Here is a 144179-nt window from a genome sequence, read left to right on the forward strand (position 1 = left end):
TTATCCCCTCCCAAAGACCCTCTCCAGCCCTTGTTCTTTTCGCTGTTCTTCAATTCCAGTGATGAACACAAGAAGAACTGGAGCGGACCGGGCTCCAAGTCTTCTTTTGATCCCAAAAAACATCAAAACCACGCAAATTGCAAGTTTGCAAAAACCCCTGTAGAAACCGAAGTAGGCAGAGGACCTGACTACTTGACCGGGCTAACATCTGGTCTGCTTTAGCGGCCGAGCTCCTATGTTTACCTTCGTGACCGAGGTGGTCTGGCACTCTACCTGACCGAGCTAAAGTCAAGCTCGTTTTGCGCGACCACGCTCCCACTTACACTTATCCTCATTTTCCTGCAGAGTCCAAGGGGACCACACACCAACACCGAGGCTCTCAAAGACCGAGCAGCCACCAAATTAGAGTTTGTGCCAAACCATGTCTGCCGCGCTAAAACCAGCCGGTTACACATCGACACGCCAGTCGCTTTAGCCGCGTTTCGAAAAGAATATGGTATCCCAGACGACGTTCACCTAGAGCTCGGTGCCGACGACACGACCTCGTGGGGCAGATTAGACCAGTGCCCCTTCACCGTGCTTTCCATCATAGAGGGTGGCCTTCGTTTCCCGGTTAACCCGTTGATCTGCGAATTCTTGCGGCGCACCGGGCTAGCTCCAACCCAGGTCTCAACCAACACCTACCGCATAATTAACGGAATCCACGAGCTGAACAACCGGCTAGGAACCAACTTAGGAATGACCAAGATACTTCGCCAGTATACCCTCGGGCATACAGGCGATGGTCTTGCCTATTACTTAAAGATAAGACCGGGTAAGGAGAAAATACTAACCAGTACCCCAGACAAGGACTTACATGACGACGACTTTTTCTGGGTGTCCGGTAATTATGAAACAGCTGACGTGCCGGGCTGGTTTATCAGCAAGAATTTCGGCGAAACATGTAAGCCGTGCTAACTGCTCGGTTAGATTACTTTCCTTAACCATTTTGTACTAATGTGCTTTGTTCCTTTCCTCTTTGTAGCGATCGAAGCTTTGCAAACCAACTACCGTTATCCCAACGAAGCATCCATCAGAACCGTGCTTCGCTACCGCAACCGAGATTGTCACGAACTCCTCGGTTACGTGCCAACTTACAAGTACTCAGCTCCACGCCGGAGTAAGGTTACAGACTTCCTCCATACACCATCTCCCCCTCCCGATCCCACATTGCCGAACGTGCCACTTATCTAGTTGACTGAGGCAAAAGAAATGGCCAAAAGAAGTCGCATCAAAAACCTTCCCACTGCTACCTCCACCGAGCTACCGATCATACCACCCCGCACAGCCGCTGCCAGTCAATCGAGCGGGACCGTAGTTGCACTGGCATCTCCTGCTGCTGGGCAGGCAAGCAAAGAAAGCCGCCGGGCTGGGAAAAGGCCATATACTGACCCCTTTGCCGAGCTAGTTGCAGAGTTGAACACCGAGCAACCAACAGTGACAACTGACCCAACACCGCCATGGAAGCCACTGCTCAAGCACCGGGGTAAAGAGATCCCGGCGACTGCCTCTGTCAAAGGTGACAAGAAGCATCTACTCGCCTTTGACCTTACCAAAGCCTTGCTGTTACCGAGCGACGTGGTAGGCAGCGACCACGTACCGGACACCCGGCTGGTGAAGTCCTCAGTTAAGTCTATGACCCGGGTAAGGACTCTACGTACTTTGGTCAAATTTTTCCAAGTGTTTGCTCGGTTTTCTTCCTCTGATAAAGTTTTCTTCTTGCAGGCCATCCAGAATTAATACTTGGTGCTAGAGAGGATCCACCGACTCCGGCAGAAGGCAACCGATGTTGCCAGCCAGGTTAAACACCTTCAAGCCGAGCTCGGACGATCCAAGGCTTCGCTGGAGATAGCGAATTCTGACAACTCCTGGTTGCTCGGCCAGCTTGGTGTTGCCGAGCAAGAAAGGGACGCCATCCGGACCGAACTGGAGGCGTTGAAACAATCAAGGAAGGAGGAGCTGGGGGACACCAACAATGCCGGTTTCAAGGAGGCCGATGAAAACTACACAAAGCAAGTCCATGCCACCCAAGACATCTTCTTCAAGATGGGCTGGAAGGTTGCTTATGAACAGCTTGGTCAAGGATCTAGGACCGGCGTGTTTGCCTCTCCCCCAGCTGCCTTCCTGCCGACGTACCTTGTGCCATATGCCAACGACATCTTCAGGGCGTTGTAGGCCGAGGCCGAGGAAGAAGAAGCGGAAGACGCCGAGGAAAATGCCGAGGGTGACAACCGCCCAAAGCAGGCCGGCCAGAAGCAGACCGGTGTCCAGGAGACCATAACCACGGTCGACCTGGAGGTGACCACGACCGGGGATGAATTCACAGACCTTTCCCCCTCAATTTAGTTATCTTTGTCCTCTTTCTTTTTGCTTGAAAATGTAACCGGGCTAGTACCCCACCTTTTGTAATGCTATTCCTCATTAATGAAAAGTTCTATTTTCGTCAAGTGTTTACACCGTATTTAAGCTAAACAACTTTAGCTGGGAAAAAGACCTCGGCTAGACAAACCATCAACTCGCCCTTGACCAAAATTTTAACTTATTCAACCGGAATAAAACATCTTGGTTACAATCACAAAGTTGCAATCACAAAATTGTAAAACATCAACTTTTTCAACCGGAGTAAAACATCTCGGTTGAAATCTCGAAGTTGAGTAGAACATCAACTTATTCAACCGGAGTAAAAACATCTCGGTTTCAATATCAAGTTGAGCGAGCCATTAACTCAATCAACCGGAATAAAACATCTCGGTTAGAATCTCAAAGTTGAGTATATCATCAACTCGATCAACCGGACTAGAACATCTCGGTTAGAATCTGAAAGTTGAGTAAATCATCAACTCAACCAACTGGAGTAAAACATCTCGGTTTGAATCTGAAAGTTGAGTAAATAATCAACTCAACCAACCGGAGTAAATCATCTCGACCAACCGGACTAGAACATCTCGGTTAGAATCTAAAAGTTGAGTAAATCATCAACTCAACCAACCGAAGTAAATCATCTCGGTTTCAATATCAAGTTGAGCAAGTCATCAACTCAATCCACCGAAATAAAACATCTCGATTAAAATCACGAAATAAGCATTAAAAACAATAGATTGCTTCAACAAAGGTAAGTCACTTCTATTATATTGACAAAAAGAGTATTACATTTTGAAATGTAAAGCAAACGAGTCATTGCTCAAAAGAATAACATAAAAACTATGAAGACTAAAAATAGTACAGTTTAAGGTTGGCTACATTCCATGGCCGGGGTATGCCTTTGCCGTCCAAATCTTCCAAGTGGTATGCCCCCTTGCCCGCCAGACCAGTTATCCTGTAGGGTCCTTCCCAGTTTGCCCCTAGCTTGCCTTCGCCCGACACCAGGGTATTGCCCATGACCTTTCTTAAAACCCAGTCGCCAACTTTAAACGGTCTGGGGTGCACGGTTTTGTTGTACTTCCTGGACAATTCTTGTTGGAATGCAGCCACGTGAATCAGAGCTTTTTCGCGGCGCTCCTCAGCAAGGTCCAATTCCAGGTCAACTGCTTCAGAATTCAGCTCGGGCTCAAAATTTTCACTGTGGATGGTGGGCATGCCAATTTCCAATGGGATGACCGCCTCCATGCCGTATGCCAGGGCAAAAGGAGTTTCTCTGGTAGATCGCCTCAGGGTTGTCCGGTATGCCCAAAGGACATTTGGTAGTTCCTCAGGCCATTTTACTTTGGCCTTCTCAAGTCTTTTCTTCAATCCGTCAAGAATGGTCTTATTTGATACTTCGGCTTGGCCGTTAGACTGCAGGTAAGTCGGGGTGGAGTTATAGAATTCAATCTTCAATTCTTCAAAAAATCCTCTGAATAAGCGGCCATCAAATTGGGTGCCATTATCAGATATCAGAATCTTGGGGACGCCAAACCGCATTACCACATTCTACCAGACAAACCGTTTGACGTCCTTCTCCTTGATAGTTGCTAGGGGCTCAGTTTCAACCCACTTGGTGAAGTAGTCCGTAGCGGCAATGAAGAACTTCCGGTTGCCCGATACCGTTGGGAGCGGTCCCACTATGTCTAGTCCCCACATCGCAAAAGGCTAAGGGCTTGTGAGGGGAAGGAGTTCTCTGGCCGGTTGGTGAATTTGGTGGGCGAACTTCTGGCACTTCTCACATTTGCGAACATATTTCTGAGCGTCCGCTTACATGCACGGCCACCAATATCCCTGCGAGATAGCGCGGTAGGCCAAAGATCTGCCCCTATGTGACTACCGCATATGCCTTCGTGAATTTCGTACAGGAAAGCTTCCACATAGTTTGGGTGTACACACTTGAGATAAGGACCGGTGAAAGACTTCTTGTATAAAGTGCCAGATGGAGAGAGCCAAAACCGCTTTGACTTCACCCGGACTTTATGCGCTTCCTTTTTATCGGCCGGAAGTGTCTGCTCTTTCAAGAAAAGGACAATAGGGTCCATCTAGGAAGGGCGAAGTTCGGTGCAGAGTACTCTTGTCTGCTCCAATTCCTCTATACTAGGCCTTGGAAGAAACTCAATCAGGAGAGGACTGGGAGAGGTTCGGTCGACCATGGAAGCCAGACCAGCCAGCTCATCCGCGCAGCCGTTGTCTTCCCGTTCAATTTGTTGGACCCTAATCGCCTAGAATCGCTTGATGTGGTCCCTTACCAGGGCTTGGTACTTTGCCATTCTGTCATCCTTAGCTTCGTAAACCCCAGATACTTGGTTGACAACCAGTTGGGAATCGTTGTAGACCATCAGCTCGGACACGCGCACCTGGAGCGAGCTCTTAAGTCCGGCCAGTAGCGCCTCGTACTCGGCCTCGTTGCTTGATGCAGGGAATCCGAGGGTGATAGAATGCTCAATGGTCATACCATCAGGCGAGACCAAGACTATGCCTAGCCTAGCACCGTGACGATTCGAGGCCCCATCTACAAAAAGTTTCCACATTTCGCCAATAAAGAGCTTCGAACATTCTGAGGGTTCCTGGGAGGCTTGAAGGTTGATGGGATCACGGTCGCTCGGCTGTTTGGCTTCAGGTTCAATGCTGATCGGTTCCACTTCCTCCCCTCTCGGCGACACGGCACCGGACCCAACAGGTTGGTCTGTTATGCCCAAGTCCGTCGTTGTATCGTCGGGTTGCGGGGACATGCCGATTGGAGGTTCTATGGCAGGGCGTGCAAGTTTCGCGTCGCCAACACTGCCCTGTTGTAGAATGTCGGTAAATTCTTCGTTGGCCTCCTCGGCGACCGTAGTGAGATCCACCGGACATACTTGGTGAATCCCAAACGAGAACTCGGCAACAAAATCTGCTAATGCTTGAGCTTTTATGGCCGTTCGAGGTTGAAACTTAACGTCGAATTGTCCCAACTCGACTGCCCACTTTAGAATTCGACCGGAGAAGTCCGCCCGTTCGAACAAGGCTTTGAGGGGAAACTTGGTCAAAACGATGATTGTGTGGGCGTGAAAATAGTGTGCTAATTTCCTAGAAGCCATCATCAATGCCAGGGCAAGTTTTTCCAGCGACAAGTATCTCGACTCTGCCGGTAGCAAGGTTTTACTCACGTAGAAGATAGGTAAATGTTGGATACCTGCTGACCGGACAAGCACTGTGCTAACTGCATACTGGGATACGGCCAAATAAAGGTAGAGTTCTTCGCCGGGCTTGGGCGTTACCAATAGTGGTGCAGAAAACAAATACTCTTTGAGTTCGGCTAGAGCCTGGTCACACTCCTCGTCCCACGAGAACATAGATTTTAAGGCGCAAAAGAAAGGGCGGCAGCGATCTGATGACTGGCTTATGAATCGATTAAGCGCGACGGCCATCCCAGCTAGATGCTGCACGTCCTTAGCCGAGTTGGGCTGCTTCAATTCCTGTACGGCTCTGATCTGTGTAGGGTCTGCCTCGATGCCTCGGTTTGTGACTAGAAAACCCAAGAATTTTTCGGATCCCATGCCAAAGGCACATTTAGACGCATTCAGGCGTAGCTTGTGTTGTTTGAGGATGGCAAACATCTCCACTAGGTCGGACAAGTGGTCTGCTTGATGCCGGCTTTTAACCACCATGTCATCGATATAAGCCTCCATCGTCCAGTCTAGCAAAGGAGCAAACATTTTGGTCACTATCCTTTGGAAAGTCACCCCGGCATTCTTCAAACCAAAAGGCATGACTCGATAGCAGAAGAGTCCCCGTGGAGTAGTGAAAGAGGTAATCTCGCAGTCGGGGCCATGCATGGCAATCTGATGATAGCCGCGGTAGGCATCCAATAAACTGAGCAGTTATGTTCGGCCGTTAGATCCACCAACTGGTTGATTCTGGGCAGAAGAGAGCTGTCTTTAGGGCATGCTCAGTTGACGGTTTTGTAGTCAACGCAAACTCGCCACTTCCCATTCTTCTTGGGCACTACGACTGTGTTTGAAATCCACCGAGGGTAGTGCACTTCCTGAATAGCCCGAGCTTCAAGCAAGTTCTTTACCTCTTCAGCGACTACCTCGGCGTGGTGCATCACCGATCTCCTGGTTCTTTGAATGACCGGCCTTGCACCAGGGAAAACATTGAGGTGATGACAAAATAAAGCTCGGGTCGATGCCGGGCATATCGTAGGGCGACATGCGAAGACTTCGATATTTGCCATCAAGAATTCTATCATCTCGGTCCTTTCTTGGGCGGTAAGGCTTGAGCCGAGCAAGAAGAACTTGTTCGAGCTTTCAGTGTCAATCCGCACTTCGACCAACTCCTCAATAGCTTTGTCCTTAGCCTTAGCGCCCACATCTTCAAGGACTCCGCGGTCTTCCGGTCCTTCAATCATTTGGACGAAACCTTTGGCAGCTCGGCTCCCGTTCACTTCCACGAAGCATTGTTTCGACATGACTTGATCGCCCCAAACTTCCTCAATTTCCCCCACAGCCGAGGGGAATCTCATAACCTGGTGGTAGGTCGACGCCACAGCCTGCATAGCATGAAGCCATCCCCTACCAAGGATCAGATTGTACGTAAACGGGACCTGCAATACCCAGAACTCCACCTGCTTGACCACGGATCCGGCTTTGACCGGTAAAATTATCTTTCCCAAAGGCCACTCCGGTTGCGAGTTAAAACCAACCAGTGGAGAAGTTGCTGGAGCCAAGTCTGTATCGCGGAGTTTGAGTTGTTTAAACGCATCGTAGTACATGATCTCGACCGAGCTTCCCTGGTCGATCAAGATGCGCTTGACATCAAATTCTTTGACGCGGAGTGTGACCACTAAGGCATCGTTGTGTGGCGTTTGAATGTGCTCTAGGTCCCTTGTGGAGAAACTAATCACGTCTTTTTCTTCGTTCTTCCCCCTTTTGATTGCGGGCTGGACTGATAGAACTCATGTGTTCTGCCTTTTTGATCATTCCTCGGAGCTCACATACACGCGCCCGCTCCACTATGCGGTGGATCACATTAACCACTCTCTGAGGGGGCGCCTCCAAGTCATCCGGTCTATGCTGATCAGCCGGGGCGGGATGTGCGGCCTTAACACCCCCATCAATGTAAAGATCCAAGTGTCTAATGGTGACTAACTCCTCCAGGTGTTGCTTCAGAGGCAAACAGTCCTTTGTCCGGTGTCCTCGCTCCCGGTGATATGTGCAGCGGTACCGCGGATTGAAACCCTTTTGTGCGTCGCCTAACTTAGCAGGAAACCGGACGTAATCCTCGTCACGGATTTCACTAAGTATGCGATAGATTGGAATCTTAAAGACCGTGGTGATGCCTGTCCGAGCTTTCAACCTTCTGTTGGCATCAGTTACATCATCGCGGGGATAGTCATCTTGGTCATTACGACGATCCCTTTTCTGGTTTCAACGATTTGAGCCTCGGTCAGAGTCCTCTGCGCAATCATTTGGACGGTTAGTCTCCTGTCCGACCACGTGTACCTTGCCAGCCGACCTTTTGTCTGTTGCCACCGGAGTTGTCTTCGTGGTGGAGGCCGCCGCATCATCCTCTACCCGGATGTGCTCGTTGATGCGCTGCATTAGTTGGCCCATGGATGTCGGCTGGCTCATAGTAAGCGAGTCCCGCAATCTATGTCCGACCGGGAGACCGCGCTTATATTGAGTGATTGCCAGGTTGACCGGGCAATCTAAAATTTCATTGAAGGTTTCCCAGTATCTGGAGTTGTATGCGTTGAGTGTGTCGCTTGACTCCATTTTGACACTGAGAATGTGGTCCACCTCCTTCGGCGTTTTAGTGTTTGTCTTGAAACGAGTTACAAAGGCTTCCGCCAACTGCTGTCACCTTTTGAGACTTCCCTCCGGCAGCCTCTCAAACCATTTCAAGCCCAGTTCGCCCAAACTCGACGGGAAGATTAGGCACATAAGAGCGTCATTCCGCCTATGTCCGGCCATGACCTGTCGGAAGTGGCTTACATGCATGTATGGATCGGTCTTCCCATCGTAGAGCGTAAACTTGGGCTGGTGAAAGCCCGCGGGGAGCGGTGTTGTTTCTATCTCCAGGGAAAAGGGAGTGGCACTCAGTCTCGCCAAATCTGTGTCTAGAAGGAGGGGCACAGCTGGGCGGGGTGGTGGCATTACGACTTCTTCACTGGCATGACCCCCGTAAGATAGCCGCTGGAGCGCCGACACCCGCTAAGTCTCTCGTCGGCGAGCTCGCTCCTTCAAGACTGCCCGCAAGTCCTCTGAGCAAGCGGAATAGGAATACCTCGACGTCGTCGCCGGACGTAAGGGCTGATAGGTACTGTCTTGCGCGCTAGACCTCTTTTCAGGCGCGTCGGACTCTCTAACCCTGTAGCTTTTGGTGATAGAAAGAGAGGAAGTATGTCGCTGGCTCTAACTGCCTGAACGGCGTGGTTGGGTGCGCTCACTGTGGTCTCCCACTCCAGCAACACCTTTCCCTTTGACGTGTCGTTTGAGATCTTCCATCTCCACCGCCATTCTTCGGATGACGGCGTCTTGGTCCCTTAACTTGTGCTCCAGACGTCGGGCGTATGATTCTCTCCGCCGCCGGTGTCCGTCTAGGCTCCGAGAGTGACCAAAACTCCTTCCGCGCTTATCTCGTGCGCCTCTAGAATGTCCTCCTGGGGAAGTCTCCAGGTCCGCCGTGGGTGGAATGGCGGGGAGTCCGTCTCTCCGTCTGGCTGATTCCGGTGTAACTCCATCGATGGCGGACAATGGTATCTCGTCGTTGTTCGCCATGGAAGGCTATCAGATGAGCTTGGAAGACAAGGTTTTGTCTATGAAGTTCCCATAGACGGCGCCAATTATACGGAGAGCAAATATTTCGCAGAGCCCGTACTCCTTTCCACCAAGCTCCCTGTCTGTCCGATCGACCTGTGAACACAACGGCGGTGAGCTACCCGGCGGTGTGCGGCCGGAAAACCCCTCCGACGGCCAAGTTAGTACATACTCAAGGATCTAGAGAGAAAGGAGAGAGTTGAGTGTTTAGGTTGTTCTCACCAAATTCTGTTCCATCCCAACATGGGGGGCGTAGACTCGCTTATATACTTTCTGAGCCCAGATCTGCTCCCATTAGTCTCTTGACACATGGTGCTGCTCTCCCATCTGTCAGCACAAATCTTACAATCACCACCTAACCAAACTGTCAGGCTATGCTAGCGAAGCCCGACAGACCGGTGGAACAACCACGGCCTGTCACGACCGCGCTGCGCAACGTACCCGAGTGCTCCATTCGCCGAACTCCATACAGCCGAGCTCGATAGCATTCCGGCATAACCGAGCTAATCGTGCTCCCACAAAACCTGGGTAGCAGAAGTCTGTCTCGGCAAAGGTGGATCTCGGGAATGGGCCTCAATCGAGCAAGTTCCAATTTGGGGAAGCTCGGTCCAAAACATAAGACCGTCCTCAGGCCTTGGCCACGACCGAACGAGATCAGTCCCGGGTAGGCCCAAGTTAGCTAGGCCCAGACTTGCTCGGCCCCATCCTATCCGGCTTTTTCCACGGTCCAAAGCCAGACTATAAATCTCCCTCTCAGTCATGTTAATAAACCGAATCTAATAGTTACATTTTGTATATGTTGTATTAATCACTTGCATATTAAGGCAAACATTTTTCTAACTATTATCTTCTATTTTAGCTTGCCTCGGTTGAGTACTAGGTGAGCATTTTTTCTTTAGCATATTGCATGTATGTTAGTGTTGCCATATCAAAGCATATTACCATGAGACTAAGTGCTTACTTGATATACATGTTTGAATGTCGGTGGATGAAGGCTATTTGCTTAAGTTAGGATGATTTTGATTAATGTACATATGAGCTTACCTTTTCAAGTAGCGCATATTCAAAATTCTTTTCAAACAAACATAAAACCAAAGCATTCTAAAGTGGGAGAAATAGTCTATACTTGTGTGCTTCACATAGTAAGTTAGCATAATAATCGCAACAAGAGCATGTAATGTAAATAAAAATCACATTATGATTAGTAGGGGCCGATTTTTAATCGGGTGAGTGGGGTGCTCAATTCATGACCTTTCCCTCTCATGCCTAAGTTCCCAGCCAAGACACTTTTGTTATGACAGACAAATGGCATTTGGCACGAGTCACGAGTTTCTTAAATTTTTCAAAAATATTTAGGTGACAGCTTTGAAATCTGACAATGCAGTCTATTTTTGGCATTTCTGATTGTAAATCAAATTTCCAAATATTTATCGGATTTGAACTCTCATTTGTTTAATTTATTTCATATTACACTTGTGAAACCAGATTCAGAACCACAAGAGTCTGAACGGTAGGGTTATTGTATCTGAGGAGACTAAATCCCCCCAAAAAATATAAAAAGTAAGCTACAACAAGTTAAGTTGGAGTTAAAATAGTCAATAAGTCAAAACACTCAGGGATTGTTTGGGGTATCCTAAATAAGTGCACTTTTTGACTATTTAGACTAAAAAGTTGAGGAAAAAAATATGATTGTTTATGATAACTTTTTGACTTTTTATGAAAAAATGTGTATTAAAAAATTGTATAAATTAGTGTATAGGAGAAGATCAAGATGAAATATGTGGTACGGTGGGATAATTCAGGACGACATGTGTGCAGTGTGTAGCCTGGGATATGATTCCCTGCATTTCGGACATTGAATTGAAGGTGTTGTTCGGCCTGTGGGGGTCCACCACGGGTCCCATTTTGCTAATCAAAACCGTTCAATATGCAGAACTCGTCGAGTACTATATGCTCGTAAAAAATCCCGTTGATCGGATATCTATAACTATATGATCGAATTATTTTTTTTTTCAACTGTTAACTATACCACCATCCATTTTATAAATTTTAACTGATTTGATCATATACTTACCGATATCCGATCAACGTGATTTTTTATAGGCATGTAGTACTCAACGAGTTTTACACATTGACGGTTCAGATTATTAAAACGAGACCCGTGATGGGCCCCTACGGGCCGAATAGCACCGTGCTATTTGTACACCTAAAACCATGCAATTTTTCCAAAAAATCACCTCCGCCTGTTGTACTGCAGAGTTGTCTAAAATGTTATTATGTGTTAAATTAATTTTTTTAATATTTGTTTTTGGTGAATAGTGATAAATTTTAATTTTTTTTTTTTTTTTGTAACTTTTTGACTTTTTTCTTTTTTTAAAAATTCCAAACCAAACCTCAATCACATCATTTTTTATTTTTCTAAACATATTTTCATAAAAAATTAATAAATTAACTAAAATAACTTACTTCTAAACATTACATTGCTTAAGTATTAAAATATATTTTATTTTATTTTATCGAATAATTTATCTAAACATATTTTCATGAAAAATTAATAAATTAACTAAAATAACTTACTTCTAAACCTTACATTGCTTAAGTATTAAAATATATTTTATTTTATTTCATCGAATAATTTAAAAGAAAATGTTTGAGGGTCACAATTTTTATGGTCATAATGGCTTAAAACCGCTAAAACGACATCGTTTTTGCATGTTTTGCACCCAAAATGACGTCATTTTAACAGTTTTGAGTCATTGTGACCACAAAAATTATGACCCTCTAACATTGTTGTAATTTAAATTATAATTTATTCGGCTACAATGATAAAAAAGATTTTGTAAGGAACCTTCTGAAAGCTTCGTTGTTAAGTAAAGTCCCCAAAACTGAGAGAAGAAAGCACAGCAGCAGCAAAGAAGAAGAAGAATAAGAAGAAGACGACTCAGTGAGAGCAAACAGCGAAGAGAAAGAAGAAAATGGCGTTGCAATGGATGATACTGATGTACGTGGTGGCTGCCGAGGCTGCGATTGCGATTCTTCTAACCATACCTTCTCCAAAGCTCGTCAAGTCTCGCCTCGTCTCTCTCATCTCTCTCATCCTCCAACCTTCCTTGTTCATCGTCCCCTTCTCTGCTTTCCAGCTCCTAGGTCTTTCTCTCTTTCCTATGCTGTAATTTTCACTTCTTCCAATGTTTTCTTTTCTACTTTCCATTTTAAATTAGGGTTTTTATATTTTAGATATCTATTGGAAGAACGAGCACCGATTGATGTGCAGCGGCGAGAGCTGCACCGCTTCTGAAAGAGATCGCTACGAGAAATCGGTACACTGTTCTTTTTAGTTTCTTTGATTGATTTTGATTCATTAATTAACTGGAACAGAATCGTTACAATTTTGATATCAAAATCTTGCAGTATCGACATTTTTTTTAATTAATTGTGTTATTATTGGGTTATCTTCATTATGTCATTTGCTAATATAATAAACCAAACCAAACCAAGCCTAGCCTTGAGTCTATTTATCCTTCTTCTCCACGCTACCCTATCAAAGGCCATTTCGTTAGTCAAATTAAGTAGATCTATATCTCTATTTACAAGGTTAGTCAAATGGGGTCGGCTATTGAATGTGACCAAACCATATCAATCGATTCTCTCTCAACTAATCTTCTATCGATGCTACTCCTACCTATTCCCGAATACACTCATTCATAATTTTGTCTTGTCTGGTCTTGCCACACATCCACCTTAGCATCCTCATCTCAGCCGTACTCATCTTATTTACATGTTGTTTCTTGGTTGTCCAGCACTTCGTCTCATACAATATCGCCGGTCTAATAGCCATTCTATAGAACTTACCTTTTAATCTAGTGGGTATTCGTTTATCGCACAGTAATCTAGACGCACTTCTCCACTTACACCATCCCGCCTTAATCCTGTGGGCCACATCCGTATCAATCTCTCCCGTTGTTGTGATAATCGATCCTAAATAACGAAAATGTTCACTCTAAGGCAGTTCTTGGTTCTCAATCTTTACTTCTCCTCTGTTTTTATTGTTACTGTTACTAAATTTACATTCCATGTACTTTGTCTTAGTTCTGCTTATCCGGAATCCTTTCAATTCAAGTGCTTTTCTCCAAATCTCCAACTTTGTGTTAACTCCTTCTCTAGTCTCATCCACTAGCATGATATCGTCTACAAAAAGCATACACCATGGCACGTCATCCTGAATATTTCTCGTCAACTCATCCATAACTAAAGCAAAAAGATAAGGGCTTAAGATAGATTCTTGGTGTAACCCAACAGTGATAGGAAATTCATTTGTCTCTCCAGCAGACGATCTAATAGTGGTCACCACCCCTTCATATATGTCTCTAATCACATTAATGTAATATTTTGTCACCCCTTTCTTCTCTAACACCCACCATATTATATCTCGGGGCACTCTATCATATGCTTTCTCAAGGTCGATAATCACCATATAAATGTCTCTTTTCTTTTTTCTATATTTTTCTATTACTCTCCTCAAAAGATAAATCGCTTCCATTGTTGACTTGCCAAGCATAAACCCAAATTGATTCTCTGACACCTCTTTTACATCTCGCAATCGGCGTTCTATCACCCTCTCCCACACTTTCATTATATGACACATTAGCTTGATTCTTTTATGGTTGTTGCAATTCTGGACATCTCTTTTATTTTTATATATTGGCACTAAAATACTCTTCCTCCACTCATTTGACATGTTCCTAGTCAACAAAATTTTGCTAAACAATCTAGTCAACCAAGCAACCTCCTTTTTACCCAAGCACTTCCAAGCTTCAATAGGGATACCATTGAGTCCTAAAGCCTTATTTGATTTCATCTTCGTAAGTGCAATCTCCACTTCAAAGTTCCTAATCCTGCGATAAAACCTATAGTTTTGGTTTATCGTATTGCTGGCCATTGCTTCCCCTATTGTCGTACCTCCATATTCTTCATTTAATAGTTTCTCAAAATAGTTCTTCCATCTTTCCTTAATCTCTTCATCCTTCACCAATACCTTAGAATCCTCATTCTTGATGCACTTAACTTGATTAAAATCTCTTGTTTTCCTCTATCGTATCTTAGCAAGTTTGTATACTCTCTTCTCTCCCTCTTTACTATCGAGTCTAGTGTATAGGTCATCATAAACTTTCAACTTCGCCTCTCACTACTTTTTTGACCTCCTTATTAGCCAATCTATAGCTCTTAAAGTTTTTCTCAGTTCTATCCTTCTGTCACTTTTTAAAGCGCTCTTTTTTTGTCTTAACTACTGCTTGAACCTCTTTCCTTACCACCAAGTTTCCCTAGAGGTGGGTCCCGTCCCTTTCGACTCTCCAAACACTTCCATTGAGATTCTCCTCATACAATTGACCATCAAGTTCTACATAGTGTTATCATTATCTTGCAAGTCCCAAGTACCTTCTTTATCCATTCTATTCTTAAATATTTTTAGTTTATTTCCTTTTAGGTCCCACCATCTCGTCCACCATCTTGTCCTACGACGCCCACCATCATTCCTAGCTTGGTATTGCCCTCTAAAACATAAATCTAGTACCAAAATCCTATGTTGAGAGGGCAGGCTCTCTTCAGGAATCACCTTACAATCATTGCATTTTAGTTTGTCCACTTTTCTCACTAAGAAGTAATCTATCTGGCTTTTAAGTGACCCACCCTTAAAAGTTATCAAATGTTCCTCTCTCTTCTTGTACATAGTATTGGCCACCACCAGGTCAGAAGCCAACACAAAATCTAAGATACTCTCTCCAGCCTCATTTCTGTCACCAAAATCGTATCCACCATGCAGCCTTTCATAGCCTAGTTTATCTATGCCTACATGGCCATTAAAATCTCCACCTATAATCAAATTCTCTCCTGCAGGTATTTCCTGTAAGATCTCATCCATTTACTCTCAAAAATTCCTCTTAGTCTGATCATCTAATCCTACTTGAGGGGCATATGTACTAATAACGTTCACTATATTCCCTCCAATAACTAGTTTAACTAACATAATCCTATCTCCTTTCCTAGTGACCGCCACTACACTCTCCACCAGACCCTTGACAATTATGATTCCTATCCTATTCCTGCGTCTGTCCTTACCACTATAGTACAGTTTAAAACTGGTATCCTCAATTTCCTTAGCTTTCTCATCCGTCCATTTAGTTTGTTGTACGCAAACTATACTAACTCTCCTCCTAATCATAACATCTACCAATTCCATCGTCTTACCAGTTAAGGTTCCTATATTCTAAGTGGCTACCCTAAACTTGTATTCTTGAACTAGCTTCTTTACCCGCGCTTGTCCAGGAAAACACGGGAACCTTTGCCCATTTTTCACCACACCCAGACGTCGATGCAGGGCCCCTTGCTAACTTTTCGAAACACCCAGAGGCAGGCGCAACGCGTTACTTGAGGGTAACGACCTATCATTTAAACGATTCAAAGTAGGATTCATTTTCATAAGAGATTCGAACGACTTTTTTTATGTGTTGGCTGTTGGCTACTTAACACACAACCCTCCTCCTTAACCCGGGCTTGGGACCGGCGGAGTTGTTAATAACCCCGGCGGAGTTATTTGCTAATAATATAATAATAAATTAAAAAAAAAAAAAAGTAAGATCAAAGTGGCTTGGAATTGTCAGGTGGGTCTATGTGAACAATTTAGATGTTTTATCAATTGTGAAAATATTCTTTTATTTTTATTTTTGAGGTACTGATGGCATTGAAAGGGCGAGAGCAAATACATGGATTGATTGGTTGATACTGTTGAGGGCTTACATTAGTCAGTTGGATATTTGTTCTTTATGTCTTGTAATCAGACTTTCATTGAATTATTCATTGGTGGTTATTGAACACTGTTCATGGTCCTTGTTATTGGAGGTTTGAGTGAAACTTTAGGGGTGATCTTAGGACTTGCTCTGTATCTTTCAATTGGACCTCATGCATAGGTTTTAGTTTTTTTTTTCTTTGGATGAGCAAGAATTATATGGTTATCATCATTTGAATGTTGACATAGAATGAGAAAACAAATCTCACTCATCCTTATTTCACTTGCTTTGTTCAACTGTTGCCTACTGAGTGGTGAGTAGCCTTATAAATAAAGGTATTTTTGAAATATAGAAATTCATGGGATTTAGTGGACTAATTTTTTTTGCTTAGGACCTGATGATATATATATATTTGGGTGGTAGACTTCAAATTTGTTGTTGTAGTTCTGCCTGATGCCTCGGACATGCGTTTGACATGGCACATGTATGCCAATTTATTATTATTATTATTTTATGGTCTTGTTGGACATGTTAGGAACACATCATGGATATGCACGTCCTACCTTCTGATATATGCCCTAGGACACATTTGATTTGTGTATTTATTTTTTGTGGATGATCTATTCATTATTAAATTAATAAAATTTGACATTTGTGATGTACTAATTTATGGTTGACAACTTTATGTTTGTTTAAATTAACTTTAGAGTTCGTTTTTGGCGTGACAGGTGATGTATATTAATTTATGGTCATAAAAAATGAATTCTAAAGTTAATTTAAACTTTATGTTCATCGCTACTTTTAGTTTTTCTAAAGTTATATTCTTTATTTTTTATGATAAAAAAAAAAAAAATCATATTCCATGTTTTTATAATCCTACTTAATTTAAACGCTTCATATTGTGTTATTCATATGCTAGAATATTTTATATGTTTCATCAGTTGTGAAGTGCTTTCTTCTTTATGATAGGCAAGAATTAAATGGTTAACAATAGAGTATTAATCGTATTTGAAGAGCAAGAGCAAATACTTGGATTAATGTGTTTATACTATTGTCTGCTCATATTAGTCAGTTGGCTAACTTTCTCTTTATGTAAAGTTTAGGCAACTAGGTCTGGTCCTTATAATTAAGTTGGAGGGAAGCTCTTAGAGGTGATCTTAGGATTGGTTTTGTCGTTTGTGTTAGATTTACTGTCTAGGTAAGTAATCTGAATCTGAATCTGAATCTGAATCTGAATCTAAATGCAAGATGAATTAGCGTTAATAATAATTCTTATTCTGATATTCTTTTAGTTTTAACCTGTGGACATGTCCTTGACAGGCTGAAGAGCTGTTAAGCAATATTGGTGTCTTAATGTGTGTTCAATGTGGTCATGACTTAATGTCAAAATATTTGCAACTGACCAGCCATAGTTTGATAATTGATCTTAGTTTTAAAAGGAAGATGAGAATGAGGATGGGATAAGTGGTGCCCCGTCTTATATCCTTATGATGTTAAACAAGAGATTATTTTGTAATATTTTTTCCTGTTTGACAATGATAAAATTGAATTTTTTTTCTCACCCTTTCTTTCATGATGTGAGCTCTTTAAACCCTATGATAGATTTGGCTGAAATGAAAAGAAAAACATACATATGTATGAATTGAACTTTTTCTTCAGTCGTCAGGGCTTTTGGAAAATTCTAATTTTTAATCTCTTATGCGGGGATGAGTATCCTAGTCCCTTTATATCTTTTTCTTATAATCAATTTACTCAATTTTTTATATAGCATTCCTGTAGAAGCATTTAGTACAAGAAGTTAGTCTGAGGGGTCTATATTTATTTCAACTCTAATTGATTGTTTGACTTGAGCTAGTTATAAAAATATTTACCAATGAAAACTTTGTTCCTTCTCGTAATTAAGTCTATAAATGCCCAATCTTATGTGTCTTCTCAACTATATATCAGATGGGTAATCATTTTACATTCATTTTGCTTAATCAAGACCCATGAAATTAAGAGCTGGAAATGAATACCAAGATTTATAATGGTTTGTCTGTGCCTACATCCACCCCCAGCCTCCCTTGTTGAAGTTTCTCCACTAACACAAAACAAGTTTTCACTTGGACCTGCCCTCAGCCTCGACGACAACATACACAAATACAAATATAGGTGTTCTTGGCTCACCTAAAATGACACACACCAAAAACACAAGCTCATGTGTCTTCCAGTTGGTTGACCAAACTTGTACCTTGATCAACCACAATGACCACATTGGTCTATCAAACTTTAACGTTGGTCGACCAAACTAGTGTCTGGAACTCTTTGGACTGCCTACTTGGTTGAGCACACATAAATGCTGGTTGATCAAGCTGTGGGTTGGGAAATTACCTACTCTCAAGACCAGACTTTAGTCAACTAACACAACTTAGGATTTTTTTTGGCTTTCCCTTGGTTGTCTTGGTCCATGTCTTGCTGAAATCCCTCGTGATGTTTGTTAAGCTCTTCCATGATCATTTCCAATGTGCTCCTCATGTTAGTGGTTTGGGATTTTTTTAAGGTTGCACATATAGGTCATGAAATTGTTAACCTATGCCATCTCTATCACTAAAAAGTATCATGTAGGTTGTAACAGAATACTGTTATTATAACACAACTTTGTAGACTTTTCATATTATGAGATTGTGAAATTTGTCATTTTACTCATTTTGTTATAATAAAAAACCAGCCTTGATAGTTGACATCTGCTTTAGATTTCTTGCTTTTTATATTATTCATTTCACTAGTAGTCTTTAATTATTTCAAGTGGGTACCTGCACTGCCCACCTCAGGACGGAAAAACCCCTTGCCAAGTCTACTGGATGGGTGGCTGAAGTGCAGAACAAGGACTAGAGCTCAGTGGGGCATATACTAGTTAGACTTCTCCACTGCAAGCAGACCTTTTTTCTTATATGGCATGATAGAAAATTTGCTTTCTACCATATCCTGTGAGACCTTCAAGATTTATGTGAATGGCTGTGAACTCATCAGAAAAGTGTTCTCTTAAGTAAATCTGATTCTAAAGACAGCTTTATGTTGAAGAGGTTAATTTGACCCATAAATACAACATAACTACAGAGCTTTTTGCAATCCCTCAAAGCAGAATTTCTTGTTCTCTCTTCAGTGTGGGACAAGGAAGCGACTGTTCCTATATAAATGTTCCCATACTAGTTATTATTGATTTAATTGTGCCTATTAAAGTGGTCCTAATTGGATCAACAAATTGGGATGCAGTCGTATGTATCGTAATCATTGGTGCAAATTGGGATGGCATGGCCATATATACTGGTCATATCCTGAGCTTTAGCCTGGGCACTACAGGAAACCATATCCATCTCTACCCAGTTTTTGAGTGTCCCATCCTCGTTCCAACCCCCAAATAGGAGATGAATGATTTGGTTTATGAGTTAAATTAAATCCATTGCCATTGTTATGTGGAATTATTTGTTGCCCTCACCTTTTGATGCATCATTATCTAAGACAGGCATATCTTTCATGAAACATCTCTCAGATTTATTTTATTCAGTCTTTCCAAATATTTGAAGGTCCTCTATGCTTTCATTCATCTGTGTCTCTTCAATTTTCTTTGTAGTTATAGTCATTGAAAATAGAAATGCTCTCTCTGTGTCTCTCATTATTGTCTGTATTCTCTACATCCCACAAAAGTAACTAACATTTAACAGATGATGAGAATCATGGAAGCAACATTCTAAAGCTTTCTCGGAAACCAACACAACCTTGTTGAATATCAATGTAGAAACTTTCCAAGAGAAATATCTTGGTGACAAGCCAGTAAAGGATTAACTTGCTAAATTTCAAGTTGCTTTTCTGGATTTGATCAGTGAACTTCCTTTTACCCTATTTTTCTAGTTAACCAGCATGTTTCATCCTAAACTGTAATTCTGGCTTGCTTGCAAGCCTTCTCAAGCCAAGGCAGGAGGTGGTTGAGTGCTAAACTTCTGATTTGTTGAAGTTTTGATTGGCCCCATCTCTAGCAGGCTGTTTGAATGACAAGCATCTCTTTCTCTACTTATAATTAAAAAATAAAAATAACTCTCTCGCTCTCTCTCTCTCTCTCTGACGTTTTAAATGTTGTGGTGAGTGTTTAATTTATAATTAAGCCGATCATTTTGGTGTGCTGTGCAGATCTACAAAGCTCAAAGGAATGTTATTCTGTGTGCTGCATCATGCCTTCTCTATTGGTATACATCTGGCTGAAAGGCCCATCTTTCAAACTTATCTTCTGGGATTTTTATTTTAGTTTGCAATTCATATTCTATACCGCTTAAAGATATATATATATATATATTTTTTGAATGTGGGTCCATTGATGCAGGTGTGTCTACCGCATTTGCAAGTATTACAAGGAGATTCAAAGTTTGGAAGAAGTGGAGAAGAGGTACAAGGATCAGTAGTAGCTTTCCTTGCCCCTTTCCTCCATCTGCTGAAACATGTGGAGATATTACTCTCGTGTCTTGTAATCAGATGACAATACCTCTAGAAAATTATGCCAATTTCTACCATCTGTTATGTTCATGTGGCTTGCTTTTACAATGCTTCTTAATCAACATTTGCATTATTATCTAATATCTTTTGCAAGAGACCAGAAAATGAATCAGAATGTAGTTGGTTTTAAAAGGAATAATGTTATAAACAGTACCTTGGATTACTCTTTTTTTGCTTTCAATCGCTATTTTTTCCATTGCTGAGTTGATGTTTGCTTGTGGCTCGTGCCAATCTGGTTTATTTTTTTATTTTTTATGAATGATCTATGCACAAGAACTGACTAAATAAACAATTTTATTAATCGAAATGAAATTTGTGATGAATTTGTAAAATCACTGGTGTAATTGCACCGGCTGAAAACAAGTAAAATTATATTCGAACTTGGTTTGTTTATATAAAATGTCAATTTCGAACGAGTTTTTAACTGAACACGAGTTGAATTCAAGTAACTTGATTTTATATAGTGTGTATAAATTTATTGAGCCAAGAATTAAGTTGTTCAAGTTTGACTTAAGAATTTAACAAGTTTAAAATTGCATTTAAACTTGATTTGTTTATATAACGAGTCAATTGGAGTTTTTAACACACTTGTGGCATTAGCACCCTTTTATTAATGTTCATTTCTAATGATTTTTTTGTTTAGCAAAATTGCTTTTGAAAATACTATACTTTTTATTAATGCTCATTTCTAAAAAATGTGACAGTCGAGAATTAAAATAGGGATTAAAATGATTCCTTTTTTTTTTTTTTATCTTTTATGTTGTTGGTTATTTGAGGCCATTAATTTGTTGTTATAATCTAATGTATGTATATGTAGTTGAATTAATCACTTAAAAGTCCTAATGATAGTAGTTGTGGTAGTTTAAGTCCTGTGCAATAATTTTTGTACGCACAAGTCCCATTTTGGAATGCAATTGATGTTCATGCCCTTTTGAATCTAACGTATTAGAGATGCAACTTTAAAGAAAGAAGAGGACTTGGAACGTCCCTAAGAAATTTTACGACTAAGACGCAGAGCAGAGTCTGCATCTTCATGGATCTTTTCAAACATTTGATGATGATGATCGTTTGAATTATCCGAAGATTTTTAAGTTGGAGGTTTGTGATGCCTCAGCATTTTACACTTTCGTTTCGATCTATTCTCTTTCTTGATCACTTCAATTTGCAACAACTTTGTGTGTGTGTGTAACTCCAACCCTTAAAATACTTGATTGCTCAATTTTAGGATTCAGAACAGAGCATATGAAATCGACTAAAGAGATGGGGCAGGAGATCTGATTTGTAGGTAAGAACTGAGATATTCTTAGTTCCAAAACTGAGAATGTTCTCAATTTAAATTTGAGAATGAGTTCAGTTTGCAAAAATATCCAATAAAACTGAGAAATTTTTTCAATTTTTTTAGTGTTAAAACTGAAAATATTATCATTTTTTTTCAGTTTTAAACTAATAATATTCTCAATTTTACACGACCATTGTTTATGAAAATTTCTTAGTTTTTGCACAACCATTGAAAATGGCACGATGAGAATGAAATACCTTTTTCGGGGAATAAGTGGTCTTGAAGGTGTAGTTTAATGTGATCGAGTCTCCACTCATTTAAAGGACAAACCCAGTTGAACCTAGAATCATCATTTTTTCCCAAGCTCTCGTAGTCACCAATGGCAGATGTGAGGGGATTGGGTCTGAAATCACATCATCCATGATGAGGATGAACTTAGGATGTTGTATATTTGGTGGGTACAAAGAGAGAGCTTCGAGAACTAGTGATCGAATATGAAAATCAAGAAGACGAGCTTGATTTGGCATGGTGGAGAAGAACGATAAGACAGGTGTTGATGGTGTTGAGATAGATAAGGAAAGAACCAAAGTCAAAAAGCTCGGGCTCTATTTTTTATATGTGAAAGAGGGAGTGTGGAAAAAAAAAATAAATAGAAAACAAATGAGATAGAACGGCATGTTTGGTTGTTGTTATTGGGGAGTGGCTTAAAAGTAAGAGAAAGAATGAAGACATCAACTTTTCACACCAAGTATGTAGTAAGACATCTGGCTGTGATGGAGGTCTTAGAAGGGTAAATTAAAGATAAATTAGTTTATTAAAAATTAATGGAACTTAAAGGAGTAAATAATCTTGTTTAGGACTTAATGGATTATAAGTTCACAATATGGGACTTGTATGTAAATGCCCCTATGTAATTTTAATCATTTAAGCTGGAATCGAATAAAAAAAAAAAAAAAAAAAAGAATATCGATTGACGAGGTCGAGAGGCCTTCATGGTTTTAGTTTGATTTTATGTTTTTGGTTTTAAATGAAAAAATTTGGATCTACTGTTTAAATAAATAAATTAATTTAATAGATATAATAAATTATCATTTAGTGTCACTTTACTGTTTTAATTAAAAATTATACTTTGTCATCTTAATTATTAATGTGAAACTTCATAAATAAACAAAAAATTAACATGTATATTACATATGACAACTTAAATATTGTAACATCCTTAAAATTATCTCATTAATTATCTCTTTCGTTTTTTTAACTTGAAATGTATTTTGTGTGAAGGGTAAATTTAGAATAATGGTAGAGATTTTAAATATTTTATTATTTTTTTTATCAAATGTGAGTGTGAGATCCATATGGTGTGGATCTCACACTTATGTAAAATATTTGATAAAAAAATTAATAATTTTTTTAAAATTTCTAACATTTTTTTAAAATTTATTCACACACTTTTACCGTGTGTGAACATTACACTTCATCTTGATTGGTTGTTCAATAGGGAACCATCAACTTTACACTTCCTCTCCATGTTGGGTGAATAAATTTACATTATTTTAGGTATACGTTTAACATCAATAAAATTATAAAAAATTTAAGAAAAATTACCATTCAAGTTTCATAAACTACTTATTTTACATATTAAAAAAATAATAATTATAATTATTCATATTTATAAAATTTACTACTTATTTTTTATAATTATTTTTCAAACTTTGACCGAATTTTTTTTTCCTAAAATTTATATGAAATCCTTATAACTAATCTAACTCCAGATTTCAGTAATCTTCGACAACGACGAGCTAAGGCCAGTTACTTACTCAAAATGTAATTATTAGCTTACCCAAAATAAATAGAAAACAAAATAATAAAATAAATTATAAACCTGCCTCTCGTTACTCTTACCGATTCTCAGAGAGACTTTTGACTGATTCAATGCCCCCATCACTTTCATTCTCTCAAACCTTGATTCGATCCATGTCTTCTTCCTGCTCCGAAACCCTAGTCTTGTTCAATCTCTCTTCGATCTCCAACCTCTGATTTTGAGGAATTTTCTTCAATACTCCCAGCATCATCAATGGCGTCACCGGAGGTGGAAGATGCGAAGAGGTGGGAAGAAGTTCTGAGGAAGATGTTACCTGCCGGAGCTCCATTGCCTAACGAAGAACAGCTCGATTACTCCATCGCGATTGAGTACGACGGCCCTCCTGTGCCCTACCAGGTCCCCAAGGTCGATCCACTGGACGTCGATTCCATCTCCATTCGCACCTCTTCAATCGTTTCCGTTTCCGAATGCGTACCAGTTGTCCCTGTTGCTGTCCCGATCGCGAAGCTTTCGAGGTTCAACAAAGGCGGAAGAAGCACGAGTCCAATGGAGGTGAATCGGAGATCGTCGTCGCTTTCGCGGAGTCAACAGGAGTTGCAGAATGAGGATTTGGAGGAATTGGCTGCAAGAGATGATGAAAAGGAGGAGTTTTATTCGGCTAATCCATCGCTGGCTCGAGATCCGAATTCAGTTTATGCTTCGAGTGTTGCTAGTTCGATTCGCAGACCTGTGGTTGAAGCAAGACGAGCTGTAGTGACTTTCGATACGGACAAGGATGAAGAGGATGAGTTATCTTCAGAGAGGTCGAGCGTCACTGATATTGCAGCGTCCCCTGTTGTGGCTCGGAGTAGAGAGAAGCGGTTGCTGAGGAAGAGTGGGGTTTGCAGTAGGTGTGGGAGACGTAACCGGTTAAGGGAGAGAGAGGCTTGTATTGTGTGTGACGAAAGGTATTGTAGCAATTGTGTGCTCAAGGCCATGGGGTCGATGCCTGAAGGGAGGAAGTGCGTGAGCTGTATTGGGCAACCCATTGATGAGTCGAAGCGGCCAAGTTTGGGGAAATGTTCGAGGATGTTGGCGAGGGTCTGCAGTCCTTTGGAGATCAGGCAGATTATGAAAGCCGAGAGGGAGTGCTCGGCGAATCAGCTTCGACCCGAGCAGCTTGTTGTGAATGGAAGACAGTTACGGCAAGAAGAATTGGCAGAGGTTTTGGGTTGCCTGATGCCTCCTCAGAAGTTGAAACCTGGGCGGTACTGGTATGACAAAGATTCTGGGCTTTGGGGGAAGGTGAAATCAGAGAATATTGTTTGGTCTATGGATTGTTTTTTCGAAATTTGTATTCACTTATTTATTTTATTTTTTTATTTGTTTACATATTTAAGAATGGAATTTCAGGAGGGAGAGAAGCCTGACAGGATTATAACTTCCAAATTGAATGTTGGGGGTAAACTTCGGCCAGATGCGAGCAACGGCAATACAAAAGTTTATATGAATGGTCGCGAAATCACGAGAATTGAGTTCAGGGTATTGAAGGTAAGTGATCTCTTTTATGCACAAATCTTTAATACTTACATCAATCATCTCTCCACCCAAGGAACACTGTGACACACATTCAATGCACGTGAATTGTGAATGGTGAACATAACTATGTGTTTCTTCTGTAGCAGCACTAGACTTAATTTGTGATATGTTGCATTTACCCTAAGTGTCAATTAGCTGCAAATGTCTTTCAAGATCAGGAGCTAGCATTCTCAAATATAGAAATTATGCCATGATTACCAGTTACATCTCCACTGTGGATAAGTAGTCATCCTCTATTAGTCTCTAGAACCTCTTGCAGGCAATGTTTGGAAAATCAATGCTGTAGAACTGATTATACAGTAATTTTTACTTTGTAACTAATTGTCATCTATTGATTGAGATTCAAAACTTCTTAATTCCTTTTCTCAATGCCACAGTGCCACTACTTGATTATTTATAGGAGGTGGGATTCTTAGATTGTGAGCGGAGGTTTGACGAGAAGCATAGTGATAGCCAAGGACTGTGATGAGGCATTAGGATGGAGAGAAGATCTGATTAATTATTGGCTTCTAAATATGAGAGTGCCCTATAGATTGAGGTTGGTGGAAAGTCAATTCAAGACACTAAACATGCCTTATGAGTATGATACCTAGAAATGAGGCTTTGTTAAATTCAATTTTTACTAGAAAATGCTAATAACATGGTACAATTTCGTTTCAAAACAATAAATTTAGTAATGCAAAGTGATCCAATTTTTTCCCTATTTATTGCCATGACAGTTTCTTTAGGAAATGAAACAAGTATAATGAAATAAATCTAGAGAGAGGAGAGTTTTGGCATAACAAAATGTAATAAAAGAGGCCATAATACGCCGGATATGTCTTTTTACATGATTAGTTTGAAGAATAATAGACTATATTATATTAGATGTCTAATTTTTAACAAAAAAAAAAATACTCACATTTAGTAGGGCCTTAATAAATTTTATTAATGTTATCCTACACCTATCTCACCACATTTTAGAGCACATGGCAGACCATGTCTGTATTCTCGATGCTTGAACCAGAATGATCCACTTTCCAGGTTACTTTGGTTGAATTGAAGCAAATTAGGTGTGGATGAAATTGTTGGGCTTCCTTTGATGGGTTCAGAGAAACAACCTTTCTCCCAATGCCGAAGCAGTAACAGTTGCAAGAGGACCAGGAGCTTGGTAGGAAGAAGAAATTGGTAGAATAGTTTGGGTTCTGGGAGGGTAGAGAGGTAGTGAAAGGTGTTTGGTGTTATTTTTTAAAACCATTTTATGTTCCAAAAAAGAGAGAAGACGAAAACAACATAAAATGTGTTTGGCGGAACTGTTTTCAAGAAAATTTCCTGAACATGTTTCATTTTTAGTAATTTATCTTGGATAGTTTTCAGAATCTTGTATTCATAAGAAAATAGAATTGATTTGAAAATTATTGTGTTCTCAAAACTTTTCATTTGCGAAAAGTTGAAAAATGAAAACCAAGAACAATCATGAAATGATGAACATGAACCAAACATACATTTCAAAATTAAACTTGTTTTTAGGGTTTGGTTTGAATTGTGCATAGCTGTGTGGGTAGTACCTGCACATCCCCCTTTTTGGGTTCAGTATGCTTATAGACCTTTGGTATTTCAGTACTTTATGCTGATAGAGCTATGGATGCTATCTTCCATCACCATTGTATATCAGTTTTAACATACATCCTGTTTCTAGTGCATTTTGCTTGTGTAGTTCTATAAACTCTTTGCATAGTGAGCTTATAGTTTTTGTGTTTTGACGTTAAGTTGTCTTGTCAAAGTAACAAAATCTTCTATATGCTGCATCATTTGCTAATTCTGTATCTATGATGGTTATGTAATTATTCATTTATTCTGGCTGATTTTATTGTTTTTCTAACCTCATATATGTTTTCTTTCAAAATGCTATCTGTTGAGCCCTCTAACTTGTTTTCCTCATTTGGGTGGCTAATCTATTTATTGTATTTAATTTTCCTTTATGCTTTGGTTGCTTTCCATTTGAGTGCTTAACAATGTGTTCTCTCGTTGATTTTCATTTCAGCTGGCCAACGTTCAGTGTCCGCGAGATACTCATTTTTGGGTGTACGATGATGGGTCATATGAGGAAGAGGGTCAAAACAATATAAAAGGGAACATATGGGGAAAGGTTCTCTCGTAATCTGTGGCAAACAAATTTTGTTATCAGTATCAAGTTTGACCTTCACCAAACGATTGTTAATTGATATTTAAACAGTTACTGTTTGGTTTTTGCTAGGCAGGCATCCATTCGTTTCATTTGTTCGTTAGTATCATTGCCTGTGCCTCCTCTAAATCCTTATGTCCCAAAAGAAGATCCAACGACATATTCAGGTAGATCTGTGCCTGAGTATTTAGAGCATGGAAGAGTTCAGAAACTTCTGCTGTTTGGGTTAGAGGGGTCTGGGACAAGCACTATCTTCAAGCAGGTTGATTTCATTTATTCTGTTTTGGTTTGCTTTTTGTATTATATTCAGTTCTATGGTCACGTGGAATCTTGTCGATCACCTATAAATTTTCCATGAATCTGGGTCTTTGTGCCTGAGCTACATTTTCAAAATCTTCAAAATTTTGGCCAAATTAGGATGACATAGATTGAATGTTACAGTATTGTAGCCAAATTCAACATTTCAACTGAATTCCCAGATAATCTGCTGAAGTTTAGTCTGAAGTTGCCATTTGGAGTATGGTGAGCCTGTATCTTAGGTAGCGTATGGTGGAGTTTTAGAATTATGATTTGAAAATAGAGTTGTATTTTGAGTTTGTGAATTTTGGAATAATTATTTGAGTGTGGAAAATTTGTTTGGTTATAAGTTTTGAAAAGAGTTTGAAATTTTTGATGTGACATGATATTTGATTAAAAAACTTACAACTAATAATCAAACACACAACCCAAAATTCTATTCAAAACTCATAAAAAAATTTAAAAAAATTCCGAAAATATTTTTTATTTAAAATATAAAAATAACAGGTGCCAAAAAAAAAAAAAAACACTAACACTGTTCTGGTCAATTGGCCGGACGTCTAGGAGGATGACCGGGTAGACGTGTTTTCAAAATGGGTGTGGAATCAATTTTTGAAAACTCTAACCAAATACCACACTAAAATCAAGAGGTGGAATCAACTTTCAAAAGCTACACCATACAGAGCCTTTAGTTTTTCCCATCTGAATTTTCTCCTTTTCATTTTTATTAAAATCCATTGCAAATTCAAATTTCACCCAAATTTGTGCAAAGGTTCACTAAAATTCAAGGCTGTTGCAATGAGTTTGTTACCTTTGAAATTGTTTCTGCTTTATCCAATTATTCAGTGTAGATACCCAGTTATTTGGTACCTACTTGTTGCAGGAAGTAATGATTACTCTCTGTTTCCATAATATACCATAAATTTGTGCTGTGTTCTTTACTAGTTAACTCATAAGATTTTGCTACATGGATTAAAAATTAAAATATACCTGCTGTAGTTAGGTTCCTTTGATTTCCCAAAAAATGTTCTTCTGTTTCTTTTATGTATGAATGAAATATGTACTTATATAGCATTTCCTTTTCAGAAGTATCTTCATGTTTCTTAATGAATATCACATTTCCTTAAAATAAATGAAATGTTTTTGCTTCTTTCATGAAACAGGCCAAATTTTTATATGGAAACAAGTTCACTCCTGAAGAGTTGGAGAACATTAAGCTAATGATTCAAAGTAACATGTACAAATATCTCAGTGTCTTACTTGAGGCACGAGAGCGTTTTGAAGAGGAGGCTTTGATGGAAAAAGAGACTCTTGCTTTGGATGATGAAGAGTCTACTCCAGGTCTCCTCTTTTATGCTGAAAATGTTGCTTATTGTTTTAGTGAAGGCCTGATTTTTGTATTTCCATCTTTTTGTTGTGGCCTTGTGCTTTTTTCATGTGCTATAAAATCAGTGGTCCTTCTATGAACTTTCAATTACCCTTGGAGATTGCAGTTTGATTCTTTATATCCTTGGTGAAAGTTCAAAGCAACACGAGATGAAGATGGGAAAGATAGAAGAGGTGGCCTTTTAATTGTTTAGGGCACTTTTTGGTAAAATCCTTCTACATCTTCCTAGAGGACTTTGTAGAGACATTTTGTCAGTTTGTGAAGCCATTTGGTTATTCTGGTACTTCTTGATAATTTTGTTCCTAAAACTGCATCCACATCAATACATTCTGTAACTCCAACTTTGAGTTAGCTAGTTTGTCCATCCTTTGTCCTTTCTTCCATGACATTTGGGGTGAATATTTATAATATGGTCATTTGGTGGGTGTCCCTTTTTCTTTGAGTAAGTTGTTTAGTTTGAGATGGAAGGTCGACATTGTAGGTTGGGATAATAACTATCTTAAATTTTGTAGGGACATTTGGGTAGAGTGAAATAGGATTATTTCAGGCAAGGGTAGAGTGAAATAGTTACCTTCCATACCAGACACATGTAGAACGATGTTTTTACAATATCTACTTTTTTATTTATTTTTGAATTTGTAGTTGATTAGGAACATTGTAATTTAGTATGGATTAGCCTAGAATGTTTAGGTTTCCTAGCTTGTCTTGATTTTAGTTTATTATTTTTTATAGAGCTACTTATTCTACTATTATAAATACATGTGTAAGCCTACAGGCATAAGTTAGTTATTCATTCAACCTAATATTTTTAGAGAGTTTCTTTTATTTTCTTGTGGATTCAAGAAATCACATCTACTAGGACGATATCTAGTCTCTTTTTCCATTACCACCACGTCAATTGGTAATCAGAGGGAGGTCTCCCTTGACTCGATTTCAATGACCGCTGGTGGTAATCAAGGTCGACCAAACCTCACGGACCAACCTGAAGGGCAATTCATAACTATGGATGCGTTTGAGCAAAACTTTTCTTCTCATCGAGATTTTAGGTATTATGAAAATTTACCTAAATTTAGTGGTTGTGAATAGTTTAAAGATAATCTAGATTGGATATTAGACATAGAAGCTTTTTTTAAAGATGAAAATTTCAAACTAAGAGGAGTCGAGGTATGTGTTATTAGAACTTACAGGTTCAGCACTTTGGTGGTGGTTAGATTTGCAATCATTAAGAGAGGAACAAAGCATTCATGGTCAAGAATGAGAAGACACATAATGGAGAAATTTTTGCCATGGAATTATGAGCAATTATTAGCAAAAAGTTCAAGCCAAAACACGAAAACATGAATATTCATGCCAAAGAAATCCCCCAAGAGCTTAGGTTTGAAGAGAAATCTACATTGCCTCACAACAACCAAGAATTAAATGAAGAAAAAAGTCTCAAAAGTATACCACAAAGAAATTCATGAAAAACAATAAATTATTGCTGAGGTTGCAAATCTTGTTATGGAAACTGAAGATTCGTCAAAGAAAGAAATTGTCAAATTGCAAGATGAGATCAAATTATATAGTCCAAAACAAATCATTCACCAACTGATGGCTTAATTAAGGAGGTGAATCGGAGGGCTACCATAGCACAGAAGTTTGTTCTTGTATTCATGGGCAGTGCATTTAAAAACAAAACCACTTCTTGACAGTGCTCTTAGAGTTTATGCCCTTGACCGAACTAATGAAGAGAATGGTTTTAAATAAGTTGCCAAAATTGCTTAAGCAAGTTATCTAAGGTTACAAAGAATGCTTCTTTCCTATATGAACTACAAGAGGATGTGCATTGGATGGGAGCCAAGTATCCTTTATGCAACATATGCATTCACCAATCATCCAAGAGTTGTTACACTATTTCAAAGTCAAGTATGGGAAAATATTAATCTTCAAGTACAAGATGGATGTAGACAAGCTCAAACATAGGAAGTTGTTTTGATCCATGGAAACTTAAGGGCGAGCTTTTTATTTTTATTTTTTTTAAGGGAAAGAGTATGATGGTAGAACAAGATTTTTAGAATATCTAATATTTTCATTAATTTTGAATTAGTAGTTGATTAGGAATCTTGTAATTTAGTATGGAATAGCCTAAAATATTTATAGTCAATACAGGAAGTTGTTTTATGCCCAAAACTCGAACGTTTCCTAATGTATGAAGGTGTTTTATGCTATTGAGGGGCTAATGGCTTGATGGTTCGCTATGTTGATATGGGGGAAGCTAAGATAAAGTTGAAGTGCATGAATGGCCTTGTGGGGCAAGTGATGCTGACCTGTATAGAAGAGTGCAAAGACAAGGTTACTATTGGCCTGATTTGGCCAAAGACGATGTGACAAATGCTCAGAGTTTCCTACCCCAGACAAATGTCATTTTGTTGACATACCAAGCAACTGGAGGCAACCTATATTGATTAATTAAAATAAGGCTCAACTCCCAAAAGCCTTGACTACATTGCAGACACATCAATGAAGGCTCACTCGAGCATGTAATGCACGTTCCAAGAAGCGATCTTGTACTAAAGGTGTCACCCCATGTAGTGAGGGGTTCAAGCGTGACTAGATTTGCACCTAAACATTTGTGGTTAAAGTGGTGAACAGGATTGGATATTGCTGTCTGGCAAGGATAAATGTTGATATTCCATTGCCTACTCCAGGCAGCATAAAATGGTAAATCACAACTTTATTCAAAAGTTGGAAGGACGAATCACCATTGTACGAGTTGATCAATGATTAATGAAATATTGAAGTTTATTCATTCAAGCTATCATGTTTTGCAACAATATTTGTATGTTTGAATGCCAAATTAACGTGATAACAATACTTGTATGATTAAACACGTCGCCAATGAAACAATAATGTTTGCATGTTATACACCATTTATTGAAACAATATTTGCATAGTCATCCAAGTTATCTGTTTTGCAACAATATTTGCATGTTTGAACGCCACATTAATGAAAAAAATTCTATACTTATTAATGAAAAGTTGTAAAATAATCTTTGCAATGCTTGCTTATGTGGAGAAACTTTCCAATTTAAAAGAGTCCTACTTGACATAGGTTTCCCTACACCAATTGAGATTCTACTACTTCAAATATGTAAAGGTCTTGAGAAAAACCCATAACCAACAACTTACCCCTGGGATACCTAACAAAGATAAAATTATTATAGAAATTCTGGTTTTTTCCTAGTCAGATGGTGTATTAAAGCCATGTGGGCATGGGTCACAATTTCATTTTGGCAGGTTGTTCTAGTTAGCTAGGAAACATAAATATTTTGAACACGTTCCTGAAACATGATGGAAGCTGCAAAATTTTTGGAAATGAATGAATAATATTTCAAATAAAATCTAAAACTTATTTATCAATATCTATAAACCAAACCAATCCTTAAGTTCCATCAAATGGGGTTGGCCTTAAGTCCCTTCAAATGAGGTTGGCCATCAATATCTATATGTCCATTAATTGATTAATTGAACATGTTTGAGGTCTATGCATCCATTCACATGAAGGGCACAATTGTACAATTTGGAAGTTAATGTCAATATAAAACGAAGTCAACCAACTCAAAAGTGGTGCATAAGGTTCCAATAAAGCATGGTTTAAAATTTATCAAAAGTAAATTTGAAAACAATTATAAATAATAAAGGTAAAGAATCTTGAGGCGTGGGGAAGAATTTTAGTATGTGAAGGTTCCTTTGAATATAGAATATAAGTTAAGAACAAGGTTAAACAAAGGTTAAAAAAAAAAAGAAAAAGAAAAAAAAAGTAAATTACTATAGAAAGAAAAAAATACGATATTTATAAAGAAAAAATCTAAAGAACTTTTTTTTTATTTTTTTATTTGTGTTTTTGTTACCATTTTAAGAAAGCACGAGAGTCTATATTCTAGGAGCAATAGGAATGAAGAAGAAAAAGATGTTACTCGTGATAACGGAGAAATCCCAGTCTTAGCTTCCATTTTTGTATAAGTGGTTCATCTTTGTCACCTCTTATCCTCGTCATTTTCTACTCACTTTTGAGTGATTCAAATTTGAGGTGTTTTCTTTGTTTCCAATCTCTATACTTTGTTTTTCAAAAAAGGAGAATACTAAATGGTGTTGAAACAACTCATTGTTTTGTTATGTTTGATGTGCTTATGTGTGATATGATAAATTTGGTGAGAATCTTGTGATTTTGAATTTTCACTAGTGTTTTTTATTAGTATCCCAATCAAGGAAAACATTATATTTAGGCTGATTTGGTGGAAATGAGATGACATTTTGTTTCTTGCATGTGAGTTCAACCAACCCAATCAATCACGTGACATCGATTATGGAAGCCATTGGCTCTTTGGTAGGGCCTTGATGGATTCTTTTCTTTTTGGAAACATACACATTAAGGGGCTGATCCCCGTGAAACAGACATTGTGGGCAGAGTTTCCCATTCTACTAAATGAACGTGCAAACCCCACACACACGTGCGTATGTAGCATGAATCATTACTGTCTCAATACTATACTTAAAAGCGTTCACTTCCATTTAAGTAGGGCTGCAAACGAGCCGAGCTTTAGTGTGTTTGGGCTTGTTTATTAAGATTTTAACGAGCTCGAGCTCGAGCTGAATAGAAATTTAACGAACCGAGCTCGAGCCGAGTTGGCTTAGGCTCGACTCGACTCGAGCTCGAGCTTGTTCACGAACCTTAACGAGCCAAAAAATTTATAAATTCATACTTGCATGTGAGACTAAAGTTATAATTAAAACTTTGATTATACAATTATATATACAATATATATAAACATACTAAAAAAAAGTCCATATTTTACTACAATAATAATATCTACTACCACTATTATATAAATATACTATCTATAGTTAAGTATTATTTACATTTATATTTTTTAAATATATAAATAGCATATTTCTCTTATTTTTTTACATAATTTTATATTATTTAATATATAAATAATAAATATTAAACGAGCCAGCTAAGGAGCCGAGCTTACGAGTCGAGCTTTAGACTGTTTGGGCTTGTTTATTAAAAATTTAACGAGCTCGAGCTCGAGCTCGAACGGCAAAAAAAATTAACGAACCGAGTTTGAACGAGCTCTTACCGAGCCGAACTCGAGCTTGTTCATGAACGGCTCTGTTCATTTGCAGCCCTACCTTTAAGATCGTAATAGAAACAACATAAATACTTTTTATCATAATACAAGAAGGGACATGTAAGAGTGCTTAACAGTAAGCAGTTTCTCAGTTTTTTTTTTGCCTTCTTTTTGTTGGTTTGTCCTTGTTGAAGATCTTCACAAATTCAATGGTGTGTGCACCCGTTTTGCGCCTTATGAATATATTTTATATAATATAATTATCAATTCTACATTGACATATGCACACAAAAGAATTGGATTCACATTCACACACCATTTGGACTATATCATCTATGCATGCCAGGAAATAATGACTGAAGAAGCCAATCTGATTACCACATAGTATTTTATGCCACAGATGTGGATATTAGATCCTTCCTTGTTCTTCTCTAAATGTTAATTACTAATTTCTTGGCAGTTAGTGTTGCATATATAAAATTTTTCTTTCCAATCTATAATGTTTGCCCCTTTGTCATTCTTTTAAGTTAAAGATTTTGACTTGGTGATTGAAATATGGACGACTTCATACTTTCATGGTTAATATGTGGCTAGATGTATATATGTATGCAAATATTATTTCGTAGGCTGCTGAGCTCATATAATGGTTTCTGTCAAATGAATTCAGGTGAAACAGGATCCAATGGAAGTAAACTCTGTGTTTATTCCATCCACCAAAGGTTCAAACATTTTTCTGATTGGTTACTGGAAATCATGGCTATGGGAGACTTGGATGCTTTCTTTCCTGCTGCAACACGTGAATATGCTCCTATTGTAGATGAGATTTGGAAGGATCCTGCCATCCAGGAAACCTACAAGAGAAGGAAAGAAATTCATTTGCTTCCAGATGTTGCCAAATATTTCTTAGATCGGGTATGGTGTGTCTGCATCATCTTTTACTCTATCTCGTGATGATGACATATTTATTGCTTAGCTGTAAATTGTTCTTGCCACTTGTATATTTTTTTTTATTATCACTTGTTTTTATTTTCCCCCCTTATTTCATCTTTGTTCTTAAGTCTGGAGTGAAGTTGAAGTTAATGTTTACTAGCAGCATCTTCAGGTTCCTGGTTTGTTGAATCAGTTTGTGAAAGGTTTGTCAGTTTACATATAATAATTTTCTCGTTAGCTTTTATAAGTTCGCTTGCTTTTATAAGCTCACACGTATTAGGATTTGGCTCATAATCATTTTACATGCACGAGAGATAAGTTTAGCCTATCTTAGTTCAACCATGTGATAAACTTTTTTGAGTACACATGTCATAGTCTAATGCATGGAAGAAAAAAGAACCGAAGGACAAATGTCCAGCTCATGACAGATGGGCTTCAAAGCTGATGGACAATACTTAAAAACAGATGGGCCATTTCTGTATTTTATAGTAGTGTATTTATTTCATGTAAATAGTCAAACTGTGAATGTGTGGTGTAGTAAATAGCCATACTATGTTAAGATTCCAAAAAATAGAAAAAGATACTGGCAGGTCAAAAGCAGCTCACATATCCTTGAGCATAGACATGTTCTTGACTTGTTCGTCACTTGAGCTTTCTTTTAAATCCCATACTTGGTTCTTGTAATAAATGAACAAGGTAGAGTGAGCCCTACAGTGTGCAAGCCTGAATTGCTCACAGTGTTGCAGCCCTTAATGCTCTTGATGTTTTAATATATAACCCATTGTGGAATTTGAGTAAAATGATGGGAATAATAGGCAGCAGATATTGATATTTAAATGCATTTGTGCTTGATAATTAAAAAGGAGTGTAATTTTTGAGTTTGAATGAAAATGAAAACTAGTTGAAACTTGATGGTCAAGAGATATTCAAGAGCGATTACTTTTGATATCTTGGTTTGAATTTTCACCACGAAGACTGGGGAGGATGTCTTTCATAGGCTTAGAATAATATGGATGGAAAAATGTTTAGAGACATATTTTGTGATTATAAAATTCTTGTGAAGTTGCTGAGAAGTTCTATAAGACGAGTAGAAGGCTCGGTTTGTCCAATGTTACAGAATGATGGGAAATAAGGATAACAATATATCAAAAAATGGATGCAACCTGAAATGAGGATGTTTCAATGAATAAATGGTGTTATAGGAAAAGATAGAGTAAGAAACAAATGCACTAATAGGAAGTTACAAGTGGCACAGATTGATGATAAAATGATGGAAAGTCATTTGAGAATGTTTGGTTATGTGCAACCTTCAACAATTAGTTCCTTAGGAATAGTGATTTGATCTAAGTTGCGGGCACGGAAAGACAAGAGGAAGGGCAAGAAGGACATGGTTGTTGAGGCAGTCAAAAGGGATGTCATTGCCTTGGATTTAACTAAGGATATGTGACCTCCAGAGGGTGGTAGCCTGGTGGTTGGGGACTTTCTCCCATGTGATGGGTTCAGTTGTCTGGGGCGATGCTCATGGTGAGACTTGTGCCCATTAATCCTAGGCCACTGGCTCCTTTCCACTATGCCCTTGGTGGGGTTGGGGTTATGCTATGGCTCAAGCTATCATGAGAGAGCGCCTGTGGATCCTGTGCGCGATACCCTCATGTTACCAGGCCCATCTAGGCCCTTCCTGTCCAGCACCCCAGCAGGTTTCTACATGATGGTTGCCTTGTCCTGCCTTTTTTCCACAAAAAAAAAATTGTGGATATGCATTTAAATAGAGCCAACCCGACAAATTATGTGCATTCTGATAAAAGACCTGTTGAATTGAGAATAATATCTGTGCTCCATGCAAGCTTCATTAAATTTTGCAAATCATGTTAGCTCTATTTCTTATTTATGGCATACTCATGTGGTATGAAAAGCAACTTATCTTGCCAAAGATTGTTTGATAGGTGAAGTATGTGTAGTTTCTCTCTAAGTGCAGAAGAATTATTAATCTGAAATTTAGATAGTTGTATTAACGATAGTGACATGCAATCTCCAATAGGCTATTGAAATATCCAGCAATGACTATGAACCTTCAGAGAAAGACATTTTATATGTGGAAGGAGTTACTCCTAGCAATGGTCTTGCCTTCCTTGAATTCTCATTTGATGATCACAGCCCTATGTCTGAGATGTACAATGAAAACTATGAATGCCAGCCTCCTTTAGCCAAGTAATATTCTCCGTTGCAACTATGTATCTTCTGATTTGTTTCCCTCATTTTTTTTTTCTTTCCTTGTTGCTGCTAATTAAACAATGCTCTCTCTCTCTCTCTCTCTCTCTCTCTCTCTCTCTCTCAGGTACCAGTTGATTCGTATCAATTCCAAGGGACTGCATGATGGCTGCAAATGGCTGGAAATGTTTGAAGATGTTAGGGCTGTAATATTTTGTATTGCTTTGAGTGACTATGATCAGGTATGGCTCCACACTACTGGTGATATTCAAAACAAAATGCTGGCAAACAGAGATTTGTTTGAGAGCTTGGTGGGGAACCCTTGTTTTAGGGACACCCCATTTGTACTACTCCTAAACAAATACGACGCATTTGAGGACAAAATCAACCAGGTTCCAATCACCATTTGTGATTGGTTCAAGGACTTCAGCCCTGTGAAGCCACATCACAACAATCAGTCACTGGCAAACCAAGCTTATTATTATGTGGCTGTTAAATTCAAAGAGCTTTATTTTTCAATGAGCGGGAGGAAGCTGTTTGTGTGGCAGACTCGATCTCATGAGCGTCCATCAGTTGACGAGGCATTTAAGTACATAAGGGAAGTTCTCAAGTGGGATGAAGAGAAGGATGAAAACATGTATGGAATCGCCGGGGATGATTCCTTCTACAGTACAGAATTGAGTTCATCTCCTTACATCAGGCAGGAATAGAATTCTTGTTATTGTTATTATTCTTTCGGTTTAGCCCCCCTTGCAGAGAGCTTTCAATGTTTCAAGGACTATCGGTGAAGAATTTCGTGCATTGGAGGTTTGATTTGGATCAGCAGGGTGAAGTTAAGATCATCTTCAATGGAGAGAATTGTGTTCTATTTTCTGGGTTGATTTATTCTCTTGTATTCTCGTGATCGATCGATCACATTACTGACAAAAAGAAGAGTGCCCCCCACCCCCTTTTTTTTATGGTTGGTATTAGTTTGCTTTTATGTTTCTGTAAATGGTGAGAAAAATTCTTCTAACAATTATTTATTTTTGGTGGTTTTGCTAAGTAATATGTGTTGCTAAGTAATATATATATGGTTCTAAAAAAAGAGTAATATATATTTTTTAATGACTAATAACTTGGCCTAGGCAAGATGCTTTGGATTTGTCGTGTAAACTTGGGGTTGAGATCTTTTGGACTCGTAGGGTCAACTTAGGGTTCAAAGGCCACCCTCTGAACCCATGAATTGGACGAGAGGTGCACTTCAAAACTTCTGATTTTTAATCGAAGTGACTGATCTTTAGCAATTAGAACTTCAAACCTCACGATTTTTAATCAAAGCGACAGATCTTTAGCGATTAGAACTTCAAACCTTTTGATTTTTAATCAAAGCGACCGATCTTTAGCAATTAGAAAGGGCTAAAGGCACCAACATCTAGAGGGTTTGACAGATGAGGCCGCAAATCAATGGTTGCTAGTGGAGGTGGATTTTCAAAACACAACAGTGGTCAATCCGCGATGTTGCAAATCAACTGTTGCTGTTGGAGATGGATTTTCAAAACACAACAGTAGTCAATCCAGAGGTGGATCTTCAAAACTCATGGTCAACAATGGTCGAAGCTCATCCACGATGATCTCATACAAAAAACCATTATTAAGAGCATGAGACACTCTCTTGTTGCACTTTTTAGGTTGATAAACGTTTCCTCCCTCTTTTCCTCACAGATCAATATAAGAATCAAGGGAAATGAGGTTCTAAAAGAACCATCATGTCTCCTCGTAGATTTCCCTCCTAGCTTTTCCCCTCTATTTTCCATTACAACCAAACAAAGAAAGTAATCCAGGGAAAAAAAATATTCCCTCCAAACATTTTCAAAAGCATGACATTATACAAAGGAAAAATAAATCCAGAATGTCAACGAAGACTAAAATTTGATCTTGGAAGGTACAAACAATTTTCTACATTGCCGTATACATGACATTGTCAATAGAAGGATATGCTATACAAGAGCTTCCTCCGATGCTGCCTCTCAAAGTTAACCACGATCTCATCAATTGAATCTTCCCAAAATTCAGTTGTTTCGAGCTGCTCATAGAAATCATTCACAAAAAGTCATTGATCAAATAAATTTACAGAATCTACATTTGTACAATATAGCACGCACCTCTTGGCACAAAACAAGAGCAAGTCGAGCTCCTATGGCCGCTTCCTCATGGTTATCTTTCACTTCCAAGTTTATCACCAGCACCGGTTTCATTAGAACATGATCCCTACTGTGGAGATCTGCACCATGTTGCATGATTGTTATGAATGGACACAGTGGCATAACCAGGAATTTAATTTAGCGAGGTCATCAACAAGTATCATCAATGTCAATATGTCTGCTTTAGATTCTACACAACCTACCAAAATCAGCTTTCACATTATAAACTGTAATTTTATACATTTTCAATCACATTGACAAAAATAAACTCAATTTTGTAAAATTACATATAAATTAAAACTGGGATTTATTTATTTATTTATTTTTGTAAACTGGAAATGAAAACTTGTCAAAGAGCCACTTAATTCTGTTGTAACTAACATTAGTTAGTCACATTACGGAGCTCAAAACATTGAAGCAAACAGGAACGAGCCACTTGAGAGAGAGAGGAGAAACCTTTGATTGGTAAGCTACCTTTCCACAAATTACAATTTTGGGTATATGCACTCTGTTATGTAATGATTGGACAGCAATCAAAAAATTGGAATCTAGTAATGGTGAAGACATTGTCTTTCTATGGAGAGGACTATGCAACAGTTGCCACAAATTTGGCTCTCTTGCAGTCCATGGAAAGATGTTCGAAGGTCTAGGATTGAAAACAGAACATTCTTTTAGTACTTGGTCAAAACATTGACACCGGCAAAATTCAAAATGTCTATCATGTCAAATAAGATGATTACTGGGATGTGACTTTTACATACTCTTCAATCCCAATCCTGAAGAGATACTTGCTAATCATTAAGAAAATTTAATTAGTACAAACGGGATAAGACTATGTACAAACCCACCCTAGACTATTGGAACCTCATGCACTGGGTCGCCATTTTTTATTTAGATTATTGACAATAATTGAAGTCATAATAAAATGTACTGTTTTACCGTTTCAATTTGACAACGAGATATTAAGATCTACTATACAGTAATGCAGCATAATATTCAAATAAAATAAGTTTATGCAAGATGAGAAGAAATATTAATAAAAAGACGCACCGTAATAACCCAAATATGCCATTGTCTTCCATGAACATCAAAGAAAAAGCAAAGAACAAAAGTTCAGACCCTTTCATTAACACCTAAATGCACAACATTTATACATAAGGCTGTTCAATTTATCCCATAAATTATCCTTTCATTAGGGCTGTGAAACGAACCAAGCTACTTTGGTCAACTTGTGTTTGGCTCGTTAAAAGTTCAGTTGAGATAGACTTATTATGTAAACAAGCCAAGCTTGAATTTATTTTAAACTCAGTAAATTTTTAAGTTTGGCTTAACTCTGTATAAGTAAAACCAACCTACTTGAGCTCAGCTCTATTGATCGGCTCAAAAGATAAAACAAACCAAACTTAAACACTCGTTTACTTTACAAGCCAAGCATGAACAACTTGCTAGGCTCGTTTACAACCCTAGCATTACTAACCAGAGAGCTCTCATGCATCTCCCCCTCAGCTCGTTCTTCTTCCTTGTGAGCGTAATAATTCTTGAAAAATATTAAAAACAGAAACAAGAAGATCAATAATATAGGAATCCCAATCAAATCCCTTAGGCTTCACATCTTTTTGTTGAGGTTGCATCGACAATCCATTACAATACTCTAAGACCGGTGAAACGAAAGAGTACCATGGGAATACATGGCTGCTCCCCACTTCTTGACTCCTAACTTTTCGCCTGAATTCGGATTTCTAAGTCAGAAACTTCAAATTTCGGGCAGAAAAACCAGTCTAAACAATATTTAAAGCCAAATAAAGCCCTAATAATACCATCTAAAGAAGCTAGTATCACTTTAAAACTCATTGGCAAGTCAACAGCCAAGCCCAAAAAAACACAAAATATATAAAACACCCTATACTCAAAAAAACATAATGACAACATTAATAAACTATTAATTGTGAATAGTGGAGATGGAAAAGTTTGCACATAGAAATGGATGAATAGGTGAAACTCCTAATTATGGTTATCAAAATGCTACAAACTCGGTTAAATGAAATAAATTCATATAATTTTTTACTATCACATCTCATGTCAATTTAGGTCTTTGCCTCCCCCTAATGTTTCCATTTATGGTGATATCACTCTTCCTTGCCGTAGTATCCACAGGTGTTTGTTGTACATGACCAAACCATCTTAGCATGTTCTCTCTCAATTTATCTTCAATTGATGCAAGCCTACCATTTCACAAATATATTCATTAATAATTCTATATTTCCTAGTCTTATCACAAATCCATTTAATTCTCATTTTAGCTACACTTAATTATGAACATGTTGTTTCATAGTTATCCAACATTCTATCCTATAAAACATTGTTGGCCTCATAGTTATTCTATAATTTTTTTTCATTCAATTTTGTTAGTATCCGTTGATCACATAATATGCCAGAAACACTCGTCAAGTGAAACCAGCCTACTTTGATTTTATGGATCATATTATCTCCAACATCACCATTCTTATTAATAATCAAACTAAGGTAATGAAAATATTCATTATTTGTTATCTCCTAGTTTCCAATCTTTACTTCTCAATTATTTATACTTCTATTGTCCCTAAAGTCACATTCCATATATTTACTTTAATTTCTATTAATTTTAAACCTTGTTAACTCGAATGTTTCTCTCCAAATTTATAATTTTGTGTTAATTCTTTCCTTATTTTTCATCCACTATACCAATATTATCAGCGAACAACATATACCGTGGGACACTAGAAAGCACGGATACGGATACGAAGTACGGATACGATACGATACGGATACGGTGATACAGCAAAACCTAAAAAAGTAGGATACGGGTACGGTTAGGATACGCTTGTAAAAAGTAAAAAATAAATAAATTATTAGTAGTGAGTTACACATAAACTTAAGAATGTTGATAAACCACAATAACTTTATGATGCAAAATACTAATCTTTAAGAATTAAGTATTAATTTAAGGCAGTAACTAATTTAGTTTTTCAATTTTCAATAGGTTTTGCAAATATTTCATTTCAATATCAAGTCTAATATGTTGATATTATAATATCAAAACAATCCACAACTTGACCCTATGCTTTTTTCCTTTTGCACTAGTCAAAAAGATTCTATGCAAGTTTATTTGCTTATTTATTTATTGATATTGTTATATTATCTTATTAATCCTTACTTCTATGTAGTTATAGGGGACATGCATTATACAATGAAGATATGTCAATTTGATGAACTCTATTACTTTAGCTTACTATGTTATTTTTATAAAAAAAACCAAGTAAAGTATTGTAAAAATATTCTATTTATTCTTGCAATTATATTATATTATGATGTTATGTAAGAAATGATACAATTATAATTTATATGTGACTTGGAGCATTTGATACTTCAAAATTAATTAAGAAGTATCTGATAATATGTAACTTGGAGCATCCGATACTTCAAAATTAATGAAAAATTAATTAAGAAGTATCCGATACTTTTAATAAGTTCTGATACGTATCTGTAAGTATCCAAAGAGTATCAGTATCCGATACGGATACGATACGGATACGTCTTCCTATTTGAAGTATCCATGCTTCATAGGTGGGACATCATCTTGAAAATGTTAGTTAATTCATCAATTATTAAGAAAAAATAGGTTAGGACTCAAAACAAATCCTTGATGCAATCCTATAGTGATAGGAAATTCACTAGTTTGTTTTTTGCAAGTGATATAATTATAGCATGAATATACCATTTGGTCACATCCTTTTTTTACAACACCCATCATATTATATCTCTAAGTACCCTAATTTATCACCAAAAAAAAAAAAAAAATCTCTAAGTACCCTATCGTAGGCTTTTTCTATATTGATAACAACCATAGCTAGATCCCTCATTTTCTCTCTAGACTTTTCTATTGATCTTCTTAATAAATATATTGCTTCCATAGTTGATCTACTAGACATAAATCATGTCATTTCAAAAATTTCCCTGAATATGATACCCTCCTTACTTTAACTTCTACAATCCTTGACAACCTCACTTCGCCATCACAACTACATCTAAAATTTGGCAACCCTTAATAAATGGTCCCTGAGAAGAACTAAACTTCCCAACAGCAATCTGGCGTACAATACCCAACAAAATGAATAAGTAAATAACATTATTAAAAAAAGAAAGCGGCAATGATTTCATGTTATCCATAGTCCATAATCCATAATCATGCAATGCAAACAACAAAATAGGAACTGCAAACAAACCAACCTTCAATAACCATGTCAAAAACCTTTTCTTCAAATGTGAACACCACATCAAAGTAACCATCAGCAGCATTGTCTTGCCAACGCTGTGGTGCAAGTTTGACAGCTGAATTCCTCTTAAGCATTGGTAATATACCATTGCGCTTGTATCTGTAGTACACTGTTAAGGATTCACTTTGCTTTAAAAACTTACACATGCAATGGACAACGTGAAGTAATCACACACTTAAATCCATAAGTAGTTCTTATATTACAGGCACCAAAACTAAAGCATAAAACTACTATTTCAGAGTTCACTTAATTTAAAGGGATATAAACATAGTTCCAAAGATTAGACATTATTAAGTAACAATGTATCATCTCCTACCTGCTACAACTTGGAATTGTTATTAATTTTATTTGTAGTCCCAGGTAGTTTATATGAGTAAAGAGTATAAGAAAGAAACCAAAAGATTTCCTGAAACATCAAGAAGAACAGTTTGATTATCCCAAAAAATGAATTCTACAATTTTCTAATTAGCTTATTCACAAATTAGATATTTAGATTAGATGTTTTTAACTGTGAATGAAACAACTAAAATAACTACGAAGTTTACCTTTTTTCTTTCACAAGAATCTAAATTCCAGTCATTACATTTAGGGAAAATTTCATTTCAGTGTAGGGTTTTAAAAAAAATTATAGATAAGTGGTAAACTTTATACCAATTAATAATTAGATTCATAAGCTTTATCATGAATTTGTAATAATTTCCTGATAATACCACTGGTTGGTAATTTCCCCTTACTTTTAAAACGTAGGATTGTCTTGGGTAATGTGGATCTTCATAAGTACTGAAAACTAACCATTCATGTGATGTAAGGGAATTTTTGGTATATCACAAGTCTGTCAGTTGCCCTAATACTATGGTATAGTATTGTAATTGTTTTCAGATCATAGTGAAACCACAATGACCAATCCTATTTTGGGTGAACCGTGTAAATTTTTGTATACTTTTTTTATTCATGTTTGTGTTTTGTGTCAAACTGATCCTGGTTAGGTTCTTAACATGTCTAATCTAATATAAATTAAAAGAATTCAAAATGCTAAATAAAATCCTTAATTTGCTAAATTATAAATTCACAGAGATAACCCAAAATAAATAAATAAATAGTTTCCTTCTCAAAACCAAACAGGGCCCTAAGAAGGACCTGCAATTTTAGCAAATTGAAGCAGCATTAACGAAATATAATCAATAAATTTCAATCCCAAGAAAGCAGAAAGAAAGAAAGAAAGAAAGAAAGTAAGCATTTTCTCAGGAAGCAAACAGAAGGGGGGGATACAATTCGGGATCTTTGCGGCGGAGGTCGTCGAACATCTGCTTGTAAGGAGTACCGAAGTCGTAGACGTTGGGTTCTCTGAGGGAAGGTCCAGGTAGCTTAACGTGCGATCCGGTTCCGTATGAGGAGACCTCAAAGCCTTCTCTCTTGAGGAGAGAGTGAGCCTCCATGCTTCGATTCTGATTCGATGAACAAACCATGGCGTATCGAAGCTTCATCATGCTTTCCTCTTCTCATCACACTCACAATTCTCTCTCTACTACTCAACTCTCAACTCAACCCAACCAAGGAAATAGGTTTCAAGGGGCCCATTTCAAGGGTTTTGAGTGTTTTTTTAGGCCCAGTTTGGTTGTCTAAAAATACCATTCACAATATGTGAGGGACATAATTATGTTTTTAGAATATAAAATAAATCAGTTATATTAGAGATTCTAAATAAATTATTAAATTTTTTATCAAATTTCTTATATAGTTGTGGGATCTACATGCATGTGATTTGTATAGGTCTCATACTCATGTGAGAGGTTTGATTGAAAATTTTGATAATTATTTAGAATCCCTAATATTTTCCAAAATAAATTATAGAGGTGAAACTCATAAAGAAGTTTGGCATTTGCATCATAGAATGCAATATGAGCATTTTGTTTAGAAAGTTGGGTAGACATGAATCCTTGGCCATCATGCAGTCTGCTAGGTAGCTCGAATCCATCAAGGCTCGAATGGCTCGAGCTATCAAAATGACGTTGTTTTGGTATCTTTTTTTTTTTCCCCTCTATCTTCCTAGATCTGTTCTTCCTTTGTTTTTTTTTTTTTTTTTTCCCTTTTCTTCTTCTATAACTCAGAATCAAAAAAAGAGATAGAAGAGAGGAAAAATTAAAAAAATCAAACAAGATCTGTGCTGGTTAGATCTGTGTATACACAGATTTGCTCCACCACCCCTATGTTTCTTCTTCTTCTTCTTTTGTATTTTCTGCTCCACCACCACAACACCCAAAATCAAAATTCACAAATCGAGAAACAGAGAGAGAGAAAGAGAGATACACAGAACAGAGAGAGATAAAGAGATATACATAGATCTATACAAATCTGTGTATACACACACAGATCTATCTGTGTAATACACACAGAGGATAGCGGCACCGGTGATGGCGGCACCAGTGGGTGGAGCTCTCTCTTTCTCTCTATGTTCCCCCTCATTCTCTCTTCTCTCTCTCTCTCTCTCTCTCTCTCTCTCTTCTTCACTTCTCTGTTTCAGAGATAAAAAAGAGAAAAAAAAAAATCCAAAACGACGTCGTTTTGGAATTCAGGCCACTCGAGCATCGAACTTTGCGAGCTCTGAAGCAATTTTCGCCATCATAATAGAACTTAGAGATGTGATCCTGTGTTGCATGAATGTGGCCTTTCCATGCCTTTGATAGCCCTCCACTTGTTAAATATTGGATTGGGCTGCATTCAATTTCAAACCACAATCAATTAAATTTTATTATTATATATGGCTTTCATTAATCTTCACAACATGAAAGTATTTATGTAAAGGATATGCTCTATTTATTATTTGTTATGTAATAAAAGTGATGCTTAAAATATCATTTTATGTTAAGTTTATGCGGAATGTTCAATCACATTAAATTTGATCTTATTTTTTTATATCATATAGACATCTAATCATATTTAAACACATATTTTTGGCAAGTATTTTAAATTTTAATACATGTAGGGCTTATTATTTTGTATCTAATAGGAAAACAATTAGATTGAAAATCCATTTATATGACAGCAATAATATATCTTTTAAGATATCTCAAACTCAAATCAATATTCCACATCAAAATTCCATGTATAAATATTTTACCTTTTCGCATAGTCAATGTGTTCCAAGCAGTGGTCACGTCCATTCATGTACATATCACTTTGGTCCTGTTTGGTAGGGCTTATTGTCACGACCCAAACCCGCCCCTATGGGTTTAGTACCGTAACCGGCCAGTAATCCGTGATTACCAAAGGCCTGCTTAACAGTAAAGACAGTAATACAGAGTACAGGGGCTGGCGGAAACCAAAACAGTAATAAAAGGTGTCCAATGAGCTGTGATATGTCTGTATGCAAAAAGAATTTTTCGAACATATTCGCATTCATAAGCAAAACATATATACATACAACATATACAGACATTCAGGTTAGGGACCAAATCCCTACCATGACAGTACAGTACAAGTCTCAACATTCTATACAAAACAGAAGCAGAAAGGGGGAATCTAAAACACCCCAAAGCAGCCTTAGCTTGAGCACACTTGGAAACTCGCAGTGAGGCACATTGGTTGGCTAGACAAAAAGGGAGTTTAACCCAACGCCCCTAGCTCTGATCCGGTGCCTGAATACCTACATATAAATATAAACAGTAAGCTAAAGCCCAGTGAATAACAAATGCGTAAAGGGGTTAAGAATGAATGTCCTTTCAGTCATTAAGCAGTCATATCAGTCATTTAGAAACCATAGCAGGTATATGTGGTATATCCAATAGCAAACACTACAGTAGGTCTTAACAGACCAAACAGTCAGTTGATGGCCATCATAACAGTAAACAGTAGTGGTTCCAAACATGGGAACCGACAGAGATCTCTGTGACAGTAGCAGTAACAGTACAGTAACAGTAAATTGCTATGGATACCACGAATACAATTTACAAATAGGACAAACATTCATTCATTAAACAATAACGTTTCAGTAAACAGAACAGTTGATCATTCGGAAAATATTTATAATTGAACATATCTTTACAACATTGTTACTCACAGAGCACTGGGCTACAGAGAGGCTAGTGAGCGTCCTTGGATGCCAACCCTACACAGTTACAGAATGAACACACACTAAGTTACACACTTGGGAATCAATGATTTAGTCCCTATCTTGACTCGGTGAGGTTCTACATCAATATCCTCATTAAGATGCCTTAAACATGGTCTAGGAATGCCTAGGATGGAATGAGGATGCAAAGATGCACTTTAAAACACTTTTCAAAATTTTCAAAAAACAGGGGTCTCGCTCGAGCGTGGCTTTCTACGCTCGAGCGGACATGCAGACAAAGGATCTCCGCTCGAGCGTGACTTCCTTTGCTCGAGCGGATTATAAACTCATAAAAAGTACTGGATGCATGCAATTCACACTCGATGGGCGCTCGACCTCCGCTCGAGCGTGAGACACAAGTCCTCGCTCGAGCGTGCATTCCCTCTCTCGAGCGGATTGTAAACATATGAAAAGTACTGGATACACGCATTTTACGCTCGAGCGTTACTTTCCCCGCTCGAGCGGGATGCATGTACTCAGAATGTACGCTCGAGCATGAAGTCTTACGCTCGAGTGTGGGTCCAAAATCTGGAATTTTCAGATTGAATCTCCAAGCTCAAATTTAACATTTAAAGCATCAAATCCGATCCTTTTGGGCTAATTTTCTGAAAAACACTTTAAAACCCATAATATGACATGTTTCAAAGATCAATTTGCAAAATCAAAGCCCAAAGATAGTTTAATTAAACACAAATCCAAACAAAACTTCATGAACATAATGTATATGTAACATGCAAGTGTTCAATTGAAATCAAAACTTCAAATACTTGATCAAATGAGTCAATTCACTCAAAAACATGATGAATTCATGGACCATAGCTAGAATATAGACATGCATGTGAGGATTTCCATGAAATCAACCTCAAACTCAACAACGTGTACATGCATGCATGATTCAAGCTTCAATTCAACAATTTAAAACCAATTCTAGACTTAGATCACTAATGGTTCATGGACCATGCAAGATACAACTAGAATTCAAGTTCAAGAAGATGATTCTCCCACCTTAGGTCTTCAATTTCAAGAATGGAAGCTCAATTTGTTCAATTATCCTTCAAATCTTCTAATTCTCCAAGTAATTCTCTAGATGAAACAATTCTCTCTCAAGTCTCTCTCTCTCTCTCTCTCTCTCTCTCTCTCTCTCTCGGTTTTGGCCTAGAAAAATAGCTGAGATAATGTATCAAAATTGAAATGAACTAATGGCCTAAAGATGCCCACTCAATGACAAAAGGGTAATAAACTCATTTAATGTAATTCAACATTATTTAATCCAATTTAATCATACCAAATCAAATTTCAATTAAACATACCATAAAATCACATAAATTCTAATTAACATAAAACACTAATCAATTTCAAATTCGGCCGCCGATAAGGCCTTCAATTCACAGTTCGACACTTAAAATATGAACAGATCAATTAACAGTCAAACAGATAGAAATGCGTTTAAACTAATACACTCAATCAATCAGTTCAGAATGTCAGTCAAATCAGTTACTTAATCATGTTCAGTCACAGTTTAGCAGTAATCACTGGTATTATCAGTAAACAGTGGTGAGGGTTGTCACACTTATTTCCAGCTTATTTCAGCTTTTAGCTTAATTTAAGCTACTTTGATGTGTTTGGTTCAGCTTAATAATGCAGCTTATAGCTTTTTGTAAGTCAAAAATCAACTTATTCTTTGAGTGGGGGAGAAGAAGCTTAATTTATAAGTAAAAAATCAGCTTATGTTCACAGTTATAAGCTATAAGCTGTTAGGCTATAAGTTATAATCACTTTTCCACAGCTCTACCAAACGGGGCCTTTGTATTCCTGAAATTTAAGGTATATTTATCCATGAAATGGTGACATATAAAAAATTAAGAAAAATTACGTTTCGGTAACATCAATTCAAAATAATTGCATTTTTATAAAGGTACAAGTAAGTATAATTAAGAGTTGTGTCTCGTCTTATCGGGCGCAAACTTATTTAAATCTCAATAAAAAGAGAGACTAGAGAAGTTATTGTGTACGAAGTGTCGAGTGTTCGACTATATTAAATTTTTATCTCACTTTTTATTACATGACAAATAACAAGTAGAAGGATATACCACGTTAACTAGGCCACATAGTATATCCGTTACACAAAATACTCTTTCTTATAAAAATTAAAATTATTTTGAATTGTCTTATTAAAATACAAATTTTCTAAAAACCATCTCTCTATTTTTGTAGTTACCTCAAGAATTGGCAAAAGTTAATGTACAAGTTCGACGGTGTCACCATGATGCCCAATGCTTCTAATTGTGTGATGTCCAACTACAATCTTCCATTTCCCAGATGATTGCTTCATTTTCATTCGAAAACCCTATTTCCATTTCCAAAAATTAATAAAAAGAATTTGATCCATCTTTTACATCATCATGATTTTCGAAGTTTAAAAAATGAGTTATATATACCTTTAAAAGGTTTGAGATATATTTGTCTCTGAGCAAAACACCTCTCCAATCAGAAGTATGGTTCTTAGGGTTTTGAAAGTATTTATTTACAAATGGATTCGTATCGATAAAATAAGAATTCGCAACTTTTGGATCAAAATAAAAATAAAATAAAATAAAATTTAGAAGTCGGTCAATTTCAAATACGACCTTACTATATTAGAATTGAGAAATTTTACAGAATGAGACATGGAAAATATGAGATAAATGATAAATTTCACCTGTGTAGTATTGGGTATCGAGGATCCCGCCCAAGACCTTCCAGAAATTATACCAAGCAAAAAAACACACCCACACTCAAGGAGACACCATATTTAACGTGGTTCGGCCTCAATGCCTACGTCCACGGGAGAGTAGCCGGTTATTCCTATAACAATGGAGATATTACAGAAAGATTACAATAAAGGAGGAGCTCACACCATCCTCACTCACTCACTCACCCGCATCCCTCTCTCACACCGAAAGAGATGGTCTCTCCGCCTCACATCTCTCACTCTCTTTGGTTTGCTCTATCTCTCTCTCTATCTCTCTCTCTCTCTCACACACACACAATTAACTGTCCTCTTACCCTCTCCATTTATACACATTAAGATGGAGGTGGAGAGGTTGGCCTTGCACATAGCCAGCTGCTCCTTCACATGGCCAAATCATTTCTTGACATGTTGCAGCTGGCTTCATATGGAGAAGAGATCACTCCTCACATGGGGTGATCTCCAAAAAATCATCCCCTCAACCCATGTGAGGTGATCCATTGCACACACTGTTGCTAATCTTGTCATGCCCAAATTTCAGTATAGTCTGCTTCTCCTTATTGAGACGTTTACACCCTCTGAAGCTAGAGATAATACACCAGGGATACAAGAGGATGAGGAAATCCTACATCCTCAACTCAACTCACATCACTCTCTGATTTGGAGAGAGAGCCTCTTCTCCTATCTCCCACAGATCTCTTCCACGCTTCTTGTCTTGGATGCCTTCACTTGCTATGCTTGAACTTGTATAACCAAGATATCCGACACCCCCTGATTGGATGTTCTGCACCCCCTGCTGGGATGCCCTTGACCGTCATGCATTACCTCGCAGGACCAGTATTGGAGCAATAGAAAACTCATCGTTTATCCTATCAACGTCCTCGATTTTCTTTGCTCGAAGCTCTTCCTCTGAACTATCAGCTTTTGCCCTCTACACTTCTGAACAACCTCCTAGCGTTCCATACGCTCGTCGTCTGTGCCTTTGCAATACTTGATTTGCTATTCAGTAGATTGATGGTTGACAGTAGTTCCATCTGTCAAAGCATCGTCAGCTATGCAATTTTGCATAGTGCTCGCACTCACGGCTTATAGTCTCCTTGCGTTGAGCTTGCCTGAGAGATCCGCATCAACTCTATCCTCCGCTGCCATGGAACGAAAGAAACTACCATAGAGAAAAGAGACTTGCCACTCCCTGGGGCGCACTCTTGCGTTTATCCGTCTCAATTTCTCTGTCTGGAAGTTCCTATGAACTTTCAACAACCCGTTGCTACACACTCTTCTCGCGCCTCTATATGACACTCTAGTGTACCCTTGCACTGTTGCACGTCTGCATTTGTGCTTCTGCGCTTAGTATGCTCCTTTGCAACTATTGTTCTACACGTCCACATACCACCAGTACCTACTCGTATACAGTAGCTCAACAGCCACAACATTTCCTTGAGCCTGTACTTGTTGGCAAATCATCTATACGTAGATGAATGGTCTTCTCTTTTGATTGAACCAGATTTTTCGATGAACTTCGGAGATAATCATCTCTGCAATCCTCTGATCGCGCCTAACCAATCCTGATCTCCCTCGATTTGCCATTTGATAAAGCCTGATCTCCTTCAGACTCTAATGACTTATCACCCAATTTGTATCTGGTTGTCCAATCTGGTTAGAATCTACCCATTCTAACCTTTTAAGTGAATCCGCAGCGTTCCACAATATCCGGTAACCTTCCTTCGACTATTGAAGATAACAAACTCCCATGTTTTGACAATCTTTAAAAACCATTCAGAATTTCACTATTCTAACTTCACGGTTGCGTTCAGAACGGTCCGTTTAGCTAGGACCAACCTTCGCTGCACTTCCGGGGACCTCACTGAAACATTCCCCAAAAGTTGGGCCACACCACAATTTTCTAAAAATTACGGGCCAAATTTCAATTTTCAGAAGTTCAAGGAATATTTCGTGTTCCAACAGAATATTTCATCCACTGCATCTGACGTCGTTTGCCACTTTGATATTCCTTCTTTTTGCAACAACTCTGATTCAAAAATCTAACCGTACAAATGTGTCCGAAATACTCCAAATAGTTGGAAAGCACTATAGGATAGCCAGAAACGGACTCCGAATGGCTTAGATCAAGCCAAAACATTATGGACACCTCAGATCTGCAGCTACACCTTAGCCGCGAAGCACTGGATCCCTCCTTCGAGAGATAATGGGCAGATGACGTGGCACTTACCGTGCTGACATGGCGATGACTGGACTGCCACGCGGCGCTGACTGGATTGATGGTGTGGCAGCCACGTAGCACTCCCTGGCTGACGTGGTGCCACGTGTCGATGACATGGCTTGCTAACGTGGCGATGACGTCACTCGCACGCGCGGTGCACTCTCCTTTTTCCTTCTGCTGCGTGTTGCCGTATGTCTGAGAGTGGACTGGCGCGCCGGTGCAATAAACGGCGCGTGAAACGCGTGTTTGCAACTGGGCCTCACGCGCAATATTCAGGCGGTGCGTGAGGGTGCATCCGGTCTCCTCTAAGGCTCTGCTTTGCATTTTTTGACTCCTCTCGTCGAGACCTCGCTCCTAGTATGTTCAAAACCTGATTTCGAGCAACTTGATTTCTGGACAGTTTCAAACAACACACTGTTTTTGTTCTGAAAACGACCAACGAAGCTCTGATACCACTTGTTGGGAACCTTCCAGAAATTATGCCAAGCAAAAAAACACACCCACACTCAAGGAGACACCATATTTAACATGGTTCGGCCTCAAAGCCTACGTCCACGCGAGAGTAGCCGGTTATCCCTATAACAATGGAGATATTACAGGAAGATTACAATAGAGGAGGAGCTCACACCATCCTCAATCACTCACTCACTCATCCGTCTTCATCTCTCACACCGAGAGAGACGGTCTCTCCGCCTCACATCTATCACTCTCTTTGGTTTGCTTTATCTTTCTCTCTCTCTCTCTCTCTCTCTCTCTCACAATTAACTCTCCTCCCACCCTCTCCATTTATGCACATTAAGATGGAGGTGGAGAGGCTGGCCTTGCACATGGCCAGCTGTTCCTTCACATGGCCAAATCATTTCTTGACATGTTGCAACTGGCTTCACATGGAGAAGAGATCACTCCTCACATGGGGTGATCTCCAACATGTAGTCCATTATATGTGAGACCCACCATTCTTACATTTGTATCTCATTATGTGAAAATTCTTTATACACTATTTATTATTTCAAATTATAATTTTGATCAGCTAAAATTAAGTTGTGCAGTGCTTTGTAAAGTAAATTATTAATTAATTTGCTTAAATGAATAGCCAATCATTTAATTAATTAATTTGGTGTAAGTGTACGTAGCATGTATTTTCTTGATTACTCATGTCTATAATTTATGCCTCGTTTGTGAACAGGTTATTTTAATAGTTTTTAAATTTTTTATGAAAAGATGTATGGAAAAATAGAGAGAGTGCTGTAACAATTCATGGTAACTTTTAAATTTTTTAACTAACATATTTATCAAAAACTTATTTTATAAGTAACTGTACCAAACTGTTTCAATAATGATTGAAACATGTCAAAATGGTTGGTTTTCAAAATATACATTCTATTTTATTATGGTTATAGATATTTAAATTGAGTCAATTTCAATCTCAACTTATCAAATCAGTATTTAAACAAACACCATTTTTCGTTCATAAATGGACAAAAACACCCCATATGTCGTTATACAACTTGAATGGAAATGATGCTCGGGTTCAATTAAATATAAATGAGATGAGTTGAGATCAAATTGACGTGCATATTTTGAAAACTAAATGTGTATTTAATGTAAGATGAAAAGTTTTAAGGACGGATACCACCTAATTTAAGAAAATAATTTCTCACATAAAGCCATCGCTTATCAATTTTCCTAAGAGCAGAACTCAGTTGTGCCTGTTAATGTAAACTCCACCTCCACTCCACCTACTCCACTACACCTACTCTCTACCTACTCCACCTATTTCACTACACCTACTCTCCACCCATATCTCCTATACAAAGGAGACCAAGCATATACATAAAACATAACATCAATTAAAACACAGTTTATTCTATCTCTTTCTATATACATTGAGTTTAACATGGTATCGGAGCTATAAGATTTAGGCCTATATTTCTTTCTCACCGGCGGGCAGCCGGCCAACAACTTTGCCTTCGCTGCCCGCTGGAGTTTTCTACACGTACCTCTACTTCTCTTAAAACTAGGAGCATACCAATCTACTACTCTCTTGTCAAATTCATCACCACCCAGATGTGTATCACCAGAAGTAGAAAGTACCTCAAACACTCAGTCACCAACCTCAAGAACTAAAACATCGAAGGACTGAAAGTACCACAGCTTTAGTGACTTTATCATTCAAACATTTTGAAGCATCGTCCGCAAGTTATCTCCAAAACCTGAGCTGAGATTTTCTCAGCAGCAAACTGCTTGCCCATGACAGGGCACTCAAGTTTGACATTTCCATTCTCATCACGAACCACAGTATAGGAGACCTGCTTAGCTCGACCTTCGACATCTTCCTACCAATAAACCTCTTTACTGAGAAAAATGTGTTCTCGGAATTCTTGTCGCTTTGCAATCCGCCCAACACCACATTCTGGCATAGGCACGGTCGCAGTTGATACAAATTCCTTTCCGTATTTCGTAACAAATGATATTTGAACTTGCAACAACTCTGGCAGATCCGCATATCTTGGTGGAGCAAAACACACACTGGAAATTGCTTCTTTCAAGTCTAAAGGGCATTCCCTTTGCACTTCAATAATAGGAAGACGGACAGTGATAAGTTCACAAAATAGCTCAATGATCTCCTATACTGCCATCATTTTCTCTTCTCTGATAATATGCTCTACCCGAATGCGAGCAGTAGCTTCTTGACCAGTCTCAAGGAGCTTGGCAATGTCTCGGCGCAGTGGAGACCCCCGACAGTGAGGTCAGTTACACCAGCAAGAGCAAAAAGGGCACTTTTCTCGTTATTCTTTACTTTCTCTCTGTAACCTTTTGTTTGCTTTTTGAAAAATATTATCCACAAATCTCTCCACTCCTCCCTCACTGAACCATTCTCCCAACCATTCTTATAATTTTTATTTCTTTACAGGGCCGGTGGTGGTGGGTTGGTTATGGAGTGGGGTGTGATCATTTTAAAATACCAACACCAAATCATGTTGTCTCCACCTTTATTTTATATAACCCACCTGGGCATGTCTCTTACGGGTCATTACTTTCTTTTATTTTATATCTTCTTTTCCCATTTCCAAAAAAAAAAAAAAAACAACCCATTCCACATTCATTCCACTTGATTTTTCTACTCAGTCTTGTGCCACACATGTCATACAGATTTGCACTACAAACTCGTTTTTATTCATATCGAGGATCAACCCCGAGCACTGTTCTACACCACAAAAAATTCCACCTGATTTTTCTGCTCAGTCTTGTGCCATACATGTCATATAGATTTGCACAACAAACTCGTTTTTATTCATATCGAGGATCAACCCCGAGCACCGTTCTACACTCGGGGAAAAAAAAAAAAAAACACCAACCACAATCCACAACCCCCACAAACACCGACGTTACTTTTTCGGCTATTCCGCTGCTCTCTTCCTCTTGCCTCAGTCTTGGGCATCCCTTAACGGCTGTGTCTCCAAGCTTCCCAGTCCACCGAGCACGTTGCCTCTCCGCTGTTTCTCAAACACAGCATATGGCGGACCTCCGAATCGGAACATAACAGTGGCCTTCCGTTTTAGCTCCTTGTTTTCCGCCTTCAGTGCACATATCTCTGCTTACGCATCCTTATACATGCGCGGGAGCAGAGCGAGTTAGGTATTTAACTATTGTACCTCACTTGTCCTATTCTGAAGCCGGTGAGACAAGTTCGTGACCGTAGTCATGGTTTCCATACATGACTTCAACGTATAATAGTTGGCCTCAATATCAGATTGAACTGCCATTATTTGCTCAACTGACAGCATCGGAAAGTTCAACGGAGCAAAAATAGGGGAGCTTGGTCCAGGGGCGTTTGGTTGCGATTCAAGGGCGACAGAACCGGTTATCTCTATTATGGACTCGTTTAGGTCTGGAAAAATGGTGAGCAAACTACGGGAAGAGGAGACCATATCAGAGGCAGTACAAGCAGGGAGTTGCAGAGTGGACGAAAGGGGTTGTAGAGTTCGTCGCTTTGGTTTGCTTTCAATCTCTAAACCAGCCTCAACCTCGGTTTAAATAGACAATGCAGAGACGAAGAGGACAAAACAGGATCACATGCATCACGCGCCGCTCGATGCCACAGTGTCGGGCGCTACTTTTAATGTATTGGGCGCGACTTTAGAGGGCGCAACTTTTGAGGGTACGACTTTTGAGGGCGCGATATATCTATATATGTATATCTTTTGGGCAACCTATAGACACGACCACATAGTGTCTTCCACAACAGTTCAACACGACCATACAGTGTCTTTCATAGCGGTTTGACACAACCTCACAGTGTCTCCTACACCGGTCCGACACGAGCCATACAGTGTCTTCTACACCGGTCTGCCACAACCATACCATGTCTTCTACAGCGGTTCGACACGACCACACAGTGTCTCTTACAAACGGTCTGACACGATCACACAGTGTTTTCTACAACGGTCTGACACGACCATATAGTGTCTCTTATCCTATTTTATTTTATTTTTAGTTTATTTTCTTGTTTTGTTACTCTCTCCAAACTCAAGTTGGTTTGTGTCTATCCTCCATGAGTTTGAGGGGGGCTATTAATGTAAATCTCTATCCTCAAGATTAAATAACATACTACGAGCAAAAGATAGCCCTTACAATCCAAGTTAACTCCTACACTCACAATTCTAAACTAGGCAATTTTACATGTAAGCATACAAAACAATCGGTTAGCCTAGTTTATAATTCCCTTAAGACCTCTTAAAATAGCCAAGGAAAGTCTCTCCTCACAAGGGCTTTCGGCTCCCAAGTGGCTTGGAAAAGCCCCATGAATCGCCACAGCACCCTCTCGAAGACAGCAATTTTGCACACACAATACCCTAGCAGTTGCACCGGCCCCTCTCGATAGGTCCTCCAGTCTCTGAAGTCCACTGACCTATCTCTTCTCACAATTCTGCTTGGGTCGGGCATGATATACTGAAGGCTCTAAATGTCAAAAAGGTTGCCCACCCTATTGGTGAAACCATCCAGGAATGGGCCTAGTTGATATAACCAGGGAGTCTCTTGTCTTAGAATCTGGACAGGTTCGATATAGGTACCCACCCAACTCTCAGCTTTCCAAGCATAACCTCCTAGGGGATAAATTCTAACATATACAAAAGAACAATCTGCAACCCATTTCGCACATCCCAACTCTCCAACACGGCTCCTACATCTCCAGTGCTCTCCTCGGTATTGCCTTCTATAGACTCATCTTCAGTGTCCGACTCAATCACAATAACCTCTAGGGGGTTGTATATTGGTACAACCTCTTCGGGCTCAGGCTCAAGCTCAGGATCAGGTTCAGGGTCAAGCTCAGGCTCAGATTCATAGTTTTCTATAGGCATCTCCACTTCTTCACTCGGATCAGATTCTATGCCATAGTTTTCCACCGAATTTTCCTCGTTAGAGTTAATGTCTGATGACCCTGGCATCCTACAATTAAAAAAGTTCTAACTTAGTTAAGTCACCGAAAATTACAAATTAACGTAAGGTTTTCTTAAACGTAAAAATAATAAATTACTACCCATGGCCCAAAGGTTCAAACCTAGGCTCTGATACCAAACTGTGACACCCCAAAATTTTTTTTTGGAACATCATAAGATTTAAATAACAATAACTTGCTAGATAAAATTTTAACTACTAATTAGGAAATTTTAAATTCTTACATAGTCAAAGTCCAACAACAAAATAAAACTACAAGTCCACACACAACGTCACAACATTGTTAAATACTAATACAAGAGATAACATAATTTTATTTTGATAAAATCTTGACTCTAAGTTAGCCAAGGTTCGATATTAGCAGCAGCTCCAATTTCAGCCTCAGTCCCTTCTTCGACATAATCTGGCATGAAACGCCAGGGCAACAAAATATATGCCATGAGTTTTGTAACACAGTAAGAAAACATAACCAACCTACCATTCTTTTTGAGAGAAAATAATGAGATTATGAACACGAGATAATAATATAATCGTAAACATAAATTACAACCATTAAAATAATTCAAATAATTTTAATAACTTAGGTGACCTTTGAAATCTCACCAAAGAGGTTTAACTTACCAACCACTAAGTCATGGCCACGATTAATTTGGAAACCCTCCCTTGGTCAAATATTCAAGAACTACCAAAGATGCCCATGGCCGGAGTTACATACCCAAGCCGTGACATCCGTGGTCTGCCCTAAGGGAACGGTCCGCCAGGGGTACGTAACTTCCCTGTGTGCCACCCGCATATCGACCTTTATTCCAAAACCAAATACCGATAAGGGTTCAAATAAGTCTCGTGCCATCTTAGAGTTTCGCGACACAATTTACTTAAAAATTATTAAAAACCATGGCTCACCCTGAATACTTGGTATTAACCCTCTATCAGTAACTTTATATATACCATTAATCATTTTGATTAGTTTATATATTAAACACAAATTATTCAAATCTCAATCACCAGTAATGTTATACAAACTCAAAAAAAAGCTCCCAACATAAAACATTATACATGTCACACAATAATAATTCAATGTATAAAATTTAATAGACAATTAATTTAAACCATGGTATAAACATAATAACTTAGATACAAGAAATAAACCATAATTACACACATGCACAAAATTTTGATTTACAAAATTAGACTAGCACAATATTGAAGTGATGATTTTATCCTGTCCAGAAAATTCCAGATTGTAACTTAGGTATTAAAAATTATAAATAAATTATTTACACAATCCTAAAATTCGTGCAATTGAACAGAATACTCAATAGGGATGTTTAGGTTATTTTTCAGAAAGAATTTCAAAAAAAAGAAGATGTAAATAATCCTGTAAAATTTTCAGTAATTTTTATGACACAGATTTGTCATATTTCCTTACATTAATTCCATGCTCAAATTTATAGATCAAATCCATAATCTAAAAATTTATTATGAAACTAGACTTCTCAAATTTCATCTTTTAGTTAGAAATTACCAGATTTGGCTTAGTATAGAATTATAAATAAATTTTCAAATACATAGTAAAATCTGTCTCACTGTTTCAGATTTAGTTAAAAATTTGTATAAATTCGTAGAAAGCTCAAAAATTGTTTCCAAAATTCCTGGATGAACTAGACATCATTATTAACAACTTTGTAGAAGAAATCATTTTGAAATTTTGAGTATAAAATTGTCTAAAAATTCATGCAAACATTCTGGCAAATTTAAGGACAAACAGATTATTTTCAATCTTCTCTTTAAATGTATAAACTACACATGCAAGCTTATTTTTACAATAATAAGATGATTTTAAGACTATCAATACCTTCAAACATTTGATATACACATCACAAAATTCCTACACATATGTATAAAATTTCTATCTATGAGTAGTCATTTTAATCACATGAACATAATCTGAAAACTTTATTAATAAAAAGAAATGAGAGGATTGAGAGGGTTTTCTTACTTAATAGTAGGATTGAAATGGGTGATGAAATGATAGAAAAATTTTGCTTCATAAACCTTCCTCTTTTCTTCTCCTTCTGCTGAATTCTTCTTCCTTATTTTCTCCTCACCCGTCCAAAGACATGCATGTGTATACTAAGCTCAGCCTTTTTTTTTTTTGCATATCTCTAAGATTATGCTCAGCCTTCCTTGAGTATATATAAAAGCATGCTAAGCCTCCCCCTCCCACTCTCTCTCTCTCTCTCTCTCTCTCTCTTCATTATTCCCTGCCAACGTATCTCCTTAACCCAAGAATGATGATGAGGTGAAAGTTTGTATAGTTACGTGCAAGCAAGCAGGTGGCACTACTCTACCACCGAGAATCTGATTCTTTTTTTTTTTTAAGTATGATATTAAATCCTAATTAAAATAATTTATAAACAATAAATATTGAACACCCACAGAATTATTGTTTTTTTTAATAATGTCTTTGTTAGTGATTTAATTAGATTAATTTTAAAACTAACTTATACACTAATATATTTCAGACAAATTATAGATAATGTTAATTAATTAATTAATTAATTATTTATTTTATTTATTTTATTATATATATATATATATTTATTCATTTATTTATTTTTTTTATAATTAAATACAGGTTTTCACACAAATAGTTATTGTTAATCTCATTTTTACTTTGTAACTCATTTTCTAAACAAAAACAGCTAAGAGTAGTGCTTTATCAGTCGTTTAGTTAGTTTCATTTTCACTTTCATAATTCATTTTCTAAATAAAAATAACAATAGTGCTTCAGAGGCCGACATTTAGCCTAATAGTAATTGATATGAAGGATTTTTATTGAATATTACTGCAACTCAATAAGTTAATATCAGATAGATTTTTTTCATATGAGTGACTGGGCCTCACGCGCAATATTCAGGCGACGCGTGAGGGTGCGTCCGGTCTGCTCTAGGGCTCTGCTTTGCATTTTTTGACTCCTCTCGTCGGGACCTTACTCCTAGTATGCTCAAAACCAGATTTCGAGAAACTTGATTTCTTGGCAGTTTCGAATAACACACTGTTTTTGTTCCGAAAACGACCGACGAGACTCTGATACCACTTGTTAGGGATCGGGGATCCCGCCCAAAACCTTCTAAAAATTATACCAAGCAGAAAAGCACATCTACACTCAAGGAAACACCATATTTAACGTGGTTCGGCCTCACTGCCTACATCCACGAGAGAGTAGCCGGTTATCTCTATAACAATGAAGATATTACAGAAAAATTACAATAGAGGAGGAGTTCACACCATCCTCACTCACTCAGTCACCCGTCTCCCTCTCTCACACTGAGAGAGACGGTCTCTCCGTGTAACAACCCAGATTTTTAATTATTCTGTAGAATTTATACTAATATTATTTAATCTCAGTTCGAAAAATATATAATTTATTATATATTATTATGCGTAATTTTGTAAAACAATATAATTTTAGGGGTCAAAATATAAATAAATAATTAATTTACTGTTGGTATATGATAAAATGTAATTTAATTAGGAATTAAATCATTTATATAATTATATTAAAATATTGGGTCAAAGGGTAATTATCTTAACAAAAATGCTTTATACCCCCACTGAGGGTTGACCCCCAGTGAGGTGGAGGCCCGTGATTGGGCGAAAAAAAACTTTTTTTTTTTTTTGGGTTGTCAGCCAGTGGGGGCGCGCCACCTCACTGGGGGTGCGACCCCCACTGGGGGCATTTAGCATGGTTGTTATCTTAAATATCTATTAAGGATATGAATGAATCTACGAAATTATAATCGAATCTGTGTAATAATTTGGGCTGGGCACGTGTTGGCCAATGACTGGTTTCACCTCCCTATAAATAGAGAGGTGATTCGGCTGGGTGAGGTAAGAAAGAAAGAAGAAAAGAAAGAAAAGAAGAAAGAAAGAAAAGAGAGGAAAAAGGAAAAAATAGTGGAAGCTGAAAAGGTCTTTGATAGTGGAAAGAAAGAATAAGGTATTAAAGTTAAGGTGAGTTATATTATATCTTGAGTCACCAAAATATATTTTATGTACGTTTTGACTTATAATGATTTATTTTATATAAGTTATGTTTATAAATTATTATAAACTATATAAATATTTTAGTTACGTGGTTTAATTTCTGAACCCTATTTCTGAAAATGAAACCCATGGATATATTTGTTTATATTTTAAAGAATATTTGACTTTGACCTTTAATTATGTTTTATAAGTACCATCACGGGAGTCCCATACCTTGGTGGACTTAAATAATCATTGGCCTCTATTTAACCACTTTGTGATCATCTGTTTGTCATGGATCCACTGACCTCTATTCTGTGCGGAGCAAAGTGCTGTGCGGAACCAAGTGCTACATTATTGTGGGAGCCACCTCTAGGATCCGTACGAGCCACCTCTTGAATCCGTACCTCTGTTCTGACTATCACTTCTGTGACCTCCGTTCTTTTCTATTTTGTTCAGTACCGTGGTTATGGCTATATATTTATATAATTTATGTATTTCAGTTTCTGCCACTTAAATGAAAATAATCTCAGTTTTGCTACTTAAAGGATTATTTGTTCCGACTAAGCTATCTCAAATGTTTTGGCCTAATTAACTATCCATGGTTATTTCATGTCCCTTATACTCTTGGTATAATATTTCTCACTCTACCATGTGCTTATAGTTGTTTACCAATTTTCAGGAAATAATGCAATTCAGAAATAGCTTTTGAAAAGTCTTAGACGCGGGGCTATGGAATAGACACACATAGCACTTTTATAATATTTTTCTATGTAAATATCGGCCTTTTTGGTCAGTAAATTTTGTAATAAAAATAAAAACTCCGATGATTATTTTGGTACCCTCATTTAAATATTACTTCCGCTCGCGTTATTTGATTTGTTTAAGAATTGGTCGTAGGTAATCTCAGTTACTGGCCATCACGATGCTTAACCCTTGAGTACGGGAAGCGGGTCGCGACAAATGGTATCAGAGCAATGGTTTATATATAAAAAAAAAGTCATCATTGGAGCATAGGACACACGCACATTTAAGAAGTAGGATAGTGGGTAATTAGTACTTAAATATTATATTTTGTTAGTCGATTTAATTATATTATAATTTTATATGATTATATATATATAATAAATTTTTTTTTAGTGTGCCTAATTTGTGAAGGATATTAGATATAATTTATGTTTGTTATAGTAAAAGAAGGATAAGAAAAGAAGGATGTCGGGCTCAAGCACCCACCAAAATTATAATATAATTAAATACATATAATTTTCAGTTCAGTATTCAAAAAAAAAATTTATTTTGATGTTTTTAAAAGTAGGTTCAAATTATAAAGATACTAATTTTGAAACTATTTCCCATCAATGAAAAGTTCATCTCAAAATTTTCAATTCTTGAATATAATTCTGTCATTGTGTTCTCATTTTAATTTATTTTTATCGTGAACAAAACGAGTGAAAAGTTTTTAAAGTCGCTCCTTATTTCTTATTTTGGCCCAAAACAATTTTTGACAACTAGACAGTGAGTTGTTTTTGGTAAAGTTTTTTTTTTTGAGGTACTATTTTCTATCAGATTAATCATCTAATATATGTATTTATCAGAATGTGCAGCGGATAGCTTACATATGACAAATTTCGAGGATGAAATTTTAAAAGGAGGGAAGATTGTAACAACCCAGATTTTTAATTATTCTGTAGAATTTATACTAATATTATTTAATCTCAGTTCAGAAAATATATAATTTATTATATATTATTATGCGTAATTTTGTAAAATAATATAATTTTAGAGGTTAAAATATAAATAAATAATTAATTTACTGTTGGTATATGATAAAATGTAATTTAATTAGGAATTAAATTATTTATATAATTATATTAAAATATTGGGTCAAAGGATAATTATCTTAAATATCTATTAAGGATAGGAATGAATCTATGAAATTATAATCGAATCTGTGTAATGATTTGGGCTGGGCACGTGTTGGCCAATGACTGGTTTCACCTCCCTATGAATAGGGAGGTGATTCGGCTGGGTGAGGTAAGAAAGAAAGAAGAAAAGAAAGAAAAGAAGAAAGAAAGAAAGGAAAGAAAGAAAAGAGAGGAAAAAGGAAAAAATAGTGGAAGCTGAAAAGGTCTTTGATAGTGGAAAGAAAGAGTAAGGTATTAAAGTTAAGGTAAGTTATATTATATCTTGAGTCACCAAAATATATTTTACGTACGTTTTGACTTACAATTATTTATTTTATATAAGTTATGTTTATAAATTATTATAAACTATATAAATATTTTAGTTACGTGGTTTAATTTCTGAACCCTATTTCTGAAAATAAAACCCATGGATATGTTTGTTTATATTTTAAAGAATATTTGACTTTGACCTAATAAACAATTATGTTTTGTAAGTACCACCACGGGAGTCCTACGCCTTGGGGGATTTAAATAACCATTGGCCTCTGTTTAACCACTTTGTGGTCCTCTGTTTGTCATGGATCCACTGACCTTTGTTCTGTGCGGAACTAAGTGCTACACTATTATGGGAGTCACCTCTTGAATCCGTACCTCTGTTCTGACTGTCACTTCTGTGACCTCTGTTCTGCTCTATTCTGTTCAGTATCGTGGTTATAGCTATATATTTACATAATTTCTGTGTTTCAGTTTCTGCCACTTAAATAAAAATAATCTCAGTTTTGCTACTTAAAAGATTATTTGTTCCGACTAAGTTATCTCAAATGTTTTGGCCTAATTAACTATCCATGGTTATTTCGTGTCTCTTATACTCTTGGTATAATATTTCTCACTCTGCCATGTGCTTATAGTTGTTTATTAATTTTCAGGAAATAATGCAATTCAGAAATAGTTTTTGGAAAGTCTTAGACACGGGGCTGCGGAATAAACGCACATAGCACTTTTATAATATTTTTCTATGTAAATATCGGCATTTTTGGTCAGTAAATTTTGTAATAAAAATAGAAGCTTCGATGATTATTTTGGTACCCTCATTTAAATATTACTTCCGCTCGCGTTATTTGATTTGTTTAAGAATTGGCCGTAGGTAACCTCAGTTACTGGCCATCACGATGCTTAACCCTTGGGTACGGGGAGCGGGTCGTGACACTCCGCCTCACATCTCTCACTCTCTTTGGTTTGCTCTGTCTCCCTCTTTCTCTCTCTCTCTCTTGCTCTCTCACACACACACAACTAACTCTCCTCCCACCCTCTCCATTTATACACATTAAGATGGAGGTGGAGAGGCTGGCCTTCCACATGGCAGCGTTCCTTCACATGGCCAGATTATTTCTTGACATGTTGCAGCTGGCTTCACATGGAGAAGAGATCACTTCTCACATGGGGTGATCTCCAACATGTAGTCCATTATATGTCAAACCCACCATTCTTACATTTGTATCTCATTCTGTGAAAATTCTTCATACACTATTTATTATTTCAAATTATAATTTTGATCATCTAAAATTTAGCTGTGCAATGCTTTGTAAAGTAAATTATTAATTAATTTTCTTAAATGAACAGCCAATCATTTAATTAATTAATTTGGTGTAAGTGTACGTAGCATGTATTTTCTTGATTACTCATTTATATAATATATGCCTCATTTGTGAACAGGTTATTTTAGTAGTTTTTTAATTTTTTATGAAAAGATGTATAGATAAATAGAGAGAGTGTTGTGAAAATTTGTCATGACCCAAACCCGCCCCTATGGGTTTAGCACCGTAACCGGCCAGTAATCCGAGATTACCGAAGGCCTGCTTAACAGTGATACCGTAAAACAGAGAACAAGGGCCTGGCGGAAGCCAATACAGTAAATAAACAATGTCCAATGAGCTGTGACAGTCTGTATGCCAAAAAGACTTTTCATACACATATACAAGAACAGTACAGAACAATATGTACATATATACAATCATTCAGTTCAGGGACCTAATCCCTATTAAACAGTACGGTAACAGTCTATACAGTTATACAAAACAGATGCAGAGACAGACGGGGAAATTAAAACACCCCTAAGCCATAACTTGACAGGCTCGGAACCTCGCAGTGAGGCACAGTGGTTGGCTTGACAAAACTGGAGCTTACCCCGACACTTCTAGCCACGGTCTGGTGCCTGTATACCTACACATATATATATGAGTAGTGAGCTAAAGCCCAGTGACTAACGTAATGCGTAAAAAGGTTAAGAATGAATGTCCTTACAGTAATGAAAACAGTTCATTAAATCAGTATTTCAGTCATTCAGTCAGTACAGTCATATGTGGTACATCCATTAGCATAACAGTACAGTAAACAGTAGGTCTTAAAAGGCCGAACAATAAATGATGGCCATCAATCAGTAAACAGTAGTGGTTCCAACAAGGGAACCGACAAAGATCTCTGTAACAGTAACAGTAAACAGTAGTTGCCAAGGATGCCACAATACAGTTCAGAATATAGGACATACATTCATTCAATTAATAGTATCAGTTCAGAAAGCAGTACAGTTCGATTGTTCAGAAGATAATCATTTTGAACATATCTTTACACAATTGTTACTCACAGAGTTCTGGGCTACAGTAAAGCTAGAGCGTATCCCCAGTCGCCAATCCTACACAGTTACAGATCGAACACACACTAAGCTACACAGTTGGGAAAGATAATAACTTAATCCCTAATTTGCCTCAGTGTGGTTCTACATCTATATCCTCATTAAGATGCCTTAAACTAGGCCTAAGAATGCCTAGGATGGGATGAGGATGCAAAGATGCATTCCGAAAATATTTTCAGAATTTTCAGAAAACAGGGGTCACGCTCAAGCGTAGGTTACTCCGCTCGAGCGGACATGCAGACAAAGGTTTCCGCTCGAGCGTAGACTTACCCGCTCGAGCGTTCTGCAAAACAGTCAAAAGTGTTGGATAGGTGAAAATCACGCTCGATTGGGCGCTCGACACCCGCTCAAGCATGAGACACAATGTCCCGTTCGAGCGTCAATTATTCTACTCGAGCGGACATCAAAAGAGTGCAAAGTACTGGGAGCACGAATTTCACGCTCGAGCGCCAGTCACCCCGCTCGAGCGTGAGTTCAAAATCTGGAATTTCTAGATTTGAACTTCCAAGCTCAAACCAAGTTCAAATGCATTAAAACCAATTCCTTTGGGCCCTTTTCCTGGAAAAAATTTGTAAATACATAGAATAACATGATTCAAAGCTCAATTTGTAAAATTAAGGCCCAAAAGGAAGATCAATTCAACTCAATTTGAAACCAATTTTCATGAACATAATTCAAACATAACATGCATGAATTTAAACCATTTCAAAGCTTCAATTTGATGCTCTAGTGAGCCAATTGTTCCCGAAACAAGATGAAATCATGGACTTAAGCTTAATTATGAACATGCATGTGACAATTTGCCATGAAAACAACTTAAAATTCATCAATACAACCATGCATGCATGAATTAAGTTATAATTCAACATGTGAAGCTATTTCATGACTTAATCCACTAAATTTGACATGAATCATGTAAGAACAAGTTCAATTCACAAACAAGAGGGTAATTACACTACCTTAGGTCTTGTATTCAAGGTCTAGGAGCTCAATTATGCACTTAAGCTTTCTATTCCCCTAAGCCTCCAAGCAAAATCAAGATGATAACAAGTTGAACTCACTTCTCTCACTCTCCCTCACTCTCTAGCCGGTTATACACTCAACAAGGCTGATGAAATGTACAAAAATAGAATGAAGGCAAGTCTCAAATGTTCCATGTAGTGGGCCACTAAGTGGCATTTTGGCAAATAAGTCTAACTATGCAATTTAACACCATTTAGCCTAATTTAATCATACCAAATCACATTTTAGATAAATACACCATAAAATCATATAAATTCCAATGAACACAAATCGTCAATCAATTTCAGATTCGGCCGCCGATAAGGCCTTCAATTCGCAATTTAAACACAAAGGCATGAACAGATAATCAAACAGTCAACAGATAGACATACAATTAAACAGATATGCTTAATCAATTCAGTTCCAGATTTCAGTCAGTCAGTTCAGTACTTCAATCAATTCAGTTACCAATCATAATCAGTCTCAGTTTAGCAGTAATCAGTGGTTAATCGGTAAACAGTGACGAGGGTTGTTACACAATTCATGGTAACTTTTTAATTTTTTAACTAACATATTTATCAAAAACTTATTTTATAAGTAACTGTACCAAACTCTTTTAATAATGATTGAAACATGTCAAAGATGGTTGGTTTTCAAAATATACGTTCTATTTTATTATGGTTATAGATATTTAAATTTAGTCAATCTCAATCTCAACGTATCAAATTTATATTTAAACAAACACCATTTTTTGTTCATAAATGGACAAAAACACCCCATATGTTGTTATACAACTTGAATGGAAATGATGCTCGGGATCAATTAAATATATATGAGATGAGTTGAGATCAAATTGACGTGTATATTTTGAAAACTAAATGTGTATTTAATGTAAGATGAAAAGTTTTGAGGACAGATACCACCTAATTTAAGAAAATAATTTCTCGCACAAAGCCATCGCTTATCAATTTTCCTAAGAGCCGAACTCAATTGTGCCTGTTAATGTAAACTCCACCTCCACTCCACCTACTCCACTACACTTACTCTCCACCTACTCCATTACACCTACTCTCCACCCACATCTCTTATATAAAGGAGACCAACCATGTACATAAAACATAACATCAATCAATACACAATTTATTCTATCTCTTTCTATATACATTGAGTTTAACATGGTATCAGAGCTATAAGATTAGGCCTATATTTCTTTCTCACCAGCGGGCAGTCGGCCAATAACCTTGCCTTCGCTGCCCGCTGAAGTTTTCTACACATACCTCTACTTCTCTTAAAACTAGCAGTATCCCAATCTACTACTCTCTTGTCGAAGTCGTCACCACCTAGATGTGTATCACCATAAGTAGAAAGTACCTCAAACACTCAGTCACCAACCTCAAGAACTGAAACATCGAAGGACTGAAAGTACCACAGCTTTTGTGACTTTATCATTCAAACATTTTGAAGCATCGTCCGTAAGTTTTCTCCAAAACCTGAGCTGAGATTTTCTCAGCAGCAAACTGCTTGCCCATGACAGGGTCCTCAAGCTTGACATTTCTATTCTCATCACGAACCACAGTGTAGGAGATCTGCCTGGCTCGACCTCCAACATCTTCCTACCAATAAACCTCTTCATTGAAAAGAAAAGTGTTCTCGGAATTCACCACAGCTTGTCGCTTCGCAATCCGCCCGACACCACATTCTGGCATAGGCTCGGTCGCAGCCGATACAAATTCTTTTCCTTATTTCGCAATAAATGATATTTGAACTTGCAACAACTCTGGCAGATCTGCACATCTTGGTGCAACAAAACACACACTGGAAATTGTTTCTTTCAAGTCTAAAGGGCATTCCCTTTGCACTTCAATAATGGGAAGACGAATAGTGATAAGTTCACAAAATAGCTCAATGATCTCCTATGCAGCCATAATTTTCTCTTCTCTGATAATATGCTCAACCCGAATGCGAGCAATAGCTTCTTGACCAGTCTCAAGGAGCTTGGCAATGTCTCGACGCAGTAGAGACTGCTGACAGTAAGGTCAGTTACACCAGTAAGAGCAAAAAGGACACTTTTCTCGTTATTCTTTACTCTTTCTCTCTAACCTTTTGTTTGCCTTTTGAAAAATATTCTCCACCAATCTCTCCACTCCCCCCTCACCAAACCATTCTCCCAACCATTCTTATAATTTTTATTTCCTTACAGGGCCGGTGGTGGTAGGTGGGTTATGGAGTGGGGTGTGATCATTTTAAAATACCAACACCAAATCATGTTGTCTCCACCTTTATTTCATATAACCCACCTGAGCATGTCTCTTACGGGTCATTACTTTCTTTTATTTTATATCTTATTTTCCTGTTTCCAAAAAAAAAAAAAAAACCAAAAAAAAACAAAAACAACCCATTCCACATTCATTCCACTTGATTTTTCTGCTTAGTCTTGTGCCATACATGTCATACAGATTTGCACAACAAACTCATTTTTATTCATATCGAGGATCAACCCCGAGCATCGTTCTACACCACAAAAAATTCCACCTGATTTTTCTTTTCAGTCTTGTGCCATACATGTCATACAGATTTGCACAACAAACTCGTTTTTATTCATATCAAGGATCAACCCTGAGCACCACTCTACACCAAAAAAAAAAAAAAAACACCAACCACAACCCACAGCCACCACAAACACCAACCTTACTTTTTCGCCTCTTCCGCTGCTCTCTTTCTCTTGCCTCCGTCTTGGGCGTCCCTTAAGGGCTCTACCTCCATGCTTCCCAGTCCACCGAGCACGTTGCCTCTCCGCTGCTCCTCAAACGCAACATATGGAGGACCTCTGAATCGGAACATAACAATGGCCTTCCGTTTTAGCTCCTTGTTTTCCGCCTTCAGTGCGCATATCTATGCTCGCGCATCCTTATACATGCGCTGGAGCAGAGCGAGTTGGGCATTTAACTGTTGTACCTCACTTGTCCTATTCTGAAGCCAGTGAGATAAGTTCATGATCGTAGTCATGGTCTCCACACATGACTTCAACATATAATGGTTCGCCTCAATATCAGATTGAGCTGCCATTATTTGCTCAACTGACAACATCAGAAAGTTCAACAGAGCAAAAATAGAGGCGTTTCGTCCAGTGGCGTTTGGTTGCGATTTGAGGGTGACAGAACCGGTTATCTCTATTGTGGACTTGTTTAGGTCTAGAAAAAGGGTGAGCAAACTACGGGAAGAGGAGGCCATATCAGAGGCAGCATAAGCAGAGGGTTACAGAGTAGACGAAAGGGGTTGTAGAGTTCTTCAAGAAGAGGAGGCCATATCAGAGGCAGCACAAGCAGGGGGTTGCAGAGTGGACGAAAGGGGTTGCAGAGTTCGTCGCTTTGGTTTGCTTTCAATCTCTAAACGAGCCTCAACCTCGGTTTAAATAGACAATGCAGAGACGAAGAGGACAAAACATGATCACGTGCATCGCGCGCCGCTCGATGCCACAGTGTCGGGGGTTACTTTTAATGTATTGGGCGCGACTTTTGAGGGCGCAACTTTTGAGGGTACGACTTTTGAGGGCGCGATATATCTATATATGTATATCTTTTGGGCAGCCTATAGACACGACCACACAGTGTCTTTCACAACGGTTCGACATGACCATATAGTGTCTTCTACAACGGTTTGACACGACCTCACAGCGTCTTCTACACTGGTCCGACATGAGCCATATAGTGTCTTCTACACCGGTTTGCCACAACCATACCATGTCTTCTACAGCGGTTCGACACAACCACACAGTGTTTTCTACAAACGGTCTGACACGATCACACAATGTTTTCTACAACGGTCTGACACGACCATACAGTGTCTTCTATCCTATTTTATTTTATTTTTAGTTTATTTTCTTGTTTTGTTACTCTCTCCAAACTCAAGTTGGTTTGTGTCTATCCTCCTTGAGTTTAAGGGAGGCTATTAATGTAAACTCCACATCCACTCCACCTACTCCACTACACCTACTCTCCACCCACATCTTCTACATAAAGGAGACCAACCATGTACATAAAACATGACATTAATCAATCCACAATTTATTCTATCTCTTTCTATATACATTGAGTTTAACAATGCCACAGCATTTCCTCTGTAGTCATGGTTTCCCAAACTATAACCAAAGAATGCATCGAAGAAAATGAAAAATAAGTAAATTGAATAAAACATAAAATGAAAAGAGCATTGTTCTAACCTTAGGCTTAATAATAGGGAGAATTTTTATTGAATGCTTGTGAGCCCACTACGTCATTATCCAATAGTTATTTGTCAAATAGTCATTGTCAATCTCATTTTTACTTTGTAACTTATTTTCTAAACAAAAATAGCTAAGAGTAGTGCTTTATCAGTCACTTAGTTAGTTTCATTTTCACTTTTATAATTCATTTTCTAAATAAAAATAACAGTAGTGCTTCAGAGGCCGACATTTAGCCTAATAATAATTGATATGAAGGATTTTTATTGAATACTACTGTAACCCAATAAGTTAATATCAAATAGATTTTTTCATATGAGTGACTGGGCTTCATGCGCAATATTCAGGCGACGCATGAGGGCACATCCGGTCTGCTCTAGGGCTCTGCTTTGCATTTTTTGACTCCTCTCGTCAAGACCTTGCTCCTGGTATGCTAAAAACCTGATTTCAAACAACTTGATTTCTTGGCAGTTTTGAATAACACACTGTTTTTGTTCCGAAAACGACCGACGAGGCCCTGATACCACTTGTTGGGGATTGGGGATCCCGCTCAAGACCTTCCAAAAATTATACCAAGCAGAAAAAACACACCCACACTTAAGGAGACACCATATTTAACGTGGTTCGGCCTCACTGCCTACGTCCACAGGAGAGTAGCTGGTTATCCCTATAACAATGAAGATATTACAGAAAGATTACAATAGAGGAGGAGCTCACACCATCCTTACTCACTCACTCACCCGTCTCCCTCTCTTACACCGAGAGAGACCGTCTCTCCGCCTCACATCTCTCACTCTCTTTGGTTTGCTCTATCTCTCTCTCTCTCTCACACACAATTAACTCTCCTCTCACCCTCTCTATTTATACACATTAAGATGGAGGTGGAGAGGCTGGCCTTGCACATGGCTAGCTGTTCCTTCACATGGCCAGATCATTTCTTGACATGTTGCAGCTGGCTTCACATGAAGAAGAAATCACTATGGGGTGATCTCCAACATGTAGTCCATTATATGTGAGACCCACCATCTTACATTTGTATCTCATTATGTGAAAATTCTTTATACACTACTCATGTCTATAATTTATGCCTCGTTTGTGAACAGGTTATTTTAGTAGTTTTTAATTTTTTATGAAAAGATATATAGAAAAATAGAGAGAGTGCTTTGACAATACAAGGTAACTTTTTAATTTTTTAACTAACATATTTATCAAAAACTTATTTTATAAGTAACTATACCAAACTCTTTCAATAATGATTGAAACATGTCAAAGATGGTTGGTTTTCAAAATATACATTCTATTTTATTATGGTTATAGATATTTAAATTGAGTCAATTTCAATCTCAACTTATCAAATTTGTATTTAATCAAACACCATTTTTTGTTCATAAATGGACAAAAACACCCATATGTCGTTATACAACTTAAATAGAAATGATGCTCGGGATCAATTAAATATAAATGAGATTAGTTGAGATTAAATTGACGTGCATATTTTGAAAATTAAATGTGTATTTAATGTAAGATGAAAAGTTTTGAGGACAGATACCACCTAATTTAAGAAAATAATTTCTCACACAAAGCCATCGCTTATCAATTTTCCTAAGAGCCGAACTCAATTGTGCCTGTTAATGTAAACCCCACCTCCACTACACCTACTCCACCTACTCCACTACACCTACTCCACTCCACCTACTCCACTACACCTACTCTCCACCCACATCTTCTACATAAAGGAGACCAACCATGTACATAAAACATGATATTAATCAATCCACAATTTATTCTATCTCTTTCTATATACATTGAGTTTAACAATGCCACAGCATTTCCTCTGTAGTCATGGTTTCCCAAACTATAACCAAAGCATGCATCGAAGAAAATGAAAAATAAGTAAATTGAATAAAACATAAAATGAAAAGAGCATTGTTTTAACCTTAGGCTTAATAATAGGGAGAATTTTTATTGAATGCTTGTGAGCCCACTACGTCATTATCCAATAGTTATTTGTCAAATAGTCATTGTCAATCTCATTTTTACTTTGTAACTCATTTTCTAAACAAAAAGAGCTAAGAGTAGTGCTTTATCAGTCACTTAGTTAGTTTCATTTTCACTTTTATAATTCATTTTCTAAATAAAAATAACAGTAGTGCTTCAGAGGCCGACATTTAGCCTAATAATAATTTATATGAAGGATTTTTATTGAATACTACTGTAACCCAATAAGTTAATATCAAATAGATTTTTTCATATGAGTGACTGGGCTTCACGCGCAATATTCAGGCGACGCATGAGGGCGCATCCGGTCTGCTCTAGGGCTCTGCTTTGCATTTTTTGACTCCTCTCGTCGAGACCTTGCTTCTGGTATGCTAAAAATCTGATTTCAAACAACTTGATTTCTTGGCAGTTTTGAATAACACACTGTTTTTGTTCCGAAAATGACCGACGAGGCTCTGATACCACTTGTTAGGGATTGGGGATCCCGCTCAAGACCTTCCAAAAATTATACCAAGCAGAAAAAATACACCCACACTTAAGGAGACACCATATTTAACGTGGTTCGGCCTCACTGCCTACGTCCACGGGAGAGTAGCTGGTTATCCCTATAACAATGGAGATATTACAGAAAGATTACAATAGAGGAGGAGCTCACACCATCCTTACTCATTCACTCACCCGTCTCCCTCTCTTACATCGAGAGAGACCGTCTCTCCGCCTCACATCTCTCACTCTCTTTGGTTTGCTCTATCTCTCTCTCTCACACACAATTAACTCTCCTCTCACCCTCTCCATTTATACACATTAAGATGGAGGTGGAGAGGCTGGCCTTGCACATGGCCAGCTGTTCCTTCACATGGCCAGCTGCAGCTGGCTTCACATGAAGAAAAAATCACTATGGGGTGATCTCCAACAAGTAGTCCATTATATGTGAGACCCACCATCTTACATTTGTATCTCATTATGTGAAAATTCTTTATACACTATTTATTATTTCAAATTATAATTTTGATCATCTAAAATTTAGTTGTGCAGTGCTTTGTAAAGTAAATTATTAATTAATTTACTTAAATGAATAGCCAATCATTTAATTAATTAATTTGGTGTAAGTGTACGTAGCATGTATTTTCTTGATTACTCATGTCTATAATTTATGCCTCGTTTGTGAACAGGTTATTTTAGTAGTTTTTAATTTTTTTTGAAAAGATATATAGAAAAATAGAGAGAGTGCTTTGACAATACAAGGTAACTTTTTAATTTTTTAACTAACATATTTATCAAAAACTTATTTTATAAGTAACTATACCAAACTCTTTCAATAATGATTGAAACATGTCAAAGATGGTTGGCTTTCAAAATATACATTCTATTTTATTATGGTTATAGATATTTAAATTGAGTCAATTTCAATCTCAACTTATCAAATCTGTATTTAATCAAACACCATTTTTTGTTCATAAATGGACAAAACACCCATATGTCGTTATACAACTTAAATAGAAATGATGCTCGGGATCAATTAAATATAAATGAGATTAGTTGAGATTAAATTGACGTACATATTTTGAAAATTAAATGTGTATTTAATGTAAGATGAAAAGTTTTGAGGACAGATACCACCTAATTTAAGAAAATAATTTCTCACACAAAGCCATCGCTTATCAATTTTCCTAAGAGCCGAACTCAATTGTGCCTATTAATGTAAACCCCACCTCCACTACACCTACTCTCCACCTACTCCACTACACCTACTCTCCACCCACATCTCCTATATAAAGGAGACCAACCATGTACATAAAACATAACATCAATCAATACACAATTTATTCCATCTCTTCATTGAGAAGAACGTGTTCTTGGAATTCACCACAGCTTGTCGCTTCGCAATCCGCCCGACACCACATTCTGGCATAGGCTCGGTCGCAGCTGATATAAATTCATTTTCGTATTTCGCAACAAATGATATTTGAACTTGCAACAACTCTGGCAGATCCGCACATCTTGGTGTAGCAAAACACACACTAGAAATTGTTTCTTTCAAGTCTAAAGGGCATTCTCTTTGTACTTCAATAATGGGAAGACGGACAGTGATAAGTTCACAAAATAGCTCAATGATCTCCTATGAAGCCATCATTTTCTCTTCTCTGATAATATGCTTTACCCAAATGCGAGCAGTAACTTCTTGACCAGTCTCGAGGAGCTTGGCAATGTCTCGGTGCAATGGAGACCCCCGACAGTGAGGTTGGTTACACCAGCAAGAGCAAAAAGAGCACTTTTCTCGTTATTCTTTACTTTCTCTCTCTAACCTTTTGTTTGCTTTTTGAAAAATATTCTCCACCAATCTCTCCACTCCCCCCTCACCGAACCATTCTCCCAACCATTCTTATAATTTTTATTTCCTTACAGGGCCGGTGGTGGTGGGTGGGTTATGGAGTGGGGTGTGATCATTTTAAAATACCAAAACCAAATCATGTTGTCTCCACCTTTATTTCATATAACCCACCTGGGCATGTCTCTTACGGGTCATTACTTTCTTTTTTTTTATATCTTCTTTTCCCATTTCCAAAAAAAAAAAAACCAAAAAAAAAAAAAACAAAAACAACCCATTCCACATTCATTCCACCTTATTTTTCTGCTCAGTTTTGTGCCATACATGTCATACAGATTTGCATAACAAACTCGTTTTTATTTATATCGAGGATCAACCCCGAGCACCGCTCTACACCACAAAAAATTCCACCTGATTTTTCTGCTCAGTCTTGTGCCATACATGTCATACAGATTTGCACAACAAACTCGTTTTTATTCATATCGAGGATCAACCCCAAGCACTGTTCTACACCAAAAAAAAAAAAAAAATCACCAACCACAACCCACAACCACCACAAACACCGACCTTACTCTTTCGCTTCTTCCACTGCTCTCTTCCTCTTGCCTCCGTCTTGGGCGTCCCTTAACGGCTCTTTCTCCATGCTTCCCAGTCCACCGAGCACGTTGCCTCCTCGCTGCTCCTCAAACGCAGCATATGGCGGACCTTTGAATCGGAACATAACAGTGGCCTTCCATTTTAGTTCCTTGTTTTCCGCCTTCAGTGCGCATATCTCTGCTCGCGCATCCTTATACATACGCTGGAGTAGAGCGAGTTGGGCATTTAACTGTTGTACCTCACTTGTCCTATTATAAAGCCAGTGAGACAAGTTCATGACCGCAGTCATGGTCTCCGCACATGACTTCAACGTATAATGGTTGGCCTCAATATTAGATTGAGCTGTCATTATTTGCTCAACTGACAGCATCGGAAAGTTCAACAGAGCAAAAACAAAGGTGCTTGGTACAGGGGCATTTGGTTGCGATTCAAAGGCGACAGAAACTGGTTATCTCTATTGTGGACTCGTTTAGGTCTGGAAAAAGGGTGAGCAAACTACAGGAAGATAAGGCCATATCAGATGCAGCACAAGCAGGGGGTTACAGAGTAGACGAAAGGGGTTTTAGAGTTCTTCAAAAAGAGGAGGCCATATCAGAGGCAACACAAGCAAGGGGTTGCAGAGTGGACGAAAGGGGTTGCAGAGTTCGTCACTTTGGTTTGCTTTCAATCTCTAAACCAACCTCAACCTCAACCTCGGTTTAAATAGACAATGTAGAGACGAAGAGGACAAAATAGGATCACACGCATCGGGCGCCGCTCGTTGCCACAGTGTTGGGCGCGACTTTTAAGGGCGCAACTTTTGAGGGTACGACTTTTGTGGGCACGATATATCTATATATGTATATCTTTTGGGCAGCCTATAGATACGACCACACAGTGTCTTCCACAACGGTTTGACACGACCATACAGTGTCTTCTACAGCGGTTCGACATGACCTTACTGTGTCTTCTACACCAGTTCGACACGAGCGATACAGTGTTTTCTACACCGGTCTGCCCCAACCATACCATGTCTTCTACAGTGCTTCGACACGACCGCACAGTGTCTTCTACAAACGGTCTGACACAACCACACAGTGTTTTCTACAACGGTCTGACACGACCATATAGTGTCTCCTATCTTATTTTATTTTATTTTTAGTTTATTTTCCTGTTTGGTTACTCTCTCCAAACTCAAGTTGGTTTGTGCCTGTCCTTCTTGAGTTTGAGGGGGGCTGTTAATGTAAACCCCACCTCTACTACACCTACTCCACCTACTCCATTACACCTACTCTTCTCCTACTCCAATCCACCTACTCCACCTACTCCACTACACCTACTCTCCACCCACATCTCCTATATAAAGGAGACCAACCATGTACATAAAACATAACATCAATCAATACACAATTTATTCTATCTCTTTCTATATACATTGAGTTTAACAGTGCCAAAGCATTTCTTCTGTAGTCATGGTTTCCCAAAACTAGAACCAAAGCATGCATCAAAGAAGATGAAAAATAAGTAAATTGAATAAAACATAAAATGAAAAGAGCATTGTTCTAACCTTAGGCTTAATAATAAGGAGAATTTTTATTGAATACTTGTGAGCCCACTATGTCATTATCCAATAGTTATTTGTCAAATAGTCATTGTCAATCTCATTTTTATTTTGTAACTCATTTTCTAAACAAAAAGAGCTAAGAGTAGTGCTTTATCAGTCACTTAGGGGTTGTTTGGGAACATCTAAAGAAGTGCACTTTTTGACTTTTTATGAAATATGGGTTGGATTTGGGTTGGGTTTGAAGTGATGTGTAAGAGAGGTGATGTGACTTAAATAAGATGATGTGACTTAAATAGGATAGTGACTTTTTAACTTTTTGTCTTTTTCAAGACATGCCAAACTTGGCCTTAGTTAGCTTCATTTTCACTTTTATAATTCATTTTTTAAATAAAAATAACAGTAGTGCTTCAGAGGCCGACATTTAGCTTAATAATAATTGATATGAAGGATTTTTATTGAATACTACTGTAACCCAATAAGTTAATATCAAATAGATTTTTTCATATGAGTGACTTTCAACCTCATTTTTAGTATGAAAGTCATTTTACTACTATATAAGTATATATATTTTTAATTTATTATTGATGAAACATGGAAGAAATAGATGAAGAAGAAAAAGAAGATAAAAAGGAACATAGCACTATACCGTGGCTTTTGAAGCCTTCTAGCAGTGTAGACTTTGGCAATTGGATCCACAAAGCCAGGATCTTTAGAGCTAGTTATTCCATTATTAAAAAAATTGTCACCTGTTGATATTACAAAGTCTACGTGTAACTTCTCTCCGGTCACTCCCATCATGTCATATATACGCATCAATTAGTCATATATTTATAATAAAAAAAATTAAAAAAAAAAGTCTAAAATTGGTTGAATAATATTATAACTGTATATGTAGAAATTGGCTTGCTTCATGTATAAAACTTTGAAGCCAATTATTACAGCGTTGTGATCATGAAAGCATAGACCCCAACACACCATCCACACAAAAATCATTGACATGCAAGTTTTAATTAAACTTGCCATGGTGAGTGATTGCTAAGCTCAATCTAGCTAGTATGTGTGTTTTTGTGGACAAGAGATAGAGAGAGATTGATTTTGCTCTTTTGCGGTTTGAACGGGTTTGTATACAATTGTGGAGGCAAGCCAGCAATGCTAGAGACACAGAATTTATATATAAAAAAATATTTAAAATATTAAATGTATGGCTCGATTTCATTCAAGATGTGGGTCTATTATACAAGACTTGAATCTGAATCACACATTATTTTACTGAGTATATTTCAATATATGAATTTTATACATATACATTTTTACTAGGTGCGAGAACACCAAGTCATATAAACTCAAAAATTATACCCAAAAAAGTAAATTCATATAAAATGATGTAGCAATATGTATTTATTTATTTTAAATGAAAAGACTCGATAAAAATAGTTTATTATTGGAAAAACTACACCTAAGTGGCATCAGGAAAAAAAATTATAAAAATGTGACAAATATTATAAAAACCAATAATTAAAACTATAAACCTTTTTATTAATGTGTAATAATTTTTCAAAATTTGTCCTGAAGAGTATGATTTTACAAATGTCACTACTGTATGGATTTTTTTTTGTATAATATTTTTCTTTATAAATTAATTTTTCTCTAATAAATGCATAGAGTAATATATATATATATATATATTTTGTTGTATATATATATATATATATTGTACAAAAACACCATAAAAATGACGTAATAATGTAATTTTTACAAATAAAAATCTCTATGAATGTTTTGTTATAAAATAAAAAATCTAAATTAAGTTGTAGAAAGATTTTGTGTGAATTTCTTTTATTACATGTCATTACTTCAAAAAGATCTTTTAAGAGTATATATTAAGTGAAAAAATTAATAATGTAAAATACATAAATAATTTTTTTTAATCAAATTTTCTTATTATTAAACACCAAAGTATTGGATTTAAAGTAATAAATACATGTAGAGCTTATACTTTTATATGTAGTGGTAACAAAATTAAATAAAAAAAAATTCGTATTTTTCATATTATGGCACTTACAATTATGTCAATTGGATCAAATCCAATACAATAATAAATGTCAATAGATAACATGAATCCATTGTATATCAGAGCTCATTAGTACAATATTATTTTTTGACTAAGCTGATGCGCAGAAAAATCCTCAACCTACTTACACTACAGTAGAAAAACAATGTGCCAACAGACCAGATGATTTATGTTTAAAAAAAAAAAAAAAAGACCAAATGACTTATCCCATATGATTTCATGGTAAGTTCATGAGCTACTTTCTCGGATTGGAGAGTGAAGGAGAAACAAAAACAAAAACAAAAGAAAATAAAAGAGGGGGGGGGGGGGGGGGGGGGGGACTTTGAGCTACCCATAGAGTATTTTCAAGTTCAGGAAGAAGCCTGTTGACAAGTTCAGGAGTGTCACTATCTTCCATTTTGCCCTTGATTCCTTCAGTTCCATTTCTAAATCCTAAGCAACACATATACATACAATCTTAGGCCAAGTTTGGCATGATTGAAAAAAGACAAAAAGTCAAAAAGTCACTATCCTATTTAAGTCACATCATCTTATTTAAGTCACATCACCTCTCTAACACATTACTTTAAACCCAACCCAAACCCAACATATTTCATAAAAAATCAAAAAGTACACTTATTTAGTCTTTCCAAACTAGGCCTTAATTTGAATTTACAATATATGAATAACAATCATGCAATTTGTTGGGGTTGATCATAATTTTTTAGATTTGAAATGTAATGTCAGTATTTTTCATGTACTTACACTTTATAAGATAAAAAAAAAATTAAATAAATTGAAAAACTAATTATTGAAAATTGAAGAATAAATATTTTTAACTTCTTAATTTGTCATGAGTTCAATTAGATTTACTGTTATAGTAAAATAAGTTAATGTAACTATGACAAAACTATAAATTTTATAGAATTTTTTTTTTAAAATTTAAAGGAAAGTCAATTTAATTTGCCATAATAAAAAGATGGAACAGTGAAAAGTAATAAAAAGGTACCTCCAATAGATTTGCAGTGTAAACTTTTGGAGATGTCACGGCTCACCAATCATAAATATGGTTATCGGCATTACTAAAGTACATTTCAACAAACGGGCTAGTATCTACAAAGAATTATTCCGCTAATTCTAGAAAGAAAGAAAAAACTAAAATTAAGAGTTAATTAATTTTCTTTTGATTAGTAATGTAAATTAATTAATTAATTAAATGAATGAAGCAAAGCCATCTGCTATCAATTTGCCTAGGGAGAGGCTTCAATTGTGCTTCTGTATCACCCCTGTAATCATGATTGTCCAACACTGCATGTCCCATGGATGATATAAGTTATAAATGTTGGAACAATCTTCTCTATAAACTAAATAATTTGAAACAAATCAAATAAATAAAAATAACTTACGTACCGAATTTATTTTATTGAACCGAATAAATAATTAAAAGATCAAATCAAGTGTGTGACACTCTATCCTTAAGACAGATTAGTCCCGCTACGGTGCTTACGGAAAAATGGCGTTTATCTTCCAGGATATAATGATCTTCACAAATTGTAGTAGCACTCTAAACAATTTGTACGGCGAACAAAAACCTTGTGTTCTATACTCTTTTTAATTTTTTTCTAAAATAATATGAAGAATAATTTATGCAAATGAGCAAAATGGGACAGTAAGAAAAATGAATTTTCAGACTGTTTTTTGATGCAAAAGACTATTGAAATGACTGGTATTTATAAGCATACAGATATCTCCAAACAGGTGCTGTCTAGAACCGAACAGGTCTGAAACTGTTTGAACAGATATAATTCAAAATTCAAACAGATAACTGCTTCCAACTGCAACAGATCTGCTGGCAGTTTTGGACAGATAACTGCCCAGCAGTTTGGATCTGTCCAGGTAGTTTAAAACCTGTAAACAGTTTGAATTAAATCTGTTGTGGATTGGAAAAGGCACATTTATGAACAAAAAATTTAAATTCAAATTTGGAATTAATTTCCCGCAATAATTTTTTAAAAAATTCAAATGAATTTTGTCCAAAAAATTAATATTATGACCGACCTGACCCACACCTGTGTCCGGCACGGCTCAGCTCGGCCGGCCGATCGGACGGACGGCAGCGGCGTGCACGCGTGTGGTGGTTTGGGCTAAGGTTTACTTTGTTCATAACTCCTCCCTTCTACAAACTTGGGGTGCCCCTTAGGGCCCAACCCATGTATTGTCACCTGGAACTTATATACACACATAAGTTTTCTTAAGTTTCTAATGTGAGATAACCATTTCAAGAAAACCCTTTACTTCTTTAAATGTCCATTCCACAAACCTGAAAATGACGTTAAGTTCCCATTCACTCATAAATAGTTTTGACGAACTGTCTTCACCGTGTGACTTGCTACGCAGCAAAGAACATGTCACCTCTTCGAACCCACCTCAAAAGACGTGTGTGGACCCCACTCAATTTTGGGCTCAAAGTCAGCCCAAAATAAGCCTATATAAAACTAATTTTCCAATAATCCCCCATGTGAATCGAATTTGACGGAGAGAAAATGCAACAACATGATCTAGTTACAGAGAGTACAGAAATTAGAAATATTCTGCAAATGATAGGTAGCTTTTGGTTTTGAACCTTCCCTTGTGAGACACTATCGGATTTACTAGCTAACCAATGAACATGATGTCTTGAACTGTTCAGCTGTTTGTGTAAACCAAGACAATAAAACTCACACAGTATATTACCAGTCACAGTTTATTTCTCACTATTGTGTTCATTTTGGCCCTGAATAACCTGGTCTTTCATGAGTGCTCTTAGAGACTTGTAACCCGTCACAAATCTCATAGAACCGGCCCAGTTCACACTCATATAGGTGATTCTTATGAAGAGCATCTTACCATACTCCACTAGGTATACCTAGATATAAGAATCATTAAAAGAATTACTTAATCTAAAACGATGCAGACATCACTATTTCATCATAGAAATGGGTAGGAGTTTGAGTCTCCAGTGATCCTTATGAGTCATACACAACTCGGTTGTCCTTTTGAACCTAGATCTTGGGATCTCCAGTCAACTAGGTTGGATTTTTGTTGTGGTAACTCTTATTTAATAGGCTTAAGTCCTATTTCCCGCGATGAATTTTCAACTAACTCTCTTGCTAACCCTTTAGTTAGTGGATCTGCTATATTGTCTTTAAACTTCACATATTCAATGGAAATAATTCTATTAAAGAGTAGTTGTCTCACGGTGTTATGTCAATGACGAATGTGTCGTGATTTACCGTTATACATGTGACTCTATACTCTACCCATTGCTGATTGACAGTCACAATGTATGCATATAGCAGGCACCAATTTTGGCTACATAGGAATATTTTCAAGTAAGTGGCAAAGCCATTCTGCCTCTTCCCCAGCTTTTTCTGAAGTTATGAATTATGATTCTATAATAGACCTAGCAATGCAAGTCTGTTTAGAAGATTTCCAAGATAGAGTCGCACCACCAAATGTAAAGACATGTCCACTGGTGGATTTTTAGTCTCTAGTATCCGATATCCAATTTGCATCACAGTATCCTTCAAGTACTGCTGGATATCTAGTACAATTAAGTCCAATGTTACGAGTAAATCGGAGATATCTTAGAACCCTTATAATTAATTTTTAGTGTTCTACTCCCGGACTACTCGTATATCTACTTAATTTACTTATTGCATAAGCTATGTCCGAGCGAGGACAGTTCATCAAGTACATTAAGCTTCCAATAATTTGGGCATACTCTAATTGAGAAATATTTTCATGTTCATTCTTAGAAAGAAACAAATTAACATCCACATGTGTTTTAGCAAGATGATCATCATCTTTGCTAAATTTGTCAAGTATTTTCTCAATGTAATGAGATTGTAACAAAGCATTACTTTCTGATGTTTTGGTAATTTTCATACCAAGTATTATATCAATAATCCCCATGTCCTTCATGTCAAAATGTTTATTTAACATTTTCTTGGTAGTTTTGATCATGTCATTATTATTACCTATAATGAGCATATCATCCACATAAAGACATTCTATAACATAGCCTTCGTTTGTGTTTTTAATATAAACACATTTGTCACATTCATTAATTTTGGATCCATTTGACATCATTTCTTTGTCAAATTTCTCATGCCATTGCTTTGGCGCTTGTTTTAAACCATATAATGATTTAACCAATTTACACACTTTCTTTTCTTTTCCTAGAACAAAAAATCCTTCTGGTTGTTCCATGTAAATTTCTTCATCTAATTTACTATTTAAGAAAGTGGTTTTCACATCCATTTGATGAATTTCTAGATTGTACAAAGATGTAATAGCAATTAGCATTCTAATGGATGTTATTCTAGTAACCGGTGAGTATGTGTCAAAGTAATCAAGACCTTCTTTTTGTCTAAAACTTTTGACCACAAGTCTTGTCTTGTATTTGTCAATTGATCCATCCGCTTTCATTTTTCCTTTGAAAATCCATTTGTATCCAAGAGGTTTACAACCTGGTGACACATCCACCAATTCCCAAGTGTGATTTTGCAGGATGGATTCAACTTCACTATTTACAGCTTTTTTCTATAAAAGAGCTTCAGGACTAGACATAGCCTTTTTAAAAGTTAAAAGCTCATTTTCTAACAAAAATGTTAGGAAATCTGGATCAAAAGAATTTGAGGTTCTAGCACGTTTACTACGTCTAGGTTCCTTTTCATCAATTTGATCTATCTCTTGCTCTTGTTCTTGATCATGACTAGTAATAGTATCAAAAGATATTTTATTATTACTAGTCTGTTGTCCAGTCTTATTTGGAAACACATGTTCAAAGAAAGACGCATTCTGAGATTCAATAATAGTATTTACATGTATTTCAGAATGTTTTGACTTATGAATCAAAAACCGATATGCATTACTATTCTTGGTATAACTAATGAAAATACAATCAACTGTTTTATGACATATCTTAGTCTTTTTAGGACTAGAAATAACCACTTTAGCCAAACACTCCCATACTTTTAAGTATTTGTAAGATGGTACTCTCCCATGCCACAATTCATAAGGTGTTTGATTCACTTTCTTTCGGAGTACTTTATTAAGTATATAATTAGCAAAAAGTATTACTTCCCCTCACAAGTTCTAAGGTAATCCAAAACTTATTAACATGACATTCATTATTTCTTTTAAAGTTCTATTTTTCCTTTCAGCAATTCCATTTTGCTGAGGTGAGTAAAGAGCGATGGTTTGATGAATTATTCCATATTCTTTACAAAATTCACCAAAAGGTGATTCATATTCACCACTTCTATCACTTCTAAGTTTCTTAATTTTCTTACCAAGTTGATTTTCAACTTCATTCTTGAATTGAATGAAAGTTTCAAAAGCTTCATCCTTGATTCGAATTAAATAAACATAACTATATCTAGTATAGTCATCTATAAAAGTGATAAAATACTTTTTCCCACCTCTAGTTTGAATTGATTTAAAATCACAAATATCACTATGAATTAATTCAAGTGGTTCCGTACTTCTTTCAATTGAATGAAAAGGAATTTTGGATAATTTTGCATCAATGCAAATTTCACATATATGATTTAAATCAATGTCAAATTTAGGTAAACATTCCATATTAATTAATCTACGCAAAGATCCATAATTAACATGTCCAAGTCTACCATGCCATAAATTTGAAGACTCAAGCAAGTAAGAAGAAGATGTATTTTTATTAATAACAGAGGGTACAACAGTCATTACATTCATTTTGAAAAGGCATTAGACATGTAACCTTTTGCCTACATACATCCAGTTTTTGGTAAGTACAAACTTGTCACTTTCAAAAACTAGCCTAAACCCATTTTACTCAACAAAGATCAGGAAACAACATTCTTGCGAATATCCGATACATGCAGTACATTGTTAAGAGTGAGTTCCTTTCCAGATGTCATCTTCAAAATAATATTCACTGTCCTTCAACTTTAGAAGTCGAAGAGTTGCCTATAAAAATTTGTTCACCATTGTCCACTATAGAATAAGCTGTGAACATCTTTTTGTCAGCACAAATATGACGAGTAGCACTAGTGTCCACCCACCATTCTTTAGGATTTCTGACAAGGTTTGCCTCGAAAATAACTGCAGAAAGATTTATGACATCTACACCATTGGAAATTTTATCCACTTCGGTCATATTGGCTTAAGCAGGCTTCTTGCTTGATTTTCCGTTGCCTTTGCAAAAATCAGTTCTTAAGAACTTCTTTGGCTTTTTATCATGATTCACTGGCATAATCCCAACATAAGAAGTGGTTGGCACAATTGCAGCCACCATACCAGTACTGGTTTGAACATTAGTTTGACCAGTTTCTATAGCCTTGAATTCTAAATTATAAAACAAAAGTATAATTAGAATTTTATACTACACAGAAAATTAAAACCAAAACCACAGAATTGAATTCTATAAAAAATAAAATAAACAAGAATTGTAACTTTTATTTTTCCATTAATTTGAAAATAAAATAAATTTTTATTTAACCAAATTAATTCCACACAGAAAATTAAATTTCTGTAACACTTCAATAATTAAAATACTGAAACAAAATTTTAATTAATGAACACTCAAAAATATTTTCTGAAAATCAAAATTAATTCCTGACAAAATTTCACAAATAAATATCCTAAATTGTTAATGAACCAGTATATTACTTGTCACGCCCCAAAATTCGGACAACTAAATATTAAATTAGGACTAAACCCCAATAATATTCCATCATCCAAATCTTAGGGGTGAAACAAAAACTAAACGCCAACCAAAGCATCTACCATAATTTTATAACTATCAAATACCTTCAACATTAAAGTAGCAACAACTAGCTAAAACAACTTAAATAAAGTACGGTTACAAACCATGCCAAATTATTCCAATACTAAAGTCATAAAAAAATAATAATAAATACATGAACTACTAAAAATCCTAAGCTCAAAAAAACAAAAGAAATCCAAGAGATATGCCCAAAAACTATAATTACTTCTCGTCACCACCGTAGCCTCAACTAATTCTGCAAAGGAAGCTCAGCTGCGCTCAAACAAAACGCGCCCAAGTTGCCAAGAGACAAAACGGGTCAGTATACAGGTATACTGGTATGAGTACAAGATTTAATACACACGTGTCTACCAGACACAAACAAAAATACATTTAACTCTTGTTACGGGACAAGACAAGTAGTTCTAACCGCACCGAGACGAATGGGTAATTTCCCGAGATACGGTGGCATTTAGTTTCTTGTCCGTACACAATGAAATATAAATTGATTATAAAATAAACAAAATAGAAATAGAAATATGGTGGGTCAGCCCTGCATAAAAAGTTAGTAAGACTCACCATCCTGCAAAAAAATAAAGTTAGTATGATTTAATCATAAGTAATTTACTGAAGAAATATAAAAATGCACCGTTTCTTGCTTAAATAATTTGAATTGACCAAAACTCAAAGAACGAAAGTTGTACAGAATCAAATTTCCTAAAAGACAACACGAACGAATTTAACAGAAACTGAAAAGGTTAAGAGAAAAACTTGATATACAAATCTAGACGGAATTCAATATAAAAATCTGAAGCTGAAAGTGAATAAAAAATTCCCTAAGATGATTTTTTTCGAAAAAGTTCAAAACACGAAAAGTGTGCAAAATAATGTTTTACTTCGGTTTACAAGAAACCAATAAAAATGAGCTCGTTTCGTGGGTTAAAACAGCCTCTAAAATCTGCCTTGCTAAAATGAATCAAACCGACAATAATCAAGATCATCCGATTATAAGCTCTAATCGATCTTTTTAATAAAAAGCTAAAACGCAAAAGTTGTCTAGAATCACGTATATATGCCTCTGCTCAAATTTCATAATTTATCAAGATCGTTTACTATTTTTTTATCATGTACATATCAGTACCATTCACACTATACTAATAAATTCATAATAAAATTCTTTGTACCTTAACTCCACCACTTCGGCTCTCCCCTTCCAGCCTACACATATATCCCATGTGCCTCCCGTATACCTAACACCGCTCCGAAGCCAAACTTGCACGGGAATATCGTCCCAAGTTTGACTCACACTCCCCGGATGGTTAGCATATACGTACGCGCGCAAATCAAAGCACTCGTCTACTCATGAGAACGAGGCAACAATATATATATACACAACATCTCACACATGAGAATAAACATAACAATGCCGAGCCTAAGGCATTCAAATAAATCTCATAATCCTCACTTTTTTTTTATAGACTCTTTCTCACCATCACTCAAATAAAACAACAATCCATGGAGTCATGGTGGAGTATAAGGAATTTATCTATAGGTTCTTAATTAATTTTAATTTCATATGACCATGAGTGTAATTACAACGATAAAATAAATCTATATAAAAATCCTAAACATGGCATACATAACTAATCAAAATAATTAAAATCAATCCATCATCTACATGCAAATACAAAATCATTCCAACATCAAATAAAAATAAATAAATAAAAATAACGAATCAATCCATCCTCTAACCAATATCTATGGATTCTAAGTTTATTTTAATTTTTTATAATCATGAGTGTGATTACAACCATAAAATAAATGCATATAAGAAAAAACCCTAAACCTTGTATACACAACTAACAAAAATAATTAAAATCAATCAATCATCTTAAAATCCTAAACCTTACATACACAACTAATCAAAGTAATTAAAATCAATCAATTATTTAAAAACCTTAAACTTTACATACACAATTAATCAAAGTAATTAAAATAATAATTAATGAACACTCAGAAATATTTTCTGAAAATCAAAATTAATTCCTGACAAAATTTCACAAATAAATATCCTAAACTGTTAATGAACCGGTATATTACTACTAGTTGTCAAAGAAAAAAGACAGTATATTACTAGTATCTGTCAAACAGTATATTATTACTATTTGTTTTCCAACCAAATATTACTTTGTTAAATCACAGAAAATAATTTCTGTAATAAGAAGAAAGAGAAAAGGAAACAAACGAAAAATTCAGCATAAACAGAATAATTCGGATCTGTCTTAAGATTGTTGGAACAATCTTCTACGTAGAATAAATAATTTGAAACAAATCAAACAAATAAAAAATAAATTACGTACCGAATTTATTTTACCGAACCGAATAAATAATTAAAAGATCAAGTCGAGTGTGTGGCATTCTGTCCTTAAGATAGATTCGCCCCGCTACGGTGCCTACGGAAAAACGACGTCTATCTCTCAGGATACAATGATCCTCACAAATTATAGTAGCACTCCAAACAATTTGTACGGCGAACAAAAATCTTATGTTCTATACTCTCTTTAATTTTTCCCTAAAATAATATAAAGAATAATTTATGCAAAGGTGCAAAATGGGACAGTAAGAAAAAAGAATTTTTCAGACTGTTTTTTGATGCAAAAGACTACTGAAATGGCTGGTATTTATAGGCATACAGATCTGTCCGAACAGGTGCTGTCTAGAACCGAACAGGTCTGAAACTGTTTGAACAGATATAATTCAAAATTCAAACAGATAACTGCTTCCAACTGCAACAAATCTGCTGGCAGTTTTGGACAAATAACTGCCCAGCGGTTTGGATCTGTCCGAGTAGTTTAAAACCTGTAAACAGTTTGAATTTGAATCTGTTGTGGACTGGAAATGGCACATTTTTGGACAGAAAATTTAAATTCAAATTTGAAATTAATTTCCCGCAATAATTTTGTCCAAAAAATTAATATTAGGACCGACCCGACCCACACCCCCGCCCGGACGGCAACGACGCTCGCGTGTGGTGCTTTGGGCTAAGGTTTACTTTGTCCATAATTCCTCTCTTCTACAAACTTGGGGTGCCCCTTGAGGCTTAACCCAAGTGTTACCACCTAGAACTAGGAGTGCAACTTGGACGAGCTCAACCCAAGCAACCCGTGCCCAGCTCGAGTTTTTTTAGGGCTTGGGTAACTATATCTTGTAATCTGGACCGGCCGGGGCAGATTTTTTATGCCTGAATTGTCATTCGGGCCGGGCCTGGACAGAATCAGTGGCCAACCCGAGCAACCCGAACCCAAATTGGATTTGATATATTATATAAATTGTATAATATATGTATAAATTAAATTAAATAGTTGTCCTTAATTTTTATTTTTTATTTTTTTTTGGCTGGTCTTTCATCCTTGGATTAGCATCTTTTATGTGGACCATTAGATTAAATCTAAAAAGAAAAGCCTACCTTATCTCTCTCTCAGACTCACTTTATTTGTTCAGGAGAGTTGAACTTTGAAGAACGGCGGAGATAAGTTTCGACTAACAACGACGACGCCACCAGATTTGAAATCTATTGATTATAGCATGTCTAGCATTTATGCACCAGATTTTGAAAGTTTCTGTTTGGGTAAGTGGAAAATGATTCAGTTCCAGTGGTTTTTAGTCTATACTAGTGTGATCTCTTGGGTGGTGTTGTTTTCATCAAGATTAAGATGTTGTTTGGGTGGTGGTGAAGGGTTAATCAGGTCACTCCCAGGTCAACCTGACAATATTTCCTTTTAGCAGTACTCAGGTTACATAGTTACAGATGCTGAACATGGCAGAGCTCTCTTTTGTTATTTTGTGGAAGCAGATTCACCTGGACTTGTGAATTTCGAGCAATTCGGGCTAACCCGAGTTCAAATTATAAAGCTTGGTCCAAGCTTGGGCAGCCATGCTGGGGTTAATGGTCGGGCTTGGGCACTGCCAAATACAATTCAGGCTGGGCTTGGGCAAACCCCCAACCCGGCCGAACCTACCCGAGTTGCACCCTTACCGAGAACTTATATACACATATAAGTTCTCTTAAGTTTCCAATGTGGGATAACCATTTCAAGGAAACCCACATTTTACTTCTTTAAAGGTCCATTTTACGAACCCAAAAACAACGTCAAGTTCCGATTCACTTATAAATGGTTTTGACAAACCGTCTTCACCGTGTGACTTGCTATGCGGCAAGGAACATGTCACCTCTTTGGACCCACCCCAAAAGATGTGTGGACCCCACTCAATGTTGGGCTCAAAATCGGCCCACCTATATAAAACCAATTTTCCAACAATAAACATATATAGAAAAATGATTGGGAACTCTAATTGAGCACCCTCAATCCATCCCCAATGATGTGAAATGAATACCGTGAAGGAAGGGATCTACACTCTTCATTCCTCCTCTTTCTATTCTCTTTCTCTTCCGCCTCATTAAAAGTTAAAATAGGGGTGATGTATTGGGAGATGTAGCACCACTCAAATATATATTTTATCAAGAAACCAATGAAAAAAACAATAAATAAAACTCACTACTAAGACATGTTTGTTGGAAATGGTTTGGAAAAATCTGGGTATATAACAGATTTTTTTCCTAACTTTGGTCTATTATTTAGGTGGGACCCGTGCGTCATTTTTCGCAGGTCAAAGTAGTAATGCGTTCTATGCCGCATTGTGATTCACGTGGTATATTTGGTTGCTCAAAACCATTATCGAGTGAATGGGAAATTGAAGTCAAAGTGTACTCCATGAAAATGGAGTTTTTGTGGAAAATCCTTAAAGGTTAATTGATTTGGTAGGAAGTTTTGAGTGGATTTATAAGGCATGGGATTGGAAGTTGCGGTGTGTCCCAAGGGGTACCCAAGTTTTGTAGAGAGGGAGGTTATGGGCTAAACCCATTGGACCTAAAAATCACCACACACGCACGCGCCGCTGTCCATCCAATCTGGCTGGCGGGGCTGGGGATGGGCTTGGGCGCGGGTGCGTGGTGTGAGATTGGGTTGGGCTTGTCCGGCCCAATACCAATCTTTTTGGGCCAAAAACATTTGGATTTAATTTTACTTTTTGAAATAAAATATGTCCAACTGTCCAGAATTGAAATTAATTCTGGAATTAAACTGTTCCGATTTTTTCCTACACCCAAACAAGTCCGTATAGTTTTTTATCTGTTCAAATTTGAATCCAACAGATTTGTATCTGTTTATTCAAACTGAACAGGTATCATACCTGTTCAAACAGGTTTTGTACCTGTTTAATTCAAACCCAACAGCCATAAATTCTCCTATAAATAGACAACCCTCATTTGATGTTTCATTAACAATTTTCGTCCATAATAATTCTACTATTATTCTTACATATTGTTGCATTATTTTTCTGTGAGAAAGAGTATATTCACTTAGTGTGTTCGTTGTACAAATAAATTGTAGTACTGTATTTATTTGTTGTTGATCATTTCATCCTGGGAGATAGACGCCCACATTTTGAAAGCACCGCGGAGAGGACGAATCTGTCTTAAGGACACAGTGTCGAATACTGGACTTGATCAGATTATTATTCAAAGAAATTAATCAAGTAAGTTAATTCTTTTTCTGATTTATTTTTATTTAAATTAGATTTTAATTTTGTTTTTGTAACAACACAAAATCTGTTTTTGTAACAACACAAAATCTGTTTTTATTTATTTATTTTTATTTCTAGTTTGATTTTTGTAATCAAACATTTTGTCTCATTTCCTTTATTTCTTTTATATTCTAGTTGTTGTTAAGTACACAACATAATTTAATTTATTTAAATATAATAAAGATTGTCCAACAATCTTAAAACAGATTAATTTTGTGTATCTTTATTGTATTTAATTTTCTGTGTTTCACAAAGTAATATTCTGGTTGGAAAATACAAATAGTATTTATAAACTATTTGACAGATAATAGTAATATACTGTCTGTTTTCTTTGACAACTAGTAGTAATATACTAGTGTCATTAACAATTGCAGAATATTATTTTGTGTTATAGAAAATTATTGTGATATTTTATTTTTCTGGTTTTAGTAACAAGGAAAATAAAATTATTTTGTGTTATAATTTATTTTCTGGTTTTAGTAACTAGAAAAATAATTTGTGGTTTGTTTTTCTGATTTTTGTAATCAGATATTATGGCTACTGCAACTGGAAGTGGTACTCCAATTGTTACACCAACATCGGTCCCTATCTAGAACCATGTTCATGTACCAATAAATCATGGAGAAAAATCGAAAAAATTTAACTGTACTAAGTTTAAGAGATGGTAGCAGAAGATGTTTTTCTATCTTACAACTCTAAATTTGGCCCGGTTTCTCCATGAAGAGACTCCAGCACTTAAAGAGGGTGAAAGTGATCGGCAAGTTGTTGCCGCTGTAGATGCTTAGAAACATTCAGATTTCCTATGCAGAAACTACATCCTCAATGGCCTTGACAACATGTTGTATAATGTTTACAGTCCTTTGAAGTCAGCAAAAGGATTGTGGGATTCTTTGGAGAAGAAATACAAGGCAGAGGATGCCGGCACGAAAAAAATTGTTGTCGGTAAATTTCTGGACTTTGTTATGGTAGACTCCCAAACGATAATTTTTCAAGTTCAAAATTTTCAAATAATTTTGCATGATATTCATTCAGAAGGTATGTCCCTTAGTGAGTCTTTCCAAGTCACTACTCTAGTGGAAAAGTTACCACCGGCTTGGAAAGATTTCAAAAATTATTTAAAACATAAACGCAAGGAGATGACCATGGATGAATTGATCGTAAGATTGAGAATTGAGGAAGATAACCAAAAGGCTGAAAAGATGAATGGAAAAAATCCCATTGAGTCCAAGGCTAAAGTGGTTGAACAAGTTCTCAAACCACATAACAAAAAGAGGAAGTTTACTAGAGATGGTCCTAAACAAGGCGACAACAATGGCAACAAGAAGTTCAAAGGAAAATGCTATAACTGTGGCAAGATTAGACATCGAGCTTCTGACTGCCGCCGCCCTAAGAAGGATCGCAGAAGTACAAGCAAGAAGACTACCAATCAGGCCAATGTAACTGAACTAGATTACATCTCTGACAGGGTGAATGACATCAACCTCTCTGCTGTGGTGTCTGAGGCTAATTTGGTTGGAAATCCCAAGGAATGGTGGATTGACACTGGGGCAACTCGTCATATTTGTGCAGACAAGAAGATGTTCACTACCTACAATGAGGCTGCAAATGGTGAACAACTTTTCATGGGAAATTCTTCTACTTCTACTGTGGCTGGACAAGGGAAAGTGATCTTGAAGATGACATCAGGGAAAAAACTGACCCTCAACAACGTACTGCATGTACCTGACATCCGGAAGAATTTAGTTTCTGGTTCTTTGTTAAGTAAAAATGGTTTTAGGCTTGTCTTTGAGTCTGATAAATTTGTATTAACAAATAGTGGCATGTATGTTGGTAAGGGATACATGAGTGATGGTATCTTCAAACTAAATGTAATGACAGTTGTACCAAAATTTGCTATTAATAAGAATAACATATCTTTTGCTTATATTCTCGAGTCGAATTTATGGCATGGTAGATTAGGACATGTAAATTATGATGCTTTACTTATATTAATTGGTTTAGATTATATACCAAAGTTTGAAATTGATCATAATCATAAATGTGAAGTTTGTATAGAAGCGAAATTAATTAAGACTCCATTTAAATTGGTTGAAAGGAAAACCGAAACTCTAGAATTAATTCATACAGATGTATGTGATCTTAAATTTGTTCAAACTAGAGGAGGCAAAAAGTATTTCATAACATTTATCGATGATTGCACAAGATATTGTTATGTTTATTTACTTAGAAGTAAAGATGAAGCCTTAGAAATGTTTAAATTCTACAAAACAGAAGTTGAAAACCAACTTGGTAAAACCATTAAAATGGATAGAAGTGATGGGGGTGGTGAATATGATACACCATTAAATGAATTTTGTGCACAACATGGCATTATTCACCAAACTGTAGCACTCTATTCTCCTCAGCAAAATGGAATTGCTGAAAGGAAGAATAGAACCCTAAAAGAAATGATGAATGCCATGTTACTAAGTTCAGGCTTACCACAAAACTTGTGGGGGGAAGCAATATTGTCTGCTAATTATGTTCTTAACAGAATACCCCACAAAAAAAACTAACAGCACTCCTTATGAATTGTGGAAAGGTCGACCACCTTCCTACAAATACTTAAAAGTGTGAGGGTGTTTGTCAAAAGTTGAAGTTCTTGGTCCTAAAAAGACTAAGATTGGACCAAAAATAGTAGATTGTGTGTTTATTGGTTATGCTCAAAATAGTAGTGCATATTGGTATCTGACTTATAAATCAGAAATACCATATATAAATGTGAACACTATTATAGAGTCAAGGAACGCTATTTTTTTTTAACATGTCTTTCCTTACAAGAAATGACAGGAATTAAGTTCACAGAAAAGAACTTATGATTGTACACAAAGTTAAGAGACTAATGACAATCAAACACAAGAGACTAGTAATGGTCTCAACCAACAAGATTTAACTGATGATGAACCAAGACGAAGTAAGAGAGCGAGAACATCAAAATCCTTTGGTCCAGATTTTCTGACATACCTGTTAGAAAATGAACCTCAAAGCTTTAAGGAAGCAATGACAGGTCCTGAAGCACCTTTGTGGAAAGTGGCTGTTAATAATGAAATTGAATCCATTATGCAAAATCATACTTGGGAATTGGTGGATCTTCTACCTGGATCTAAACCTCTTGGATATAAGTGGATATTCAAGAGAAAAATGAAAGTAGATGGTTCAATAGACAAGTATAAAGCAAGACTTGTAGTAAAAGGTTACAGACAAAAAGAAGGTCTGGACTATTTTGACACATATTCCCCTGTGACAAGAATAACATCCATTCGCATGCTTATTGCTATAGTAGCGTTGTTTAATTTAAAAATACATCAAATGGATGTTAAGACAACTTTCTTAAATGGTGATCTAAATGAAGAGATCTATATGGAGCAACCCGAAGGGTTTGTAGTATCGGGGCAGGAAAAGAAAATTTGTCGGCTTGTAAAATCCCTTTATGGATTAAAACAAGCACCTAAGCAGTGGTATGAAAAATTTGATTATACAGTGCTTACTAATGGGTTTAAGATAAACGAATGTGACAAATGCTTCTATGTTAAAAACACTGACTAAGGATATGCCATAGTTTGTCTTTATGTAGCTGGCATGCTTATCATTGGAAGCAGTCAAAACATGATCAAATCAACTAAGCAAATGCTTAACAAAAGATTTGATATGAAAGATATGGGAGTCGCAGGTGTTATATTAGGAATAGAAATTACTAAAACATCTGACGAATATGCATTATCTCAATCTCATTATATTGAGAAAATTCTCGATAAATTTATCAAGGATGATTTGAATGTAGCTAGAACACCTGTAGACATCAGTCTCTATTTATCGAAAAATAAAGGTGATGCAGTGTCTCAGTTAAAATACTCTCAAATCATTGGAAACCTAATGTACCTAATGAATTGTACTCGTCCTGACATAGCTTTTGCAGTCAGTAAATTGAGTAGGTACACTAGTAACCCCAAAGAAGACCATTGGAAGGCGATCATTCAGGTTCTTAGATATCAAAGATTCACCCGTGATCATGGTTTGAATTTTACTTGATATCCAGCAGTACTCGAAGGTTATTATGATGCAAATTGGATATCAAATACTAAAGATTCAAAATCCACAAGTGGATATGTCTTTACTTTGGGAGGCGCTGCTGTTTCTTGGAAATCCACGAAATAAACATGCATCGCACGATCCACAATGGAATCCGAGTTCATTGCTTTAGACAAAGCAGGAGAAGTAGCAGAATGGTTTCGTCACTTTTTAGAAGACATTCCAATGTGGCCAAAACCTATGCCAGCTATTTACATTCATTGTGATAGTCAATCTGCAATAGGCAGGGCACATAATCATATGTATAATGGTAAGTCACGGCATATTCATCATCGACATAATACTGTAAGGCAATTGCTCTCAAATGAAATAATCTCAATAGATTATATAAAATCTAAAGAGAATATTGCGGATCTATTAACAAAAGATTTAACAAAAGAGCAAGTGTATAGTTCATCGAAAGGAATGGGATTAAAGCCTATTACATAAGAGTCATCATAATGGTAACCCTACTTATATGACTGGAGATCCCAATAACTAAGTTCAAAGAGACAACTAAGTTATGTGTGGCTCGCTAGAAATCACCAAGGGATTAAAATTCCTTACCCATTCCTATGGTGAGAGTGATATTTGCAATATGTGTTGTCTGCAGGGGTATAAGGATAAGCTTTGCTTTTAATGATTACTTATATCTTGATTAAAGGCATAATATCAAGACGAGTATAAGGAGATACTCACAATAAGAATCACCTATATGAGTGTTGAACTGGGGTCGGTTCTATGAGAATGAAGAGGCTACATTCTCTAGAAGCACTCATGAAAACCAGGAGCGTTCAAGGCCAAAATGAACACAACAGTGAGAACCACGATGTGTTAGAAGATATTTTGTGTGAAACCTATTGTCTTGGCATACACAAACGGATGAACAATTCAAGGCATCGCATCCATTGGTTAGCTAGTAAATCCGATGGATTATCACTAGGGAAGGTTCAAGGTCGAAAGCTACCTATCCTAAGGCAAGATATTTTCGATACTCTTTCGACAAAGTCTGCATATTGTTGCATTTCCGTTGTCATCAAATTCCATTCATGTGGGGATTGTTGGAAATGATTTGGAAAAATCTAGGTATATAACAGATTTTTTCCTAACTTTGGTCTATCATTTAGGTGGGACCCGTGCGTCATTTTTCACGGGTCAAAGTAGTAACGCATTCTATGCCGCGTTGTGATTCACGTGATATATTTGGTTGCTCAAAACCATTATCGAGTGAATGAGAAATTGAAGCCAAAGTGTGCTCCATGAAAATAGAGTTTTTATGGAAAATCCTTAAAGGTTGGAAAGTGGCTTGTCCCACATTGAGTTGGTGGGAAGTTTTGAGTGGATTTATAAGACATGGGATTGGAACTTGGGGTGTGGCCCAAGGGATAACCAAGTTTTGTAGAGAGGGAGGTTATGGGTAAAATAGGCTAGACCCATTCGACCCAAAAATCACCATACGCGCGCCGCCATCCGTCCGTCCGGTCAGACGGGCGGGGTTGGGGCTAGGCTTGGGCGCGGTTGCGTGGTGTGAGGTTGGGTTGGGCTTATCCGGCCCAATACTAATCTTTTTGGGCCAAAAACATTTTGATTTAATTTTGTTTTTTGAAATAAAATCTGTCCAACTGTCCAGAATTGAAATTAATTATGGAATTAAACTGTTCCGGTTTTTCCCTACACTCAAACAGGTCCCTACGATTTTTTATCTGTTCAAATTTGAATCCAACAGATTTGTATCTGTTTATTCAAACTAAACAGGTATCATACATGTTCAAACAGGTTTTGCACCTGTTTAATTCAAACCCAACAGCCATAAATTCTCCTATAAATAAACAGCCCTCATTTGATGTTTCATTAACAAGTTTCGTCCATAATAATTCTACTATTATTCTTACATATTGCTGCATTATTTTTCTGTGAGAAATAGCATACAGACTTAGTGTGTTCGTTGTACAAATAAATTGTAGTACTGTATTTATTTGTTGTTGATCATTTCATCTTGGGAGATAGACGTCTACATTCTGAAAGCACCGTAGAGAGGACGAATCTGTCTTAAGGACACAGTGTCGAACACTGGATTTGATCAGATTATTATTCGAAGAAATTAATCAAGTAAGTTAATTCTTTTTCTGTTTTATTTTTATTTAAATCAGATTTTAATTTTATTTTTGTAACAAAATAAAATCTATTTTTATTTATAGTTTGATTTTTGTAATCAAACATTTTCTCTCATTTCTTTTATTTCTTTTATATTATAGTTATTGTTAAGTATACAACAGAATTTAATTTATTTAAATACAATAAATATTATCCAACAATATTTAGTTGTGTTTTTATTTTTATTTTTACTTTTACGTTTTTAGAAGCAAACTGATTCGAAAACTACACATGTTTAGTTCCTATTTTATGAGAGAGTCTATTAGGTAGAGGAGATCATCTTCTTGTTTTCACTTTTTAAAAAACACTTTTTAAAAAATTTTACTTTCTTATTTTTCATATTTTTTTATTTTTATTGATTTTTTTTAATATTTTAAGCAATTTTTTTACTTTTTAGACACACCTAACATAAATACACTTAAAAAGTAAAAAAATTGTAAAAAAAATCTTTTAAAAATTCATTAAATGCCAAAAATATAAAAAAAAAATACAAGAATTCAATACATTTTTTGTATTTTTATGTATTTATTAATTTTTTAAAATATTTTTTCACAAATTCTTTACTTTTTAGATACATCTAAGTAAGGTGTATCTAAAAAAGTAAAAAAAAAAATGTTTAAAATTTAAAAAATATTTACTAAAAACAAAAAAATACGAAAATCAAAAAAATCAATTTTCAAAAAACTTAATTTAAAAAACTCAAACCAAACACACTGATTATAATTTATACAAATTGACTGTCCTCAAGTTGAAATTCACAATCTCACGATTAATAGGTTAAATTTTAACCACTGCATTAGTAGCTCGATTCTGAATCAATTTTTTTTTCTAGAATAGCTTATTTTTCAAAAAATACTATTTAAATTTTTAAAACTTGTTTTAACACAAAAATAAAAACAATATAGACATGTTGGCAATTTTGAAACTTTTCATTATTTTATTTTAAAAATTACAAAACAAAAAAGAAAAATATCCAAAAAATTACTAATATTGGATGATACTTGCCGCTGTACCACTGCTTTTGGAGGCTGTTTGCAGTGTAGACTGGTAAATGATTCCTCAAATGCGGCGTCGTTTTCTCCGGTCATTCCATTATCATAGAAATTGTCACCGGTCGAAACTACAAAATCAATACTAAAAATGCTTCATACCACTAATGCACCACTAATGATGTGGCATTATGTGAATCTCACTACTGATGTGATAGTTTAGCTTTTGTTTTGTTTTTTTTTTTTTTTCTTTACATTGCCACCTCATTAGTGGTGTTTTTAGAACTTCAAATTTAGTGCTCTAAATCACCACTCAATCAATACCTAATTTCTCTCCGACCACTCCCATCTACAAAACAACAACAAATTTATTAAGACAAATATTAATAACATCGAAAAATTATAGAATTAAAAATTGATAAATTATACTATTGGTTATTTTAATTTGAGCAACATTTCATTTTGATTTTTATAGTTTTAATTTTATTAATTTAAACTTATATTTTCAATTACGTCTCAATATAGTCCATCTACTAGTTGTTGTTAATATTTTGGATAAAAAAATATCACGTGCAACTCATGTGAAAATGTTTACAATTCTCACAGAAGAAAGAAAATTTAATAAATTACACCATTGTTCCTATAATTTCTTTTGAATTTCAATTTAATTTCTCTAATTTTGCATATATTGTTTTTCCGTCTAAAAGATTAACAACTACTACAAAGGGACAAGATTGAAATGAAATTAAATGCGTGAAGTTTAAATTCATAAAATTAAAATTACGGAGACAAAAATGAAATTTTAGTCAATACAGATTTTGATTTAATATTTTAAATGTATAAAAGTCAATGTAATGGAAGAATGTTAAGAAGTTTACAAAGATTGTATATTATATTTAAGCCTTCTTAACTTGTGTTTTGAGGACACAAGTTAATAAGACCCAATATCTAAAAAGATTATACATTCTTCATTACACTCACTTTTTATGTAAAATAAATAATTTTTCTTTTTTCTTTTTAATATTTATCTAAAGACACAATATCAAAATCCTTACATGTTAAGCAAAGAAGGAAGCAAGCAAACAAAATGGAGTGAAATTAAGATGCAAAAAATTATCTAGAAATTTGTCTAGAATATTGATATGTGGTCGAAATTTAACTTTGTATAGTGAGATATATATTTGAAATGAATCTCAACTATCTAATACTTTTTCAAGTAAATTTTCTCAATACATTGTTGATTAAGATGAGAGAAGAGGAGAGCAGGTATAGGGGGTAAATCACCTGAAGAGCAACTTGAGATTGGTTGAAGGCCCCTCTTCTACCCTAATCACCAAGGACTAGAAAACTAACAGACCCATCTCCTTTGCTAGGAGGATGCTCAAATCTCTGAAGCTCTGCACTACATATTGATACCAACAAGCACAGGACCAAACTAAGTACACCCAACAACAACAGAGCATCAACTCTCAACGTCTTCCTCATCCTCATCCTCATGGATTGTGATTGTTTGTTGTCTAAACTAACAAGCACTGGCATGGCCATATGTATAGAGTAGAGCTGAGCAAAGGAATGGAAGAAACAACCAGGAGCTCAACTATATATAGTATGCTGAATCTCCCTCTTTTTTCTTTTTTTTTTTTTTTTTTTTTTCAATCTTAATGATGTGCTTGGTTCATAAATTTAGAAAGAAAAATAAAAAATAAAAAAAAAAATATGTGAAATGTGACCTGCCTTTCAATCAACAAATATTTAAAGCAGGAGAGAGAAAAGTGCAAAACATAATATATATAAATAATGATATACAAACAGAAAAAAAATAATATTTAGAATTGTGAGCATGTATCACTATGAAAGAAAAAAAAAAAATCTAACTCATATAGTCATTCTTGTACAAATGGGAAGTTGGAGGATCAATTATTGCTGAAGACAAAAATTGACTATTTCTCCCATATTATAGAAGTTAGGCCCAGTTTATTTTGGGATTAAATAGATGGGAGGGGATTAGCATGGAGGTGGAGTTATTTAGTGTTGTGTTTGTTTGTAGAATTAGGGAGGGGATTAGGATGGAGGAGGTGATATAGATGGAGGTTGAAAGGAGGATTGAGATGGAGGAGGTGGAAATGGTATTAGAAAAATAGTGAGGAGATTAGAAATTTTTTTATTTTTTATATATTGAGAATTTTTTTTAAATATTAATGTTTAATTTTTTATATTTTTTTTATTTGTTTTATTATTTTATATAAAAATAATTTAACAATTCCTATATTAACAACTATCATCAAAACAAACACAATTTTACTTAATCTCCTCACTATCAATCTCCTCACTATTGATCCCCTCACTATTAATCTCCTCCTTAGTGTGTTGTTTATTCCTTCGTATTATGGGTTATTTATTAGGCTAATTGTTGTGATCGTTATCTAATTCCTCGCAAATTTATGATTAATTTCTTATCAATTGACAAAACAAAACAAAAAAATTCTATCAAAACGCTTCTTAATATAAAAAATGTCATTCACATTATTTTGACAAATAATTCTACAAGACTAATATTTTGCTTAAAAAATTAGTCCACAATTAAAATTTGTTAGATACTCTCATAATATCATATAATATTATCTACATGTTATTCTTGACTAATGATAAAATTACAGGAAAAAAACTAAAGTGAATTATTCTTTTAGCTCATAACTACCTACAAAAACGAGTCTCCGTGCTCAAAATCCAAATTATAAAAATTTTCATTACACGATTAATTTAAAGTGCTAGGTAAGTAATCCCCTTACACCTTTATAAATAGAAATTTTGATACAGAATTTCCATCCAATGGTTTAAATCCTTCTACTTCAGATGAGGACGGAAAAAAAAAATCAAACTATTCATCATCCATGTGACTTGTATAACGTGATGTGAAATAGAATACTATCCAAAAATTATGTTATGCATAATAATTATCTAACACAGAGAGAGAGAGAGACAGAGAGAGAGAGAGAGAGAGAGAGAGAGAGAGAATTTCCCTGAATACGTGAGGAGTGAGAACAAACCGTCCAATTTTCATATCCGACAGACTTAGGTACTATTTGGTATCCTTATATTAGCAATATTTTTTTATTTTTTTTATCTTTTTAGATTTTTCATTTTTTTTTTTTTTGCATCTTTTTTTTAAAAGGTGATTTTATCTTTTTGTAAAAAGTGATTAATTTTGCGTGGTGGTGGGATGTTATGGCCTTTTTTGAAAAGTAAGTTAAAAATTACTTTTCAACTTTTAACTCGTTTTGAATCATATCATCTCTTATATTTTTTATACGTTTTTAAAAAAAAAATCAAAAAAATTAAAAAAATCAATCTTTAATCATCTTTCCAAAACACTTCTATTTGCTTGGGAAACAGAGAGACTGATCAGAGTATGTGTCATGCGAATATGCTCATCGGATCTGTACCTTCATCGGATCTATACCTCCACTGTCCTAACGATAAGCCGCCCCCGCCCCTGCCCTCGCCCCTTGGGATATTCCTGCAATTTATGCTTCTCTGTTCACTTCATTGCAATGAGATTAAATTAATAGAATTTTTTTTATTTTTTTATTTTTATGGAATGATTATTATTTTCAGAAAATGATGATTCATTTATAATATATTTTTTGTTGTTTTTTTTTAAGTCAATTAAATATAAGAATAGATATTTTGATTGAATGGTTTTTTTTTTTTTTTGGTAGGTAAGTCATGAATTCTATACCAAAAAAATAGATATTACAATGAGGTTCATTACACACTCAAAGATAACACACCCTTCGAGGAGGAAAAAAACATGCCTAACTTCTATATAAAAATCTTACCAGTACATTAACATATAAAGAAAATCCAAAAGTTAAGCTAAGTAATAATCAACGGACAAGCCTGCGATTTCATAAGAGTCTTACAATTTGATTTCTTAGGCTTAATAGAGAGACTAACCTCTTAAGCAAGTTTAAGATTAGCCGTTCTCTCAAGAAACTTTTTCTTATTTTTCACTTTTGAAGATGAGTTTATCCATAGAACAACAAATGTTCCATCTGAAAGGAATTGAGGAGCTCCTTTGAGACGTGAAGAATGGTAATTTCATTTCACTCCATTCTCTATAAACCAAACACTACTTTGTAAAATTCTTAACTAGTGAAAAACTGTAACACACTAAGTAGATCGCCACTTATTTCTTAATCACCTAACAAAGGTGAGTCGACATGTCATCTCTATAAAAAAAAAAAAAAAAATCATTAATTGTTTGCTAGAAAATTTTGTAAAGTCACAATCGGCAAACGATTTGACTATAAACTTCGCCAATAACAAAAATAAATTCCAACAAATGATTCAAAAGAAACGATTGAAGGAAGAGAAACAAAAAAAAAAAAAAACTAAATAATAACAAAAGATAACTTCATTAATATTCAAAAAGTGTGAAAATTATGTCGATAACAAACTTAGAGGCTATTTGGCATGACCTAAAAAAACATATTTTTATCTTTTTATTTTTTTAGATCACATCACTTTTTATTTTTTTACACATTTTTTTATAAAAAAAATATAAAATATACTTATTTAAATTATTCTAAACACCCTCTAATATTGTTCTACTCCAAAAAGTTAAGATAAAGCCTATGATATATTTGATGTGTTGATTGATTGATTCCATGCTCATCTCCTCTTTGCCTATTTAATCGCTTCACTCAGAGTTTAAAAAACTAGCAGTATTTCTTTCCCATCCATGCGTCATGCCAAACAAGATGAGGTTGCTTCAAATGTGACGACACTTTCTTGTGTAACTTCTATTAACTTCCAAGTAAATAAAGTGTTGCCACAAGTGCCACAATAAAACAAATAATAATAACAATTAGCATAATGTTTCAGACCCCCACTGGGGATTGGCCAAAAAAAAAATTTTTTTTTTTTTTTTCTTCTTCCAATAACCAACCCCTACGTGTGTGTGGGTGGAAAAAACTGTGGGTGGAAAAAACTGGAGGTCTCAATCACGTTTATAACAATTAATATGGCTATAATTACTTTTTAGAGACCGTTTAGGGTTTAAATCAACAGATTATAATTTACAAGTCACAATTAACAAGATTGAATTTAGTCATAATCGATAAGTTGTAGTCAATAAGATTAGATTTAGTTACAATCGATAGATTATAATTGACAAAAAAATTTATTTACAGTGCAAACACTGTTATAAGCAAATGCCACAAGATCATTTTGAACTGACAAACAATCTCATTAAACTCGAAAGATCTTATTAAACTCGAAAGGGAAATGGATACTCCAAACTCCAAGGTTTCATTTCAGTTCTACTTGGATAGGGAAAGGCCGTGGTACACACTCCTCAAAAAGTTTGTATCACATGCACTTTATAAATAAAGAAGAAAATAATATAATTTTATACTTCCTGAGTCCTAACTTAAAAATAATAATAAAAAATAAAAAACAATAAAAAAACAATCATAACCAAACACCACATTAGATATAACCAAAAATCTCAAGAGTCATAACTAAAGAAAAAAATTAATCATAACTAAAAAAGAAAATGACATAATTAAAGATACATACGATGGAAATGCACATGGTAAAATTCTCCAATTGCATAAATATCATTGTACAAATGGGGTAAACTACACCCATTCCCTAAAACATGAAAATTTTTAGTTTCTAAATAAAAGTTTATTTTATTTTGATTAAGTTATCAAATTCTTCCAGTTTTGATTCAAATTCTAACTGTTACGATTTTGTAATGGAAAATGTCATATGACACTCCGAGTGCAATTTGAACAAATTGAGAAATTATCCAAACCTAAGTCATGTTATGTTGAGAGTTGCTCAAACTCGATTCCCAACCAAGGTGTGGTCTACCCCAAACTCAATAAATTGAACCCAACCTAGGCACCAATTACCCACAAATTTGAATTGAGGGTTTTTTTCCCCCCCAATAAAGTTGGTTCCTTTCACATTTTTCCTAACAAAATCACAAGTATTATCAAAACAAGTAATCTGCAACGATAACATAACAGTGTATGTGAGATATAATACATATACTCAAGTCAATCTAACCGTGTAGATAACTTTAGAAATCATCGAATAGCCAATATTTCACAAATACATTCAAATTTGATTTGGGATTGTCTAGTGTATCTGCTAAGGCCAAACCCAAATTCAATTTGCACTTCCAAATTGCTACTCAAGCATGCACTAAGTTCAAAAACATGTTGCCCAAATCTCCACCCCCCCCCCCCCCCCAACCAAAACCCCAAAAAAAAAAGAAAAAAAAAATTGTGCCATGGTCAGATTTCTCAAGTTGAAGCCATTCGAGTTGGGCCCCTATGTAGAGCACAGATTGACCCAGTCCAGACCCATATTCAGGAACAATCTATGAAAATATAATAAATTACACTTCACCCCTTAGCATGTTTTACTTTGGTCCTCAAACGAAAAATAAAAAATAAAAAAACACACTTAGGTCTCACCCGAACGAGAGGGGGAAAAAAATATATATATATATATACACAGAAGAAGTAGAAGAAGTTGTTTAACAACCTGCCACATCATTTACAAAAATAATTCTCTAGGCATCATCTAGGTGGCATATGAAACAAACAAAACCAATGCAAGCCATTAAAGAAAATAGAAACCAAATCCACAACAGATTGCAGTAGGATTAGTAGGAACTCCTGAAATCACTTCATTCCAACTTTTCACTCAGCATTGTTAATGTTGGGTTCTATTTATTAAGATGGACATAGGAACAAGTTGAATTCAATAGCATACAACAGATTTTCTCAACATCTTTCAAACTAGTAGCAATAATAAACACAAGAAGTATTTCCCAATCTCCTAAAGTCATAAAATGGTTGCCCTATGACAGGAGACTCTGTGAATGCCTAATAGAGTGGGGCAACCAGAACAAACGAAAAATGAGAAATGCAAATTAGACAAAGCAAGATTTCAACTTTCCATCACATTTTCTGAAACTAAAGCAGATTGAAAGGCAAGCCATAAATTATCAGCAGTTATTGGACAATGACTCCTCCAATGATATAAGAGTTTTTTTTTTTCAACCTACCAAAAAGAAGAGGGGGAAAAAACCTACATTGTTAAGCTTTAATCTGGCTGTGTTCCCTTGTGGCGCACTCTCATTTCCCATCTCTCTACTCTTCAGCATAGAATTCCAACTTGGTCTCAATGCTTCCAACTTCTCTCATCTGATGAAGTGAAATGGTAGCAGGTAATGAAATCCACAACACGAAATAAGGTGAGAGCTAAAATCATGGAGGTAGAAAGAACAAATTGAGGAGGGAAAAAAACGACATCCGCATGAAGATATCTAGCTTCAAAAAGCAATTCATCCTGTTTCTTCAACATATGAACATGATGTTTTTTTTCTTTTTTTCTTTTTTTTTTTAGCAACAAGAACTTTATTGATAAATCAAAAAGGAAAGTAAACGAGGATGAGGCATCCTCTTACAAAGAAAAGGGAAAACACAAAACAAAGGCCTAAACAAGAAAACACAAATGCAAAAGCCTACATATCACACACTGCCAACCAATCTGTAGCTAACAAAAAAAGAGGGACCCCCTTAAAAAGAGGATTCCCTAAAATGCAAAAAGAAGTTAAATGGCAAACGCAATCCCACAAACAATCTATCCCTCGAGATTTATCTTCAAACACTCTCGCATTTCTTTCCAACCATAGAACCCAAAAGGTTACAAAGACCGCACAAGACCAAAGCAATTTGGCTCTCTTCGATCCTCCAAGAATGCGAAAGTCAACTTCGAGCATATGTGCACTCCTTTGCGGAGCTACCCACATAACATTCTCCAACAGAAATAACTTGTGCCATAGAAACAAAACTATTGGGCAATGCAAAAATAAATGATCCACGGATTTCCTATTCTTACAACACATCATGCACCACTGAGGATTTAAAAATCGATTAGGTCTCCGTTGCTGCAATGTATCATTTGTCCAAATGCCACCATGAACCAAGGCCCACATAAACACCTTCACCTTAAGAGGAGCACAAGTCTTCCAAATTCTCTTGGAGAAAGGAAATTGAGAAACATGATGTCACTACTTCATGTGAAGATAAAGGCATCATCTTGTTTACCACTCAATCAAACTATATATTCACTTGTTTGTAACGTCATCACCGAACACAATTTGAGCCAAACAACCTTAAAAGGGGTAGTAACCCCAAGAAAGTGGAGGCATAGAAAAGAGTTAAATGTTTGAAAGTATGTTACAGAGAACGCAAATCATTTTGGTACGGAGAACGGGAACGAGTATTTTCTTCAAATTAATCGCTTAACAACATAGTTCTACAAGCATTATTGCCCATTGTTTTTCATTGTCAATCCATAACTCCACTTCAAGCATTATATTTGACTTTTACTCTATTAAGAACTTTTAATGAAAAACATTAAAATAATAATAATAAAATAAAATTTATGGAAAAATTCATTTTACCCCTCATGGTTTGAGGTCAAAGCACTTTACCCTCCTATCGTTCAAATATAGCCAAAAAGCTCCTAAAAATTTATGAGATCAGTGTTTGCATTTTTTGATAACACTAGTTTGAAAAGAGTTTTAACTTGAGATATTTACTATGGGTCAGGAAAACAAAATGACCTACAGGAAATTACCAACAGCATAGTCTACAATCTTAAGTTTATTTTTTTTTCCATCAGCTTTAAGCTTAATCCTTAGAGGGAGCATGTCATCTATAATTTTTAACAACTATTTTAAACAACAAAAATAGAAGTGAAGTAGAAATTTATTGAACTTCATTAAGTATCGATGGAAAATAATTTGATTATCAAGTCATGTGATTAGGTAACAGATGGGTATGAATATGATTACATCTAGGGCTATGCAGCGGATCCACCGACCCACCACACCCGACCGACCCGACCCGACCCCCAATGGATGGATGTGTGCCACGTGGCGGGCGGATGCGGGCCTGGTTTATGGCAAATTTCGGGTTCAGGTCAGGTGGCGGGTAATCTGCCATTTTAGTCACCAGACCCGACCCGACCACATTGGCTATTTTTTTATTTATTTTTGGCTGATATCCTCATTTTCCCCCCTTTTCCTTTCTGCCATCTATCCGCCTCTTGTCATTTTGCCCTAATTTTCGATAGAGACAGACAGACATTCTCACTCTCTCTCTCTCTCTCTCTCTCTCTCTCTACCCTACCCATCGTCGGACGATCTACACGGCGTCGCCGATCGATACACTACTGACTGTATCTCTCTCTCTCTCTCTCTGCTTTCCTCTTCTTCTCTTTTCTTCTCTTCTTCTGATCTGAGTCTAATCTGTTTTTTTTTTTTTTTTTTTAATTCCAGTTCTAAAACGAAATAGATGGTTAGATTGATCGATATACAGTCTACTACACTGTCATTGACTGTAACTGAGGTACCTCTCTCTCTCTCTCTCTCTCCTTCTTCTTCTTCTTCTTCTTCTTTTTCTCTTCTTCTGAATCTTAACTGGTTTTATTTTTATTTTTATTTTTTGGTTCTAGTTCTAAACTTCTAATCGTTTAGATTCTAATCTTCTAATCGTTTAGATTCTAATCTATTATTATTATTTTGTTTTGTTCCAGTTCTAAAACAAGAGACGTGGTTAGATTGATTGATACAGAGAGAACCACAGAGAGGTTTGGTTTATTTTTTTGAATAATCTGTTTGTTAATCAGCTTTTATTTTATTCTTACTTCTAATTTGAACTTTTATTCAGCTTTTATTCTTACTTATTATTTTATTTTTTTGAACAATCTGTTTTGTCTACTACACTATCATTGACTGTAATTTCCTTTTTTAATTTTGTACAACATTTTTCTTTTCAAAATTAGTGTAGCAAGTTGTTCTGTAAATAAGAGATTGTGGGTAGAGAATCCTAATAAGGAAGAAGCATGATGAACCCAGTGACTTTTCAAAATTAGTGTAGCAAGTTGTTCTCAATGACTTTTTATTGTTGGCACATCTGGTGTCACATTATTCTGATTGATCAACTACAACACATATTCACACATTATTTTGTGTAATGCTCTTTTTTTTTTTATCATTTAACTACACATATTCCATCAATCAGAATGATGTGTAATGTGTAATGTGATCAAAATTATTTTAACAGTTAACTTATCATCAGAATATTGACTTTTTTTTGTAGTTGGATTTTATTTCTCTTTCTATTGAATGATTTGTTTCTCATTTACAATGTTTTGATTTGGTTAACTGTTAAAAAATTATTTTGGTTAACTGTTTGAATAACTTATCATCAGAATTGGTTAAATTATTTGGTTAACTGTTTGAATAACTTATCATCAGAATAATGATTTGTTTCTCATTTACAAAATTATTTTGGATTTTATTTCTCTTTCTATTTGAATAATGTTTCTCATTTCTCTTTATATTTTGTGTGAATAACAGAATATGTACTCATTTAACTACATCATCTGGTAACTACATACATCATCATGATGTGAGCATGATTGTTAACTACAGCATCTGGTGTCACATTATTCTGATTGATCAACTACACTTATCATCAAAAAAAAGAGTTGATCAAAATGATAATCTTCAAACTCTGTCCATTTAACTACACATTATTCTGACTAATTTACACTTATTCTGATTGATCAACTACATCATGGATTTAAACTTTGTCCATTTAACTCTGTCCAGTGAACATTAAACTCTGTCCATTTAATATCCTTCTTAGTTTAAACTAATCTCTTAGGTTTTCAAAAAGAGCATGGATTTGAAAAACATATTTTGAATGATTTTTTATTGGTTGTTGGTAGTTTATTTGATAATCTTTTGGCCATGGATCCTCCAAGTGAAGAAACTTTTTTTGTGAGTCCTAATGTTGAGCCTGAATCATCTTCTATTGACCCCTCTACCCAATCTAATGCTCCCCCTCGTAGACCACCCTTGGCCAAAACTAGTAGTAGTGGGAGAACAACATCAAAGGCTTGGGATCATTTTGAAAAGATTAAGGGCATTGATGGGAAAGATAGGGCTATGTGCAAGTATTGTAAGAAAGAATATATGGCAGGCTCTAAGAGTCATGGAACAAGTAATTTGTTAAGTCATTTGAAAAATTGTACAAAGTATCCATATAGGGATACTCATGGGCAACAATCATTGGGATTTAAACCTAGAGAAGTTGGTGGGGAGGATGTTGTTGATGTTGTGGCTACGCCATTTTCTGTAGAAATTGCTAGAAGGCATCTTGCGGAGATGATAGTAATAGATGAATTGCCCTTTAGATTTGTTGGCAGGGTTGGTTTTAAGAGGTTTTGTAATGTCATGCAACCCAAGTTCAAGATTCCATCTCGATATACCGTTGCTAGGGACATTCTAGACATATACACCAATGAAAGGGAGAGGTTGAAAAAAATTGTGAAGGGGCGCAGAATTTGTTTTACCACGGACACATGGACTTCCATACAAAATTTGTGTTATATGTGTCTAACTGCACATTTCATTGATGATGATTGGAAGTTACAAAAGAGGATCATAAATTTTTGTCAAGTTGAAGACCACAAAGGAGAAACTCTTGATAAAAAAATTGAGGCACTTTTAAAGGAGTGGGAAATTGATGGCCTTTTTACCTTAACTGTGGATAATGTGAGTTCCAATGATCTAACCATTAGATTCTTGAAACGAACAACAAAATTGTGGAAGGGAACTATCTTGGGCCATGAATTTTTACACATGCGTTGTTGTGCGCATATTCTAAATCTTATTGTTAGTGATGGATTGAAGGATCTTGAGTCTTGTATAGCGAATGTGAGGCATGCAGTGAGGTATGTGAGGTCTTCTCCAAACCGCCTTGACACTTTTAAAAAGTATGTGAAAAGTTTGAAAATTGAGAGTAAGAGCCTCTTGTGCCTAGATGTGCCAACATGGTGGAATTCAACATATCTTATGTTAGAGGCAGCAGAAAAATTTGAGAGTGCTTTTCAAAGAATGGGTGAGGAGGACTACAATTACAAACACTACTTTTTGGATAATGAAGGGGGTGAGAGGAGAGAGATGCCTACAGCCGAGAATTGGGATAATTGTAGGTGTTTTTGAAATTTCTTAGAATGTTCTACAATGCCACAAAGAGATTTTCTGGGTCTTTATTTGTTACTTCAAACACATTCTACACTGAAATTTTTGTCATTGAAAATATGATTGGACAATTAATCAAAGACAATGATCCTATTTTGTCTTCAATGGCAAAGAAAATGAAAGAGAAGTTTGACAAGTATTGGAGAAATGGGGATAAAATCAATCTACTTTTGTATATTGCGGTTGTGCTTGATCCTAGAAGAAAAATGACAAACTTGCAATTTTGTTTCTCAACAATTTTTGGTGGAGATATGGTGAAAGTGAAAGAAATGTTAGACAAGGTCAAAAATTGTTTGGGCAAATTGTATGATCATTATGCCACACTTGAGCCAACAAATGTGCATGCCTCCAATGTAAATGAAAGAGTAGATATTGTGATAGATGAAAATGACCCACACTCTATTGTGAACTCTCAATTTAACTCGTTTTTGGAGGGGCAATTTTGTAGTAATGGGAGTATGTCGGAATTGGACAAGTACTTGGGTGATATTGAGAAAGGTGAAAATAATTCTCAATTTGATATCTTGGAGTGGTGGAAGGATAATGCAACAAAGTATAGAGTATTATCACTTATAGCACGAGATGTGTTGGCGATGCCTATTTCCACTGTTGCTTTTGAGTCAGCTTTTAGTACAGGAGGTCGTATACTTGATCCATTTCGTAGTTCACTTGCTCCCAAGATGGTGGAGGTTCTTGTTTGTGCACAAAATTGGCTTCGAAGTAACATTCCAATATGCCTTAGACAAGCAATGAATGATATTGAAGAATTTGAACAACAATATGATTCGGGTAATACATTCAATGATTTATTTTGTTTTAAATTTCATTGATTTTGTATTATTCAAAATTCATTATTTTCACTTTACATGTTTTTCTTGTGTTATGTTTTATGTGTAGTTGTTTCAGAATCAAGTTCTTGTTCAAGCCCAAGTCCGGAACCTAATTTTATTGAAGTTTAATATCATGGTAAAATACCCCTCCCCTTTGCTAAATGTTGTTAATATATGTTTATTTGTTTTAAGTTTAAGGCTTTTTAGTGTTTTCCTTATTAAATAATTTCATTTTTTTTGTTATGCAGGTTTAGATGGTTCATTTCATGGTTTGGCTCAAGGAAATTAATGACTTTTTGCTTCTTTTTGGATGACTGTATTATTATTTGGATGACTGTATTATTTTTATTTTTTTTTAAACTTTGGATGATTTTCAACTTCAACTTTGGATGACTGTAATGAATTATGTTTTTGCATTGCCCACTAGAACGTTGAACTTTGGATGCCCAGGAGAAGATAATGGAAATTGATAACATGTCATGTCTTATGAGGTTTGTTAAGTTGATGCTTTTTTGGAATTGTTGAAGTTTTCTTTGTGCCTATGGTTTTATTTTTGTGAGCAAGGGATTTTTGTTTTACTCATGTTCTGTTATTGACATCTCTTGTGAAAAGATAAATAAATTTTTTTTTTCCCTTCTTTTTTTGGTGCATTTGAGAATAATTTTCTTAGATAATACATGCACTTTGGCCAGAGATTGGTTTTTGGCACTTGGTTTGGGCAATCTTGAATTTCCAATAGAATCACTTTTATTTGGAGAAGAAAAAGAAGCAACATTAGATATTGTAGGTGGGAGAGAATTGGAGAGCACTTGTGTTAACTGTTATATGTTACACTGGCAAGATGACATATAAAATAAAATAAATGTGGAGTTCAATAATATTACCCTCTGCTTATTATTTAGTGAATGGTATTGGATATCTTCTTCTTTTTCAAGATTCAATTGACAGTTTTAGACCTATCAAATTTATGTATGTTTGTGCAATGTTTTCTGGTCTCACATCACATGTGAAGAAGATGAATGGCAGATTTGATGCATATTGTTTTTGGCTCAAGGAAAACAGTCCTTTGGAAATTGATTTGTGTGTGGATTGCTAAAAGGTTTTGAGGTTATTTGTTTTAAGGAAAATGATGTTCAAATTTAAACCAAATCAATTTGAATAGTGAAAAAGATAACGTGTCACTTTAACATTACAGAGTGTTATAGGCCCACACAATTCACTTTTTTTTATGAGAGCTTTAGTAATAGTCTATAAATAATTAATTAAGGCCCATAGAATTTTTTGTCAAAAAATAAAATTTTGTTAAAGCAGTCTGCCCATTCATTTTAAAATTTTGTTAAAAGAACACTGCCACTCAAACTCAAAGCACAGCGTATCTATCTAATCTATCTACCACTGAATATGATATTGAATATTCAATATACACACAAAAAAGTGGGGTATATCAGTGATGTTTGTTAATTGAATTTTTTCCTTTGTTTTTTTTATTTCAGTGATATTAATTGAATTTTTTCTTGGGTTTTTTTTTTTTGTATGTTGAAAATTTGTAAAATTTCAAACCGCCAAACCGATTCGCATCCATCCGCCAAATCCGCATCCGCCGGATTGGCGGACGGATGCGGATTGATTTTCACCAATCCGCCAATTTGGCGGATGGATGACGGATTAGAGGTTTCGTGGCCGCAACCGATCCGCGCCCACCCCTAATTACATCATCTAGTTCCAGGACAACCCAAAGTTGATTCTAGAGGTACTAATGAACTAGAGGCAGCTAAATAACTCAGTGATGTAATGCTTTTGCCTACATCAGCCCCAAAGCCATTGTTTCCATATTAATGAAACCTAACGCTGTGTTTGGATGATCATGGATTTGGATAGGAATTGGAAAAGAGAAAGGAAAAGGCAAGGGAAATGAACAAAAAACTTTGTTTAAATTTCATTCACATTTCCCACACCTTTTCCTTTTCCTTTCCAAATCCCTATACAAATCCATACTCCAGACACAACATTGCTTCTTAAGGAATTCGATACATCATCCCTAGAAAAGCCATCACTCATCTTCATAACATGCTACATGCAAGAACTAATACAACTAATTAGACCAGTATATAAAAATGCAGCCAGAGCACGAAATACATACCTTAGCGTAGTCCAAATATCTCTTCCGGAGGATCATAAACATGGTTGTCAGGAAAAATCTCCTCAAAGTCTTGTTTTACTCTGTTTCTCAAGAGGGGATGTGGCAAAAGTCCCTTCAACAATATTCTAAATGGTAACTCCTCCGGTGGATCTGGAGACTTCTTCATGTCCTCATAAATATTCATGGCATCTGCAGGAGACCCACACCTCAAGAAGCCCCGAATAACTTCGGTATATGTTTGAGAATCAGGAAATAAATCTTCATTTCTCATACTTTCCCACAATTGCATCACATCATCCATTTTCTTACATGTTGCTAATGCAATAATCAGGTCCTTATAGAGGAAGACATCAGGCTTATACCAGTCTTCCTTTTGAATTACCCTAAAGATCTGACAGTCCAAGTTGGTTGTAAGCGCAAAGCACATTTCAGGGTAATAAGGGCTTAAGACATATGGAGTTTGTTAGCAAAAGTATCAAAAAACCTAAGCAAAACACAAGGATTTTGACAGTAAGTAAGAACAATAAAATACTAGGCACAATAATATAAAACCCAGATATACATTTGACATACAATTTGTTCAGGATAACATCAACATAATTATTATAGGTGAAATTGCAAATGAACAATAATTGGTCTGAACCAACCCTTCCTTCCCTAACCCCCTCCAACCTTTGTATCTTGACTAGATCCAAAATCGTAAGGAAAAAGTATGAGTTAAGCAAAGACAAGAAGTGAGGTATTATTAGCAACAGAAAATTTTGCAGCAATTGTATGGCACATTTGGTTGCTGGTTAAAAGAGGGAGAAACCAAACCAAACCAAGCCTTATAGCCCAATCAAGTAGGGCCAACTACATGAATCTTTTTTTCTCCATTAAAATCTATCAAGGAAAATATGCTAAGTTAAATTAAATAAATTCATATTTCTTTTCACTACCGCATCTCATGTTAGCTTAGGTCTTCCCCTCCTCCTAGCATCTCCACTTGTGGTGATCCTATTACTCTTCTTTACCATTGCATATATAGGTTTTCGTTGTACAAGATCAAACCATCTTTAACATTCCATTTCGCAAAATATACTCATTTCTAATTATATCTTTTCTAGTCTTACACATGCATCTAAGCATGCTCATTTCAGGGACACCGTTGTAGGCACGAGTTTCTTAGTTGCCCAACATTCTATCCCGCATTGTTGGTGTTATAGCTGTTCTATAAAATTTTCTTTTCAATTTTTGTTGGTATTTATCGATCACATAATATGTCAAACACACTTGAGCTGAAGAAGACGAAGAAGAAGAAGAGATAAAATTGGAATAGAGAAATACCTTGAGAGCTAAAGTGACCTCCTGTTGGCGTCCGAGTTCATTGAGGACGGAAATCAAGTCCATCTTCAAGAGCCTGGAGACGTGGGTTTTGATGAATTGAGAAAGCTTCTCTTCATCATCTTTGAATCTCTTCAAACCCGAGATGACGAAAAGGGCTTCTTTGCCAATCAATTTCTTGCCCCTCCAGAGGGGTCCTCTTGGCCTCCCATCATGGTAGTAACAGCGTCTCAGACCACTCGTCAAGGCCGCTTCGCGTGAAATGGAATTTGTAACTGTAACATAGGGCTTTGAAGAAGAAGAAGAAGAAGAAGAAGAAGAAGAAGAGTGTTCGGTGATGATGATGGATACTAGTCTGAGTAGGTGAGGATCACCACGGAATAGTGATAAAGCAAACAGTGGAGTTTTGGTTCTGGTAATAATGCCTCCAAATGACATTCTAGACAAGTGCTGCTGGGCATCGGAAGATCGATCGTTGGTTGGGGTTTGATTTGAAGGGAGAAACGAAAACAGGGTTTGGTTTAACCATTTAAATCCCGGGAGATGCGGTCGAACCGGATCCTCAACCAAACCGCCCAAGAAAGAGCCTTCCTTTCATTAAAAAAGTAATTTTTGTTCATTAACAAATATTTAATTTTAAAATTTTTGTAAAATATATTTAATATTATACTCATTTTAAAGGTATAATTTCACATTTTTTAATAATGTCAATTTTATAAAAATTAAATTTATATATTAAAAGTTATTTGTAATATAATAAAAAATATATAATGAATAGTGTTATAGAGATGATCTTTCATTTTTCATACTCCCTTCAAATTTGAAGGATGAAACATCCATCCTCCCAAATGGAAGACGATATGGAGGCTGGGTTGGAATGAATTTTTTCAAAAGATCCTCTATATTTGAGGATATAGAGCCTCCATTGGACATGCTCTTAAGGGCTCGTTTTGGAATGGAGGGTTTGGGCTTTTTTTTTTAATTTATTAAAATAGTCATAAAAAATAAAATAAATTTTTTAATTTAATAAGATAAAATATTACATTCAATTCATAATCATTATATTTTTTCTCTCACAAAAAAATCAAAAGTTCTTCCTAAACGAGAATTTTTAACCCATGATAAAATAGTTAAAAAAGTTAAAAAACCAATCTACTTCTCAAACGAACCCTAAGTGTGGAAATACACTGAGAGGGCAATTTATATGAAAATTGGGCCGGGCTGGGTAATAGGCCGTCATGGGCCGCAATACATGACTAAAAAGGCTTTAAAGTTAGTCCGGTCCAAGAGCCCCAAAGCTAGTCCGGCCCGGAGGAGACTTGAAGTTAGTCCGGTCTAAAAACACTTTGAAGTTAGTCCGGTCTCGGAGTTAGCCCGGTCATGGCGTATCGTGGTTAGAACGGTCAGAACCTTACTATTCGGTAGCTCGGTCTGATCACACCGTGGTTTGTACATGGGAAAACCGAGATAAGGTGTAGCGAAAGGAAGAACCGAACTAAGGATAGTTCGGCCTACTCTGCGGCTCAGCATAACCATGATTACTTCGGTCATATTGGAGTTCAGCCATGGTAAAAACCATCTCACTTGGTTTAAGCAGTGAGGGGGGTGTTGAAGGATAAGCATTATCTTTTAGGAGTATGAATCCTAGGAGGACTTTGCATGGAAGGGTAGAAGTCCTACTAGGATTGTGCCACGCAAAACCTATAAAAGCTCACAAACATCACCTTTGGAGAGGTAACACACAACTTTGCTTTCTGAATACACAGAGCTTTTGTCTATTCGTCAAGCTTACTGACTTAGGCATCGGAGAAGTTTTCGGCACACACCCACCGGCTAGCTCACGTTTGTGTTTTCAGGTGATAAAACGACGACGTACAGAGGAGCACATACTTGATCAACACAATTATACGATAAGGTTTATTTTTTTCTCGTACATACACACTTGCATAACTTCTAATAACTATATATAAGCTGTGATTTTTAAATTTTTTATGAATTAATTTATGATATTTATAAAAAATTATGCAATTTTATGAGTTAATTTACGTATATTTATAAAAAATTTCACAATTTTATAAAATAATTTATATATATTTGGAAGAATTTACACAAATACATACATGTAATATGCATCTTATATACCCAAATACTTCTTCACATGTTCTTAGGTGCATAAGTTAAGTTTTTAATCCCATCTTAAAATTCAAGTCAAAACTTAAATAATTTATTATTCGAATTAACTCAATTATATACATTATAAAAAATTTAAATTATTTGAGTTTAAATAAGTTTTTACTCTGCTTCACTTATTTCCAATGATACTCTGATAATGTTTTGACAACCTCTTTTACACTTTTAAAGTATGAATCTACACTCCTAGAGTAAATCTACACTTCTAGATTGTATATCTAGACTTTTATGTTTGGAATAGAGACTTGACTGTTTCTCCCCTAGTTGTAAATTTTTAAATTTTTAACACCCACAATAGTTCTTTTTTCTCTCATGTCTTCTTGTGTTCTTCCCTTTAACTCTCACTACTGGCGGTGTCTAAAATATGGCGACAGTGGAGGTGGAGTTGGGCTGCAGTAATGGAGACGACAATGGGTGTTGATGATGCAGATCTAACTATCCAAACTATATATATGAGGAGATCGGTGATTTTTCCTAAATCGTAGTTGATTTTTTTTGACAAATTTGTCGTTTTTTGTTGTATGATTGTTTATTTAACCCTTTTAAGATCTTCTTGTTTTTCTTTAGTTGTAGGGCAAATTACACAAATAGTCTCTATAGTTTGGGACTTGTATCACTTTGGTTCCGACTTTTCAATTGTGACACATTTGACCATGAATTTTGAGTCTTGTTCCAAATAAGGACAATTGAAAATATCATTAGAATTTTTAAGGGTAAAATTGTCAATTTGATAAAATATAAACTAATTTGACAAAAATAAATGTCAAACAAATATTTTTGAATTTTTAAAAATTATTTCTACCCACTAAAAAAAATTATGTAAAATTAATAAATCTGTTAGACATTTATTTATTTATTTTACCAAATTAATTTTTATTATGTGTTTGGATGATGATCATGTAAAATTAATTTAAAAAAATTAATCATGTAATTTTTATTAATTTTACATAATTTTATCATTGGTGGGTAAAAATAATTTTTAAAAAATTAAAAATATTTTTTTGACATTTATTTTTGTCAAATTAGTTTATATTTTATCAAATTGAAGATTTTACTCTTGAAAAATCTAATGATATTTTCAATTGTCCTTATTTCAAACAAGATTTAAAATTTAGGGTCAAATGTGTCACAATTGAAAAGTTAGGAACCAAAGTGACACAAGCCCCAAACTATGGGGACTATTAGTGTAATTAACCCTTAGTTATATGTTGTTTGTTTTATTTTAATATAGCGGCTTTTTCAGGCTTTTTCCCAAAATAAGCCTATTTTGCATTGTATTTCCCAAACTAGGCCAACTTCTGAGGAAATTCCCAAAATAAGCTGAAGCGCCATTCCCATTCGCGCTTTTACTGTGAGGAGGTCGAAATTTGATGAACAGTGTAATCGCTATTCCAATTCGCGAGTTTGATTAAGAAAACGCTATTCCCATTCGCGCTTTCATTTGTTTGTGAAGAAAACGCTATTCCGAATAGCGTCTTCACTGTTGCAAATAGCGCTTCAGTTGGTTTGTGAAGAAAACGCTATTCCGAATAGTGCCTTCACTGTTGCAAATTTTGGTTTGTGAAGAAAACGCTATTCCGAATAGCGCCTTCACTGTGCACTTACAAAATCGCGATTTCTAATAACGCTTTCAGACATAATAAAACACACCCAAGCCACGTTTTTTACACTCCTCACACTCAGCTCTCGATCTCCCTCTGCTCTCTCACCCTCAGCTCTCGATCTCCCTCTGCTCAACTCTCACTGTCGCTCTCGCTCTCCCGCTGCTCTCACTCTCTGTCTCTGTCTCTGTCTCCGTGGTATGGCTCTATCTTTTTTTCTGAATTTTATGTATTTATTTATTGTGTTTGTGAATGTATGTTTGTGAAAATGTGAATGTTAGGGTTTTAAATGTCAATTATTAAATGTGTTGGTTGTAATGTGTTAGGGTTTTTTATCAGTGTTGTGAAAATGTTAGGGTTTGGAATTTTGCTTCTGAATCAGAAATCAGAAATTATGTTTGTGAATAATTTGAAATGTCTATATTTCGAAATCATCTTCTGAAGAAAATATAGACATCTTCTTCACCAATATTTGTTCACCTATATTTGAGCTAGATGCCATACTTGTTGAATTGGAATATAGACATTTTGAGCTAAATGTCTATATTTGATCTATACACAAAATCATCTTCTTCACCTATATTTGTTGAATTGGAATTATGAAATGTCTATATTTTGATATTTGAAAGCAGAAATTGGAATTTTGAAATTATGCTTGTGAATCAAAATGTCTATATTTTTTTTGGAATTTTGAATTGTGTATATTTGTTGAAATGGAAATTTTAACCCCATATTTTTTATTTGTTGTTAGAATTTTAAAAAAATTAGGTTAAGAGGAATGAAATTTTAAAAAATATGGGGTTAAGTGGAAATTAGGTTAAGAGGAAATTTTAACCCCACATAAACTAAAAAATTTATCAACCTATATTTGTTGAAATGAAAATTTTATTTGTTGCTTGTTAAGAGGAATTAAAAGGAAATTAGGTTTTGAAATTAGGGTTTTAAAAGTAATTTTTTTTAACTAAGAATAAAATTAAAAAATTGAAATTCATATAATTGATAATCGTTAATGTCATATTATGAAATTCATATAGTTGAGAATTAAAAATTGAAAATCATTTTATGAAATTCATGAATTCAGATATTTATGAGTAACATAACTAAGAGTTTGTTTGAATTGAAATTTGGAATTTTTCATGAACCAAATAACATATGGCCCCATGAGTGTGGACTGTTCACCAAGTGTGGACTGTTCACCAATTATCCCTATTTTGAATTGATAATGTTATATAAATTAATAAATTTGTATTATAAAAAAAAATTAACTACTAGTATAACACCTATTACATCATTGACATAATTCATGCTTTAATTTTAAAAATTTTATTAGTACATGATATATCAATTATTAAGAATAATTTATAAAATTTATGAATTTGTATAATGTTTTCATTTTGTATATGTTATATATGAAGTTGATGTGTTAAAGTCAATTTGCTTTAATCATATATACAGTTAGAGTATTCTTTATTTGTTACACATAATTACTAATATACATAGCATGAATTGTTCACTTTATGGTTGTATATTGAATTTTTTATTCAGTTTGTACATCAATATGAATTGTTCACAAAAACAAGTTAGATCAAAGTAAAACCAAAAATGAAGTATAGTTTAAACTATAATATGCAAATATTAGATTAAACTAATGAAGGAGCCATGTGGGTTCTATTTGAGGTAGTATAATGTGGAGATTGTCATTATGCTTGCCCAAGCACATGGTGTGGTGGGTGGTGGGGTTAAAAATCTTTAACTTTTTCATGCATGCTTTGATCCACAATCTCTGTTTCGTATATTTTTTTATTTTTTTAAAAGGATGAAAATAATATTACTTTTTGATTTCTTTTTTGTGAATGTTCAAATCTATACAAATTCTTGATCTACAGTATCTGTTTGTTTCTTCTATTTTTTAAAGGATGAAAAGAAGAGAACTTTTTCATTTTTGTTTTTTTTCACAATGTTCAACTCCACTATTTGCCTACTCTTGTGATCTTGTGTTTTTTCACAATGTTCAACTCCACTCTTTGGCCTCTTTTGGGAACATAGTTTGTAGTCATTTTTTTTGGTTTGTAGAAAATTAACATAGCGTTTGATAACGTTTACGTTTTTTGTTTATGTTTACAAAAATTTTGTTTATTTTTAAAAAAACATAAATTATAAACGGTTTGAACAAAATGTTTTAAAAAATTTAAAAACATAAACTAAAAAATATGGGGTTAAGAGGAAATTAGGTTTTGATTTGTTGAAATGGAAATTTTAACATTTCAAAATTTTAAAACATATGGGGTTAAGAGGAAATTAGGTTAAGAGGAAATATGGGGAAATTTTAAAAAATATGGGGTTAAGAGGAAATTAGGTTAAGAGGAAATTTTAACTCCACATAAACTAAAAAATTTATCAACCTATATTTGTTGAAATGAAAATTTTATTTGTTGCTTGTTAAGAGGAATTAAAAGGAAATTAGGTTTTGAAATTAGGGTTTTAAAAGTAATTTTTTTTAACTAAGAATAAAATTAAAAAAATTGAAATTCATATAATTGATAATTGTTAATGTCATATTATGAAATTCATATAATTGAGACTTGAAAATTGAAATCATTTTATGAAATTCATGAATTCAGATATTTATGAGTAACGTAACTAAGAGTTTGTTTGAATTGGAATTTGGAATTTTTCATGAACCAAATAACATATGGCCCCATGAGTGTGGACTGCTCACCAAGTGTGGACTGTTCACCAATTAGTACATGAAATATCAATTATTAAGAATAATTTATAAAATTTATGAATTTGTATAATGTTTTTCATTTTGTATATGTTATATATGAAGTTGATGTGTTAAAGTCAATTTGCTTTAATCATATATACAGTTAGAGTATTCTTTATTTGTTACACATAATTACTAATATACATAGCATGAATTGTTCACTTTATGGTTGTATATTGAATTTTTTATTCAGTTTGTACATCATTTGGTTGGCATAATCTAGAACTAAGTAGGTAAATTTTATTTTCGATTTGCCACTCACCCAAATAAAAATGACTTACGAAAATCTGTAAGTCCAATCACTTGTATAGATATTATGGTACACTATAAGGAATATTACCTTATTTTGTATTCACCCAACAAAACATTATTTTGTGAAAATTGATTTTTAAAAAATTAAAATTGATAAAAAAAATTATGTTTATCACCCGTTAAAAATAAAAAATAAAAAGCAACCCAATTTCATATTAACTTTTTTAACTTATAAAAAAGTCAAAGAAATCATTAAAAAAATAATATCAAACAAGTTTTTAGTCATATTATTTATAAATTAAGAGGTCAATAAATCAATTTTTACTTAAAGGCAATGGATGATTACTGAAAAACATAAACGCATGACTTTCCAAGAGTACCTAATAATTTTTCCTCATTAAAAAAATATCAAACAAACTATTAGTTATGTTACTCATAAACCGATAATTCATATTATGTTACTCATGAATTGGAATTTTTCCTCATTCAAATTCATATTATGTTCTCTCAAATATTTAATTTTGACTCTATTTTATTAAATAAAACATTTTTTTATTGACTTCAAAATAATAAATGAAAAGATCATGTTCTCTCAAAACATTTAATTTTGACTCTAGTTTATTAAAAAATAAATATTTTTATTGACTTCAAAATAATAAATGAAAATATCATGTTCTCTCAAAATATTTAATTTTGACTCTATTTTATTCAAATAATAATATTTTGGTATAGTTTCGTTTGGTTTATTTCACTATATTTGGGGTCAGACACCCAGAATATGATTACAAATTTTTAGAATTTATTTTCATTTGGGTTTAGCTAAAGGTTTCCACTTAGTTGTTAACTATCGAAATCCATACTTTAGGACATAGCTTATTGCAGGTGTCTGCATATAAGCACATACTCACTTGTAAATTGTATGTAAGATCATTTTGCACTCTGCCCCTCCAAGCTAACCAACCAAAAAAATGTAATTCTAGGAGGTGCCACATTCTTTCACAACCATTTGCAAATCAAACCAAAAATTTATTTTTGTCAAATTTATTTATATTTTTTCAAAAAAATCAAAAAATAATTAAAAAAATAAAACCAAACCGCTATATCATGTATTATCTTTAATACACATTCAATAAAATTAGTAATTTTTATAAAAAATATTAACTTTGATATTAGAATAATTTGAAGAAATTTCATCATAAAATACTAACATTTAATTTTATAATCTTGTCATAGAAATTTTAAAAAATTTAATGAGCTGAATTTGTAATACATATAATAGCATTATAGTAGAAATTAAAATTTCCTCACAAAACTTAAGAAAATTAGAAAAAGTTTTTGAAATGAGTATTAAACGAAGTGGCTTATCGCCACTTCCGCTTTGTGACTGTCCGCCACCATTGAAAAGGAAAATCTGAACATTATGTTTTTATAATTTTTATTTTGATTTATATAATTATAAGTCATTATTACATTTTTGTTGATTCCTTCCTTAGTTTCATTAAGTAGAACAATATCATCAATGAATAACCCACATCATGAGATATTCTCCCATGTATGAACTCATCCATGACGAAGGCAAATAAGGGTATGAACTCAACTCTCCATTATTTTTATAAATAAAGTACTAAAATACTTTTTCTCCACTCATCAAACATTTTTGTACTCATTAGAATCTTATTAAAGAATTTTTTCAATCAAGACAAACTCCTCCTTATCTAAACATTTCCAAACCCTCAATAGGGAAACAATCTTATCCTAATAAATTACCTGATTTCATCTTCTTCAGTGCAAATTCCACCTCAAACTCCCTTAGTCAACGATAAACCTATATTCTTTGGTTTCATCTACACTATCATATTCATCTCTTAAGTTTTTAAATGTTTTTCATTTACCATTAAAGAAACATGAACCTTTTTTAAGGTAAACATTTTACAAGCCCTATACCTAGACTCACATCTTTTATGAATACAAAGCACTAATTTGGGATCCCGATGAATACAAAGTACGATTAAATCGTTGCATAAATTAACGGTTCTGTAGAGTTATTATTATTTATTTATTTATTTATTTTCAGTGAATGCCTTTTAAAAATTGATCATATTGTAATAGGGAGACCCTTGCCGTAATGGTAAGGTTGTTTTATTATGCTGATAATAATGCTTGTGGTTCTATGGTTTGTTTCGATATATGTATATTGCTCATATTTTAATGTTTACTGTTTCATTGAAACAAGTATATGGCAACTGTTCCAATTATCTTCTACTGGGGGGGAAACATAATTCGGGATCCCGATGAAGGTGCATCATATGATGCTGAGCCGAAAGGGATATATGGGGTGCAACTTGGCACCACACTTAGCAATTTGGAGGAGATGTTTATGTCCAAGGTGGCAAGTTACGGGGAAACAGCCCGATTGATCTTCAAATGCAGATATCCTTATCGCCAGTGGCAAGCAACCAGCAAATACAAAATATTACCGATCAATGACGATGAGGCGTTGAACACCGTATTAACTATCGGTGGAAGTTTCCAACCACCAAATTGTTTGGAAGTGTACATTGAGAAACAGGTTGTACAAAATCTTCCAAATATAACACAGATGGATTCTCATCCGTTCACTACATTGCTGACACATGGGATTGACACGACAGCGTTTCAGTCTCGTATGTATGAATCGAATGAATGTTATGCAGCTGGCTACACACAACAGACATTTCATGGCCATGGTGGAGAATCAAGTTCACGTGGTGGATACGAGACTGAATTTCACAATAACACTGAAGATGTGCCCACCTACAGTCATCATACCACTCCAGTTGAAGTTGCTGGTAATATGGCTGAAACGGTTAATTCTGTGCAGTTTGCTGACAGTGACATGTACGGTCCTGATGTTGCCCTAGACAATGATGAGAATGAAATTTGTGATGAAGAAAATTTATTAGGTGGATCAGATGATGATGATGATGAAGAAGATGATGCCGACGCTCCCGTTAATATTCAGAATGCCCCCATTCCACCTAGACCTGAAATCCCTTTCTATGAAAACATTCACATAGGTTGTGATTTTGACATTAGTAACCGCGATGTCGTTCCCCGTAACCGAATCTGGAATGCTGAAAATCCAGAGCTGGACAAAGGGATGGTTTTTGTTGATAAGAAGCAACTGATACATGCTGTGAAATTGTACCATGCAACAAATAATCGAGAGTATAAAGTCGTAACCTCCAAGCGAGACGTTTGGGTGTGTGCTTGCAAACACGATTGTAGATGGTGGTTGCGTGCATCTCTTAGTAGGAAACATGGTCTTTTTGAAATAAAGCAGTATAAGGGTCCTCACCATTGTTTATACCCACGAATGAACAGGGACCACACAAATATTAGCTCCAGTTACATTGCTTCTCATCTTTTGGGACAAGTTGCGGTGAGTATACAAAATAAATGTTTACATTTATATGCATATTTGTTTGTTTAAAGTGTTCACACCAAAATAATTTGTTTGTCGTATGCAGAATGAACCTGATATGCCCATTAAGAATGTCATCGAAGATATAAAAAAGACCATGAACTATAGTATATCATACAAGAAGGCGTGGCATGCAAGGGCAAAGGCAATTAGAATGGTATTCGGGGATTGGGATGAATCATATAGGATGTTGCCTAAATTCATGTATGCATTACAAACATCTAATCCTGGCACCATCGTGCAATGGAAGCACAAATATACCGGAAGTACAACCATTATGCCCGTCTTCCACTTTGTTTTCTGGTCTTTCAAACCCGTCATCGATGGATTCAGACATTGTAGGCCTGTTATAACCATAGATGGTACATTCTTATACGGGAAATACACTGGTGTGTTGCTTGTAGCAACGATTGTCACTGCCAATGGCAAAATATTACCGCTTGCATTCGCTGTTGTCGACAGGGAGAGTTTGGAGTCTTGGTCGTTCTTCATTGCAAATATCAAGGAACATATTGTCATGGATCGACAGGGAGTGACTTTGATATCTGATCGAGCTGAGAGTATTTTAGCTGCTGTGAGGCGGCATTGGCTGAATCCCTCGCTCCAATTTGTTGGATATCATCGGCACTGCCTTCGACATGTTTGTAGTAACTTCAACACTAAGTTCAAAAATAAGGAGCTCAAACAACTTCTATGGAAAGCAGGGAGTGCTCATCAATGACGGAAGTGTAATGGTTACTTACAACAAATACAGGCTATTGACCAAGAAGCCATCAATTGGGTTTACAAGATGAATCCTGAGGAGTGGGCCCTTTCGTATGACGGTGGACATCGGTGGGGGGTATTGACCAGCAATGATGCAGAGTGCTTCAATAGTGTCTTGAAAGGTGCAAGGAACTTACCTATCTCAGCTATGGTTGAATTTACATTTCGGCGGCTCGTAAAATATTTTGACGAGATGGGAGCCCAAGCTGAAATAGATGTACGAAATGAGTTTCAATACCCTAGAGATATGCAAAAAACTATTGAGGATGGCATCGCAAGGGCAAATACTTTTAGGTTGATATCATATGACAGGTTAGTTTGTAATATAAACTAAATTGTTGTTATTATGTTGTCAAGTTAAGTACACCTAAAAACATGAACTTGATTAATTTCTATTACAATTTTCTGATAGGCCACGCCGCGTGTTTGAGGTGCAAATATCTTTTCGCCATGGACGAGGTCGCAATACACAAATTGTACGGATGAATCAACCAACGTGCAGTTGTGGGAAATATGAGATACGACACTATCCATGTTCTCATATGCTCGCTGTAATGTCTGAATGCGGTGACAATCCATTCGAGTACGTTGATCTAGTATATAGGCTTCCTGTATATATGAGGGTTTGGGAAACTAAATTCAATCCAATACCGCATCAAGATTATTGGGCTGATTCGCAGTGGACCTTAATGCCTAATGTACTGCGTCTGCGAGAAGTTAAACGGGGTCGTGCATCTATGTCTCGTATTCCGAATGAGATGGACATATCAGATAGGCGTTTCACCGCTCGTTGCAGTCAGTGCCAGCAGACAGGTCATGACAGGCGAACATGTCCGGCACGAGTTGGTCGATGAAGACTATGTATGACTTACATATTGTAATAGATCATTTCTTAATTCTTTATTTGTAATAGATAATTTTCTTTTTTTTCCTTTTGTAATTCATTATTTGTAAACAGGGTCGTACATTTAAATAGATAATTTTTTATTTGTAATAGATCATTTCTATTTTGTAATTCTTTATATATTGTAATTGTTTGATAGGCCCTCCAAAATTTACAACTAACATACTAAACAAATAAATTAAACTAAATGACAATGCAAAAACATTTAAGGATACCACATAGGCCTATGTTTTTTATTCTCTACTTGATTGAAAATGTCTATTACAAAAATTTAGTTAAAATCACATAGTTCTTCTACCATTTGAAGATTTTAATAGTTTGACTGATGCGAGCATTTTGTACATTTACAATTTCTGAATTAGATGTACGTAATTTACAAATTGTATACTTTATTGGAAGAAAAAAAACTTACAAAATCAATAATGAAGTTTTGTCAAATATGCCATAAATGTAATGAAGTTTTGTCAAATATGCCATAAATGTAATGAAGTTTTGTCAAATATGCCAAAATCAATAATGAAGGTTTGGAAAAAAAATTCTCATTCTTGTTGTTCGCAATTATTTATGTACGAAAACTATCGACATGTTACTAGTCATTATTAAGCTTATGTAACTGAGACCGTAAAATGATTTTGTAAAAGATTTCTATATTAGTTATAGCGTACATAACGATAGGTTCTGTTGAATTGGTTATCATATTTAATGGCACATAATATGCAAACTTTAGATTTTAGTGAATTGCTTCCATATTAATGACACACAAATTGATACTTTTAAAATAATCGACCACACAAATTTGATACTTTTTCAAGTCGTCATGTACTAAATAATTAATTGTTTAATTGTTATAGTTAAATTACATGCTCACGAATACAGTTTTTAAAAATGTATTTGTTTTTCAACTGTACAGGCTTCATGGCACATCTACCTGATGAGGTCCCACTTTTTAGTCATCCACATCGGGCTGACAGTATATGGGAGGACCCGGTATGTAATAACGTTTGTTGGACTTTACGCTTACAATGAAAATATCCTGCATTTTGTTTTATATTACGTGATAATGCTATAATTTAAACTACTTATTCTGTTATGCAGGAGCAGGCACGCGCCGTGGTAGCATGCCGGCGGGGAGATTCCGGCCTGTGGGACCATCCATTGGACCATAGAGTCTTGCAGTGTTTACTACGCGCGGGATTCTATGGTGTATATCGTATAGGCCACATCAGACTGGACCACCCACTCATTACTGCTCTCATCGAGAGGTGGCGCACAGAGACTCATACATTTCATTTCCCGACCGGTGAGGCTACCGTCACATTGCAGGACGTATCTGTCCTATACGGTCTACGGATTGATGGCCGAGCAGTTACTGGACCTGACCCATCATTGATGAGGGAGCAGTGGATAGCCCTATGTGCTGAGTTATTGGGAGTAGCACCTACACCTGTAGACTTACAGGCAGGTAGAGTGAGGGTGAGGTGGCTGTCCGAGCAGTTTCAGGGCCATCTTCCAAATCATGCTCCAGATGAGTTAGTACATCAGCATGCCCGAGCATATATTCTGTGGCTTATTGGGGGGGTACTTCTCCCTGATAAGTCACAGAACCTGCTCAAGCTGATGTACTTGCCACTATTGAGAGACATTGACGTGATCGGCCAGTACAGCTGGGGCGCCGCGGCTTTGGCATGCTTGTATAGGATGCTATGTCGAGCAGCTCAGGTGGGTGCAAATCAGATTGGAGGACCCCTTGTCTTGCTACAGGTTAGTAAGAATTTTATTACATGTCAATTCATATTGTATGGCATATATTAGTATTGTAATTGCGTTCGAACTATTGCAGATTTGGGCGTGGGAGAGATTGATTCGCATTGCGCCGTCTAGGCGGCAACTGGTTGCTCCTGGTGAGGTTCCCATCGGCGAGAGAGACATGCAGTTGTCGGCCGGACCTCGAGGTAGCCGGTGGAGGGTTGACATGGGCCACGAGGTCGTGTCGACCCACGTAGTCGTCGTGTATAGAGACCAGCTTGACCGGATGATAGACGGCGAGGTATCAAATTTAAATACCTAAATTTTAATTGTCATATGGAGTGTATATGTTCATGAGCGATTTTTAATAGACTTGTCGTTATTGTAGTTTATCTGGCAGCCTTATGCTGAGGTCCTCGATACGCTCCCAGACTATTGCCGACTGGGTGAGGAGATATGGATGGTGAGAGTGCCACTCATTTGTTTTGACGTGGTTGAGTGGCATCTCCCTGATCGTGTCCTCCGACAGTTTGGTCGGGTCCAGTCCGTACCGGATCGGTGTGACACCGAGTGGCAGTTGCATGCGACTGACAGACGTGGCCGAGCCAGCACTGACTGGAGTGTGCATCATATGGGATACATACAGTTGTGGGATGCCCGTCGCGACACTATTGTACAGGCTGAGTGGAGCGATGGGGTCCTCCCCTCTCCCGACCCTTACATGTTGTGGTATCGGTGACATACACACCTACTTGTCGGTAATCCGAGCCACCTGTCTGAGGCCGGATATCAGGGAGTTGGGCCTTCTCTCGAGGCATTGGTGAGTATCATAGTATGTGTCAGATAATTGTTAATATCATAATTCATTGTTTTCAGTCAACTATAGCCTAATATATCTGATTTTTTGTTCAGGTGGGTCGAGTTGGGAGGTCATATCACTTGGCTGAGGACGCCCTTTTCAGACGTGATGGACAGCTTGGTCTGCAGGCCCTTGCAGAGATCCAAGAGTTGTTGTACGAGGGGATCCAGCATGCCCATCAGGTAGATCGTCTGCATTTTGGGGAGTACGGTGTACACAGTGCAGCAGCTGCTCCAGACACATCAGTCCCGTCCACGTCAGTGCCTCCCACTTCAGCGCCAGCCACAGCAGGTCATTGGACTTCAGTGACCCCACTGCATTATACCCCATACATTTCTCCAGATTCCCCACACGTACATCTTACCTAGCATGCTGACCTTGACCCTGACCCTGATTGGACACCGCCCCGGTTCATGCATGATGTTGTTACCCCACCCACCCAGTTACGACCTGCTTTTTTGGGGAGTACTTCGACTGCGCCCTAATTCATGCATGATGTTGTTACCCCACCCACCCAGTTACCACCTGCTTTTCTGGGGACTATTTCGACTGCGCCCATGAGTACATATGATGCAGTTCTCACTGACATCTCCCACGTTGATGATGAGGCCGATATTGAGCCCTCCCCCAGAGCGCGAGGGAGAGACCGAGGTTATGGTTGTGGGGGACGTCGCGGCCGAGGTCGGGGTGTGGGCAGAGGCAGAGGTCGAGGTCGAGCTGCAGATCGTGACACAGTTGCACCAGATGAGGGAGTTTCACAGCTCACAGCAGTGTCCGATCTGCAGACACAGACAGCATCAGGGGCAGCAGATGCAGGAGAGGGGGGGTCACACGCACAGGCGCCACAGGCAGTCACTGGAGGGCCATATGCAGGGGAGGGAGTGCCAGATATTCAGAGAGTCTAGCGGTTGTGGGACTGGGGGCAGGTTAGGGCATTAGCGGTTGTGATATGGACTGTATAGTTTTTCTTTTTTTTTTTGGTAATTGTTATAGTTTTTGTAAATCAAACTTGTACAGCTGATGTAAATGTGTCTTCCTTATTTACTCGCAATTATAATTTCACAATATTTTTTTCTTATATTGATGAATCACACAAATCTCTTTCACATCTCTACCTCTCTATCATTATCCGTAGTCTGTGCATTATTTATAGTAATTTACGATTTTTCCTCAATTTTACAAATTGAGACAACCATTTATGGAATTGATGTTTAAATAAATTTGAAGAATTAAATTATAAATCCTAAACCCTAAAATAAAAATAAATAAGGTAGCGTTTGGTAACGTTTACGTTTTTGGTTTATGTTTACAAAAAAATTAAAAACTGATTTTTGTTTATTTTTAGAAAATCATAAATTACAATTGTTCAAGACTAAAAACAATTGAAAAATCTCCCTTCATTGATAAGTCGTGGATAAGCATTACAAATTCATTACAACATAAATGGTTTGGTCATTCATCCAAACAATTTCATTCATTATCATCATCATCTGACATCTCAATATCAGATTCATACATAACATCTATGCTCCACGCGTAGTACTGGTGTGCATCATCCATTAACCCATCTTCAGCACGCTCATTTGCGGTCTTCATTAGTGAGGACCTTTGCAAACGTTGGGTCATGCGATTAACTTCGTCGCGGATACGATGCAATGCCCTTTGCAACAACTGTGGAGTGTCAGTTGGCATACGCATGGCTAACCGGCGAGGAAATTTAATACTAACTTCACGACATAACTCAACGAGAACATTTGCTCGAGTTATGCGAAATTCCCACTCAGCTCTCATGGTATTGACGGTGCCACGTGAGTAACGCAAATTTGGATTTAATGGGTATTGAAATTCATCTCCATCTGCAACCCAATAGCGACCCATTGCTGAGTATAGATCAACCACCGTATATGTCATGATAATATCGCTGGAAATAGCTGTAAAACTTTTGTTGTGGTATGATGCGATATTTATATCATATATACACATGGTAGCTGTATGTATGAAATTATTGTAAACAACTATGACAACTATGCATCAAAGTTGTCACGTCAACTTTGATGACCTGAACAACTATGCATCAACTTGATAGGAGTTGTCACTTCGACTTTTATGAATTGCATGCATGCCACTGACCTTATACAGTGCATTCGGCTGGCAGGACTCCACTTTTGTCAAGTTATGAACTTTGAGGTGGGCCTGTAACATTGGCTATTGTGCCGCAGATGGTGTCAGCCTGGCTACTGTAAAAATGTAACTTTACCTTCAAATGGAAGTTGAAAATTAAGAGATTGTTTGGGATGATCAAAATAAGTGTATTTTTTCCTCACATTATAATCTTTTTCTACACTATATTTTTATAACCATTGTGCAAACCACTTTTTCTACAATATTTTTTACTTTTATGTATTTATTAATTTGTTATTTTTTAACAAATTTTTTTACTTTTTAGGTGTATTGTAATGGTTATTAATTTATTGTTATTTTGTTCTGACACCCCCTCAAAATTTGTATGAATTGCATAATTCCAATGGGCACAGTAGGTAGGTATGTGGCTTTGTGCAGTGATGCATCTAACTTTGTGCAGTGGCACGGTGATGCATGTGACTTTGTGCAGTGATGCAGTGATGCATGTCACTTTATGTAGTAATGCAGTAATGCATGTGACTTTCTGACTTTGCGATGCTTTCTCAGATTACGTGATGCATGTGACTTTTCTGCAGCGCAACTTACATGCTTTGTTTTTTCGTCACATTTCAGAAGTCATCAAAGTCACATTAAAACGACTATGAAAAGACGCAGAAAATGCTATTATGTTGGTGAAAAAAAACATGATGGATGGTTGTATAACAACAATGAAAATGGGATGACTGTGAAGTTCATTAACTGTAAATAAGATAAAATATAGGCTGCAAAGTTCCAATCGTGTTTACATATGAGGTGACCATTTTATTAGTTTGGTGCAAAAAATAACGATAGTTTTATAGGTCTAACTGAGTTGGACGGTTGTGTGTTTACTTGCACTCTGTTTCATAGTTGTTTATGAACAATATTACTTTAAAGCCGTTGTTTTTATTTTTGATTTAATTTATAATTTTTTTGAAACACCTATATGTACTGAAAACGTCAATTCCAAGTGACTACTTACTGTATTACAAAAGTAAGCATGCCAAAATAGTTTTATGTGGCGATGTGACAACTCACTGCATTTAGTTTTATTTGACAACTCACTGCTCGAATATGAAGGGATTGCATTGTGATTCTCTGGCCTACAATCCGAGCAGTTTTATCTGACAACCACGTCCGTGACTACATCATAGGTACAATATATTTTTCTACTCATTGTGCAAACCACTTTTTCTACAATATTTTTTACTTTTATGTATTTATTAATTTGTTATTTTTTATTAATTTGTGCAGTGATACGGTGATGCATGTGACTTTGTGTAGTGATGCAGTGATGCATGTCACTTTATGCAGTGATATAGTGATACATGTGACTTTCTGACTTTGCCATGCTTGTATACGTTGTGACGTTTTTCCTCACATTATATCAGAGCATGTGACTTTATACAGTGATGCAGTAATGCATTTAAGAATTCATGTAAGTCACATTAATACGACTATGAAAAAAAGTAGAAAATGCTATTATATTGGTAAAAAAATATCATGAACGATTGTGTAATAACAATGAAAATGGAATGACTGTGAAATTCATTAAGTGAAAATAAGATAAAATATAGGCTGCAAAGTTCCAATCACGAAAATGAGATAAAAGATAGCATGAGATAATAGTTTCATGTGGCGATGTGACAAGTCACTGCATTTTATTTATTTGACAACTCACTGCATTTTGTTTTATCTGACAACCACGTCCGTAACTACATCACAGGTACACAAAGTCACGGGTACTCAAAATTGCATGAAATGAATAACATAAAATAATATCACGTGTATCACATATTCCATAGTGCCCCAGGACGCATTATCGTCACCAGATCACCTCTAGTTAACCCCCACTATGATGTCTATAAATACCCCAGTATGATGTTTGTTGAAGTCATAACAATAGTAAGTCATAACAATAGTAACATATCTACAATTACTATTATTATTAACTTTTTTATTTTTTGAACAATGTCTTCAAGAGGTGCAGGAAGTTCACGCCGGCAAAGAAATCCGAAAGTGTGGCTGCTACCTCCATTTACGTATGACTACAAGAGCGAAAAGTACTCAAGTCCGAAGGATTATTATGCTGGTATCCGAGCAGAATGGGCGTTCAGGGTAACGGAGCAAGAAGGATTGTATAATGATCTACGTAACTTTGGGGTACCGGTACCTCATCGTCGTTCATTAACCATGGCTAGACGAAATGTGAGTGACTATGAAATAGTAGTTACCAGAATTAAGAAGGAGAACAACAGAATGTTGATGCGGAGATGTTGACATTTCATGCTTCAGCTAGCCACCGAAATGGCAGAAGCAAGCAACCGAGATTTGACAATGACTGAGCGAAATAATGTCTTAAATAATGAAAAATATTTCTCTGACTACTACATGTCAGATGAGGAATAAGAAATCAAACACCGTTATCTTCCATATATGTTTGTATGTATGTTGTGTCATATGTTCGTTACTAGAGTGTAAGACAATATTGTTGTTAATCTAACGTACGGATGTATTTCAAGTATTTGTTTTATGAACCTGAACTTCATGACTTTCTTTATTGAATTGCAATGAGTTAATGAATGTTCTGGATTAATAAATGGATTAATGTATGTTCAATTATGTGAATACTTAAAACACATAAAACATAACAGGTAGCTCGGTCAAAAGCTTCCCTTAACTGGGGCTGGTGAAATAGGGATTAATTACCAAGAATTTCAATCTCCATTAGGAAAGAAGAAAGAGTCACCTTCCAATTCCTAAAAGTCCAGTACAAATGATGACTCCGGTAATGAATGACGGGGTTGACAAAAAACTAAACTCGGTGAAACGAACTACCGCCTTCAATAACACATAAAACATAACAGGTAGGTCGGTGAAAAGCTTCCCGTAACTGGGCCTCGTCAAATAGGGATCCTCAACGTAAAGAATTTCAATCTCCATCATGAAAGAAGAAAGAGTCGCATTCCAATTCTTGGAAGTCCAGTAAAAATGACGACTCTGGTAAGGAATGGGGGGTTGACAGAAAACTAAACTTCGGGAGCTGGACAAACAAGCTCAAACACAAGTGGTTGGTCCAGTTGGGGGACTAAGTTTGTGAAGTCATGTGACCTGGTGCACAGGCTTTGGTTTTCTCGATATTTTGATCGATTTTTTTATTACAGTGACAACTCATCTCTACTTGATATATGTGGGATTCTCAATTCAGAAAGTCACATGACAACAGTGAATTCACTGATTTACCTTACAGTGAGCATGCCCTTATTTTGTCTGTATATGCAGATGGATTATCAAGTCATGTGACTTGGTGCACAGGCTTTCGTTTTCTCAATTTTTTGCTCGATTTTTTTATTACAGTCACAACTCATCTCTACTTGATATATTTACGATTCTCAATTCAGAAAGTCACATGGCAACAATGAATTCACTGCTTTACCTTATAGTGAGCATGCCCTTATTTTGTCCGTATATGCAGATGGATTGTCAAGTCATGTATTTTTTTATTACAGTGACAACTCATCTTTACTTAATATATGTGGGACTCTCAATTCAGAAAGTCACATGGCAACAGTGAATTCACTGATTTACCTTACAGTGACCATGTCCTTATTTTGTCTGTATATACAGATGGATTGTCAAGTCATGTGACTTGGTGCACAGGCTTTCGTTTTCTCGATTTTTTGCTCGATTTTTTTATTACAGTGACAACTCATCTCTACTTGATATATTTGGGATTCTCAATTCAGAAAGTCACATGGCAACAGTGAATTCACTGTTTTACCTTATAGTGAGCATGCCCTTTTTTTGTCCGTATATGCAGATGGATTGTCAAATCATGTATTTTTTTATTACAGTGACAACTCATCTCTTATTGATATATGTGGGATTCTCAATTCAGTAAGTCACATGGCAACAGTGAATTCACTGATTTACCTTACAGTCAGCATGCCTTTATTGTGTCCGTATATGCAGATGGATTGTCAAGTCACGTGACTTCGTACACAGTATTTTCTTTTCTCTGTTTTTTCAGTCTAGTGACACTCATACCTTGTTCATATATGTGGGATTGTAATGCAGAGGCATCTTTGTAAAGCCGTTCATAACCAACTATATAAACGGCTAAAGGTGAAGACACAACCTTACAACTCATTTCGCTCTACAAAATTGTCATTTATTTGTTTTAAAAAATTAGCATGGCTACATCGTTCGTGGGAGGGAGTGGGAATCGCAGAGGTGGTAGGAACTTGCAAAGGGGTGACAGTTCACGACGAGGAGGGGGAAGGGAAAGTGGCAATGCTGAAGATGAAACACCATTTCGTTTGTTAGATCCCTCTTGTGCTTATCATGATAGGTTTGGGAAGCGACATTTTGTCATGCCCAAATACTATCGAGATCCATGTGGTTTGGTGGAGGATCCATCAGATAATCAAACAGGATATGGTTTAGCAAACGCTAGACTTCTGAAGTGGCCTGCACTATTTATAGAGCGAGTGCAAATGGAAAGATTATGTCGGGAAAATCGACTGAAGGTGCCAAAAGCACGTTCTGTTGAGATCCAAAAGGAAGATCCTGATAATGTTGATCGACTATGTGAAAGACTACAACGTGAGATTTCTCAAATGAACCGTAGGTTAGCCCGCGATATGCAGCTATACATAGTTAAGAAAGATGCCCAGAAGAACAAAACAGAACCAAATGATGCGGCTATCAAGGGTATCATAGAGGATCCTCAGCTTGTCTCTGATGCTGAGCTTTCGGATTGTTCAGACTCTGAGCCACCTGCCGATTTAAGCGCGAATTAGGTGTTAATGTCTACACTTCGGCAATATAACAACTTGCATTAATATGTAATGTCTGTGTTAAAGTAAGTATAACTGTTATGTTATGTTATGTTATGTTTATGTTTAAGTTTATGTTTATGTATTGTGTCTGTCAAATGTTACGGCTATTAATATGCAATATTAGGTCATGAATTAGGTGTTTGTCTGTCTAACTGTTATGTTTATGTATTGTGTGTTCAGTTCAGGATGTCCAGGATATATGTAATGTGTGTTCAGTTCATGGTGTCCAGAATGTCTTTTTGTGGGAGAATTATGTCTGTACTACCTATGTAACTGGAAACTATTACATTTGCAACTTCAGTTATGTTGTTTTCATACCTGTATGAGTATTTAGTAAATTAGTGACTTCGTATATTATGTATTAAGTATTATTACAAAATTGTTGGCAAAATTTATTTTAGGAGCTCTCGCTGTGGCCTTCGTTTTCTTGGCCTACTCCGCGGTGGTCTTCGCGTCTCACCCTTCGTCGTTGCTCGTCGAGCTGCACAGTTTGTGGGTGTGCTTCGGACTGTAGAGCATGCATATCACATTCTAACCCATAACAAAGACGAAACAAAAAAATAAATTTTCTAAATGAAAACGGGTACAAAACGACTTTACTAAACTACTTTACTAAACTGGTTTTCTAAATTGCATTCTCACCTTCTAACCCAAAACAAAGACAAAAGAATAAATATATGTATATGTTTAAATGAAAACGGCTTTCGTAAAGCCAAAATAATTTTCTAAATAACACCTTCTAACCCAAAACAAAGACAAAAGAAAAAAAAAATTTGAGTAATGCTAGGGACACCAAATTTTTTACCAAATAAATGACCAAATGTCTCACATGGGTGTGGGGTCCGCAATTTTGTGGGCCCCACACCCATGTGAGACATTTGGTCATTTATTTGGTAGAAAATTTGGGACCTCTAGCATTTTCCAAAAAATTTACATGAAAACGACTTTAGTAAAGCCAAAAAAAATTATTAATTACATTATCACCTTCTAACCCAAAACAAATACAAAACAATAAACAAAAAAAAAATTTACATGAAAACAACTTCAGTAAGACGAAAAAAATTATTAATTACATTTTCTAAATCAAAACAAAGACAAAAGAAAAAATAAAAAATTTAACATGAGAATGGCTTCAGTAAAGCCAAATAAATGAACATGATTGGCTTAATAATATCTAAATGAATATGATTGGCTTAATAATATCTAAATGAATATGATTTTAAAATTATATATATGAAAAATAGTATGTAAAATTAATATATGAAAACAGATTTTTCTCATATTATGTAAAATTTATTGTAAACCTGCATTCAAAAACAAAAGAAAAAAAAAAGAAAAAAAAAACATATTTTAACATGACAATAGCTTTACTAAAGCCAATTTCAATTTTATGAATCATATTATCACCAAAACAATGACAACAGATAAAAAAAATAAAAAATAAAAAAATAATCTGCTAATGAGGAAAGAAATGGGAGCTGCTAATGAGGAAAGAAATGGGAGCTGGGTGTACAGTGTAAACGCTATTGGAAATGGCGTTTTCTTCAGAACTAAAGGCACTATTCCGAATAGCGTTTTTGTCAACAGTAAAGGCGCTATTTGTAATAGCGTTTTCGGCACATATACAGTGAAGGCGCTATTTGTAATAGCGTTTTCTTCACAAACCTGCATTCCGAAATGAAGCTATATTCAGAATAGTGTTTTGTTTAGAAGCGCTATTTGCAATAGCGTTTTCTTAATCAAACTCGCTAATTGGAATAGCGATTACACTGTTCATCCAATTTCAACCTCCTCACAGTAAAAGCGCGAATGGGAATAGCGCTTCAGCTTATTTTGGGAATTTCCTCAGAAGTTGGCCTAGTTTGGGAAATACAATGCAAAATAGGCTTATTTTGGGAAAAAGCCCTTCTTTTTCATGTTTTTTTTTTTTAAAAAAAAAAATAGTCTCTTTAATTTATTTTTTATGTCAATTTGAGTCAAATCATCCATAAGTCTTGAAAACGAGTGACTTGAGTTAGACAGATTAATTGTTAAAAATTGATCGATCAACTCGTATGTGATTTAAAATTAATCAAATCTTTTAAAATTTACAAAACAATATAATTTCCCTATATATATATATATATGCAAATTACATCATTGCACTTGCTCACACAAATCTCTTCCCAATTTTAACTTTGATTAATGATGATACTCACCCCTCGTTTTCGTCACATTTTTTTTCATAACTTGATTATTTGTATATTTTGTAAAAAAATCATTTAAATAACATTATGCATTTGATTAATATATAATTTTATGTTGTGATTTGGAATAAATAATATATTTTGTGAAAATCATGAGGAAAAATGTGTGTTCAATGATGTTCTTTCCCATTCTATATTTTCAATCCGCCCAACCTACAAAAACTGAAGTTTAATGATGTTTAATTAACCCGTTGGAAGAATAAAATCTTACTTAGAAATTTCTCAATTTGCCACGAGTAATGCAATTGATATTTTCTCAACAAGACAATTAATCCAATCCGTACACACCCCTATGCCATCACCCATCACACAACTAAAGAAACTGCAAACCTAAAACCATTAAGTTCAACAACAATCCAAACATAAGGTATACATTACACGTATTCACATGCAAATGTATATTTATTCATAAACACACAACCATCAAAATCCTAACGGTTTGGACCCAGCAGAGAAAGAAGAAAGCTCCTGTAGTGACCAGATGTTTCTGAGTGAACCGCATCGTTCAATGACTTCCTGTATTTCTTCTGGTATTCAGCTTTAATGTATTGCATATCAATCTCAGTTCTTGTCACAATAACCCTTATAAGTGTTGTGTCGTCGGTTCCCAATCCTGTCATCGCCTTATGTAATACCTGTAACATTCCAGAGTAGTTATCAATGCATTGAACTTGAATCCCCATGATGGATCATATTAGTTAATATATATATATTGTACGGGGAGGAAATAATTCTCCTCGTATAATCCTGTTGACCAAGTCCACGCTTCTCCGTACGACGTCGCTTTGTCACCTGAAAACACAAACGTAAGCTAGCCGGCGGGTGTGTGCCGGAAACCTCTCCGATGCCTAAGTCAGTAAGCTTGACAAATAGACAAAGCTCTAAGTTCTCAGAAAGATTGTGTTCAATTACCTCCTCCAAGGTGATGTTTGTGAGCTTTTATAAGTTTCATATGGCACAATCCTAGTAGGACTTGTATTTCTCCATACAGTCCTCCTAGGATTCAATCTCTTAAGGATAATGCTTATCCTTTTACACCCTCCCCCTGCTTAAACCAAGTGGGATGGTTTTCTTTACGGCCGAACTTCCTTTTGACCGAAGTAAACTTGGCTATACCGAGCCACAGAAGGCCGAACTATCCTTAGCTCGGTCTTCTCCTCCAACTCTTTACTTCGGCTGCCCTGTTCGACCTTGATGCGCTTAGATCAAACTTCCAAGTAACAAGTTCGGACCGACCTAACCCATGTAAGTCACGACCGGACTAATTCTGACACCGGCCTTCTCAGAACATACTGCGACCGGACTAACTCTGAGACCGGCCTAACTGTGAATTGCCTCCAGACCGGAGTAATTTTACTCTTCCTCGGGCTGAAGTAACGATCTCTTCTTGAGCCGGAGTAATTTTGCCTCCTTGGGCCGAAGTAGCTTTGTCTTCCCAAGGCCGGAGTAACTTTGCCCTTCTGGGCCGGAGTATTCTGTACGGCCTTTTTACCTAGTCCACTGCGTTTTGGGCCTCAAAACCAAACTCGAGGTTCGGCCCAATTTTCCCAAAAATTACCCTCTCATATATATATATATATATGGAAGGAAAATAAAAATAAAAATAAAAAAACAAACACAGCAATATTGTGAGAACTATAATCCCATCACAAAAGGTAAAGATAATATTGCCTATTGTCTTGACCAAAAATGAAATTGAGAAAACATTATGCACTAGTGGCGTTGCATAAAAGTATTGTTAAAGAACAACGAAATTGGGAAGTCACAATCCCAAGTCAATATCTCAAAACCAGTCGTTCAATACTCAAATGATAGTCTAGTCCCGAAAACTATTACACAAAACCATATATATATGCATGCTAAGAAGTCCTAATTAAATTAATCAGAAAAGAAAAACTTAAGACTGGATAAATACCTTTGCAAAGTACTTTGCAGGATTATGCGCACACTGTAGGATTGTCAAAAGGGCGAGCTCAAATTTCCCTGAAGTTTCACTCTTTACAGCCTGTAATTATCTAAATTTGTTAAAGAATCATAACAAGAATTTCAGCTACAAAGAGACAGTGATGACATTAAGAATAAATTACCTTTTTAAGTGAGTTACCATACATGTTACGATAAGAAGAATCTATAGCAACCAAATGTGCCCTGCTTCGTTCACTAAAAATGCGGATAAAAGTTTTCTCATCAGTTCCCAATTTTTTCTCGCCTGCTTTAAAGAGAGCCTTAGCATCCCTTTCAACCAGCTCTCTATCAACTTCAAAGCCTTCAGAGCGTGGTGTGGTTACGTAAGCAAGCAAAATCTGCAACCAGTATTTCATACCAAGAAGTCAGACCCTCAATTTCCTCCCATGAATGTAAAAAACGGGGAAATCCAAAACACTGGAAATATGTGTTCATGTGTACACATGTATAAACATATATGTATATTTATGTACATAAAACTCTGTTTTCCATGTGATGAAAAGCTACGATTGGCAGGAGAAGAATAATTGTAGTCTCAAGGACCCAAGGAGAAATCAGAGATGCTGATATATGTGCAGGTGAACAACAAGATTAGCGATAGATTTCTAACTTCTTTTCAACAAAGAAATAAATCTAAAATAAAATAAATATATACAAGTAGTAGTAGTAGAGGTATAAATATTTATTCTGCTTCTTATTTGCCAATATATATATATATATATATATTTATCCCAAAAAAAAACATAAGCTTGTGAACCAGAACAACAAAACATGGATGAAATACCCTATTTGTTTATTTCAAATTTTTTTTTTTTTGTGAAGAGGGCTAGCAACAGAATCTCAGTAAGTTACTGAAATGGGTAATTAATATGCTGTATGTTTCTAGCACATTGTTTATTATAATGCTAAATCCAATAAACACAAGCACACAGCAGAGAGAGGGACTACCTTCTTATGATCGCCTAAGGTTTGCTGTTCAATATCATTCTCAAGGTAAACCCCAAACATGGAATGGTAGATTTGCTTCAAGGTATAAATCTGGGATGGTGTACGAGAGCATAGTACTTCAGTGACAGATTGAAGATTAACAGTGTAACTACTTAATCCTTGCTGTAATATAGTTGCATCACGTCCTGCTGGATCGTGCATCCAGCACAAAACCGCTATCTGACACATCGAACAGATTTTACAAGATGCAAATTTGACGAAGGGGAGAAATCAGTCTCTTATGTTTTTAACTAAAACAAGAAGCATGAGAGGAAAAGCTTTTAAATTTCGAGGGTAGTGCCAAGGAAAGGGGGAATTAATACCTCCAATTTTCCATGAAGTTCTGAAGCAAGTCGTTTAAAAAGGTCCTCAGAATACATATATTTGTACTCATGTTGGATCAGAGCACGTTGTGTTGCATCGCGATGGGCAATAATATTGATCACAGCTTCATTATCACAACCAAATCCTAAAGATAATAAAGATAAAGATTTTAAAATAAAATAATAGAAATAAAAATTAAAAAAAAAACTCCCCAAAAAATTGAGATAATCAGGAACATCCAAATTGTAGAATATATGTAATAAACCTCTTTTATATGGG

At 36.0% G+C, this 144179-nt stretch overlaps 5 protein-coding genes and 1 pseudogene across 5 annotated transcripts in view; 2 read left to right on the forward strand and 4 right to left on the reverse strand.

Annotated features, from left to right (window-relative positions):
- Positions 1 to 11958: 11958 nt before the first annotated feature.
- Positions 11959 to 20714, forward strand: LOC114280794 (uncharacterized). Its single transcript, XM_028223176.2, has 4 exons — positions 11959 to 12389; positions 12480 to 12562; positions 20192 to 20247; positions 20382 to 20714. Exons 1-4 carry the CDS (start codon positions 12218 to 12220, stop codon positions 20458 to 20460), a joined length of 390 nt encoding a protein of 129 aa, XP_028078977.1. The 5' UTR covers positions 11959 to 12217; the 3' UTR covers positions 20461 to 20714.
- Positions 20715 to 23600: 2886 nt separating this feature from the next.
- LOC114280796 (extra-large guanine nucleotide-binding protein 3) lies at positions 23601 to 38374 on the forward strand. The gene is made up of 8 exons (XM_082909424.1): positions 23601 to 24936; positions 25045 to 25182; positions 27254 to 27358; positions 27471 to 27656; positions 28855 to 29032; positions 34860 to 35104; positions 37161 to 37330; positions 37458 to 38374. The coding sequence occupies exons 1-8, from the start codon at positions 23905 to 23907 to the stop codon at positions 38038 to 38040; spliced, it is 2637 nt and encodes an 878-aa protein (XP_082765550.1). The 5' UTR covers positions 23601 to 23904; the 3' UTR covers positions 38041 to 38374.
- Positions 38375 to 39145: 771 nt separating this feature from the next.
- LOC114280797 (uncharacterized) lies at positions 39146 to 45434 on the reverse strand. The gene is made up of 4 exons (XM_028223180.2): positions 45096 to 45434; positions 43780 to 43925; positions 39475 to 39593; positions 39146 to 39395 (listed from the first exon to the last, which is right to left on the reverse strand). Exons 1-4 carry the CDS (start codon positions 45311 to 45313, stop codon positions 39294 to 39296), a joined length of 585 nt encoding a protein of 194 aa, XP_028078981.1. The 5' UTR covers positions 45314 to 45434; the 3' UTR covers positions 39146 to 39293.
- An 896-nt stretch (positions 45435 to 46330) lies between these two features.
- On the reverse strand, positions 46331 to 102014 carry LOC114280772 (purple acid phosphatase 17-like; annotated as a pseudogene).
- Positions 102015 to 107121: 5107 nt separating this feature from the next.
- On the reverse strand, positions 107122 to 117342 carry LOC114280798 (protein THYLAKOID ASSEMBLY 8-like, chloroplastic). The gene is made up of 3 exons (XM_028223181.2): positions 116834 to 117342; positions 115508 to 115898; positions 107122 to 107618 (listed from the first exon to the last, which is right to left on the reverse strand). Exons 1-2 carry the CDS (start codon positions 117266 to 117268, stop codon positions 115509 to 115511), a joined length of 825 nt encoding a protein of 274 aa, XP_028078982.2. The 5' UTR covers positions 117269 to 117342; the 3' UTR covers positions 107122 to 107618; position 115508.
- Positions 117343 to 140842: 23500 nt separating this feature from the next.
- Positions 140843 to 144179, reverse strand: part of LOC145813663 (annexin D5-like) — a 5900-nt gene continuing 2563 nt past the window's right edge. Inside the window, exons 2-6 of the mRNA XM_082909425.1 lie at positions 143900 to 144045; positions 143538 to 143756; positions 142712 to 142927; positions 142540 to 142629; positions 140843 to 141259 (exon numbers count right to left, since the gene is read on the reverse strand). Coding sequence (XP_082765551.1) covers positions 141056 to 141259; positions 142540 to 142629; positions 142712 to 142927; positions 143538 to 143756; positions 143900 to 144045 — 875 coding nt within the window. The 3' untranslated portion in view covers positions 140843 to 141055. The remainder of the gene's footprint in view (positions 141260 to 142539; positions 142630 to 142711; positions 142928 to 143537; positions 143757 to 143899; positions 144046 to 144179) is intronic.

This window comes from Camellia sinensis, chromosome 15, assembly GCF_055761805.1.
Source record: "Camellia sinensis isolate YWXY chromosome 15, ASM5576180v1, whole genome shotgun sequence".
NCBI classification, from domain to species: Eukaryota; Viridiplantae; Streptophyta; class Magnoliopsida; order Ericales; family Theaceae; genus Camellia; species Camellia sinensis.

Excerpts from the sequence above, each read along its gene's own strand:
- LOC114280794 (XM_028223176.2), top strand. The coding sequence starts at position 12,218 with ATGGCGTTGCAATGGATGATACTGATGTACGTGGTGGCTGCCGAGGCT. Across the intron at positions 12,390-12,479 it reads CTCTGCTTTCCAGCTCCTAG|ATATCTATTGGAAGAACGAG; the intron begins GTCTTTCTCTCT and ends TTTATATTTTAG. Across the intron at positions 20,248-20,381 it reads GCATCATGCCTTCTCTATTG|GTGTGTCTACCGCATTTGCA; the intron begins GTATACATCTGG and ends CCATTGATGCAG.
- LOC114280798 (XM_028223181.2), bottom strand. The coding sequence starts at position 117,268 with ATGTCATTTGGAGGCATTATTACCAGAACCAAAACTCCACTGTTTGCT. Across the intron at positions 115,899-116,833 it reads AGGTCACTTTAGCTCTCAAG|ATCTTTAGGGTAATTCAAAA; the intron begins GTATTTCTCTAT and ends TTGGACTGTCAG.
- LOC114280796 (XM_082909424.1), top strand. The coding sequence starts at position 23,905 with ATGGCGTCACCGGAGGTGGAAGATGCGAAGAGGTGGGAAGAAGTTCTG. Across the intron at positions 35,105-37,160 it reads CCAAATATTTCTTAGATCGG|GCTATTGAAATATCCAGCAA; the intron begins GTATGGTGTGTC and ends AATCTCCAATAG. Across the intron at positions 37,331-37,457 it reads TGCCAGCCTCCTTTAGCCAA|GTACCAGTTGATTCGTATCA; the intron begins GTAATATTCTCC and ends TCTCTCTCTCAG.
- LOC114280797 (XM_028223180.2), bottom strand. The coding sequence starts at position 45,313 with ATGATGAAGCTTCGATACGCCATGGTTTGTTCATCGAATCAGAATCGA. Across the intron at positions 43,926-45,095 it reads CGCCGCAAAGATCCCGAATT|ATACAAGCGCAATGGTATAT; the intron begins GTATCCCCCCCT and ends AGTGTACTACAG. Across the intron at positions 39,594-43,779 it reads TTTTGACATGGTTATTGAAG|ATCTCCACAGTAGGGATCAT; the intron begins GTTGGTTTGTTT and ends AACATGGTGCAG.